The sequence below is a fragment of the Mytilus californianus genome, unplaced genomic scaffold (genome assembly GCF_021869535.1).
Source record: "Mytilus californianus isolate M0D057914Y unplaced genomic scaffold, xbMytCali1.0.p SCAF_6, whole genome shotgun sequence".
NCBI classification, from domain to species: Eukaryota; Metazoa; Mollusca; class Bivalvia; order Mytilida; family Mytilidae; genus Mytilus; species Mytilus californianus.
In genome coordinates this window covers 82513390-82642872 of record NW_026262712.1, presented here as the reverse complement: position 1 = coordinate 82642872, position 129483 = coordinate 82513390, and the positions used below count along the sequence as shown (strand labels likewise).

Genomic DNA, 129483 nt, shown 5'->3' with positions numbered 1-129483 from the left:
GAAATAAAGACCCGACCCCCCCCCCCCCCCCCTTCCCCACGACCACCATCATCCAATACATGACACCACCACCACCCACACTCGCATATATACATATTTAAACAAATCTATAATTTTGTTTTTTTTGGGCCCCCCCAGACATCGAGGTTCTAGATCTGCTCCTGTTACACACTGAGATTTATAAGAAAAACACTGAGATGAAATAAATTGAAAACACACACTGAGAATTGTTAATTACACACTGAGATTTCAAAAATACACGCTGAGATTAATATGCACATTACTAGTGAATATTCATGATATGAATAATTCAACAGATTAATATCTTGGTCTCCCGGACTCTCTTCATTATAATTAAATACGGTTCGTTTCAACAGGAACATATATATATTGATATTCTGTTCCCAGGTTTCAACCAACATTCATAATAAATTTCAAGACTTAACATCGTTTTTTGCTAATTCATACTCATAAGTTTGTTGCCTATAATTCAGATTATTACGATAGTATATAGGGATTTTTTGTTTACAACTGTTTAAGCATGGGTCCCCTTTCAAAAGTCTTTCAACTGTTACCCTGATTTCGCAAGGTAATCTTTTACTTTTGTTACGTTTATATGCTATAATAGACACTTGGGTAAAAATTTCACTGCATAGTTCCAATGTTTTAAAAAAAATAATAAAGTTTTTTCACCATTTGGTTATATTTTGTAATGCGAGCAAGAATTTGTATAGTATACAAATCCTTGATGAGAGTAAGTGGGTATTTTTCTTGTTCCATTGGTCTTTAATAACGTAGTTTTTCTATACGTTGTATTTCTAATGTTGTTGATAAAACATTTGGCGCCAAATTGAAGGACTAACGAGTGCTGTCCGCTAGTTGTTTTAAGCTTGTAATAGATTCAGATTAAGTATGCTAATAAGATATGTGCGCATAAAAAGTGCGCACAAATCTCAGTGTATAATTATAAATTCTCAGTGAGTAATTTGAAATTCTCAGTGTGTGTTTTTCAGTTTATTTCATCTCAGTGTGTCTTTTTGAAATCTCAGTCTGTAATTTTCAATTCTCAGTGTGTAATTTTCAATTCTCAGTGTGTGTTTTTCATTTTTTGTAATCTCAGTGCGTCTTTGTGAAATCTCAGTGTGTCACGTGAATTTTTAATTCTCAGTGTGTGTTTTTAGGTTTTTCCATCTCAGTGTGCTTTTTTTTTAATTCTCAGTGTGTAAATTTTTCGAAAAATGATTTAAACATAGTTTTGGTGAAAACGGCTTGCAATAGAAAGGACCATTTTTTGGAAGAAAAAACAAATAATTTAACAATCAAGTAAAAGTTTTTGTATTGTATAATATGTCAGCAAGCATTTCTTTTTTCTTCTTCAACATTTCAGAACATAATTGTAGAATTCTGTATAGAAAGTGAGAAATAATCTACGTAGATAAATTATTTCAACATTTGGAGTAGACATTTCAACTTTAGAACCGAAAAATCGCGTTATATAGCACGGAATACGGATTTAACCCGGTTCAAGATATGAGCAAACTCTTGTGAAAGGGTAAATAAGGTTGTATTTTTTTTCTAAAAGAGATTTATATATGCATAATCCTCGGTAATGTAAATGAGACAGTGAAATAACTTCTTTAATGCAGTTCTCAGAGTGTAATATCATCAATTATTATTTACATTATCCCGATTGTCATTTTCTAATGTATTTTAATGAATATCCACAATGATAATGTAATGTAAGCAGTGAAATTATTCCGATTTCTTTTTCCCGCCCAGCGGTGTTCTGCTACATTTTGACCATGACCTTTTGGAAGCTCAGCAGAGAACCGGTATTTTGTATCTCCTGTCTTGTCTTCAAGCTATTCATCTTTTTCTACAGATACCCTGGATTTCATGTTAGTAACATTTTAATCTGATGTTAGAATTTTAATACTATATAAATGCCAGCAATATTTTGACATGAGCTAGAATTGTCTGCCGCAGATCAATGCAGGGGGTACTAAGGTACGAGTTTCTGATTGATATGCGGATTAATTTTACACTGTATATACCTATAAATAATTTAAAGATTAATGCTTAATTTTACACACATGTTAATAAGGCAGAGAGTAATTTGATTTTGAACAATAGCTGAGGCATTTTATATTTCCGAATGGTCGTCATCGGATTTCCGTCTCTATTCCGGAAAAGTCACAATATCTTTTTAATTGCCTCGTGATATATTAGTCAATAACGTCTTATAGTCCAACTTTTGTTTTTCTCCATCAATTTTAATTCATTTTCTGTGTTAACGCCGTTGATGTCTTAGGAAGGAATAATAAATAAAATGTCTTTAAGTTACGCGCCTATACATCCGAACAAAAATACTCCGGCAGCGTCTCGGCAGCAAAAAGACTAATCTTCCATTAAAAGAAGATAAAAAAGGTGATTGCTACTGTATCGGAAGTCTTCCTTAGTTCATTGTCTTGTATGAATGTCATTTTACAACTAACGTGGTGGTAATGAGCGACCGCCGAGTTTAATATCATGGAGAAAACATGAAAAACAGGGTAATCAAATGAAGAATTAATTCAATTTATTTAAAAACATCTTTTGGTGCTAACATTTTACAAGTTATAAAGGTATGCGATTAAAGAAAGTAAGATCTTGCGTTCTTTTATGTTGCTAATCCGGTTAGGAAATTACGGGAAGCCAATTCTAAATGAAGTTTCAAACGCATTTCAATATTTCTTATTAAGAACACTCTACATTGTTTAAACTTTCTTCGATTTCAAGTAAACTGTCCTTAATCCACACTTATAGTACTCGGAAAAAAAGTAACAAAATGTATATAGGAATTCTTTGGCGGCAATTCTGAACAGATCATTGCTGTATAAAACCTACTCGGAAGTACAGTTACCAATATTAAAACGATATTAAAATGTAAAAAGGCATGAATACTATAAAAGTAAATACTGAACGTTCTGTGAGTGATTTCATATTATCACGGTTCTATCTATTATTGTCATACTTGAAGTTTATTGTCGTTTGTTACACCGATGTTTAAATATTAAACTAATTTATTTTTGAAGTCTATCTCGATTTCTTGTGGGTTTTCTCTGTACCCTTTCAATGAACTGATCGATATATTAGGAATACCGGGAGGAATGAGTATTCATAAAACTGCTTTAACGTTGCAACATGATGTCTGTCAGAGCAATGCACCTGTCCCAATTCTGGAACTTCTGTAGAGTATGATTGTCATTGGGCCGAAGCAAAGCGTGGATGGTGACGTCCACCGTCCGACCAACGTGTTAGCCTCTGACACCTACGATTCTCAGCAATTATAATTTCATGTTAAAGGTTTACATCACTCAGTCATATCTCTGATGAGTTAAAAAAATCTGGGACGATCTATTAATTTTGGGGTGGTGATGCTAGTGAAAAGATAAATAATACTGAAAATCATCAATGTTGTAAGCATTCTTTATATCTGTTTTACTCACAGGGTCAAGATCTGACAGTTGTTGAAACCTATACTAGTATACTGGAATTTGAAAATTAAAGAGTTTACAGTGTATACAATATACTTTAAGCATTTTGCACATGTTCACATACTTGTAATTAAATCGCTATTAAGTTATCTTGCTGCCAAGTACAATTTTGGTACAATAATGCTAATATCTAACATGTTTGAGCAAAATTTTGTTTCGAAGAATATTTTTAACCAAATCAAATGTGTATCTGGCAGGCAATATAGATTTATATCAAATGGACTTTTTGTTTAAGTTAATATAAAGTCAAGAACGATGTGGTATGATTGCCTATGAGACAACTGACCACCAGCGACTAAATGACGTAGAAGTTAGCAAAAATTAACTATATATATATAGGTCACCGTACAACCTTCTAACAATGAGCCATATCCATACCGCATAGCAATACCTTATAAAACATTTGGATGAATACTAAAAATTGGTCAAAATCTATCAAAATTGCAGTTTGCAGCCATATTTGCAGGCATTTGTAATTTGGCAATATGTTTCGAAACTAGCTAGGATATTGTTTGCAAATAAAGTTGTGATATTGTAAAATTTAGTAAAGCTTGAAAGACTTATTGAAAATGGTCCTGTTGTGGAATACATTGATGGTCAATTGGTACTTATCATGCATGTCCAAGGTTAACTTCAGTAACTCTCAAACTATTTCAAAAATCAGCACCAATCGAATATTTTTGGGAAGTTGGAAATGTAAATAGCAGTGAATTATCCGGATAATAACACAGTAAGAACAAAGAGATTTTGATTTTGCCTGTGTCCTGTATTACATGGTAAATGTATCGTTCGTCTACATTCGATCTGCTAACCCATTCATTGCATTGACACAATTTCGCTGTCTGTATTCCCTGAACTCTTCATGTATACATGCATTTCTTAATTAATATGTAAATAATATATTTGTAATTCAAACCCAGTTTAGGTATTGGACGGTTGTACTTTTTTTCCAAGTATAAATGAATGAATGGTTTAGTATAGTGCAACAATATACAATAAATACATATTAGTGCAATATTACATCACAGATAGCCAAATAGGCTGACGATGCACTGCCAAATTGAAACGCAATAATTTGTGTATGTCTTTATGGGGACTCTTTACGGCCACATCAGTGGATGATATAGAAGCATGACCGTTGTTACTTAACAGATATAAATGAACTTTTGATTCCTTACTGTTTGCAGTAAGTCAATTAGAAACTGTTATATTTACTTGACATATCCGTTTGAAGGCTGCTGCATGATAAAATATCGATTCTGGAGACATTACGTTATGGACATAAAGAAAGAGCTGTTTCATTATACCAAAATATTAACATTCAACGTTAGAGTAAAACTTGGATTTGAATCAAACACGACACCGTCTTTGTTTTTGTCTTCGGTGTCGTGCGGATTCAATTGTTGAATATTTGATACTCTTTTAATAACATATGTCATAACAGGAAGAAGCGTGAATAGTGTTGGATAAAACAAGAGACTAACGACTGGAAGGGGGGAACAAAAGGACGCGTGGATGCTGGTCTGTTTGTATTCAATATCCTTCACTCCCACAGTTTATGTAAAACCTTTTTCCTCAGTTTTGTTATGTTTCATTAGAATTTATCTTTATTTCAATAAAAAGGCGTAGCGATATGACATTTTTATGAACTTACTAATTCTGCTTTTTATATGTAACATTTTTTTCTCGTCTATTTTGATAAATGTTTCAAAATATTTTCATTGATGGTATTAGATTTTAACAATAAAATGAATGTTTTAGAGTCGTGGTTATACAATATAGAAATATGGATATGTGGTACGATAATCCTAATGAGACAAGATCAGACAACTATCCACCAGAGAACACAGAACTAGTATGTAAACAGCAATATGTAATCGTAAGGGCTTTCACAATGAGCGAAACCCATACCGTATAATAAGCTATAAAAGGCCCCACCATGACAACGTGTGAAACAATTCAAAAGGGAAAACCAAAGTTCATTGATGAAGTTTATCATAAAACTGCACAAATCATCTCATGGTTTAAGATATTTTCCCCATCAGACTTTCTTTAATGATAATTATTCAAGATGTATGATTCCTTTTGTAGATTCACAAATCACACTAGAGATATCCAAAGAAGCGACTTCACATATCCTTGATTTACATATCAGACTTATCTGGCATTTGTTATTGGAAATGAAATGATTGTAGATGGGGCATTAGGTTTTCCGGTCTGTGCGTCCGTCCGTTATAAAGTTCGTCCGGTATCATGTTAAAGTATAGCTTGTGGTCACATTAACGTGAAATTTACATTTTATGGAACGCCAAATTAGGGTGTTGATCCAGTTTTCACAGTTCACTGAAAATGGAAATGTAACATTGCGAGCGAGGCATGGTGTACTATGGACACATTTTTTTATTGTTGCTATAAAGTTGGTTTCCTTTTACCAAAAAAAAAAAATATGTTAATAAATACCATTTAGAAAAACTTCTGATAAGAACACCTTTGATTCAACCACAGCTAATAATAAGTAAGCAAAATTGTCTCATTATATTGCAAGTGTAGAAAAGGAAAACAAATGCCTTAAACATAGATTTTTTTTTTGCAGTTAGATTTTTTTCTTAATTAGGAAAAATATGATACTGAAATAAAAGAATTGTAGTATGATGTTGACCATAAGTATTATTAACACGTAATTACAAATGAACATATACCCCCGGTAGTTGTTTACATCCTTTTCTTTGGTCTTTGGCGTTTTTATGCCTATACTGCACGACTAAAGATCCCATTCACACGAATTCATATCTCACGAGTGCACTTTCTGTTCGCATATCGGGTAGAAGACTGAACATATCGAGCGCAATTAATTCATATCTCGATTGCGCAACGTTAACAGTTTTGAATCCCGAGCTCATAAGTTCACACAGAGCAAACGAATTGTCATCTTATATGCTAATTTTCATTATGAGCATACAGGTTAAAGACTTGAGTACACATTTAACATACGGCTAGTTTAGCTTGTATTTTTTTTTCTTTTTGCAAACAAATAATTTGTCTATTTAACAACATGCCAGTCTTCCAAACAATGTTTATCTTAGACGGTTGAGCTACTCTTTAGCATTCTCCTTTGATTTCTTATTCATTTTTAAAAATTTTGGTTCTGATTGGTAATGATGAAAATTTATAATGAACACATTTTTTTATTCTACTATTCGGACGAAAGCACTACAGATAGACTGTTAGTCTCAGCTGGTATGTGTCACCTAAAAGTGCTTATTAGTAGTTAATTTATACATCTTTGGCTTTCTTAACCTTTTGCTTCAATCAACCATGTAGCGCTGTAATTCCCTGTTACAATATTTAAACTATAGGCTCCAAGGAGACGGTGTCGCTCACCTGATCAGTATTTTTGCATACAATAATACATGAACTGAGTTTTACTATGCGATTTGCTGTGTGCTAGATTATTCCACATTGGCTAGATGTATAGGGGAAGGGCTGAGTTCTCACAAAACATGTTTAACCCCGCCGTATTTTTGCGCCTGTCCCAAGTCAGGAACCTCTAGCCTTTGTTAATCTTGTGTGTTTTTTTTTTAATTTTGGCATTTGTATGTTTCAGAGTTTAGTGTGGCGTCCATTTCGCTGAACTCTTAAACATTATTGTTTAGGGGTCAGTTGATGTCTGCCTCTGGGTGCAGGATTTTCTCGCTGAATTGAAGACCCATTGGTGGTCTTGGACTGTTTTCTGCTCTCTGGTCGGTTTGTTGTCTCTTTGACACATTCCCCGTTTCCATTTCTATTTTATGATACAATGCCACAATAATAGTATATTTCGCCTCTCCAATACCTTTTTTAACGGAAACTGTGTGGACCGAAATCTTGACTTAACAGTCATATTTACTTGTCTAAATACACATTTCAAGTAGGCAGTGCTGTTGTCTCATGGAGATTGTTCTTATATCTTTTTATATCGTTACTGATCATCAAAGCAACACTTATCAAATTTTGCAGTGCATATTACAAAATGTTTAAATGGTTATCACAACAAATTTACTGATCGTTACAGATACTGATCATATGTTGATAATTTGTAGATCTTCTTTCTGATCATTTTTTGCTTTTTTAAAGTTTCTGTTTTTCTATTATGGTGTAAGATAACAATAAAAAACGCAAAATAAAATGAAAAAGTAACCGAGGGGCGACCAACAATTCCCGCCATGTTACCATATTTGTAGATCATGTCTTGCTGATGATTTTCCATCTCTATTACTGGTTTCGAGATAATAAACAAAAATGAAAAGTCTTAAAAATCGCAATTCATGGGCTATAAAGAGTCAACTGACAAATTCGGTAATAATTGCATTATTTGTTGTTTTAAATGTCTCCCTATCTATAATATATGATTTAAGATAATAGTCATTTAATTAATCATCTCACAGTTTTATTGTAAATGGACATTTGGTAGATCTTAAAACAAATGGAACACATCTGCTCTAGTTTTTCTCTATCTTAAGCGTTTTTCAAGATAATATAGACATAACTTGCATATTACCTCTATATTTTATTTTTAGCCTTTTCAGCCATATTGAATGGGATCATCGGAAGCGTTTTTTAAACTATATACCCCAATGATGATTGTGGCCAAGCTTGGTTCAGTTTGGCCAAGCAGTTTCAGAGGAGAAGACCTTCATCGGTGTTTTTTCTCCAATTAGTGTCGGTATAACCTAATCCATACATGAATTTTGGAATGCGGAAGCCAGTAAGTGGGTTGATAATCTCAAAATGTTTGATAATTATGTGTTTCAGATTCTTGTTTAGACTAAAAGTTAAAATGTTGGTATTGAGTTAGATTGTTAGATTATTTACTGTTGTTTGTGAATTGTTTGTCTATGTATGAATGTTAATTTGTCGAGGAGATCTATTATTGGCTTCTGGTTCTGTAAGTCGTTTACGTTAAATAAATAATTAAGTATCTGGCAATCATACAATCGCGTAATATTTTGTTCGGCTTTTTTTTTTACAATTAGTATCAGAAACATATATACTTGTGTATATATATCTCTGTTAGTCTCTGTTAGTATGTATACAATAAGTAGCAATTACTGCATAAATGGTGATAAAAAGGTGTCAGTCAATCTAATACCTGTAATATATGACATTTGAACTAGACAAACAAAACAATTACTGTTTTGCTACTATAATTGTACATTTTAATTTTAGTAACTATGATAATTTCCCGCAGCACCATGATCAATTAATCGTCAACCATTATCATTTTAACAGTACAAAATCACATTTCAATACTAAGCGCAGCTACTCAGATGTACACAATGTAACGGTCACATCCGAGTTATCTCCCTATAGACGCATGAAATTTATATATATAAAGTGTTGTTTTCTTTTTTACAGCACTGTATCGATACCTCTGTTGTTGGACTATCAGTCTCCGAGGGTATCATGATCAGCTCAGTAGTCAGTACTTCGGTATTGGCATGAATTATAGCAAACCTCTATTAAGTTGTCCCTTGGCCTGGATGGGGACCTTCATTTCTTTATCCGGCATCATTTTTAGACCATTTTTCTCTATTCATTATTTATTTTCCCCATTATTCTCTTTTCTTTATAATTTAACACCCCATTATCCTCTATTCTTTACATTTGTTTGCCAATTTTTCTGTATTCTTTTTTGTATATTATTCTGCACTTTTGATCATTATTCTCTATTCTGTAAATCCCATCCAGATCCTCGTTTATAAATTCAGTAACTATTAAGAAACAAAGGGTTCCACTCCCTTATGCAAATGTGATCTTAGATTGATTTGGCTATCATTTCTAGGTCCTTTCTGGTCATATAACTCCTCAACTGTTTCGGTTCTTATACATCCTTGGCTTTCAAATATTAGCCTTTGAGCGTTCCTAATGAAGGTAAATACAGAAAAGCGCTTCGGACACATGATATTTATGAAGTGTTGTTTTCATTATTTATTTTGTATAGCAAATATAACGAAAATCACTTACAAAATCTTTATTTCATCTAAACAATTTATACAAGAAAAACTTTCCTTCATTTGACATTATTATAAATATGTATCATATATATTTAGTTAAATTATACACCAAAAAATGTATAAAATTCACATCCTTTATTGCACTTAACGGCCTTGTACGACGACTGATGAAACAATGAAACATGAAAAATAGATATCAAACAGATATGAAATCAATGATATTCTCCAAAGGTTATCATCATCTTGTTTCGGTAGAGATAATGCCCCCCTTTTTGTGGAACCACTGATAAATCTCGATTCTTTGAAACCTTGATTTCAAATGAAATTCTGAAAATGAATTAACACATTCCTTTTTCCAAAGCGAATGACGAATCCAATAATGAAAGCATAGCGTAGTGGTCCTAATTCATATCACTACAATTGAAGTGGCGGCACAAAATTACGTGATGTTATATACAAAAAAACATATTCTATACATTTTCGAGTTGAAAATCCACAAACTTTAAATTCGAAATAGATTTCCAACCAATTATTCTTCCGGATACGTCTCTGACTTGCTGCGTGTCCAAGGAATGGCTTGATGACTTACAACTGATCATAATTATATTTTCATTGTGCTGATTGTGCTTTCCAAGGTGAAAATTTGACAGGACCTTTCGGTTTTATAGAAGATAGTCTATCCATACCGCCGTGTCCTCTGAAATGGATATGATAATGTCACATACATCAAGTCAGTGTTTCAACACGAAATATGGACGATCAGATTTAGTGAGAACTTTTAAAGTAGAAGTGAGTTCTATATTATGAAATGTAAGTTTAAGAAAAGAAGAGAAACATACAATTCACTCTGTATTTCAATTCAAAATAAATGGAGAATGTGTCCATGGGACCCAGTTTATGCCCCCGCTTGCATATAACATTATAAAGGGGCATAACTCGAGAACGGTAAAAGTGACGCCACCCAAATTCGAACTTGATCTGTGTTTTGTGGTAATAAGCATTGTGTATAAGTGTCATAACATTTGGTTGAGACAAACTAAAGGTAGAGAACGGAAACCAATTTTGGGATATACGTACGGTCGGACGGAAGGACAAGGTATATACACATAATGCCCCCTGCGGTGACGACGGGGGCATAAAAAGCCGACTTTCTCACGAGAAGGGTTATGTAAACAAGACAATATAACCTGAGATTATGATGAGTGATCGGATGCGCAAAAGAAAGTACAGTTATAGAAACCTATACCCAAGATAAACTTATTCATAAACAATAGAGAATACTTTGCCTGAAAACAATTGATCATGTAGATAATAGAATGATGACTCGTGTTTGATTATGATGGTGTCAGAAGGAATTAATTATTCTGCTGATTTATATATAGTATCTACTGTAGTCTTCTGACTGTGGAGGTGAAAATTGCTGATTGCTTATTTTGCAATTATCACTCAAAATTGTCTTATAATTTCAACACTTGAAGGGAATATTTATGAAACTAAATTATATTTTATCAAAGCAAATTCGATGACCCATTGGCGTATTTTGAAAAGATATAGGCTCCTATTGCAGATTCAGGATTAAAAAGGGGCAGGGTAGTGGAGGCCTACTGCAAAATAAGAGTCAGTCAATTTCAGAAAAAAAACACATTATTTTGGACGTTAGGGCCCCGCCCTCAATTTGTTTTCGCCACTGGGAACATCATGCACTGACTTTACTTCACACAATGGCAATTAAAGTCTGAACGTAGCCGGAGTTTCGAACAACATCATCTCGTATTTCGGAACAAGAACATATGACCAAACTATAAATGCTTAAAGATGTCGCAGACCTACAAATTATACAGGTATTGGAAAAGTTGGAGTAGTTAATAGTTGATAGGAAGAACATTCCAAACCGAAACCAGATTCTATTGGAAGTAAAGATACGTATTGTCTTTCAGATACAAATCAATAATTCTAATGTAAATTCTACATTTCCCTTTCATGTTCTCTTATCTTTTTTTCAGGTATATGAATAAAAGGATACTTTTATAGGTTTTTTATCTACCCACTGCAATCATCATCGATTTACTTATCTGGGGGAAATGATCCAAAATGCAGGTGTTATGATAATCAGTACATACTTAACTACTGTAAGCTGCAGATAATTTCCTGATCCCCGAATCGTCTGGTGTGCCTGCATATGTGTCATGCCCCTGGCATCGGAATTTCCGATACCTATTATAGAATCACCAGCAGACAAAACACCGGCCGCTGGACTACCAGATTCAACCTAAGATAAAAAAAAAATCATGTATATAAACCAAATGACCACTGATAAAACTAGTAAATTGCGCATTCTGATTTACATCAAATCAAATAAAAGAATATAATTCAAGAAATTTATTATTGACATGAAAGTGCAAACAAATCAAAAAACGCTCTCATGTAGTTACAAAGATACATAACAAGTTTCAGTCTGACTTTAAAATAAACTAGTCAAAGAAACATACTGTTTTCTGTAAATTATTAATTATGTATTTTACACATTTTACAAAAATTTGCTAATTCTGGGGCTGGCATGCTGGTGCCCACGGTATTCTTATTGTACCCAGAGGAGGTAACTTTCTCGACTGCCATACAAGAGATAGGTTTAGCTAGCTATTAAACCCGGTTTAATCAACCATTTTCTATATAAATTCCGACCGTGCAAGACCCTCATGGGTAGTCAAGGTCGTTAAAAAAACCCTCGTCGTCGTTTCTACATAAGGTATTGCCTGTAACAAGTCAGAAATATGACAGTTGTTTTCCATTCGTTTGATGTGTTTGAGCTTTTGATTTTGCCATTTGATAAAGGACTTTCTGTTTTGAATTTTCTTTTGAGTTCTTTTTTTTTTCTATTGGGTAAACCATCGATAATTTGCAAAAATTGGAGAAAATAAAGTACATTATGCATAATGGAAACTTCAGTAAAACATGTATAGAATAGGTTTAAATTTGAGAAAAATGAAGATGCATATATAAATTTGTCAATATTTGAGTTGTTTGAAAACGTTACAATCTGATTTCCAAATCTCATATTACATGCACGAGTATGCATGATCTATTGCAGTTTACAATGGTTATTCTCATTGGAAAGGATGTATTGCGCTGTATGTCACTTTGATGACGTTAGCCCGAATGCAATGGAATGCGTGTATCTAATTTACAACCAAGATATTATTGTCATTTTCAATAATTTAGGAGAGGATCTTTCAGCGGTTTGATCATAATATTATGTTAATGAAAAGCATGATCAATGCGGGGTATCCAATTTCATTTAACGACATCTTGGTGTAAATATGTTTAAAGAAAAAAATACATATACAATATTCCGAAATTTGCCTCCTTTTTAGAGGAGAGGAAAAAAGGAGGGACTTCGGAATTGTGGTAGTTATGTTGATATTAGTGATAATTACTACTGAAGTTAGGTCTGGGTTTTTCTTGTACAAAAGAGAAGAAGCAAACTTTCATCTGATGTATCTTAGATGATGGCGATGATTATATATAATCTTGCATGTGTTCCGATTTAAAGTGTAGAAGTCTGATGTCATTTGGAGATGTAATTCTTTTCTCATGAAGTTTCTTGTGGAGACTTGTCACAATGCCAGGAACATTTGCCAATCATCAAACAATGTTAGTTTCTTGTATAATTCTAACTATTGATTGTTATTATTAGGAAACAAAGGCTATAGGTAAAAGAAGATGTGGAATATGAGTCAACGAGACAACAACCAAAAAGCACAACAAAACCAAGTAGAGCATCCAGATGTCAATATATAATCTTTAATAATTGACAAGACTTCGTGTCCATACCATATATTTTAATAAGCCTCCACAAGCATTGCACATTTAACGGAGACTACTAAAGTTCTGCATCAGAAAATTCCTTCATTGACAACAAACAGTGAGATATAGTTTGTACGTATACCGTAAAATATGTTACTGGTCAAAATAACTAACTCCAAACAGGGTATTATGTTCTGATAATATTTCCCAAAGAAAAATTCTGATAAAAATATATTTTGATTTCGATCTTTTATTAATGTAAATTCAAAGCATGTCAAATACATGAATGAAAACGATGGTGCTATACCCACCCAACTGGTTCTGCAACAACCAAATATTGTGAAATTCACTTTACTATTTGGATTCGAAATTGAACTACTCGAGTGAAATGCCAAGTACAATACCCAAAATAACAAAACCATAAAGTGAGGTAAAAATTCCAAATTCCAAACTGGAACCCTCAGTTAAAAACCTTATTGCTTATCGCCACATGACGAGAACCCTAATATATACTAAAAAAGAAAAAAACAAACAAACCTCCAACACAAAATCCAAGTGGATTTTTGGAGAGAAGTTCCACTTTACCAATTTTAAACTTCTTGTCAGCATCAAAAGTTAAACAACTCATTGGTTCCAAAAAAAAATATATGATAAAGCGAGAGTTGCTCCAGCTATAGGTTCTTGAGGACACGGGACAATTTTTTTATTAGCCCTCCCCCTTTTTCCCAAAATCCATTTTTGTTAATTTTAATTATTTTCGACTTTTTCTGTGTTTCTATTGGAAATATGTGATTTACCATTTACTATCAATTTCTAGTTTACTATCCACAGTTACTGATAATATCACTCTAGATACATTATCAATGACCTCTGTTGATATTAAACTAAGAATTTATAGTAAATAGAAAATCCATGTTATTTCTAGTATATTTATGTTAATATAACACAGAAATACGCGAAAGTTATTGAAATTGAAATAAAAAATTACGGATTTTGAAAGAAGGGAAGGGCTGCAAAAAAATTGTTCCAAAGTACCTATGGCACCAGTATAATCATTTTATGTTTTGAAGCTGTTCATTACACTAGCCCTGTATTGCGGCACACACGTGTATAGCTTCGTGCAAAATATATCTATTTGACATTGAAAAGGTCGAACTAGAATTAATACTTTACAGGGTTTACTTGATTGAAGTGCTTATTGCTGATAGTTGTACAAATACAATGCGTATGTTGGGGCGTGTGAAACCAATTATATTGTCTGTTTGAACAATTTTCTGATTTCTTATCAATCTGACGTCTGCAATAATGTAGTACAGGAATCATATGCCATATTAATAGACAGGGAACCATAAAATATTAGGTTTCAGTCGGCCTTAATTTGGCCCGTGTATATATACAATGATTAGAGGTTAATTGATGGCAGCTTCTGTATTTCAGTGAAGAACAATTAACTAATTTCTTGTCTAATTTAAAACAACTTAAACACAACAGTATCTCAATAAATATCAAATTGTACCTTTAATCGCACTTTTTATCTTAAAAATGTAGCACTTATGTTTCAATGTGGCATGGAAGAATTTTATGCATTACGTTATTGTGTAGAGTGATAGATAGTTTATCAATGTTAGATGGTTCAATTGAAATAAAATGTAATTACATATTATTCTCGGTTTCAATTTGATTTGAAGCCATTTCTTACATTATAATTATGAAGAAAAAGAGATCATTGGGGCATATAGGCAAATGAGACAACCCCCACCCCCAAAAAAAGGGATGACAAATTATACATGTAATTAAACGAATTGTAATTAAACGAATAAGTAACTTTTTACTCAGTCAATCCAAGAAAAATGAAAGGACTTTTTGTGTTCGGAAAAGAAATCAATCTCAATACATTACTTAAATCATTTATCGGAACAAACTAAATTGAATGGAATTGTTACCACGCCTACCTTTTTTACTTGAAGTGGTACATTAAAATCCCGTCCTCCTGCTAACCGAAATCCCCACGGTTGTCCTCCGCTCTTCTGTATCTGAACCGTCGCCATTCTACGAACCTACAAAACTTCCAAGATACAATCAGCAAACACTTGTTACAGTGCTAGATTGTATGTCACCCCTGAGATCCTCCCAAAAGACAAGATACCACAACAATCTATGAAATCACATGATTCCTGCTAGAACGATCATCTGTTGGGGAGTAAACAAGAAGTTCTAAATATAAACATAACATTCCATGTAGATACTACATATCATTAATAGATGATACCACTATCTATTAGTTTATCTGTCTTTCATTTATGTCGAAAAATTATGTACATATTTTCTATTTCATTGTTTTATCTTTTCTCTTTGTTTTCATTTTTAATTTATATATATACATGAATTTGATATGAAAAACTTAGTTTTTCAATATGATATTTCAGGTTGCATGAAGGGGAGTTTCGCAAAAGTTAAACACGATTGAAGGGTTAATTATAAATTCAACAATTTTTTTCAACAAAATAACCGACTCCATGTTTTTTCCGCATTTTTTTCATATAGAATTGTGCGAATGTGATTCAGATCATTGTTAAACAAAGACTATTTGGTAAAATGTTCAGTACATGGATGAATTCATTTGTGTTCTTTTACTAATTTATATCTTTTTTCATATAGATCTGTCAAATCAATCATACAAGCAAATTGTACTTATTTCAAAATCCTTGTTAGTTTTTGTTGGGAAATGTTCTCTAATGTCAGCTATATACTGAAATCTGAACCTGTTTATTGTTTTATATTGTATAATAACTTTGATTGAGTTAAGCCATTTCAATTGATATTTTATAGTGTGTTTTTCTATGTTGTGATGTTACACTATTGTTTCAGATAAGGGTGAAGGTTTGGTACCATTAAAACGTTTAAACCCGCTGCAATTGTTTGCACCTGTCCTAAGTCAGGAATCTGATGTTCAGTGGTTGTCGTTTGTTGATGTGGTTCATAAGTGTTTCTCGTTTTTTATATAGATTAGACCGATGGTTTTCCCGTTTGATTGGTTTTAAACCAGTAATTTTTGGGGCCCTTTATAGCTTGCTGTTCGGTGTGAGCCAAGGCTCCGTGTTGAAGACCGTACTTTGACATATAATGGTTTACTTTTATAAATTTTGAGTTTTCTCATTGGCACTCATACCACATCTTCTTATATCCATTAAGGTTTCAAAATAATAGTACGACCGATGCTTGGACCGATGATTTGGCATACGTTTGCCTGTTTTTGGTGTTATGAATACATCGCAATCGTAGACCGGTCGGACTGTGAACGTTGATCCAAGGATCTTGCATTTGGGCTGAATGCGTATAACAAACGTTGAGTTCTCTGGAGCTGATAGTCAGTGGTCTGTAGTGGAATATTTATACCGCTACCTTTTATACCTTTTAGTCTGAAACAAGTTCAATTCCGTATAGAAGAAGAAGATAGATGTTTTATATTCCTTCAAATGGGTTCACAAAGCGCATATCTGTTTTTTTTTTCAATTTTCTTGCAACCGTTCGAAAAGTGTTGAAAAAATGTCTCTTCAAAATACGATCAAATTCACCCTTTAAGCAAGTAATAACAATTCTAAAAAAGTGTTTTTGCAAAAGAAATAGATCCAAACAATCACCTCAAAGATCAAAGCAACAAAAATGTCTTCAAAACATCAAACACCCCAACCCAAGCCCATTCCACATCCCAGAAAAAAAAAATTTCCATCATAATAAAAAAAATAATGTCTTAAAGAAAGATAATAAGTTTATCTTCCATGGCGATATGAACCATAACATGAATTACCTGTTAACCACATTTTTATTTGTCATCTAGCCATCAAGGAAACAAATTTCTTTTCAAATATCTGATTTTTTTGATTTTTTTCTTTCTATTTATTTCCTCTAGCTGCGAGTCTCTCTAAATATTTGTCTGGCACGGGGACATAAATTTCATCTATTTACTGTACTTCGATTTTGGTTTAATCAGTATTATCTATAAAGTCATTTGGCTCTTTTGTATTCATTTTTTCAACTAAGTGAATGAATGATGTAACCCATGCAACAAAGTTGTCGACGCAATTTTTATAGTCTAGCCACTTTTTGTCCATCTTTCTTTGTTATAGGCTTTAGCAACATAATCATTGCAATCTTCAAAATTTAGGTGTCAGTTCCAGTAAATGGAAAACGTACAGTTAAGAAGAGTATCGATATATGAATTTTCAGATGTTTCATGCCAGCAGGTAATCTTTCAATCATATATTTTCTTGACGAGAATTCGAGAACGATAAAAAACAACTGTTTTGTACTCTGCAACATGGAGCAGCAAATACTAATTTTAAAGTCTTTGATATGGTATGAGAGTTGATCGAACCAAGGACGACCTCCCATTCCCCTATTTACAGCGAGCACGCTATACCACGAACATACTGGAGCTGTAGCTACAAAAGATGTACGAGTAACAAATAACATAGTTAAAGGCTTACGACTTGTATTTTTTGTAAAACGCAGGCGTTGTCAATTATAATCTCTGATCGAAAAATTGAATTTTGAAAAATGAAAAATGAATAATGGAAATAATTCAGCGCGGTTCGATAAGAACATTAATTTTCTCTATACAATGACATTCTCTGGACTTTTGTGGACAAGACAGAATCCATCTATGTCTTGCATGGTATTTCATAAATATTCGTTCATTTAGAGTTAAACAAAGCTGGTCAAAAACTTTGCTGATTAAGTTTGTTAAGATGCAACTATAGCTTCTGTTCATACTGCTTCCTAAGTAAAATATTTACAAGAAAAACCATTTCTTGTTACTACTATGCGAGAGAAAAAAATATTTCGATTTCTGCGATTAAAAAAAAACTGAAAATGTGATTTACCACATGCTCTCTAACTGTATCTCAACTAGCCAGAACTTAACCTTTTTCAAACTGAATAGAATATTTGTACTTCTTTGATAGTATGAAACCCTTTGAAATCATGCAAGGAAAGACATTGTATACATCACGTCTCATTAAGGGTGAATGTTTATTTTACAATTCAGTATGCCATGATATGTATAGTTACAACAAGAGTGTCACATCCACATCCATGTCCTGCCTACTCCTATTATAGTATTCCATTTACCTAAAATCTTTCTTTGACTGGCAAAACATATTTAGTTCCGTACTCTTTTTACCCAGTCGTAATTTAATAGCTTTGTTAAGGATGCGACTTATCTCCGCATTTCTATATGCGAAGAGCAACGTGAAGTGCGACACTAGTGGAACAAAAAAATTTCACCTTTCCGGAGCACCTGAGTTCGCTCCCGGTGTTGGTAGATATCAAGCTGTTTCTGTATGGCGTGTTCTGCACTATTGTTTGTCTTTTCATATATTTATTTTGTTTACCATTGTGATGTCTGTCCTTCGACTATCCTTAGATGATACACCTTTGTAGCTTTCACTTCTTTTATGAAGGTATGAAAATGTGTTTCAAAGGCCTGGTATTGGTTATCAAAGATATATTGATTTGAACATTATCAATAAATGGGTTCACAACTTTTGTTCACTAAAAAAAATGAATACGTCAGTAAGTTTGGTTGACATGAAGCCTTTTTTTCAGCCGGGAAGGATTGTGCCTGATATTCATATGATGAAGACATAATCTTTCAATCAGTTTAATTGAAGTCTGGAGCTGGCATGTCAGTTAACTGCTAGCTGATATATAGTAGTCTGTTGTTATTTATGTATTATTGTCATTTTGCTTATTTTCTTTGGTTACATCTTCTGACATCAGACTCGGACTTCTCTTGAACTGAATTTTAATGTGCGTATTGTTATGCGTTTACTTTTCTACATTGGCTAGAGGTATAGGGGGAGGGTTGAGATCTCATAAACATGTTTAACCCCGCCGCATTTTTGCGCCTGTCCCAAGTCAGGAGCCTCTAGCCTTTGTTAGTCTTGTATTATTTTTAATTTTAGTTTCTTGTGTACAAATTGGAGTTTAGTATGGCGTTTATTATCACTGAACTAGTATATATATTTGTTTAGGGGCCAGCTGAAGGACGCCTCCGGGTACGGGAATTTCTCGCTGCATTGAAGACCTGTTGGTGACCTTCTGCTGTTGTCTGTTCTATGGTCGGGTTGTTGTCTCTTTGACACATTCCCCATTTCCATTCTCTATTTTATTTGATTGATAACTGGTTATTTCTAATTCAAATATAATTTCATATTTTACTAAGTGTTTAAACATTTTTCATTTTTTTTTATACATTTCAATAACTTATATGTTATCAGTCATGCAATTTTCAGGCTTATGGCGGTACCAGGGTGAAAATGAGTTTTTTTGCATTTATATTAAGTATACATAGATTCAAAACACACTGAGGGGGAGGGGGGAGGGTATTTAAAGAAAAATCAAAATGTAATTGTAGCTTTAATAACTAATTATTTTTTTATTTCTATATCAACCATTCGGTTGCCATAGCAACAATGTACCGGAATCTGCAATCTAAATAACATTGACTTAAACATTTTCTTTCTCCTAAGGAAAACAACATCAACGCTTAGAAAGTGAATACCAAACAAGAAAGCTTCCAACAACACGTTCATGTTGTTTATGTAGTTCTAAGACAGGCAAAGATAAAATAAAACCTAGAAACGAATATGGGATGAGTAACTATTGGGGTCCTAATGGGCAGACATATCTTGCTTGATTTACATGTACCGGTATATGTCCATACATATATATAAAAAAGAAGATGTGGTATGATTGCCAAATAGACAACTCTCCACAAGAGACCAAATGACACAGAAATTAACAACCATAGGTCACAGTACGGCAACAATGAGCAAAGCCCATACCGCATAGTCAGCTATAAAAGGCCCCGAAATGACAAATGTAAAACAATTCAAACGAGAAAACTAACGGCCTAATTTATGTCCAAAATAATGAACGAAAAACAAATATGTAACACAACAACAAACGACAACCACTGAATTACAGGCTCATGACTTGGGGCAGGCACATACAGAATGTGGCGGGGTTAAACTAATTTGAAGGCGCAAACCCTCACCCTAACCTGGGACAGTGCATGGTCTAACAGTACAACATAAGAACAAACTATAAAAATCAGTTGAAAAAGGCTCAACTCATCAGATGGATACCAATAGAAATACATTTAACAAAAACACAAACACAGAGTGGACGTGGACGGGTACTAGTACATCCAAACAACAAAAAGACACTAAGTACAGATCTGAGAGTACTCACAGTTACTGACAGCTAGTTCATATATGTTCATATTTTCCCTTACAAAGTGAAAAATGAGATTTAATTCAAGAACCTAATGTTCATGCATGCTGCAATCTGTATATGTAATAAATTAGAGAAAAATATAAGCACTGCACTTTGAAATGCCTATAATGATCTAAAGTTTATTTCCAGATCCCTTTGAGAATTAATTTTCATTCAGATCAATGCAATGAAATCTAAAAGATAAATTTTGTGAAATAAGAATGCGATTCTAAACGGGATTTTATCCTAAATTATTAATTTTACGTAAACAAATCTACTTGTTTTGTATATCTTGATATAAGATTCAAATTTCCTCAAGTCAAGAAAAACTTTAATTTATCGCATTATATAATTGGACATTTAATAACAGGTGCCCCGATTACGTTATGTGACTTTCAATCGACGTTTTCTCATTATGACGTTTACCGCCATAAGCCTGGAAATGTCAAGGCGGGTATAACTAAATTATGAAAACATTAGTTGCACATGGACTAGGTCTATTGCTTTATATTAGATGTCAACCCCGATGTAAAAAAAGATGACAGCCAATCAGAATCCCATATCAGATATATTTTTTTACCGGTTGAATTTTTATTACAAAACAGTATACGACTTCATAGTTTTTATCGTGATGTTGCTTATAGAGCCCGTAAATCAAGATATGATTCATAATAACTCAGTGATCATTTGAATAAACTTGTTCATAAATGTTATCAATTTAACACCGCAGCAAGATCTCTGCAGATTTGTTTTTATTGGTACAAACATTGATTTAGTATTTATATATATATATATACAGTCACGAAAACGTATGGTCCTTCATCCTGTCGATAGTATTTACATATATTTTGGCATTACACAAGGTCGTACTTTTCCTAGACTGTTTATGACGTCTTTGCACTAAATCAGTTGATTATGTACATGATTGATACCTTAGTCTGAAAGAACATTATGTATTTATAAGTAGTAATTGGCTTTGAACTAGTTTTCAGTACTTTTAGATAGGGACTTTGCGTCTAGTGTTTTTTATTTTAGTTGTTTTTGTGCTTCGTGCCAATTTGATTAGTCAAAAGCCATTTTCAACCGATTTGTACAGTTTGTTCTTATGTTGTGATGTTACACTACTGTCCCAGGTTAGGAGAAGGTTGAGAGCTCACAAACATTCTTTATATGCTTGTTCCAAGTCATGAGCCTGTAATTTAGTGGTTGTCATTGGTTGCTGTCTGTCGTATTTGTTTTACGTTTATTGTGTTGTCACAAGTCAGGCCATGAGTTTTCTCCTTTGAATTGTTGAAATGTCATGTCGGCCTTCCATAGCTGACCATATGATACGAGTTTTGCTCATTGTTGAAAGCCGTACTTAAGTGACCTTAAGTCGAGAACATCAACGTCATTTGGCCACATTGGCAATCATACCAAAATCTCCCTATTTTTATGTAGTATGAACAGTTTTTAAGGTAAAAAAGAAGAGTAGCAAGATTTTAACAATGTCTGACCCTCATGTATAAAAGACTTTCAAGAATCCAACACCTGGAACTTTCGAGACAACATTAGAATAGATTGCATCTTCAAAGTATCAAGTCAACTTTTTAACAACAGTGGCGGATCCAGGGGGGGGGGGGTCCTGGGGTTGGACACCCCCCCCCCCCCCTTTATCCTGGGTTGTAACCCTGCTTTAAAAAATGTCTGGAACCGTCCTTGAACAACGTATAATCAACAATTAAATTCAAGTCAAAATCCAACCTTGTAAATAGTGCACTGAATACTAGCCAATAATATTCTGTATATATATTTGTGCTTCGTGCATTATATATATAATATAGAAAAAAACTTAAATGTGGAAATTAACGACATGATAGCGGCAATACATCATTGTACGACTAAGATAGAAATCTATACGTTATTTATATATATTTATATATAGAGAGAGTGCAGTTCTCTGCACTTATTGACCCATTGGTGACGCATTATACAATGTTTGTTCATGAAACATAGTTTTTATCATACCTCAGTATGTATTTTTTATATAAAATTATAGACGATTAAATTTACTATTTTTACGAAATTGTCTGAAAAAAGACTATTAGGCCGGTAGTTTTCTCAATTGAATTGTTTCATGTTTTTCATGTCGGGGCCTTTTATAGCCGACCATACGGTACGGGTTTTTCTCATTGTTGAAGGCCGTACGGTTGCCTATAATTTCTTACATTCACTTCATTTGAACTTTATATATATAGTGCATAGTTGTCTCATTGGCAACCATAACACATCTCCTTATTTTTATATATTCCTGATAATAGTTTTGAAAACTCTTTACTGGAAGCAAACATTACCCCGTACTTTCTGTATAATAAAACACCTATTTAATGACAATTCGGACAAAAGCAAGTGTATTCATTATACTCAACAACAAATGTAGTTCCCTTTAATTTCAGTGTTTTTTTTCTTATTTTTTTTCTTTGTCTTTTTTTGGAATTTTTCATTATTTGTTTGCATTTAGGTGAAAGATAAGACTTTAAATATACTGTCTGAAAAAAATCTTTTTGAAATTTTCTGTAGAAATGAGTGATTTGGTCAGGTAAATAAAGGTGGAATTTCCTCTTCTCGGAAGCTCTCTGGCTTCATCCTTACCGGTGTCTTTATGTTTGGGGTTACCAGGAGAGAATGAGCTGGTAGACTTTTCTGAATTTTTGATATGTTTTGGGATAAAAGTCAAACTTTATGCACACCAAATCTTTTTAGAATATAGCAGGTGGAATTTTTTTTAATTGCCATTATGTTTTAATAGACAAATAGGGGAAAATAACTGTGTTCTCGGGCCTTATAGGGAGAACATTAACAAGCTTCTCTTATACCTAGGGAAGACTGGATTTGAAATATGCACACTTCAAAACAACAGTAACATTTTATTTTGATTATAAATAAATAATTCCATCAATAGATAAAACAATTAAATAATAACAATGAGTGTTAATTGTCCTCTGTAATACTGTTGTGTAATTTGAGCGAGTCTCTTAGTCTTAGGTGCTTTAATACACTCAGTTCTTGTTGTAATGGTAAAAACCTTTGTATTTAGATGCACTCTGTATATTGAGTTTTCTCTGCAAGTCGGGATCAGAAGCAGCTACTGGTGGAACTAAAAATGAACACACACAAAAAAATTATTAAATATATTTGACAATTAAAATTCAAAATGTTGAAAGTTTTTCTGTGGTTTATTTTGAAACTTGTCTTTAATGAACGAAATTTTCAAAATAAGAAACAATTCATATTATTTCAAAATAATTATGGACAGGTATTATAACGGCTCAGACGCACTTGCCAATCTGACGAAAAGGAGCTTAATTCTAAAAACGCAAGTACTTTTAAATCGGACAATTGGATTTAAAAGTGTTCAAGAAAACAAAATAGCTTATACGTTCAGGTATTTCACATCCCATCTTTTATGGTAATGTTCTATACAACACACAAATGTCGTTATTCAACTCAAAAGCAAACCAAACCTTTAAAAAGACTTATTCACAAGGGATATAGTTTCGATACTTTTGACAAGTCATTAAAGATGGCATTTTTTGGAATTAATATTGATTCATTCATACCGGGGCCTTTGCATCGGAAATAAACATATTTATTCTAAAACCAGTTGTTGGAATGATGGGGTTATGTTTTTCTTTTATAATTTATGATGGCATGATACTAAACCACTAACGGGAAAAATTGTGGTTGATTTTCATATGATGATGACATAATATTTCAATCAGTTTGATTAGAGTCTGGAACTGCCATGTCAGAAACTGATAGTAGTCCTTTGTTAATTTATGTTTATTATTGTCATTTTGCTTAGTTTCTTCCGAAAGTTTTAAATATTCTAACGCTGGGCTCGGACTTCAGTTGAACAGAGTTTTATTGTGCGTTTTGATATGTGTTTGTTTATTCAACATTGGCTAGAGGTATATTGGGAGGGTTGAGATCTCACATGATTAAAACCGCCGCATTTTTGCGCCTGTCCCAAGTCAAGAACCCCTAGCATTTGTTAGTCTTGTGTGTTTTATTTAATTTTTGGTTCATTTGTATGTTTCGGAGTTAAGTGTGGCGTCCATTTCACTAAACTAGTATACATTATTGTTTAGGGGCCAGCTGGAGTCCGCCTCCGGATGCGAGATTTTCTCGCTGCGTTGAAGACCCATTGTAGCCTTTGGTTGTTTTTTGCACTTTGTTCGGCTTGTTGTCTCTTTGACACATTCCCCATTTCCATTCTCTATTCTACTATAAACTCGACGAAAAGAATGTTATCCACATGTTCTGATAGTAAAATTGACCATTTAAAATGTTCAGCGTTTCTTTATCATTGCAATGCAGAGTATAGTGCTTTTCTTGATAGCACCGAGTTGACTTTCTGAATACTTGTCAATACAACTTAAGATTTCTTATTTGTATGATACTGTTGCTGCTGTCGAATATACTTACATTTTCCTACTTTTCCCTCGCAGTCTTCCCATGGGTTGTAAGTTGTTTGTGTATAGTCATGGCGGGTCGGTGAATATAATGTCTTTTTCAAGTGTGGACGGAATGGTAACTGAGCATTTAGGTGTTGGTTAAAGTTCTCTTTGTCATATACACTAATCAAACCTAGAAAAGAAAAAGTTATACTATAGTATTTCTTACGTCAGGTTTCGATCTGCAGTATATTTGTTCATGGTGTTCAATTATTTAAACATTTGTTTAATTTTTATAAATTATGTCTTTAAATCGATCGCAGCTCGTATTCTATATAATTGTTAGTAGAAGATGGGGGTTTTAAAATATTTGAATGAAATGTGCTAAATCCAGGACACAATTTTGTAACGTCTACAAGTTTGAATTACTTTAGTAAATTAAATTCATAAAAGGGATAATACATTTAACCGTTATTAAGAATATAAATTTTTAAATCCTTTTCGTCTTTCAAACATAAATTGGACCAGATCACCCCGTCAAACTTCTTTACACTGTGCCGACAGACCATATAAAAGTGGAGTACTTAACAAACTTTGTCTATTGAAACAAACACAACTTTATTGTATCTTTCCTCCATAATAATTCATTATGCAAAAATTAAAGTACTCAAATATAAAGTGTTATAGACCTCGTTATGACATCGACATATATATCTACATGATAAGAGACATATTATTGTAAATTTTAAGTTATCGTATAGTGATGTGTTTAATGGACAAAACGCTGTTCATTGCTTTATATTTTGTACTTAATCATTGTGGTTTTGTACATCCAATGCAAATAATTCAAGAGGCAAAATGACAGTTATTAAAGAATCGATTAAGTTTTATTATTCAGGCCTTGTCACCTTGTTTCCAGGAGTTTGTTTTATCACTTGTGTTCGCCGCTATCTGTGATCTGGCATTTATACCACATCTTCTTATATTTATATCTCCTCTACAACACCGACAATCCTACATTACCACAATGTCTTGAAGAAATGTATACGGCAACATACCATCAACACAAACAATCTTACAATACCACAATGTCTAAGAGCAATGTAGACGGCAACATACCGTAAACACAAGCAATCTTACAATACCACAATGTCTAAGAGCAATGTATATGGCAACATACCGTCAACACCATCAATCATACATTGCAACAATGGCTAAGAGCAATGTGTACGACAACATACCGTCAACACCATCAATCATACATTGCCACAATGTCTAAGAGCAATGTGTACGACAACATACCGTCAACACCATCAATCATACATTGCCACAACGTCTAAGAGCAATGTGTACGACAACATACCGTCAACACCATCAATCATACATTGCAACAATGGCTAAGAGCAATGTGTACGACAATATACCGTCAACACCATCAATCATACATTGCCACAATGTCTAAGAGCAATGTGTACGACAACATACCGTCAACACCGGCAATCCTACATTGCAACAATGCCTAAGAATAATGTGTACGTTAACATACCGTCAACACAAATAATCCTACATTACCACCATGCCCTAGATCAATTGATACGGCAACATACCGCCAACACAAATAATCCTACAGTACCTCAATGTCCTAGACCAATACTAGTATATACGGCAACATTCTGTCAACAAAGACAATGCTATATTATCGTATTGTCTTAGAGAAAAGCACACGACAACATACATATGATCTTGTACTAGAGAAAAGCATCCGATAACACCGTGAACACAGACAATCCTACATTATCATGTTGTCCTAGAGAAAAAGCAAACGACAACATACCGTCAACGCAGACAATCCTACATTAACATCTTGTCCTAGGAAAAAGCATCCGGCCACTTAACGTCAACGCAGACAATCCTACATTAGCATCTTGTCCTAGAGAAAAGTAAACGACAACATATCGTCAACGCAGACCATCCTACATTCGCATCTTGTCCTAGAGAAAAGCATCCGGCAACATATCGTCAACGCAGACAATCCTACATTCGCATCTTGTCCTAGAGAAAATCATCCGGCAACATATCATCAACACAGACAATCCTACATTATCATCTTGCTCTAGAGAAAAGCATATGGCAACATACAGTCAACACAGACAATCCTACATTATCATTTTGTCCTTGAGAAAAGCATCCGGCAACAAACCGTCAACACAGACAATCCTATAACCCTTGACCATCTACCATCATCATACAATAAGGTGTATATGCAGTCAACTGAATTATACTTCAATACCACCTGTATATGACTGATTTCAAGTTTAAAATCCATAAAACAAATCTTCTATCACCATATCATAGGACTTCCTTTAATTGGCTCACTTTAAATCATCGTAAACAAGCTTGAAATAACTAAGTAGAATTTGTTTTATGTCACACCTATAGTCCGTTTGACTTCTTTAAATCTTTAGAAAATAATTCTTAAAAATTCATTTTTACAAATAAACATTTTTTTTCTTGATGTATGTTAATGTATGATATATACGAACTCTGACTATGAATATCATAATTTTAGGCCAATAATCAAAAAAGTTACCCATTAGGTCTCTATGTTACTCCTATTTTTTTTATATAAAATACTTGATGGAGCAAGTATGAATAGTGTAACAGCCTTGTATTCAAAACAAAAACATTAGACATGTGCTTTAAACCTGTTTCATTATACCATGTGACTTTTCTCATTTAAATAACGCTGACCAGCAAACAAACTTGGACTTCATTTAAGTTTTATGTCATGTGATTAATGAACTTATTGTATACATGATTTTATATTTTTCATTGTTCAATTTTTATGAGTAACCTTAGTAATATTTTCCACTGGACATTACTAGTATAACATTTTTAAAAACTACAAAGTAGTTTTATGCAAAATTCAGTTTTGAAATTTTATTAAAAAGTACCCCTTTTCATCAGTAAAGGTCTTTATGGTTATATTTTATCTAATTTTATTTTCATTTTTTGAAAGTCATAAGCTGTGTTTTTTCAAGAAAAAAGTAAATATTAAATGTATTCTGTAAATACTTATTGGTGAAACTTTTTAGAGGCTCTCCATTTTGTTAATACTGTCATCATGCTTTAAGCATGAAAAGCTTGCTTATATTCTTTTATAAATATATAAACCAAATTAAGGTAACAAAAATTAAGATTTGGTAAGGAATAAAAAGAAAATAAAACATCTGATTATAATATTTTTTCCCACAAATAACATCTTTGCAGATACATGCAAGTTCATTTATAAATCATATAAAACCAGTTATAAAAAAACTTAGATGATGGTCATTTTTCATGACATGTATCTAAATGAGTTAAGTCACACGGTACAATGAAACAGGTTTAAAGCACATGTCTAATGTTTTTGTTTTGAATGGAAGGCTGTTACACTATTCATACTTACTCCATCAAGTATTTTATATAAAAAAAATAGAAGTAACATAGAGACTTAATGGGTAACTTTTTCGATTATTGGCCCAAAATTATGATATTCATAGTCAGAGTTCGTATATATCATACATTAACATACATCAAGAAAAAAAATGTTTATTTGCAAAAATGAATTTTTAAGAATTATTTTCTGAAGATTTATAGAAGTAAAACAGACTATACCATCAACATAAACCACCCTTTTACTACCACCATGTCCTAAAACTGCCTTTATATGTCTCAGATACCATCAACATTAACTTACTACTACCATGTCATAAAACTTATTTTATATGTCACACCTACCATCAACATGAACCATCCTACTACCACCATGTCTTAAAACTTCTTTTATATGTCACACCTATACCATCAACATAAACCACCCTACTACCACCATGTCCTAAAACTTCTTGTATTGTCACACCTACCATCAACATAAACCACCCTACTACCACCATGTCCTAAAACTTCTTTTATATGTCACACCTACCATCAACATAAACCACCCTACTACCACCATGTCTTAAAACTTCTTTTATATGTCACACCTATACCATCAACATAAACCACCCTACTACCACCATGTCCTAAAACTTCTTTTATATGTCATACCTATACCATCAACATAAACCACCCTACTACCACCATGTCCTAAAACTTCTTTTATATGTCACACCTACCATCAACATGAACCACCCTACTACGACCATGTCCTAAAACTTCTTTTATATGTCACACCTACCATCAACATGAACCACCCTACTACCACCATGTCATAAAACTTCTTTTATATGTCACACCTATACCATCAACATAAACCACGCTACTACCACCATGTCCTAAAACTTCTTTTATATGTCAAACCTACCATCAACATAAACCACCCTACTACCACCATGTCCTAAAACTTCTTTTATATGTCTCCAACTTCCTCCAATCCTTCCTTGTCTTTGTCTAAAAAGATTTATTCAATTATGATTATTTCAAGAAGAAAAAAAAAAATTAAAGTAAAAATAAGCGATGTTATTTCTATCAAAAGCAATTTATTTAAGCGAAACCGTCCTGCAAATGTCTTTAAATCATATTACACCATGAAATCATAGCTGATAGATATAATTTAGGCATTGGTATATTATTTTAGAATACATCTATTAAGCTAAATTTTCATATCCGATTTTAGGTTTTGTTTTAAGCCTTGAATTCCATGATAAGGTTACAATTACTAATCTTTATAACCCAGTTTAATTGCTTAGATTAGGAATTTTTCTTTGTATTTTCAATTAAATATTTATGTATTCATATTCAATATAAAGTGTTAAGTACATTTAAACAAATTTTAAGTGTTTTAATCATTTACTTATATCACCAGGTGCAAATAATGCACCTAAGAGCTCGACGTTGTTATGCATTTCCTTCTACTTGAATGATCAAAGATAAGTTTTAACTTTCCGATATTTGAATTTTTAAAAACCATCTCATTCTGTTACAGTTAATCTTGCAATTCAGTTTCAATGTTTTCATTTCTTTTTGTGCGACGAATAGTAGACATTTGCTTGAAACAAAGCTTATGGTTTGGTCGTTATCAGTATTGAATCATTAATGAAACTGTTTGCTGATGTACACCGAATCTTAGACAATGTTGTAAAAGTTATGATTTGTTTGGCCTGGTTGACCTACTGCAGAGAAATCATCTTCTATTGTTTTTGTTATTTTTACATTATATTTTTCTACACTATTGTATGTATATGTAGATATGACTGAATTAGGCTTGTATCCTCGTCATTGACCACCGAGGGACCTTAATTGGAATAAACACAAATTGTGTTTGTATTTTATTGATAGTTGCAGCAGGTCATAACAGCTCTACAGTAACACTTCGACAATTTAACGTTGTATGCGTCAATTACCTTGGTACTCCAGGGTTTGGATGTCTGTAAGCTATTTTGGAGGTCAGGTCTGCATATGTTTTATTGTACAGTACGTCGTGGTCATCCTAAAAAAAAAAGGTTTCTATATTGACAATAACCTAATTGGAAATTCTTTAATTAATATTTTTCATATTTTGTTTATGGTGTGTACAAAGATTGAAAATCAACCCCTGAATTTGCTTTCAAGTCCTTCTTAATAAAATTATGATTTCTTTAGATAGCACAGTAAAATTGTACGCCGAGTTGACTCATTAGCTTTAACAGTGTCACTAATTACTAGTCTTTCTGCTTTGACTATACGTTTCACTGTACTCATTCATCAAACATCTGAATGACAAACTTAAATAATTAAAAACCTTTTAAGGTGAGTTACTTTTGACCCTGTATAATTATATGTGGACGACATGCTTTCGCTTGCGTCTGTTCTCTCGACTAATAATAAAGATTGCAAGATAAACGTTCAACGTACTCTCTGTGCATTTTTGTAGTTAGTGTCTGCAATTGTCTGTGGAACACCAGATGGCGCGTCTCTCAAATTTGTCCAACTGTTCATATACCCATAGGTGGTTCTACAATAAATTGAAAATGAAAATAAATTTAACTGCTTAAAGATTGAATAATATATTTGTTAATTTCTAATATATCTATCTGTATAATCAAATTTCTGAAATTGTTAATAAATGAGATGACGATATCCAAAAGGACAATAGATAGAGGATCATTAGACAAGCTTGAGCTAATGAATAAACAACTGAACTCACTTTTTTCACAGATTTATTTTGTAAAACGGTGATGATCTTATCGTTTTGGTAAAAAGAAAGGCAGAGCAGTCTTGACATATGTTATATAGATATAAGAAGATGTGGTATGAGTGCCAATGAGACAACTCTCCATCCAAGTCAAAATTTATAAAAGTAAACCATTATAGTTCAAAGTACGATCTTCAACACGGAGCCTTGGCTCACACCGAACAGCAAGCTATAAAGGGCCCCAAAAACTACTAGTGTAAAACCATTCAAACGGGAAAACCAACGGTCTAATCTATATAAAAAACGAGAAACGAGAAACACTTATGAACCACATCAACAAACGACAACTACTGAACATCAGATTCCTGACTTAGGACAGGTGCAAACAATTGCAGTGGGTTTAAACGTTTTAATGGTACCAAACCTTCACCCTTATCTGAAACAATAGTGTAACATCACAACATAGAAAGACACACTATAAAATATCAATTGAAATGGCTTAACTTAATCAAAAGACATATTAACACCAGTGAACATATACTGAACAAATAAATTAGATCTATGATACAATGTAAATACAAAATAAATAAACTAAGGGAAGAATAATTAAAGTAACATGTTATACCGCTGTGAAATGTTAAACAATTTAAGAAAAACAATATGCTTGAACAAAAATATCATCCATTTGCAATTACTTTAAACACAGGTAAATAAAAATAATATTGTTGTTAGGTATACGTGTACAGTTCAAATGGAGAACAGAACTATTTTTACAAAATAAATAATTTTGATGTTCATAGTACGAAGAAGTGAAAAATTATAGTAATACCAAACACTTATCAAAGCTGGTATATAGACCAGATATAACCCTGAATAAGTAAACATTAAATAACAAAAAAGAATTACAATTAGTATCAACAGGTCAAATAAACAAGAAAGTACGATTTGAGAGTACTCGCAGTTACTGACAGCTAGTTAAAAGCCAAAAACAATAATAAAAAATCATGCATCAGAGACTAAAACCAACTAAAACACATCCCAGGGATTTAGTATTTTAACGTCATGGACAGTCAAAGAAGGCATGACTTGTGCAATGCCAAAAATATTTGTATCGACAGGCAGTAGGATAGTTAGGAGTTAACCTCTATACACTTAAATATTGTTGAAGGCAGTATGTTTACATCTATGTGTATTTTGGATTTTTGTTGGGTTTCTGTCTCGATTTGTATAAACCACAACTGCTTTTATTTCATATCTATGTCGTAACAAAAGAACAACATAGTTATGGGGAATGCTATATTTGAACATTGGTAGATTGTAATGGCCTCAATTGCCATATAGTCAAAATGGATCCTTGACTTTCACGGAAAAGGAGAGACAAGGAGAGTACATCCTCTATTACTCTTCTTGCAATAACAAAGGAAGATGTTCAAAAGTTATATAATTTATAATGAAATGGCATACCCATGCATAAAGTAAAAGGTCCTTTGAGAAAAAAATGGGAAGCCACATCATTTACCTCCAAATTTTCTTGGGAGCTCATTCTGTTTATGTATTTTTATGTATTTTTCAGTGTCTGTTATGAGTTATATCTTATTATTTCAATGATGGTAGATCTTGGGTAGTCTCTGTCTAACTTATTCCATACTTGGCAAGACTCGGGCAAGTTAAAATTCAACAGATGTGATAGATACTTGCCTTTCGTTGAAGACCCTGTGCTGACTCTTGATGTCCATTGTTTTGTTTTGTGTTGCTTGGTTGCTGCCTCATTGAAATATAACCCCCCCCCCCCCCCATTTCACATCTTCTTTTGTTGATATTTGGTAAAAATGTAGATATATGTCTGATTAAAACGTTAATTGTGATAAAAATGCTTCCTGTTGTAGGATATAGTGTCATAAACGCAACTAAAAACAAAAATCATGGAACCTTGTGGCCTGGATTTGTCATGAATCGTCCTTTACCGGCAAACGTACTATCTCCGAAATTCGAATTTTTTAAATCTTAATAGTCAACAAGGTATTTTTGGCTCTATTAATTCCCTTATGGTCCTATAGTTCCTTCAGTATTCAAGTATCTATACATCCTTGGCTTCCAATTAATGTTTTGGGGTTCAAGAGTTCCTGATATAGGCAAATCCAGACAAACGCTTCGGACGCACCAACTCTATAAAGTGATAAATTATTTGTGTGCGTGGCAACCTGAATGTTTGGTTGCAAGCTTTTGCATACCAAAAGATCATACCATTATCCGAAGAACGTTAGGAACAGTTGTGTCATTAGATATGCTAGACACAGACTCGATATTAATTCATTAATCATTTATACCAGTAGAAGACACGTATAATTATATGTCGTCTCTGCAAAACACCGACGTAGGAAAGATAATGTCGACAATTGTCTTAATATTTGTATTCAGTATAATAAAAATTTATTGAAATTAAATTCTTGTTGCAAATTTATTAAAAAGTTAATAATGATAAATACGCTTTCCGTTGTAGGATTCAATATTGTAAACGCAACTAAAAACCATGACATAAGTCTTGGAATCTTATGGCCTGAATTTACCAGGCATGGTTCTATACAGAATATCATATCCGAAATTCGCATTTTCTCAATTTGAATCCGAAATGCCAAGACGCTCTTTTTAATTTGACCGTATCTTATTCAATTTGCTTTCTACTTTGTTGTTTTTCGTTGTTGTTTAAGTAGTTGGTTGTGAGACGTCCAATGGCAAACATTTCAATCAAATCCAGTACCATTTGTGTTTTGATCTGTTTATGAGATCGTTAATTGAAAATTGTTTAACCAGAAGCACAAGAAACTTAAATCTATGAATACTAAACGATACTTAATTCGTCCTTTATGTGTCAAACTATTTTACTTTATAAATATCGTGATAAAGAAAAGACGTATACACAACTGAATAAATAAAAAAAATTGTCGAAGTATAATTTAAAGTTCAAATTTAAAAGCTGCTCATCTAAATAATGATTTAAAACTTATTATTTTATCGAAACAAATTATACTTTACGCACTACCTACCCTCCTCTGTGAAGTTCCGGAGGCGAAAAATCCTGTGAAAAACACGGTGGAATAGCTCTAGAAGCTGTTAGCGGTCTATTGAAATAAACGGATGGAGTTGGGTCTTCACAGTACATCCTTCTCGGGAAATCGTAACTATTCATGTAATCCAAAAATCGAAATTTACACCATAACAAACTTCAACTCCAATCTCAAATGCAGCTAAACTAAAACTGAACCTTTAAATTGCTTGTGATTAATTGAAAGTTAACGGTTCACATGAATTTAATATATGAGGGGACCATACTGGGGTACTTTTTGTAATTTCGGATTTGGTGCCAATTTGGCAACTTAATTCAACCTTTCATAAACTTCTGCGATTTAAATTGTATGGTGCAAGACGAGTTCAAATAGACTTCTAAACATAATGTTTAAAAGAGATAAGCTGTTTGGGTGAACTTTACCAAACCCCCTTATTAATAAAAAGAATATATACATATTGCATTATAATGCCTAGATACGAATAACCGTGACGGGTAGGTTTTTGATCGATCTAGAAACTGTTCACCTATTTGTATATTATATTAGATCGATATGTATAACACTTTACTAGCCAATTCAGACAGACTGATTGTTTAAAAATTAATAAATCATATCAAATTTCAAGATTTAAATTCCAAAAACAAACAAACGAGCTTTTCAAATAAACCTATTTCATTTATGTTGATGCACAAAACTGCATGTGGATCAATTGAGGTTCGAGAAGGTAAAAGTCAGACATGAAGTAAAAATCTCAAAACTGAAATAAAATTAACAACAATTTTTAGTTAGGGAGGGGATATCGGATGGATGTGCATTTTATAACTTTCACAAGACAGACTTGGAAATATTGATTGATTGATTGATTATTTATTGTTTACGTCCAGTGTCAAATATTTCATGCATATTGACTTGGAAATAATTTTTTAGATAAAAATCAAGGCTTTTATTGTTGTGCTCTTTCTTGACAGTGTGCACATTGCTAATTATTACAACCAATTACACGTGAAATTCGCCAGTAAACCTAATCATTGGAAATACAGAGAAGCTGAGAGAAGACTGTCCTTGTATGCTAGTCGCGAAACAATTTATGCACCATTCATTACATAATGGGGCTACCCTGGTTACCTTTGCGATTGAATTGGGATACAAGGAGATGTGCGATATATGTTAATGAGACAACAACCCAACGACCAAAATAACCAAACGACATATAGAGGTCAATAAGGTGTTTAACAATAGGCAGGTATATATTTATACAATATGTCCAGCTCTAGACGACCTCGAGTCTAAAATGAACAGAAACCATCGATTACTGAATGCAAGCTCCAAGTGCTTTAACTGCTGATTTGAAATCATGCCGATCTATATTCTTATAGCGGAGACTGTATGCATTTCACGTTATATTTCACTCAGTAACGTCATAACAGGAAGAAGACACGACATTGTACAATGCCAAGAACAAACCAGCATATGTAGAAGTTGAATGCATAAAATCGAACAGAAAATTTTAGTCTTACTTCCTACTCTAACATAGCGGATTGATGTTAATTCACCAAAAAAATTAGACGCAATCAATGAACAAAAACGATGTTAGCATAACCTTTGTCAAGCATCTTATGAAGTCAAAAAGAAAGATTTAAAGGACAAATCTTAAACTTGATAGCTTTATAAATAACATCACGGTAAAAAAATACCAAAATAAGTATCATAGCTTGAAATGTTTATGTCCACATATAGTAATAAATTAAAATTTTGTTACATTTATGTTTGTTTCTCTGCATTAGATACGAGGATGTTTGTTAGAGCTCCGAGGCCTAAGCGCACAATCCTAGAGCATGCATCGTCCCTTGGTACCTGTTGCAGCTAAACAATCAAATATATTTATACATTTCCAGCAAAAATATTAAAAAAAATAAAATAAAAATAACTGCAAATAAAATCAAGTGAGAGGACATTTGCCACATCTCTGGAGTAGCAACTCTTAAATACTTTTTTTTTTAATTTAACATATAATAAATAGCCTGTATCACTCTATATCAACATTTTAGGTGTATATATGAATGTCATGTAAAATACTGTATGTTGTAAAAGATTATATTTGTTATATGTGTATACCCCCCTGGGGACCTAATTTGGACTTGAAAATAAAATATCTTATCTTATCTTATATTTTTTCGATTCATCATACCAAGAATAAATCGATGTTATAAACACATCGTACAATATCGATGTTAGATACTTCCATAAAAAATATATCGATGTCGAAAGTTACTTCATCTAAAAGATATCGGTATTGCTATACTTCATCCCATAATAATTATACACAATTCTTAAGTTAAGGTGGTACCCAACACCTTGACTAATATTAATTTGGCTCGTTTAATTTTCATAAAATTTTGACAAAATGTTTACTTTGACCCTTTGACAAAAATATAAAAATTTCAAAAAATTTGAACCAACCACTTTATCAGAAAAATTTCATTGGTTATATAGCAGTTTGACAAACACTAATTTTGATCATTGAGAAGCTTAATATTTCCTTAACAATACAACGTAATTAAAACGTTTAGCTGATTTTTACAGAGTTATCTCCCTGTAGTGTTAGGTACCACCTTAAGTTAACAAAATATGTTTTCATGATGCACGAAATAGAGTTATCAAGAAAAGTTATGATATGTTAGTGAAATTCTTTTGAAATTCGAGACCCCTCAAATCACAGTGATTTAAATGAAATATTATAGGATTATTTATAGGTAATCTTGTACTTGAGTTATATAAATGAAAAGTTATTTGCAAATCAAAAGTCCATCTATCGTTAAAAAAAACTACAGCAATATCTTTATGTGGTAATGTAATAGCTGGGACCAATATCTATTTATGTATTACCCCAGGTAATAGCGACAATTTGCTAGTTGATTCAAGTTTCAATTTCAAAAGTTTAATCATAAGGAATGGTGATCTGATCTTACAAGTTTTCATTTTTTTTTATATTACGTATTTTTGAGATCATCCGTTTCAATCCTATTATTCCTCTCTCGTTTATACATATTTTATTTTTTTGTCTATTCGTGAAGAAATTTAAGATTAGATAAGATCGTGCAGTTCATATATCGTTTCTATGCGTATGCATGGTCAATTGGTCAATAAATACCAACGGTCAAGCTGTACAAACGCCGTTCATTTAATGATATATTTTCAACATTTTAATATAGGATATTTTTTTATGGAACCGTTTGTTTATCGTTAGGGGCGTTTGTATTACGACACAAGAAATTATAATATAAAGCAATTTGTTTTTGTATTTTAGACAGTGAATTGTTCTTCCGAACTCTAATTATAGCATGGACACCCAAAACCCCTGTCATAGAAGGTGAAATTATTTCATGAAACCATGCACTTTCTAAAATAAAATGCAAATGGAAATGAAGATACATGCACATCAGTAAGAAAATAATCCTTTGAATAACCAGAAAATATTTTCACTTCGTCAGACCTTATTTGCATAACTCCATAAAGAGAGTAGAAAAGGAAATAAACAAATCGCAAACTATAAACCCATATAATTATAACTCTACAAGTGGGTCTTTCCTTTTTTCTCTTATTTGTAAAATGCGCCTATAAAAATGATCTGTCGACCTGGAATTGCACTACTGGTTGCCTTCTATACTCTACTATCAATGAAATTTTGAGGATGAGATATAAAATGTTAGTTATACGTCCTTGGCTGAATACAATTAAAATATACAAAATGGTAAAACTAACTGTAAATACGATTTCCTAGAGTTCAACGCCGTGAAAACCCAAACTATATGCTTTTATTGTAGTCTGTTTTATAATTCTCTCGATTACTAGTACTAGTATACATGTATATATAAACTATGTCTAAAACATAGTCCGCATCACAATAAATATTTGACTTACTTTGTATTACTCATGGGCCTATATCTGTCCAGAATAGCATCGCTACTAAATCCTCCTGTTCCGGGTTCCGGAGATAGTGCCATCTTCGATATCAAAAGATTAAAATACACTAAAAGTAATTGATACCGAAAAGATAATACTCTAAATCTACTGTTGTAATCAAACAAATCTGACTGGTTCAAATTACACGAAATAGGGTTCATAAAGTATTTTTAAACTATACGACAGTAATGATTTAACACCCGATGACATTGATTTGTAGAAATTTATGTCTGGGAATATTTCTGTATGGACTCTAAGTATAGCAAAATCTTAGGCAACTCCAGAAAACTACTTTTTTCCAACAATAATGATTTTTCTTACTGATTAAAATCGGCATATTCCCCTACCAACAGAATAGGCCATTCTGTCAGGTTGAATGATTGACAAAAACAAAGGTGACATTTAATTCTATACCAAACTGTGAGTGGATTACAAAGGGATTAATATTAGTATTCATTGTTCTGTGATTATATAGTTCACAGTTCAACGGGATGATTGAATTTCTAGGCTTATTAACTAATTTTTTCCTTCAGTGTAATGGCATACACAGTTTATTTTTTGTATTATGCTCTTTTTGGGTCTATGTAATAAAAATAAAACGTCTTCTCCTTTTTCTTCTATTTTTGTAAAATGGATTAACTATTATCCGATGAAGAATTAAAGGGAAACAACTCAAATTTGCTCTTAAAAATATTTTGTATTGAAACGATACAATCCGCGGTGTACAGGAGGTAGCTATTGATATCAATTTCATATGAAGGGCATACGTTTTAAATACGCTATTGCGCAGAAACACGCAAACAATTTCAAACAGAAAATACCATTTAGCGACTTTTCCCCTTTTCAAGTCTAAGGTATATGCATGCATGCTAACTTCAAAGTCGATTAATAAAGGCAAAGCACATGTACTTATTTCTATCCATTTGGGAGGAGGTCGACTAACCATCGCAATGGATAGAAACAATTTCCTGTGAGGCAAAGCATAACTCGGTGATATCCTTATACATTATTACTTGACTTTTAGTCAGTGATGGATGGATCGATGATGAACCCTCAGTGGGCAATCCAAAAATACTGTTAGTATGTTTCTCAATAGATTTTTTGGAAAAGTAACTCTGTCCCACCAAGGCAGCCATATTGAAATTTCAATTAGCACACAAGCCCCAATATGAAAGTGAGTCACTAAATGAACAATCCTGGCAACTGTTGAAAGTTTATTTTCAAATTTTCAAAAAAGTTTACGATAAACGAAGACAGACGCTTTAGCAATGATAATGAAATCACCATCTTAATATTGATTTTGGTTATCTAGTCAAAACTTAATATTCAACTGGTTTGAAAAAAAATGCTGTTCAAATGATTCTAACCATAGGTTTCAATGAAAAAAACTAAGTATGATAACCATATTGAATTTCCTATTGGCACCAAGGTCACAAATATGAAAGTGAATCACCAATGAAATAATCCTGCCAAGATAATATATAATAAAAGATGCGGTATGATTGCGAATGAGACAACTATAGTACGGATTCATTTGGTCCGTTAGTACCAGAGACGCTGATCAAATTCATAATCACTTGATGATAATGTGGATAATCTGTGATAACAGCCATTTGAATTTCAGATCCCCACTGAATCACATATTGTATGCTGAACCACAATCTGAACATATATATGTATAATACATTTTTAAAATTGTAATCAATAACATGTAAAACGCGTTTTCACATTTTTGGTGATAACCATATGTGCAATGATGGGGCTATGTTGAATTACAGATTCATACCAAAATTGCAAATATGAAAGTCGATAATGCAATAAACAGTCCTGTAGAGTTTGGTTTCATTCAGCCCAGTGGTTCAATGATGCGGATGATCCAATCTAATTAAAATATAGTTCTCTGATTTCGTTATATTCATATGAACAAGGACGTATTAGGTTAGTTATACGTCCTTGATATGAAGAATGTTTTACTCTATCTCGTAGTTTTTGTCAAAAACACAAAAAAGGCAACATCTTATTTATCAACTGATTTTTATAGTTTGTTCATATGTTGTGCTGTTACACCACTGTCCCAGGTTAGGGGGAGGGTTGGGCGCCCGCACAAAAATGTTAAAATTCGCCACATTCTGTATGTGCCTTGGTGTCTCCTGCAGCCATGAACAAATATCAATCTTTACAGATAATAATTTAAGTATGTTCGAAATTTGTTTGGTTTTGTTATATGATTTACTTGTACATCTGCTTTTGACACGAGGAAGATTGCTGTTGCAGCTATTACAACAGTATATCCATAAGCAAAGCATCGTTCTTTTGGTGTCTCCTGCAGATGAACAAAGTATATATCTTAAACTTATAAATCTTAAATGATAATTCTGCTGACAATCAAATGCATTCTCACTGACATGGGAACCCTGTAATAGCAGCAAACTTCTTTTGGGGGTCAATTGACAAATTAAGTCATATTGGCTTTCTTGAGAGATTACAGTTTCTACCTTTTTACGAAAAAAATGAGGCGAAAGACACCCAATTCTTATTTGATCATTTGATAGATTAATGTCAACAGTTTCAGAAAAGGTATCACTGAAAGGCATTGAAATTCTAGTTTAAACCAAATTTTGGGGGAATAAGTGACATTTTCATGCCCCTTTTTGCAATATTTTAGGGTAAATAAATGCAGAATGTTGCCAGGATACACAAAAAAACGGAAAATTTTTTCACCATTTTAACCATGACACAAACAGTTGGCTTAATGTATTAGAAAGACAGGAATAGAAGATGATTAAATATTATCCAATGATGTCGGTTATATTTTAGCATTTTTGTAGATCTTGTATTGCTGATCATTTTTGCTATTTACATTTTTTACTTTTCTGTAAAAAAGAAGTAAATAAGCTGAAAATTGTCGTTTAAGGACAATAATAACTCATTGGCTATTCTTATTTTTATATTTACAATTATAGCTTTGTTGGCCTATTTGTTGATTGGTCTTGATTATTTTTTACTGCTCACAGTTTCTCTCTGTCGTCTATAGTTTTTTTTGCCCAAAACGCAAAAAAACGAAAAACAAAACTTAATGTAAGGGCCTTTAAGAAAATGTCTGGCGATATCGGCATGTAAACTACTAGTAATCTGTTGATCATTTTTGCTATTAAAAGTTTCTCTCTAACTACGGTAGTTTTCAAGATAATAGGCAAACATAAAAAAAATAGTTAAATTCGTCATTTAAGTGCAATAACTCCTATAATAAAATGCTCCGCTGGGGCGCAGCTTGATACGACCGCAGAGGTCGAACCCTGAACAGTTGGGGCAAGTATGGACACAACATTCAAGCTTGATACAGCACTGAATTTGGATTGTAATTAAATATTTGACAAGCAGCATAGGTTTCTCACACAGAATGAAAGTGGTCTAAGAACTTAAAAAAATTTAATTTACCTATTCAAACCATATCATTATTATTTGCTTTTATATATAAATCAGAAATAACCAATTTAAAATGGAAAATTTTAAAGAAAATAAACAGCTGCGCCATGAGCGCATGATACGCCCGTCGTCTTGTGTGTGAATTTTTATGCAATAAGCATAAATAGTTTCTGACATACGACGTGACATGCGAAAACCCCCTTTTTTTACAAAAAACTCAATATCTCTAAAATAAAATTTTGAATCAAAACCAAAAAGTAAACAGATCTTTAGATTAATATAACTAAGAAGTGTGTAAAATTTTAAGCAATAATCATAAATCGTTTTTGAGATACGGCGCGACATGTGAAAACCCCCCCTTTAAAAAAAAAAAAAAATCAATATCTCAAAAATAAAATTTTGAATCAAAACCAAAAAGAATACAGATCTTTAAATTAATATAACTAAGAAGTGTGTAAAATTTTAAGCAATAATGATAAATCGTTTTTGAGATACGGTGCGACATGTGAAAAACCCCTCCCCCTTTTTTTACAAAATACTCAATAACTCAAAAATAAAATTTTGAATCATCACCAAAAAGTATACAGATCTTAAGGTTAATATAACTAAGAAGTGTGTAAAGTTTTAAGCAATAATCATAAACTGTTTTTGAGATACGGCAGGACATGTGAAAAACCCCTCCCCCTTTTTTAACAAAATACTCAATATCTCTAAAATAAAATTTTGAATCATCACCAAAAAGTATACAGATCTTAAGATTAATATAACTAAGAAGTGTGTAAAGTTTTAAGCAATAATCATAAATTGTTTTTGAGATACGGCGCAACATGTGAAAAAAAACACACACCTGTTTGAGTTACTAAGTCCCGTACTCAAAAAGTTTTAATCTTATTTTCACCAAAAAGTATACAGATCTTTTGACCATCATAAGAAACAACTATGTAAAGTTTCATGAAATTTGGATAAGTCATTCTCAAGTTACGGTGCGACATGTTTACACCGGACAGACAGACGGACAGACAGACGGACGGACGCCGGACATTTGTATACCATAATACTTCCCGTCAAAAATTTGACGGGCGTATAAAAAAGGAAAAAAAAATCCCCCCCCCCCCCCCAATTTTTTGAACCCCCTTATGATTCATCAACCCCAAACTCAATCCCAGCTTTCCCTTTGTGGTATGGTACCTTGCAGTACAATTTCAGAGAGATCCATACACTTGAACACAAGTTATTGTCTGGAATCTAGAAAAATGCTTGTTTTTTGGCCCCTTTTTGGCCCCAAATTCCTAAACGTTTAAGGCAATTACCCCCAAACTAAAACCCAGCTTTCCCTTTGTGATATGGAACCTTGCAGTACAATTTCATAAAGATCCATACACTTACACACAAGTTATTGTCCTGAAACTAGAAAAATGCTTTTTTTTCCCCCTTTTATGGACCCTAATTACTAAAATTTTGAGGGAATTACCCCCAAAATCAATCCCAGCCTTCCCTTTGTGGTATGGTACCTTGCAGTACAATTTCAGAGAGATCCATAAACTTGAACACAAGTTATTGTCTGGAAACTAGAAAAATGCTTATTTTTGGCCCCTTATTCCTAACCTTTTTGGGCAATTACCCCCAAACTCAATTCCAGCTTTCCCTTTGTGATATGGAACCTTGTAGTTCAATTTCATAAAGATCCATACACTTACACACAAGTTATTGTCATGAAACTAGAAAAAAATGCTTGTTTTTTGCCCCTTTTTGGCCCTAATTCCTAAAATTTGGAGGCAATTACCCCCAAATTCAATCCCAGCATTCCCTTTGTGATATTGAACCTTGTGATACAATGTCAGAGAGATCCATACACTTACACACAAGTTATTGTCATGAAACTAGAAAAATGCTTGTTTTTTGCCCCTTTTTGGCCCCTAATTCCTAAAATTTGGAGGCAATTACCCCCTAAATCAATCCCTGGCATTCCCTTTGTGATATGGAACCTTGTGGTACAATGTCAGAGAGATCCATACACTTACACACAAGTTATGTCTGGAAGTTACAAAAATGCTTATTTTTGGCCCCTTTTTGGCCCCTAATTCCTTAACTGTTGGTAGGTCGTATAAAAACTCGCCTTACAGTTTTGATGTAAATGGACAGTAAGCAGTACTTTAAACATTTTTGCTGTCAGATATTTTCAATGTATAGCAGTTTTCAAGGTAGTAGAAAAAACTTGCATTTTACACAATTTTCCCATTTTTAGCCATGTCGACCTTTTTGCTGGCATAGAACACATTTTTTCCTAACTATATACCCCAATAATGATTGTGGCCAAGTTTGGTTCCAATTGGCCCAGTAGTTCTAGAGGAAATTTATGTAAAAGTTAAAGGATGATGGACAGCAAATCAGGTGAGCCAACAACTGAACCTCTCATCCAAAGAGATGTTGTTGTGATATAGGTATAACAAATATCTTCATGGATAGTTAATGTTTGTACAGTTAGCTTCCTCTAGTGTTTTATTATCTAAAAGTTTTGTTTTGTAAGATGATAGAAATTTTTCAACGTATGGATCAGGATTTAAATCATTAAAGGATCATAAATTAAATTCTTTTCTGATGATATTTGTATACCGGGTACTACGTAGCCTCATAGAGTTGTTAATCAGGAACCTCATTTTGGAGGAAGTTTGTTTGTAAATCAAAATGTTTTTATAAGAATTGAAATTAATTTTTTTATAAAGATTTGCAGGCTGTTCCAATTGGTTGCATTTTATCTGTTTAAAATACCTGCTCTAAGATGGATGGATGGATAACGTCTAGTGGCAAATCAAATGCATATTCAGGACGAGAACATGATAATGTGATATGAATATAAATATAAAGTCTACTTTGTACTAAAATAACATGTTGAGCTTGATTTTTATGTGATAGTTCACAAGGTAACAGTCATAATAAAATGCTTCGCTGAACGCAGCCTGATACGACCGCAGAGGTCGAACCCTGAACAGTTTGGGCAAGTTTGGACACAATATTCAAGCTTGATACTGTCTGAATTTGGATTGTGATCAAATTTTTGACATAATATATGTTGCTGACACAAAATAAATGTGAAATTGGTTCAGTAGTTTCAGAGAAGAAGATTTTTTTAGAGTAAACAAATTGTGTAAAATTGTCCTTAAAGGGCAATAACTCCTTAAGAGGGTCAATTGACAATTTTGATCATATGAACTTATTTGTAGATTTTACCTTGCTGAACATTTTTGCTGTTCACAGTTTATCATTATCATTAATAATATTCATAAAATAAAAGTCTTAAAATAGAAAATTACATACATAATCATAGCTAAAATTAATTTACCTTAATCAGAATTTTTAAAATTATTAAAATAGTAACTTCTAAAAATGAATTGACAGCTAATCACCTCAAGACAATACAAAAATTCTGTATACATAATTTAAAAGCAGTGTAAGGGAGGTAATTCAAAGTTGAGTTTGAATTACCTCCCTCACACTGTAATTTGTACTTGTCCATTAACCAGGACATCCTTGTTTTTTCTCACTTTTTTGCCCCTAATTCCTAAACGGTTTAAGCCATAACCCCCCAAAGCCAATCCTAACCATCCCTTAGTGGTATGGAAACTTGTGGTATAATTTCAGAGATCCATACACTGTTCCACAAGTTATTGTCATGAAACTAGAAAAATGCTTATTTGGGCCCCTTTTTGGCACCTAATTCCTAAACTGTTGGGACCATAACCCCCAAAATCAATCCCAACCTTCCTTTTGTGGTTATAAACCTTGTGTTTAAATTTCATAGATTTCTATTTACTAATACTAAAGTTATTGTCCGGAAACCAAGTGTCTTCAGACAACGAAGACGTGATACCAATATACGACCTCAAAATTTTTTGCGGTGGTATAAAAATTGCAAAATTTCCTTAAAATTACCAATTTAGTGGCAGCAACCCAACAATGGGTTATCAGATTCAACTGAAAATTTCAAGCTGATAGAACTTCACCACATGAACACTTTAAACCCATGTCAGATTAGCTCTAAATGCTTTGGTTTTTGAGATATAAGCCAAAAACTGCATTTTACCCCTATGTTCTATTTTTAGCCATGGCGGTCATGTTATTTGACGAAACAGTAAATAAAACACAAACTTTATTCTAGATACCCTAAGCATCATTCAGCTTAAGTTTGGTTGGAATTGGTTCAGTAGTTTCAGAGGAGAAGATGTTTGAAATAGTTTACACCAGACGGACAACGACGGACGCCAAGTGATGGCAAAAGCTCACCGTTCCTTCGGAACGGTGACCTTAAAAGACATGTCATCCTACCCAATCTCATTATTCTGACTTAGAGCTGCCAGTCTTTGCTCTTACTCCTAACTGTTGCATGCTTAGCTGAGAAGCTGTATACCAATTTTCAAGTCTTTGGTTTGACAAGGACAGGTACTAAGTCAAGGTGAGCAAACTACCAGAGACCACTGAGGCAGTAACACCTCTTTTCTGTAAACAAATCAGTAGTGATGGATTGAAAATAACCTTGGTCACATTACCATTTAGTTACAAAGTCAAAAGATGTTGCAATATATTAATTTTATATATTTGATTTAGACATCAGAAATATAATACAGACACAATGGTGATATAATGTTGCCTCTGAATGATTTCTACTGAACACTGCTGATCAAGGTAGTGAATCCAGATTTTATGTTGTTTTTGATTACAAAAAACATTACATTCACGTTTAATATGTTTATTGCAATTATAATTTTGTATGAAATAAATAGAGTGGTCAGACAATACATGAAATTATACATGTTCAAAATTAGTTCTTATTTATATAACAAATAACAATATATATATAAAGATTATTAACAAAATAATGTCTACATTTCTATAGTACATTTCCATAACAAAAACAATATCTATTTTCAGTTATAATCATTAATTTGTAAAAAGGCTCTAGCAATCTTTCTACAATAATAACATATAATTCTCTCTTTTAATGCTCAAAGGATAACTCTTTTTCATAATAGTATGTTCAAAGTAAAAAATATAATTTCAAAATAATTCTGTAAATTTGTCTTACCATTCTTTAATAATTCTGCGATCTGTTCTTAAAAGAACCTTCATTCCCTAATGTTTTACAGTTTCAGTGGGTTTTTTCTTCAGTAATTACCATTTACATATATACCAATTTTTCTAAGATGGCCTATCTGTATTATTTCTACCTCTTATAATAAAATTCTAAATTATTAAGGAGGTTCATATCGATATTATTACATTTTCTATTAAGTTTATTCATTAAGCCCCCCCCTTTTCATCCTTTTTATTTTAATACATTCTCCATTACACTAATTGGTTGTTTGATCTCTCTAAAACATTAATTGTACCTTACCAAACAGCTCTCATTTAAATATTTTACATATCTAATATTTGTTTTGACATCCCTAATACACAATAATTATAACTGAAAAATAAAATCTAAATTATTACCTATGCCTATATATACAAAATTGTGCAAACAAGCCAACATGGCCTAATTTGTTTATACATAACAAGTGGTGTCTACAACAGAGAAGCACCTACTAATGATTCAGAGCACAGAGCATATACAAGCTCCTCACAATACACAGAGCATTTACAAGCTCCCTACAATACACAGAGCATATACGAGCTCCTTGTAATACACAAGCATTTACAAGCTTCCTTGCAATAGACAGAGCATATTAGATAAGCATTAACTGGAACATGTTAATCAAATATGTTAACTTAGAGAACAGTACAATACTGTCAATTTACATCTAGTAAAATATATATTTGTTATTGGAATGGCCTCCGATTTATTATTCACTTCCTCAGCATTTTCAAGATTGTTGGAATTATTTATCCTCTCAAAATGGCTCCTGGTACAAAATGATTTTTTGTAGTTAAATTAATGAAAAACTCTTCAAAACACACAGCCAAGAAAACAGCACTTGATAACTTAGCACTTGAATTTCATCTTTGTAGAAGAATTTTAGCAATTTATAGAAACCAAAGTACATGTACTAATGTCTAACAATAAGTAACTTTGTATGACGAAACAATATTTCATTAAAATTCATGTAGGAGTGAAAAGCAAAATTAGAAGTTAGTTTCATTTATATTTACGGTTAACGGATACCAAGTTATTTTCTCAAGGAACATATTTTCTAATCCCGACCTTTCCACTATATTTTAACAACATTTTTAATTGTTATATAGTAAAATAGAGAAATCTCATCTAAGCCAAACATCATTTAAATAGGAAACCTGGCTAAACTGACTCGTATTTCAGGACAAACAATGAATATTCATTAAAATTTAAGCTATAGCAATTATTCTATAGCCAAATTTACCATAAACATGGTCTTCATCCTGCGTAGAATTTCATGTGTATTCTTTGAGGATGAAATAGTACACTGTACAGATCCAGGTCTAAAATGTATGTGAAGTTGGGCTTGTAAATGAAATGACATAAAATCAATGAATATAAGTTAAAAAATCAAGTTCATTTTTCACCTATTTAAAAGAAATCTACTTGTAGCAAAACATGTATAGCTTACCTAGCACTAGAGGTTCAGTATATTTGAATGTAGCATGCAGGATGTAAAAATCAGTCATTGTAAATGTACATTTCACAATAATTTGTATGATTTTCCAGCAACTGATAACATCAGTTATTGAACTATCCTTTTACAATATATTCAGAGACGTATAACCTCAGACTTGAACCAAAAAAAAAAAAAAAGAAAAAAAAATTGTCTCCCCTTTGTACCTTGGTAATGTTCCCATTAAAACTAGCACTGGCCATGAAAGATGTCTATAATGACATTTTTTTCATCTACATGTTACAATATGTTTGATTAACTATGCAAGAAAGACATTCTACAATACATTGCTAATAAAAAAGCAATAACATGAATATTTTGGCACAAGCTTTCACTTGTCAAGTTTACAACAAATGGTGGCAAGGTATAAACCTTTCAAAAGTACTTTTATTTTAAAGTCTATATAGAGTATAAACTGTAAGATAGTAAAAGTTAGGAAAATGTCAACGTTTACATCTAAACAATAAACTATTAACAAACCCTGACAAACAATAACACTAATATTTGCATATATTCACTAACCTATTAAAGGCTTGACTAAAAATTCTTGAGTAATCAGATTTTACAAACCATTTGTGTTTGAACTGCTTCTTAGAATAACATGCATTCAAATTATCATCATGCAATTCAAGGGTTTTCACATCTAAAGAAATTTAATGTATTTTTGCATTTGTTTTTCAAAAATGTTTCCCAAATTAAGAATTAAATGCAAATAAGGCTGTTTTAAAATGACAATTTGTGGAAATTACAATGAAGTATAAAGAAGTTTGAAAGATAGGTTGAACTGTATCTTCATCTACTCAAGATTAAAATTTTAGAAAAGCCATTTTATGATAGTTATATTTTTATCTACAGTCAAGTGCTTTCCTATTGTGATCGATCTCCTGTTCTACAAGTTTTCTCATGTCCTGGTTAATTTGAATATAGAAAATTTTCACAACACGTTTTTCCAGCTTATTTCTAATAAGTATTAAATAAAGTATTATCCTTTACTCAAAGGTTTTATTGTACAAACAAATTAAAGAAATCAACAAACATCATAGAAAATGAATGTACTTAAAATTTTGTTAAGAGGTGTTGAAAAAAAATCCCAATTTACCATATAAACACTAAAATTTGATGACCATCACTACAAGGGAGAAACATACAATAAAAGAAAACTATATATAAATGAAACTGATAATTGTGTATAAACATATTATTTTTATATCTATATCATTATATATGGAATGTTACAACTTTCACTCAATATACTTGATGGATTTCTACAAAATTAACTTGCAGACAATAATCCTTTAAAACCTCTGATATTGTAAGAAAATACACCAGCAGACAAAATCTAGATGTATGAATAATTAGAAGCCATTCTCTATTTTGTCATGAAGAACACATAATAATCAACTTTATTATTTCTATTGTTTAATGGAGATTTTTAAAACTATGATATGCTAGAATGACCATGATATATAAATGGTATAGTGATTTAAGGGGCCTGCCCTTTGATAATATAAGCAGGGTCAAAATAAAATATATATTCAAGATCTACTTAGAGGTAGAGCTGTTGGCAAAATACCCAGTAAATTGAACAAAAATATCATGTAATACATGTGTGCTTTTAAGATTTTTATCATTACCATTAATATATATTTCCATCTGGTCCATATACAAATATATTTTGTTTTGCATTGAACTGAAGCATGGATATTGGGTGTTTTTTAAGTAGCACAATTAGCAATAACATTCCAGTTATAGTATTAATCTAAATATTTTGTTTTGATTTCTGTTTTTAAGACAAATTTGATAAATATAGCAAAATAGAAATCAGTTTCTTATCTATAATCAGAGTTTAGATCATGTTCAAAATGATGTGCATAAAAGTACTTTGCAGCCAGAAATAAATCAAAGCTTAAAAAATCAGAAATATTACACCTTTATAAAATTTCCCCATTATAAAAATAAGAAAGCATGCATGGCAAAAGAAAAGATATTTGCATAAAAAAAATTAGACAAACAGACAAAATGACTAATTCATTTACATATGATTTCTTTTCTCAAACGATTACATCTGAAAGGTGTTTAGAAGGAATGATTAAATTAAATGATATATAATACAGTGATATATGAGTATTAATGACATGCATATAAATGATACTTTATCTTAAATTTACAATGTTTGATCAAATTAATTGCACTTAGCTATATCTTCAGAAAAAATACATTTTGTAATACAGATTTTTTAGTAAAACTATGTACTGTAAAGAGCTATATTTGCAATTTTTCTAATGCACAATCTTATGGTGTGGTTAAAAATTCGATATTTTTGATGTTCTTTTCCATATATAGCAAATTTATCATGAAATTAGCAAAAAATTAAACCTCTTTAAAAAATTTCTACTTTTCAGTAATTTTTCTCGTAATCATTAAAATCACTGTAATCAATACCTTTATAATACTAATGATGGTCCATTAAAATATACTCAGTACAATGTAATGTTTATTTACCTAAAATAGTGCTAATAACAAAATTAAACTAACTTTGAATCATATAATTACTAACTTCAGAACATCATATGAGCTGTGTTGGATAGAAATCGACCTTATGCAAGTGCATGTATACATGTACATGTATAAGACTTTGATTGATTTTGGATCATTCAAATACGAAATGAAAGATATATTTTGGTCTGTTTTGTGCACTTTCTTAATTAACAGCTCATTTTTCAAACAGTTACAGACTTTCCATAGAGATTGTTTGACCCGAAAAAGGTTAACAGATGTATTGATATTCATTTGCATCATAAGGTCTATTTCTATCCGACACAGCTCATATGTTTATCAATCTTATCTACCACTTTTTACTATGATTAACTATGGGTAAGCATTTTGCATGCAAAACAAAGGTAGTTAAAATATGCATATTGTGATCTTAACAGAACAGAATATTAACCTGGTTTTTACTATAACATTATAAAGTGCTTTAGTGAGATTGGCAATAACATTTCCAGGTTGTTTTTTTTTTTATAATAATATCAATATTTTAGGCTACTTTCCCCCCCAACAAATTTTAACAAAATTACAAAACATAATAATACACAACAATAAATTTTACAAATAATATATCTATCTGTTTCTATAGGAAGCACAATGATCAACATAATGGACTAGCAAACATTTTCTGCTATTCACAATTCTTTTAAACTAAATACCAATAAAATTTATATCTTAATTTCATTTTAATTTAATCTCTTAACAACAGATGGCTTCATACAATTTTTTCACAACCATGTTGCCAACCATTATAATCCTTGTTTCTGAATACACATATTTCTATATATCTAATATATTCATTGTAGAATATAACACACAAGTTATTTCCCTTTGATCATAGTTCACTGACAGGTTTGACATAATTAGCAGGATAAAGTTTTTCTTCACCATCCTTCCGTCCTTTACACCATCCTAACTCATCTTCTTCGCTCAATTTGTAAAATTCTTCACCTGTAATATTATTATGGTACATGTATAATTTAGCAGCATTCTATCACAAGTGGTCTTATTTATTATATTGAAATACGGCCCTTAGTTACACTTTTTATTATAACATAACTCTTTTCTGTGATACTTGCGCCAGTAGGATTAGCTTTATGTAATGTCTTTTTACTGTACTTGTTTGGCATATGACTATTTGTGTATTGCATATAATTGTCAAAATAGCAGATCATCACTTGGAGAAGAATGATGCAGATTTTGAAATAATTGTGAAGCAAGAAGTTGTTTTAAATGCATCTGGACTATTAGACACACCTAATCAATTAGTATCAAGGTGTAAATTTTCAGTTGGAAGTCAAGGAAAAGGTGGGAAAAGTATCAAGATTTAAAATAAACAAGTTATTTCACATGTGAGATTATCAAAATTTATCACGATGGGAAATTCACACAAATCACCGTCATCTATATAATAATAGAAAACCATATATAAAACTATCAAAATATACTGAATGTAACTGTGATGGCACTTATCTGTGTGAACACCACTTTGGTGTATGCATACAGAAATTGAAATAAATCAATGGCATAAATCAATATACTCTGTTGACACTGAGAATACTAACCACATTTGAAACTGAACTCATCTTGCTCAACAGCTTCATAATCAAACACAGCTCTAACAAGGACAGGGTCAGCTAGCCGAGGGGATTCTTTCGGTGATTCTTCCGAACATGTGTCCTCATTACCAAAAGGATTTGAATCTTCCTCCTGGTATGTCCGACCATTGTATGTTGGTTCAGTTGGTTGATCTAGTTCCGGTTCTGGTTCATAGCTTGTCTGTGGGTAAGATGATCTCTGGTTGTTTCTGGAAGTAGATAATTGTAAATGGTTGTAAATGGTTGTAAGAAGATAAAATTGAATAATACAATTTTATTTAATAAGTGCAAATAGCATTGTTATATTGGATTAAAAGGACATTTGAAATTATCTGATCAACAACTTATTATAAATTCAAAGATTTTTCAAAATGATGAAATATATATGTTACAGCTGACTCTTTTTCAATTGGAGTTGGTAAAAGCAACACACCATTGGTATAAATAACATTTTCAGTATCTAACTCTGCATTACATTAAGTTAGGATTTTACTATATTATGATTGCTTGATTGTTGAGTGCTTAACATCAGTGACCATTCTTTACTGTAATAATATTGTCTCTTATATACTATAGCCTTTAGAGCTTGATCAGATACATGCTTGCCAGATTAGAGATATTTCTAAGAGAACAGGAGATAATTATAAGATCCATGCAATGAAGTTATAATAGTTGAAGCAGTTTAACACTTCATCACCAGTTAATTTTGTCACATCTATTTTTTGTGAAATTTATTTTTTGTGAAATTTGGGATCAAACAAACTAGAATTAAATGGATAAAGCATGAACTATATCACTTAAACATTTTTTTTTGTGAATCCAGACATTTTTGTATTCTAATAAAAATGTATATATGATTAAAACATCAAACTATCTGTTATTAATCTATGCATTCCTTTTATTAGTTATTTACATGTACAATGCTATTTATATTAGTATCAAGGAAATATTTGGAAGAAAAGCTAATATAAGGGGTTCTGCTGCAACAGATCTTTAATTATATATTTGAATGCACAGGTAATGAAATCTGTGCCTGAAAATATAAGTTGTCAGTCAATAAAAGTACAGTTAAACCTGTATATAAAGGTCACCCTTGTGGTTAAACAAAACTGACCTTATTAGAGTGGTGACCTTCGAGTTAAGGTTCAAATTGCAAGCTAAAGTATAACTTCAGAGGGGAAAGATGACTGGCCAAAATAAGTTTTTGCTTCATAGAGGTGACCTTTATAGCAGGTTTGATTATACATCTTCTTAACCATTAGTTAACAATGTTCATCAAAATAAATTCTATATTAAAACTTAAATAAGCATAATGGTACATTTGATTTGTAAAATACAATTTTATATAGGAAATGAGAAAAATAGTGAGCCACCAAAACTGAGTTCGTAGTTCAGTATTCGTATTAACCAATGGTTTAGACAAACGTAAAAATGCATAAAATATTTAAACATAAATATTGTACAAACATTGCTGAAGTTCAAAATCTGCTGGCAACATTCTGTTAAAAAATAATAAACAGTTGCAAAATCAACTAGTATTTCATGCTCTGAAACATGGCAAATCTGGATACCATAGAACACAACATGCCAGGCAATGGAAATCAGGAAAACGAACATTCAAAAGCTGTTAGAACAGTAGTAGGCATACGTCAGGTGGATTACTTTTCATCATCCACTTTGTCATTTTCATCTTCATCATCATCACCAAATGGATTTAATGTTTCATCATATTCCACTTTCTGTTGTATACTGCTGCTGGACTGGTTCCTTATAAGTGTCCTCTTAGCAGGTGTTGGAGGAGACCGGTTCTGTCCTTCTGGTATTGGTCTGGTTTCATTTTTATCAACCAATGGACTTGGTGCACCCTCTGGTATTGTTCTATTTTCTGACTGTTTACTGAGTGATGGACTTCGCTGTGGTTTTAGAGGTCCCACAGAGGGATTTCTAGGTAAGATAATACCTATGGAATTTTTCCTGATAAAAAATTCAGTTTATGAGGCAGATACTTTAAGAATACTTTACAAATTAATAATTCTAATTTCTAATCAATGTATTACTCTACAACTCTTCTTATTGGTGACTAAAAGTTGCTAAAAGTTTGACCTACTTTGAGACAACTAATGGGGTTATTTTCAAAAATGCTACAAAGCCATTTCTGTAATGGAATATCATCCACCATGAGTAGAAGACCATAATTAGAAAAAATTTCCATACCATCAAATATTTCTAATTACAATAAATTGCCTAAAGTACAAATATCATAAAAATTGACTGACCTGGCATTATCACTATCATTTGTTTTGGTAGAACTCTGACGGTCATAACCTCCAGCATGTGGTGAAGCTGGTGCAAAGTCTCCCTTGTGTCTAATGCTTGTTATCGTTATACCATCATTAGTATGTAATTGGGACTTCCTTTCTTTCTTTGAAATGGATTGCAGATCTGGTGAATATTCCTACAAATAAATAATGATGACTCTTAATTAATAAAAAAAATCTAGTAGTATACTGGTTTGACTCAAATAATTCTGCAAATACAAGACAGAAATATTCATTAATGTTTATATACCCATGGGTGTTAAAAATGAAAACCAGAAAAATATATATTCAGATAAAGAAATGAAATAGGAGGTGCAATAGATATGTGATTAAGAACATTTCAAATAATTTTGTCAAGCAGTTTAGGAGAAAATTCTGATAAAAAGAGGGACAGAAGGATGAACGGATGAACTGACAGAAGGATGGACAAAACCAATCACTATACTGTGTACACTGCCGCCTAGAAAGCGAGGGTATAATCCATAAATATATAATTAGAATGATTTTATACTCTCAGAAAACTGTTCAATAGTATACATTTTACACGTTAGGTCTTTCAGGATTTACCTTAGGCAATGCTATGAATTGAACAGAACAATTACTGTTAAAAATAAACAGATTTTTTTATATCTACTGCATTTTTTTCATAAAATAATATTGTTTAATAACTCCTTAAGTGTATCTTGGGATGATAAGTTTTTACTTAGAATCCAAGCTAGAATATAAATGATTTCAACTGTTTTTACCTCAAACTGTGGCCAGTTCATTGCCATATCTGAACCATTATTGTGTGACCACCATCTTAAATCTTGATCTGAATCAGTTTTACCTATAACATTGTGGAGATCTGTATAAATTTGTGGAAACCTGAAAACACAATACAAAATTAAATCTTTTTCCATAGATAGTATGGTACAAATATATAGTGTATACTGTTACAAGTTGAGGTAGTACAACAGTATTTTTTTAATGCAACTGTTTGTGTTTGAAATGTTGTATCTTTGTTATCTGCTGAGATATTGATTGATTGATTGGTGCTTAACGACACTTTCAGCAGTATTGTGTTATTTCGTGGCGGTCAGTTTTTATTGGTGGAGGAAGCCAAAGTGCCCGGAGAGAACCACCAACCTTCGGTAGGAAAACTGACAATCCTTCATCTGCTGCGATATGTAGACGGATTAGCTAAGAATCAATGAACCACTGCTTTAATACACTGTTACTATTTATACAAAAGTGCCGTATTTGAAGTGAATTTTAATATTTTTGTAATTATAACTTTACGTTTACCAGCAAACAAGTAGTTATATTTTGCATAAGTAAACTCAGGTTACAAGTTTCAAACCCATATCTCAAGATTTTTGATATCATGTCTGATACAGAAAGATGGCTGCATTCATTTTTGATCTAAAGAAAGACCTTAATATATCATATAAATATTTTAAATTAATTATTTCAACTGGACCTCAGAAAAAATCTGAGATACAATTTTGTAGAATTAAGTATCTCTTAAGCTGACAACACAAATTTTAGAATAAGAATGGGTGTATGTTTTCAATTTTCTGACAAATATAGTCATTTAGAAATATGCAGGTAATGGTGGTTTTACAAACTTTTTGGGAAATGCTTCTTGGCTCTCGCTTTTATAATGTGTTACTTCATTTGTCTAAATATCTTTTAAATGATAGTTATAGATTTTCACAAAAACACAACCACACTACATTCTTATCAATTTATATGTCGTGCTAAGTTTATTGAATCAAAATTTAATCAGTTTCTACTTCTTTTTTACCTACTGTTAATTGAAACCATTGTTAATTCCAAGTTATATGTGGTAATTTGATTTAATCAACTAGTCAACAGGTCCATCTAAAAACCATAAAAAACAGAAAATAATGGCTGTATTCTGTTTGTTTTGTTCAAAGTTTTCAAACATGGCGTTTGTATGGTGAACAAATGACATATATAAGAAACTATAACAACAACATTTGTACTTTACTTGTCCTTTTCTTTCCTTACCTTGGGTCAACAGAAAGGTCTAAACACTGATGAAGATCATAAAATGTTGTTTTAAAAAACTCTATTCTCTTCTTCTCAAATTCTTGACATTTTTGGAAAATCTGCAAAGAAAAAGAAAAACGAAATGTAGCAGTTTGCAAAACTTCATTTTTATCTATCAGACATAGGACTGTCTGAGTGCAACCTATTGCAGGTCCTACAAAAAATGTGATGGTCCTTCATTTTTGAATTTGTAATAAAATATGTTTGAAATTTGAAAATGAGAAAATGAAACGAAAATACAAAAGAAAAAGCTTTTTTTTGTTAGACAAATATGTGTGCTTTTAAAAATTATAGTGTTGCTGGGTTAAGATTAAATATACTATTCTGTCAAAGCTGAGACAAAATAGTTGGATATCCACTTCCAAGGTTGAAATATGGAGATTATTTTTGTGGTTTCACCAAGTGTGGGCCTGGTATTATGTCGCTGTTTGCCTTTTGTAAGTTAATGAATAACCCTTTTTGTCAGTAAAATAACAGTTGGAGTGCAAAATATTAAAATGGCAGACCTGATGAAATTTTGGCAGTCAGAACCAACAGGTCAAGTTATAAAGTCAAATGATTTTGGCAAAGTCTGATGTAGAGTATACACTTCAAACTAAATACACATACAGATTCATTCATAATATATTTTTCTGATGTATACAGCATGATGTTATGATTTGTTGGACTTTCAATCTCATTATCAAACTGAAGTTGAGTAATAATCATAGGACCATATCAGTGAAAGCCATTGGAAGTGTCAAAGACATCAAATTCATGCCAACCTGGTATTTTCAGAAACTGCAAGTTACAAACAATTAATTCATTTCATTTCAGAAACGTATAATTCCTTTTCTGATGCAACACTGCAACATTCATTTTGGTTAGATAATGTCACAAATTTCAGCAGTTCAATTCCATGATTGATAGTTTGAAACTGTACATGAAACACAAGCACCAAAGTCATGAAAATGATTTCAAAATGTATAGTTTATGTGTTTCATTTCAGTTGCATTGGAATTCAGATAAAATAATTCAATTATCACGATTATTGTATTTGAAGCAGGCATTATTTTTTTTTTATTTAATGGATGCAAATATTCTTTAACTGTTTCTGCACATGGGTCAACAGTTAATACACCTTATAGCTATTTATTCCAATCCAGATAAGTTTTGTCGTTACACAACTTTTTCATGACGTCACAAATCAGTTGAAGCTAACTGGGGCCCTGTTTAAACAATACACCTTATCCCTATTTGTCCGCCATTGCTGGGCATCACAAAGGTTCCCGTAAATTTTGATGTCACAATAGAAAGTATTTGACGCCACAACGGAAACGTGATTGTTGCATGACATCAATAGTTCAAGCGGCGCAGATTTCCAAATAGTGATAAGGTCTATGTACTGTGCATAAAACTTTTATAAAAGAGAAATGTTTAAACAATCGTAAACACTTCAAACACAGCATTTTTATGACATTAATTTGTCTTTCAAAAAATTGGATCATAATCTATTAAAATTTTCAAAATGTTGACTTTCTGAACTTTTTTTTCCCACAGCTTATTACTGATGACCTTTGCTTTTACAACACTTGACCAAAACAGGAAGTTGTCTAAGTGACTGTTTTTTCTCAGACTGTTTTAAATAAGTTGAGGTGTATTCAATTTGCAAACATCAAATTGTAATCAAAACCAGCTGAACAACTATAATATCAGAAAAAGGACTTTTTCCTTTATTTTTTTAATTTTTAATAGCCTCGGTCAATTGACTGGAGATCATCTAAAACAAATCTGAGAGGAAGCAATGTTATGATTATTTGTATGTATATTTTGTTTATAGTACTGGCAGCCTTGTTATTCAAAAGGTGGTTGTAATAACAACCATCTCGAATAAAATGTTTCCTACCTCTGTCATATCTTCTATATACTTGGCATTATAGTTGTTTATGTCATTCAGCGATGCCTCATACTTGTCTTTTAATCCTGCGACTTCCTGCTGACACTTCTGTAATCTTTCCTCCATTTTCTTTTTCTGTAAAAAAAAAGATGGACATCACTAATAACAGGTCTGACAAAAAAGATTTAAATACTATCAGGACAACTCTTGTTTTTTTTTTTAAAAAGACTTATGGTGCCGTACAGTGACATATAGTTGTTAACTTCTACATCATTTGTTCTCTGGTGGAGAGTTGTCTCATTGACAATCATACCACATTTTTCTATTCTGATAAATTAAGCTTTCTGTAAGAAATGGTTTTGTTAAATTTTTTACTGGAAAACAACTGTGAACTGTAAATGTGATACAAGTCAAAACTTTAATAAGACTTTTTCAAATCATTGTGTCCTGTTAACTTTGGCTTGAATTGGTCTAGCTGCTTCAGTGGTAAGAAGATTGTTTTTTCAAATGTTTGGATGATGACAGATGCAAATGATGACAACAGTGCACATTGGCATTAGTGGATAGTCATGATAGTAGAGCTTTTTTCAGAACAAATCACTGCAAGACAAATTTCTTTAGGAAAAAATTGATAACAAATTCTAAAGTTGATACACCTACAGTACATAAAACAAACTTAAATCCTATTTACATAAGATAGATCATTTCCTTAAAATCTCCATTCAGCTGTCTGTCGATTATTAGAATTGTTTCATCAATCTAGGGGATGACACCTTTCTATATGAAAGATCAATTAGGTATAGACATACCAAACAGATAAAACTATTTACAAGATAAATTGAAAGATAGAGACTTAGTTGTCAACATACTTGAAAGATACTTTATCAATACTATGTTATAATGCCAAACTAACTCCCAGCTTCTTACTTATGTCAAATCAATACCAAGACTCAAGAGAGATTTATTCATTCATTTTGTATTCGCAGTTCTGACTTCTTACTTTGCGATGATTAACAAAAAATTCTGCCTATGACTTTGTAAATTACACATACTAAAAAATGAAATTGATTAATTGTCAGTGTTTAAGGCCACTTTCAGCACTCTTGACTATATCACGGTGGTAAGTTTTTAGAGGTGGATAAAGCCAGAGTGCACAGAAAGAACCACCGACCTTAGGCAGGATATAAAATAGCATAGCTCTGAATGAATACATGACCTATATACATGTGAACTAAAATGTATACTTGTTTGATTTGCAGGTATTGGGCAAGAAGAGAGGAATGTGTCAAGGATGCAACTGTCAAACATTTCTCTTAATCAAATATTACAAATGTTCCTATAACCATATGGACTATAATGAATATATTTTGACCGTAAGATGTACTTTTTGTTGTATTGTGTTGTAACGTTGGTTTGCTGTCACATGTGAATTACTGCATTTGATAATATCTCCTTTTATAAGGTATAAAAATAAGGCATAAAATGGGAGTAAACACACATATAAGGTATTAAAGCATTTCATATGCATTCATATTACATGTACAATCTCTGCTATTATTCAAAGTGCCTCCCTATCTAGTTTTCAGGATAAAATAAATATATCAACAGATTACTCCTTGTGCATGGCATATGCACAATGTTGATCGAAACTGTCAATCGATATCATAAGTAAGTTTAGAAAGTGGCAACACTGTGTTTACCAAATGATGTGAAAAATGTTATCATTTTAAATACATGATTGAAAGTAGGGTAACAGGGATAAGCAAGTTATATTTCAACTCCAGTCAATATGAAAGAATGTGAGAAATTCAGTTGTTCTCACAGGTTAAACTGTAATTTAGACATTGTAACTAAAATTGAGATACAATTTCCATTTGTATTCATATACATAATGTAAATGAAACAGCAACTGTAAAGAAAATGAATGCCTATATCTCTTAAAGGTGAAGTTTACAATTCAGTGCAAGTTAAAATTTGATACTAAGGGATACCTATAAAATTTTCCATTATAAAATTTTCACATCTAATATATTTATATATCTGGTATGAAATCTCAGCAATCAAATATTGACAACCTCGTAAATTAAGGTTGACATCTTTTGTCTGCTTCTTACACTCAAAGTATATTGTAGTGGTGTATATATGTTTTGGACATGTACACATTCAAAATTTTCATACAAGAAACAAAACAAAAAAATCCATTAAAATTTTAAAACATATCAGTGCAAACATCAAAACTTTTTTGTGTTAAATTTCAGTAAATGAATACATATCCACAATTACATAGGAATATGATATCATATGGATTGTTTATATTTCATATCCATCTACCTGAATATTTCACCTGTCTATCCTAAAGGTAAATAGTATACCTGAATGGCTGTCCATTCAAGTGTGTACCGGCAAACAAGTTTTCTCATGGTCATTTTGTCAAATCCTAATTATATATGGTAATTTTCTGACCATCACTAATGTTAAGTATATGTAACATGAGACATTTGTCAGGCAGTGTGACACTCAATACTTGATTAACTATTTTAAATTAGATTTTCATTCTTCACACCAAAAAAATAATTTAAAAATGCCTTAGGACACTTTACACTCTACCCACCCATAAAAATTCTTATTTGACAAATAGACAAGAAGGTATCATTTCATTTTCAATTGTAGACCCCCAACTGAATGACTTGAGAATGTGTGATCAGTCACCTGACATTAAACTGTAAAGCAGACCAGTTCAAAATTAAATGGTTGTACTAAGGTCAATTCACACTGTAATACAATATAGATGTTTATCTTCCATATTTGAGTTTCTATCAAGAGTTAATTACCATTTAAAATAAGTATTGAGAAGATGTTAAACCCACATGTCTAACTACAAGATTAACAAGGCAAGATTTTGGTCAACATTACAAAAACCTGGTTAACAGAAAAACTCTTTAAATTAAGAGCACAAACTGTTGATGGTCATCGGTCCATATCTTTTCTGTGAATTTCAGCAGAAATATAAACTAAAGAAAAAGTTTTTATCTCAACTGTTATAACTATGATGTTTTCCATTAAAGATATCATGGCTTTGTCAAACTTTATATCATCAATTCCTGAACATCAAGCTAAGGTTTCATAAAGACTACATATAACTTTGATATGGCCAAGAAAACAAAACCACAATTCACAGATTACAAATAATCAGTCATTAATCAGATGTCTTTTACCAGTTTTCAGATGACACGACACAGATTCCCAATGAATACAAGTTTAAACTCATTGCCAATTTTGCAAAAATATTTTTGCTAAATGAACTTGACATTTACAGTCTAAAACATTTTTTTAAATAAAACTGGAATTCTTTGACTAACATATACATTTGACTGACTGATTTCTTGAGTTGAATGATACATTTTCTAAACATCAGTGCTAATACAGCAAGGTGAAATCTGAAATATCCAAGAAAACTACAAATTTGAAACAGTAATTGAATTTGTTTCTGGTATCAGAAGATTTTAGGGGTGTCACTAAAGCAAATGCTGCACTGTTTACCTATTTTAAACGCATATTACTTATTATTCTGCATCATTTTGTCTTATGCAAATGAGTATCTATCACAATTGTAATTGATACATTTTAATACCAACAAGAAAGATTGAGTTTCTTTTACAGGCTATAAAATTTCACAATAGATGTTTAAAATAGGTGAAGCAGAAAATATAAAGCCTAAGTTATTTACTACAGGTAAAAATTTAAAGGTAGTTCAATATTTATTGTGATAAATTACACCTTCCCAATATAATACACATAGTTCAGATACTTTATCTGTCCACAAAATAATGGCATTTGTGGATATGACCACACCTTACTTATGTCTGATAAGGTTTCAAAGATTAATATTAATATCAAATGACTTTGAAAACCTTGGCTGTAGTGGTTCATGAACTCTTAATACTGCATGACCTGAACAATTTTTCATCTGTCAACCAATTCCTCAATGAAAATCATTGATTTTTCTTAGCAGTATGTAAGAATAAATCTGGCTTCTCCAACAACAAACAAACTGTCATCAGCACAAACTTTATACTTTAGTACAGAATCTGATTACAACCCAATCATCAATCAATGACCATGATTTTTAACTTTTATCTAAACTTAAAAAAACTGTTGACACAGAGATATGTCTTGCCTGTCTGCAGAAAATTCAGACAAATAAAATCTGATCGTCAGCAGCATTGCTAATTAGTTCCGGAAAAGCAACACCTATAACTCACCTTCCTTGTGGGCGAGACAAAAACTGAACGAAAGCAATAAATCAACACTAAACTGTCTTACTTACTCTGTATATAATTCTGCATCCCTTTATTAAGAACAAACCACTTTTATTAGCAACTTTATAATAACAACATTTGAAAAATTGCTAATTAATTCAAAGTTGCTGGACCATGAACTAGAGGCAGGAACTCCAAATGGTCAACAAACTGAGAAGTACTGAAAGTAATGCAACTCAATAGAAAATATCATTGAGCAATCACATAGTTCCTATCAAGTTGATTAATTCAAAGTCACTGGACCATGACCTAGGGGACAGGGCCTCGAAATAGTCATCAAACTGATATGTACTGATATTAATGCAACTTTATAGAAAATATCATTGATATTTCACAAGTATTTCCTATTGTTGACGCTGCAGGAAAAGCAACACCTATGTCTGCGATTTTCATTGCAGGCGAGGCAAAACTCAACATATCATCATGTTTTCACTAATTTTGTCCTTCTTTAAGTAATTATGCTCTAACTCTCTTCTTTTAATAGTTTACCCACACATGCACAATGACATAAAAATGCATAAGATGAGAAGACCTCAAGTTTATGAATTTGCATAAACCAATTTTGTATTTAGTTCTTTTTATAATTTCAGATGTTATTTGTATCACTGATGTACATTGTCCATTGAAAATAGTTTTCTTTCATTTGTCAGAGCAAACATGTGTTATTTCTACTTTTCAAAAAATCTCTAAGAGAAAACACACTTTTATTTTTTGAATATTTGTGGTACAGGTGCAAGAGGTCCATCATGAATTAGCATTGAAATAATAACTTATTTACTACATTATCTTAGATTGAATGCTAATAAAATTTCTCACATTTAATCATAGCCTTCAATCTTGTATAATTCACTTTATCCCAAACCTAAAAATTCCAATTCCTTTGTTAAATCTATTATCTACCTGCCGAAGGGAAAAAATTTAAACATCCATTCATGGAAAAGAAAATTTCCCATTAAAAATAGACAAGAAGTATCAGGACCCATTGCTCGTGTTAGCCATCCTATTTTAAAACTTTACCAGGTCTACTGAAAATTCAGAAAAAAATGTTAATTTCCAAGGAAAACAAAAACAAAACTTTGTTAAGGCTTGTCACATCTACTGTTTATATATTATGTATTACCTGCTGGCTACAACAACATTCAGTGTCACCCTAATGAAAATGCAAATTACCTAATTATTCAAACTAATTACTAAAGGAATTTACCTAATTATTCATACTAATTACTTAAGGATGTCATAACTGAGCTGGAAACAAAACAGATTTCATGCTCTGAGATGATCAATAAGAGTGAAAACATGAAAATGTCTTAAGGCTGATCATTGGTATATATTTCCTCAGATAGCATTTTCTAATACTTTGCCAGAATGCAGATTTTTCCATGCATTTTTCAAAAATGCTATTTTTCAAGCTACAAGTCATGCAAAATTGCCTAAATTTGCATACATTATTCATGAAAAAAACTTTTTTTACGAATAAAAAGAAATCCATTAGATAGAATTATGAAATAAAATATGAAAAGATAGGTATTCAAATATGCTTTAAGATAATAAAAAGAAAAAATGGTGTCACCGACCTTGTTTTCTTGCTACAAGTAAAAATTGAAAATTTCTCTATCATTCTTTGATAAAAATTTTACTATTTGGGTTATCTCCCCTTAAATATTTTGAATTTGATAAATCAGTATGAATAATGCAATAAATCACTTATTTTTCTTTATTCCGATAAACAGTCTAACCCATTAATTGCCAATCTGTCTCAAAATTTGCAGATTTAAGTAAAGAACTAGACCAATTGTGAACTGCTATTTATCCAATCCAAGATGGTGATATACAGTTAATCTACCATAACTGGTTGACTGATTATGAGAAACTAATAAGAAAAACATGCAGGATTTATACACCATGTGTATTAACCTTACAGCAGACTAAATAGATACTATTCCAATAGATAAAGCTTTTAGAACTGGGAATCAATCAACCATGAAAATAAGGTCAAGAACGGGCGAACACTGTCAGATGGACATGAACACCTTAAATTATTCTACAAACAGAATGAAGTTTAAACCTATTACTCACAGTAAATAACCTGAGCAGAATTAATGTCATTCCTTGACCTATAAATACATGCAAGGTAAGGTCATGTGACTCCTCTTAGATGGACATGTATATGTAAACCTTACAAATTTTCCATACTACATTTACCAATCACTCAAAGGATATTAGAAACTGACCTAACTTGCCTAACTTGGATACCTAGTTAACATTTATTTAAGTCATTGTACCATGAAAATTAGGTTTGTTCAAACTACATATGCCAGATCTGAATAGAAAGTATGGATCGCCTAGCTTTCATACCTTCCGAAATATTAGCCTACATATCATTAGTTCAGGCTGTTGTTGGATGAGAATACATGTCATGAATGTCTCAGCTTGTTTCAGGCCAGACCATATAAAGGTATGATAAAAGAGAGGCAACAGATATTAAAGGGACATTCAAACTCAAAAGTCGAAAATAAACTGACAATGGTATGGCTAAAAAAGAAAAAAGATCAATAGTCAAACAAACAGACAAACAAAAGGAAAAAAAACACAAAAACTGGGGGTGATCTCAGGTGCTCCGGAAAGGTAAGCAGATCCTGATCCACATGTGGCAACTGTCGTGTTGCTCATGTTAGTACAAACCTGGTGATAAGTCTAATTAAGTAAAAATTAAAGTGTGCAGGACATAAATTTTCAGGTTCACTCAAGACCAAAATGATTTTCACTTGTGAAACATTTTTTATGACTTTTATTTTCCTAAAAGAAAGAATCTCATACTTATCACTTTTTAAACATTGGCTTAATAGAGTTATTTACACTGATTCATTCAGACAATCATAATGTAAGGTTAGGAACAAAATAAGGAACCCTTTTCCAGAATTAGCTTCACTCCATTGACAATCCACATTTAAGAAATAAATAAGTTGCTGCAACCATTAGGTGATACATATACGGTAAACAGACAAATTTTTTTATATTAAAGAAAAAGAAAACATATGTTCATTTAAATTCTAAATGCATTCATTAAGAATTAGACACATGGTATTCAATCATTAATTATACTAGAACCTGTTAACTATCAGAGATTTCGACTAAAAAATGTTCCTGATAATTCTGAAAGATAATTATTACATAATGTCAATAAATTACAATTTTGTACTTACAAACATCAAATATTTACACTTTCTGACCTGCACTTATGGTGCACTTCACCTACTTGTGGTATGTACCGATACTCATGAAAACCACAAACATTTCACACCATACAAACTATGACATTACAGTACACAAAATCATCTGGTGACAACTGTCTGTACTTCTTTTTAGTTTTTAAAGAAACTTTAGAGGATTTCTTGGCTATGCCTTTATAAAGCAGCTTTCTAACTAAGATATTTACTATTTAAAAACAAAATTAATATATAGTATCTCAAAAGTTACTGATAGTTTTTAAATGATAATGATTTTTTGTATAAACGTTTAATTTGTAAAATATAATTGATGCCCTTAGTAATAAGATTCAAAATCATTTAAATGTAGTTTTAATTTTGCAAAAATCAGTATTTAAATAGATATTTCTACTTCTATGGACTGTATCCTCTTTCAAAGGTAACACCTGCCTCATATTATTTATTTTCTACAAACATGTATGATCATATTGTTGTTAACAAATTTAATTAATCTTCGCGACAAATTTGGGTAACTTGCTATCATCAGATGACTATATTACTAGTTTTTTGACAATGAGAAAATACTAAATCTGATCACAGGAAAAATTTTAACAAATGGTTGCACAATTGGCATCAATAAAATGTTTCTGTCCCTCAACATAGTTGCAACATGACCCATCTCTGTATGGAGACTTCACTATCCATTAAAACCAAAGATTGAAATCATGGAGTTCCTTCACGTTATTTTACACATGTCAGTCACCCATACATTGTACTTACAGTATCTAAAGCTACTGAGTCATCACTTCTCATATTATTGACTTGGTTAGCTGTACTTTTCTCTGCTTTACAGGCATTGTGGTAATCTTTTCTATTTGACATTACTTTTGTGTATTTCTTTTCCCATGGCTTCTGGGCCTAAAAAAAAAATTTTTGACACATATATATATATATATATATATATACAAACCAGAGAATGTGCTATTAACATAGATGTTCTGTACAAAACAGCAATTGCCAAAAATAAAGGGGTATTTTAATGATGAAATATCATTTATGAACTTGCATCATTCTAGCAGTAAATCTAGCTTCCTGATAAAAATTCACTCAAACATAAATAAACAATTATAATAACCTTCCAGTTTCAATATTGGTTTCTATCAAATGGATAATAATAGCAATTCTGTAATGCACAAGTGTGAATATGTAATCATGAAAATTTTTCACAAGTTTTGTGAAATAATGGAAGTGAGAGGACTTTTAAATGATATCAGTGCCAAGTTGGAAAGTATCCTGTATTCTCAACAATTTATGAGGCAACTTTTTTACATGATCTCAAGAAAGTGAATTTGAAATGTCTCCTCATATACTATTAATTACCATTTTAAATACCGAGTCAGAATATATACTGTGAAACTGTAATATAAAGGTCATTCTTTGGACCATAGAAAACTGACTTATAAGACTTTTAGATTGAGGTTCAATATGCCTAGGTATTACTAAAATAGGACAAGAAGAGAATGACAAGACCAGGTAGATGTGATCTTACAATTTATGCTAGTACAATGAGCACTAGACCATATACAGCAATGAAAAAAATGTAAATAATGCATAATTTAAAACAACCAAGAAATTACCAGTCCATACATATAAACACTCTATGGTATTGGTCATTGTTGAAGGCTACATGGTGACCTATAGTTGTTAACTGCTATGTCATTTGGTCTCTGGTGGAGAATTTTCTCATTGGCAATCATACCACATCTTCTTATTTTTACAAAATGTATACTATATACATTTTGTAATACATTAAATGTATGTATACTGAGCAGTGTCAAGGATTTCAATCTATATTTGTATAATAAAGTATCTATTTACAGTACAACAATGTCCACCTTTGTTCACAATCAAATCATCAAGATTCTTTACATGTCTTTTCTACATTGATGAACTAATTTTCATGGCCTTGTAAGTTGTATTCTAACATTGTGCATTTTAATGACACTAAAATCTGATACAATTTTATTATGGTGACAGATCTTGACAAATTCAGGTCAATTTAAACACAAGATCTAACCTTGTCGCACTCCCACTTGCAAACTTTAAATTCAAAAGAACAAAAATCATGTTATCTTATAGGAATATAAATTACAAGCTATAAAGATCAGTATATAAATCATATTATCAAAGCTTAGGGTCAACTTTTCTACAAGCAAGCTGATCCCCACCTTCCATGGTAAAACATACACGTATATCCATCTTTGCCATGTTTACATACAATGTATCCTGTTTTTACCAGCCCATTAGCTAGCTAAATAGCACGCCATGTATATTTATTTTCGCTGACCCTACATCGTTGTACCATGTAATTCTTGTCAGGACCACATGTACATGAAGATCACTATATATATATAAAGTGCCTAGAAAATCAACCTAACAATGTTAGAATAGATCTGATTCTTTACTTATTCCCTGACTGTTCACTTCTCACTTCTACAGCAACACCACCTAGCATTGTGCAGACGCCTTATCCCCTCCTCTAACTATATACAATTATATTAAAAATTCACATGTTTCCTTTGTTTATTTTTCTGTATTTAGAAGTCTGTCCTCATTCTGTCTATCAAGGAATTTGGTATGATAGCAATCTTTGATCAAATTTATTCATTACTTGTAAAGAGTTGATCAAGACTATATTTTCTATATGTGAGGTGTTGTTCAACTGCTGTTTATATTTTTGTTATTAATGTACATGGATAACACACATCTCTATTCATTTATATTAAGTACCGCTATATAAATCAAAAGTACATCGAGGACATGAATAAAAAGTTAAATTCCTTAAAAATCTAAATAAAATAGGTTTTGTAAATGGGCAGTACACATTTACATCATTTTTTAATTTCTCTGTCTATTCAAAGTCTGACCTAGATTGCACCAAGAATATGTAACAATAAATCACAACCTGATAACCAGACTAACTAGGTAGTGAAAACACCATAAACTATTTGTTATATAAATATAAACAGCCTGAGGACATGATATGATGACATGGTATTCATCCTTAATTCTATCTCCACTCAGTAGTGATTAGTACATTGTTTGTAATCACATTTTCCTTGTACTTATGATGTTTATCTTTTGTTATATATCAATAGCTTGATAAATGATGAAGAAAATCTGTCAAATGTCTTGTACTTTGTACAGATTGTAACAGTTGATCTTAAATATGAAGAGATTATATATGTGTACTTTACATCTATTAGACTATTAGACTATTGCAAATTGTATATATCTTTATGTGTGGGAAGGAAAGTCATACATATTTTGATTAAATACACTTTTTTTAAATCTGGTCAATTTTAAAATGTACATTATCAAGGGCTGTCTTCAATAATATAAGGTTTTGATCTAGCCTAGTTTCTTGGCCACTTAATAAATTGATGCTACATATGTACAACTACAATATTTTTCATGATGAAACAGAACTAGAATAACTTGACAAAAGAAGACCTGAACAAACAAGTGCCTTTTCTACTTCTGACTAAATTAACTTTCAACATTAACATCATTCCTGGTACCTTTGTTTGACTCTTGCTATGATACCATACAGTTTCTTATTAACCTTAGGATCAAAGGATTAAATAGGAGATGAAGGAGTCTCATTAGTATACATGGATTCTGCGTGAATTTCCATTTATAAGAATAAATACTTTGCAAACTATTGTCATTGTACAGTTTTCTATGTTCTGTTGGTAGTTTATATATTCAGAAATTACAAATGTTTATCTGCAAGCTTTAATGTAGGACTTTTGAACATAAACTTTAGGACCCATGTCAGGGGCGGATTCAGACAAGGGCGTGGCAGGAGTGCCCCCCCTAACCCTAACCCTACCCCCCCCCTAAAATTTGCAAAGCATGGGTTGTCCTCAGCTTAATAAAGAATATTTATAAATCCTGGATCCGCCCCTGCATGTAAATCAAATAAAAAGGTAATTGGTCTCATTATTTCAATTTGTTCATTGTTGAAATTTGGTCTGTTTGGCACAAAAAGAGACTTATTCTTTCATCATTTAAATGTAACATTTTGGACATTTTCATGAAGTACAACTTTTAACAGCTGGAAAAATTAATTTCATCAGCACAAAAAAGTTACTTAAACCAACATATTTGAAAACCTGAATAATATTTCTCTGTTGCACTTAACATACTTTGAACAATTTCATTCTTAATAAATCTTAATGTTTTTAAAGTCCACTTAAAGAAATGCTTTGATCCCACAAATAAATAACGACATCTATAAGTGTCTTCTCATAAAGTAACTCAACTAATAATCACATTAGAATACATGTTCATGTACTCACTGTGAGATTAACAGAGTCAATTTTGAATGGAGCAAGAATCAGCAACTACAATGTAGCTAGAATGATTTTTTTGCTATTCCACACAGAAAAAAAAAAGTAAAGTGCCTTACATGTAGCTAAAATATCTCTTAATATACATATACAGATATATATATATATAATGATAAATTAAGTTATAGGTAAAGATGCAATTGGTCATCAATGGTACATGTGTACGTGTAACAACTCCATAATTTTCTGAACTAAATAGAATTTTTCAAATATTGATGCCAAATCCTACCTTTTTGAAGCCGTCATCAAATTCTTTCGTCTCTTTATAATGCATCATAGATTTGTGGTAATTTTCTTTTTGCCATGATTTAATACCCTGATAAACTTTCTGCAGCAGGTTCTCGGCTACAATTGTATGTAATTCAGCTGTACTATTGGCCTCCTCTAACAGTCCTCTCCACATTGCTTGTGTTGTTCCATATTCTGGACCTATAAACATGAGGTCACAAATGTTTTTATTTAGTTTTTCCACAACATAGGGGGAAAAAAGTTACCTTTTTCATTTTGATTACTGATTCAGATATTATGTGTTCAATTAATATAAACTGTTAACACAGAGATATGTCTCGCCTATTTGTTATTTTGATAATGCAAATGTTGAATTTAAAATAGCAATACTTTAACATGTAAGTTATGCAAATATTCAAAGTCAATGAACCATGACTGAAGGTACAGGGCTAAACAATCTCCATGGAAATGAGATGTGCCAATGCTAATACAACTGCAAACCAAATACCATTGACTTTTCATAAGTCGTTCCCTTAAAACAAACCTAAACACAAATATTAACTTGTAAACTATGTAAAAGTTTCAAAGTCAATTAGATATCATTGAGATGGGAGCCATCTCTGTGGGCCCCGCTGTGAATGTGTGGTAAAAAATTTGTATCTTTATCATTGGACATGGGGTTGTCATCTAAAACCAAAGTTTTGACCTTGACCTTTGACCTAGGAAGTTGTACATACATTATGACACACCCTCTGGTGTTGGTTAATATACATGTCAAGTATAAACTTTGAAATCATAACGGTTCTCTAGATATAGAGCGGACACAATTTGTTAAGGACAGACATACTGATCACTATAGGGCGTCCGCCATTCAGCAGGGCCCTAATGAACCATAATTAGGGGGTGGGGTTATATAATCTCCATGGAAATGAAACTTGCAAATGCCAATACATTTGTATACCGAATATCATTGACTTAACATTAGTGGTTCATCTTAAACTGAACTAATCAGAAACTAATACATGTAAACTAAGCAAAAGTTTCAAAGTCAATAGACCATGACTGAGGGGTAGGGACCAAATATTCTCTATGGAAATGAGATGTGCTAATGCTTATACAACTGCATACCAATTATCATTGACCTACCACTAACGGTTCCCCTTAAACTGACCTAATCATAAACTAATATATGAAAACTAAGCAAAAGTTTCAGTCAATAGACCATGAATGAGGGGGCGGGGCCAAATAATCTCCATGGAAATGAGATATTCCAATGCTTATACAACTGCATACCAAATATCATTGACCTACCACTAGTGGTTCCCCATAAACTGACCTAATCACAAACTAATACATGTAAACTAAGCAAAGTTTCAAAGTCAATAAACCTTGACTGAAGGGGTGGGGCCAAATAATCTTCATGGTAATGAGATGTGCCAATGCTAATACAACTGCATACCAAATATCATTGACCTACCACTAGTGGTTCACCATGAACTAGACCTAATCACAAACTAATACATTGTTGACACCGCCAGCGGAAACAACATACCTATGTCTCGCTTTTTGACCCATCAAGGCGAGACAATAAAATAAAGTAACGAATTCCAAATGAAAAACACTATCTTCTTCATGCATATGACTTAGTCCAGCCCTGGCCTCAGTGACTTATTTTCAATTTTTATTTTTTTTGTTGTCACTGAGTCCAGCTCGCCCTCCATTACCTTCAATGGTGCAAGCTCCCGGGTAGATTACCCGGGGACGATATAGACAATACCAGAGCGCTCAAGTACGAAAAATGTATAACAAATGGTAAAACTTGATAAAATAAACAAGTTACATACCTGAAATGCTTATACACTATGTGGAAACTCATTTTAACAGGAGGAAATCCCTTGCAGTCGGAGCTGTGGAGATCTTGTTTACATCAGTAACGCTATATTACGGAACGTGACGTTTCTACGCTATAACGTAGACGAAACGAATTCAATGTATCGATAAAGATTTTCAACGCTTAAAACTCGTTACGGTAACACGATACCGAATGGCATATCTCCCGATATTTAAATTTTTTTGGCACACTTGTATTTCGAATCGAGTTACATTAGCATATGTCATTGTATGCAATAAAAACTTACGTCACCATTTTTGTTCTTGTAATTTTCATAAGAAAACGTCAGTCAATGTTAACGTTGACGACAAATTTTTTGAAGGGGAAATATATAACAAATGGGGCTTGGTATTTTTGGGGGGTATTTGAATTAACTTAAACTCGTCTTGCATAGTTGATTTATGTAAAAAATTGACAAAGTAAACTCGTGTTTTTCATCGAAGGAAATTCAATGTTCACACAAGTGTTTTTGAACCAGGAATGATTACACTAGTGCTTTTGTACCAGAAATGATTACACTGATTTTGAACCAGGAATGATTACATTGATTTTGAACCAGGAATGATTACACTAGTGATTTTGTACGAGGATTAATTGCACTAGTTATTTTGAACCGGGATTCATTACACGAGTGTTTCAGATCCATACATTGATGAAGTGTTTGGGTACTCATTTTGATTTGAATACATCATGATAACACAATAACGTTTTAATCACAAATTAGATTTAAATGATTTTTCTATGCAAATCCATAAAATCTTATGATTTGAATTTTCACTAATTGTAATAATCATATACTACATTGCCGAAGTTTTACAGTGCATTTGCGTTTTGATCGACTTAAAATCATGTCTTCTATGTCAATGTCTATATATCATAAAACGCCGGATAGATTGATTCAGATCAATTACACTGGTTCCTTGAAAATTATTCTAATTATTCTAATTCCAACCCATAAATGTATGTAAACAATAAACCAGTCAATATAAACAAAACAACGATATCAAGATCGACGCTTTCGAGCTATTTACATCCAATATTCTCTAGTGAAAAACAGGTACACGGAATAAATACACGGTGGAATGAAATTACGCTTACATATGCACCCTCTATATATGTAGAAAACTCTGCGCAAAAGTGCCAGTTTGAAATTGCACATGTCGGAGATGTAAGCCGGAGTCTGTATTATGCGTGCCTTTTTGTATTATCAAAATGCCAAATCCAGCAACATGTCATTTACAAAATATAAACCTGACGATATGCGCAGCAATTTTAGTATAAGCAGGTATACAATTTAAAAGACTGCAGTCGTAAGAAATTAGCCGTATAAAACCTATTTATACCCAGTACGGATTGGACTTTCGAACGGGCACGGTTAAAACAATATATATATATATATATATATATGTTATGGTGGTATTTTATAAGGCATGTGGTGACAATACAAATATCATTGAAGATGCAGTTCATAGCTATAGCATGTATAGTGAAATGGTGATTTGGAGATCTGAAATGAAGCAATGTTAGCAAACAAACATGTACGTCATTTGGTTTTTGGTGGAAAGTTGTTTCATTGGCAACTATACCACATCTCCTTATTTCATTATGGTTTGAGTTTTCTCCAGAAACAAAAGAAGTTTAACAACTTAAACAAATATGTACTTGGAAACTGAAATATGTTACTACGATAATTAAAATATGGCTATTGTTGTGAACGTGATAGATTTAATTCTTGCTATACTAAATATACTTATATATCTTTCCAATCCAGGGGACCAACGTTTACTAAAACTACAAATTAGAAGTACAAAGATACTAGTCCATAATGCATTAGTCACGATTTTCTAGATATATGTGGTTTTGATATCATTAGTTGCATAGCTGTTGCTATCTTATTGTATATCCCATATCTCCATTTATTCACACAAAGAAACACCAACACTATTTTTTACATACATAAAATTGAGAATGGAAATTGCGAAAAGGTCAAAGAGACAACAACCCGACCAAAGAGCAGACAACAGCCGTACATACATACTTGTTTACTTGCTCTAAAAACTCCTTATAAGACTATGAAAACCCTCGGGCTTTTCCCTGACGCTTATGTGAGCAATATGCCCCCCCCCCCCCCCCCCCCCCCCCCCCAAAGGCAACTCTGTTAATCGTCTTTCAGTCGTTTTGTCTCCCCCTTGAACTTGTTTATTATGTCAAACTAAAAAAATACACCATCCCCGAATTCCCAGGCGTGAATTAACATGAATATAAAACCTAAATGATTTTAAGATCTCATTGTTTTTAGTCTGTTTCTGCCGTTTGACTTACAATTAATGAGTCATTTGATTGTAGATTTCGAGAAAATAATTTGTAACGGGACCAGTCTGACTAATGCCAGCCCCCACCTACCCACTTGCGTTTTTTTTTAGACTCAAGTGAATAAAGCAGATGTTTTTTCAGTACCTAGCATATATTTACAGAAATTAACATGAACCTTTTCGAAAGGGGTCTTATCCAAATATTGGAAATTATCGTTATCTTTGTTTTGGGATTTTAATCTGCCTTTTGCTCTATAATAATGTATCCATGTATGATATTTCTGCATTATATGTTAAAATTTGTTTAATAAGAGAATCAAAAAGATTACAGGATACATTAACAGGGAAATTTCCCAAAAAGGCTGCATGTGATTTTATTGAAAACAGCTTTCCTAGCTTTTTTTGGTAAATCTGTTAAACTTGCATTTAGATTTCCATTATTTTTTATCAGAGTGCCCAGAAATTTATATTAAGTAACGTTATCATTTTTTTCATTGTTGAACCTTACAATGTATGGTTCCAGTTTTGTAGTTCTTTGTTCAATGGTCATTGTTTTTGGTTTTTTTAGTATTTAGACATAACTGCCATTTTTCACAGTAATTCGATAAGTTATTTAAGCTATTTTGAAGACCTTATTTACTTTCGGATAAAATGATAAGGTCATCGGCAAACAAAAGACTTCCTATATCAGAATTTAATATTCTCAAGGGTTTTGAATCTTTATGGTCAAAATTTTCAACTATGTCATTTATAAATAAATTGAAGAGTGTAGGATTAATACTGTCCCCTTGTTTTACTCCTCGGTCAATGGAAAAGAATTTAGAATGTTTATCATTATATTTTAAAGATGCTTCAGTATGAATAAACTGTTTTTTTATTATTTCAAACAAATGTTTTCCCACACCCATTTTAGCCAATTTATAAAGCATTCCAATTCTCCAAAGGGAATCAAAAGCCTTTTTAAGATCTACAAAACAGACATAAAGTTTTCTTTTATTTTTATGAATATATTTATTTATTAAAGTTTTTAGGATAAATACAATGTCTACAGTTCTATGATTAACTCTAAATCCAAACTGGGCATTACCGTATAAACTCGCCTAATAGTCGATCCTACTATAAGTCGGGGGCCCTTTTCAGCTCCAAATTCTAAGGATTTAGTCTTGACCCTCGTATAAGTCGGACAAAATTTTGGCATTTTTTTTTCAGCTGACAGTAACTGAACGCCGGTAGAACCAATGCAAATCCAGGAATAATATTCATTTCTGCATTAATGTTTGGTTTGAATTTAGTTGATGCTCATCATGATAATTTATATTGCTGTTAATAATAAAGATGTATTCATTTCTCTTGTTTTGTTCACTGTTCAAATGTTAGATTAGCCATGTGTTGTTTACGTAATGCATCAATGATTTTGTAGGGTATGACTAACAACCTATTGTTTGAGAAAAGCGAATATAAACCAATATGAACCTGACAAATTTAAAGTCAATCAACACTTGATGAAAATATTTTTCACAGCATACATAACTCGGTGTTAAATGAGCATGTACACTTCATAATTCTTATTATATTGTGATGATTAAAGGATTAAAAAAATTAAGTGAAGCTTATCAATATATTAAAATAACTAACTCCAACTCATTAGTGTCATCTGTTTACCTATCACTGATAGTTTTCACACCTTTAGTAAATACAACTCTTTGTCTCTTAATTGGGGTTATCAATGGATTATATTGGCTTGTCAATCAATTTTGTAATTTTTGTTTACCTGAGACACTTTAATGAATAATATTTTGATTTTGGGAATGAATCTTAAAATTATTTTTTGATTATTATATGATTTATAAGCATTGAATTGATATCATGATATCACAATAATGACACAATAACACCGCTGAAAACATCCTTTCACATATTTGGTACATTGTTATCTCCTTTTCATTTTTGGTTCTTGGCTCTTCTTTTGGGTTTATAGGAAAACCATGTGACCATGAAAATCAATACACAAACCGGAAACAGTAGAATTTCAACACGAATTTGCAGAAAATGTTTACCAAAGAACAAATAAAACACAAAGACAGTATTGTAGTCATTTATTTTCAACAAAAACTTTTTATTTATTGATTTATGTAGGTTTGGCAATCAAAAACGTAGTTTTGACCAGGAAATTCACTCCTGACCACTTTTCTCAAGCTTGGATTTTTCCTCTGGTCGCTAGATCTCGTCTATTAGTCGGTCCCCCTCTCTGGATTATGAATTTTACTCCCAATTTTCCGACTAATAAGCGAGTAGGTACGGTAGTTAATTTTTTTTTCATAGTTTTAATCATTCTTTGATTTAAGATACTGCTAAATAATTTAGATATACAGTTGATTAAAGAAATGCCTCTGTATTTGCTTGGATAACATTTGTCACCAGATTTATGTACTAAAGTTATGTATGCAGAATTCATGAAGTTGGATAGTATCCTGTTTTTAACATTAGATTAAATAATTCAGCATATGCTTTGGTATTTACTGGACTACTAAATTTAATTACCTCATTCAACACGCTATCTGGACCGCTTGCTTTTCCATTTTTTAAAGTTTTTTATAATACATTTAATTTCAGAGCAAGTAATAGGACTGTCAGTGTCCGGGTTAAAAGAAATAGTAAATTTTGCTCAGTTTTGGTTTGAAAATCATTATTCATTTTTGAAAACTTTCCTTGATTTTGAAAATGTTTTATTGTGCTTTCACTGTCCTTAAACATTTCTTTTAAATCTGCATCTCCATCTATATTTTTGTTTTCTAGTGATTTTATATAAATCATGCAGATGCAAAGGTATCAATAGAAACAGAATATTTAGGTATATTCAGCGGAAAACGACAAAGCAATCAATGTCAAATAAAGGTTACGTATTGAATCAAATCTATCGGCACTCTGCATCTAGGAAAACAGTTGAAAATGTCACATAGTTACAAAAACTAAAAGGATTTTCACATCACGATGACCGTGATGGCATTTCGATGTATTTGTTGCCGCAGAGATTTCTAGATTTCAAGATGCATGCGGAAGAATATTTCAAGAACGTTTTGCGGGAAAATATGAATGCCTGCTCAAATCCAGTCTATTAGAAAAATCGAATAATACAGAAGAGTGTCCACCATGCACTTGCACTATAACTAGAATAGAAGAAATAGAATGATATACAAAATGGATTGATATTATATATACATGTTACTGTTATATACAAATATTAATATATTAATATTAATACAGTATTATAGTTATTATGGTGAGGTTGCATTCCCGGTCATTTATTCATCATCCACGCACGAATATGTATCAGAAAAAATAATATCTCTGGACATTAAACTCACTTTCAGGTATAGAGATGTGATTTACTTTCTGAGACAAGTGCCATCCACAAGAACTTGCGGTCGTCCGATGTTCAGTACTTCAGTACTTTGATTATTATTTAATCATTTCGTGATTAAAGAACCTTTTGCATTGACTAGGAGGTATGAACGTTTTCTGCGGGTCAAAAACCATTCACACCGGTAAAGGAATGTTTTCATGGTTGGCCATATCTTCTAGGACTAAAAAAACTAGAATCTGATATAATCACATGACTATTGTCCATATCTTTGTAAATTTTCAGTAAATGACGGGACAATAAGAAATCTCTCCATCAATAAAACATTACACTTTTATTCTTTTAACAATTTTTCAACCCTATATTTCAATGCAGATGGTCCTGCCATGATACGATTTTGGAAACTGGACTTAGTCCGTAAGTCTAGTTTCACATTAATCACCATTCAAAATACTTTATTTTGGCCCAAAGGTTAATAGCAGGTATGTGTATCGTTAATTTGAAAGTTAAAAACATGTATTAGATTGCATTAAATTACAATGTTAAATTGAATACACTAATTAAGATATAAAAGACTGTAAGTGAAAAAACAGTTTCAGACTTATCATTCGCTGCTTCAGTAAAAAAAGACTTAACGAGGCTGGAATTTCAGATGTATATTAACGAGAGCTTTAAAACAATGAGAGAAAATGAAAATCGTCAGTATTAAAGTTGTTCTCCATTTTGTCACCAGTAACAATAAATTCACATTCAAAAAGCTTTTGAACGAGCGGTTAATATATAAGTTATCGCAAGGAAATCGACAGAGCCGCCTATCAGCCGTACGGCAACCCCAAATACAAATTAGGGGTTATTCGTTGAAATTCGGGTTGAAAAATGGTTCAAAAAAATAAAAGTGTGATGATAAATTGATGAAGAGATTTTTTTAATATTGTCCCGTCATTTATTGAAAGGAACCATGATATGTGAAAACGTTTAAACTGATTTGGTTTCTGTCACTTGGAACTGAGAAAAAAAACACAATCAGTAAACTTCTTCTGAACAACAGAAGGTATACACATACATAATTTAAAGTGTCATAATTTACCAGCAGCATTCAGTGCCCTTAAGTCCACGTTTAAAAGTTTGAGGTGCAAAATCGTTGATTTAACGAGTTTAAACGTCGAATATCTTTATCGATACATTGAATTCGTTTCGTCTACGTTATAGCGTAGAAACGTCACGTTCCGTAATATAGCGTTACTGATGTAAACAAGATCTCCACAGCTCCGACTGCAAGGGATTTCCTCCTGTTAAAATGAGTTTCCACATAGTGTATAAGCATTTCAGGTATGTAACTTGTTTATTTTATCAAGTTTCACCATTTGTTATACATTTTTCGTACTTGAGCGCTCTGGTATTGTCTATATCGTCCCCGGGTAATCTACCCGGGAGCTTGCACCATTGAAGGTAATGGAGGGCGAGCTGGACTCAGTGACAACAAAAAAAATAAAAATTGAAAATAAGTCACTGAGGCCAGGGCTGGACTAGCATATGACTGTGTAGGTTTTTTCCTTTTCTTTTGGGAAAGAAGCCTCACTGAAGACTAGATACATGCATATGATAAGCAATATATTCTTACTGTACACGAACTACACAATTTACTGAGAACACACAAGAATGGTCCATCATATTTTATTTATACATTTGGTACCTATAACAATACATACCTTTATCAAGAAAATCATTCCATTTTTTAGTCCAACCTTGTAAATTTTTTGAATATCCTTTCTCTATTTCTGCTCTTTGTTCTATAAGCTGACGTAAATTATCACAGAGTTTGTATCCATTGTCACATCGTTTCACAGTCCGACTATATTTTCCTATTTCCCAAAAGCTGTCACTTGTGGCTGTCATTTCATCATGAATAGACATGGTGCTATTTTTAATTTATCTCTACCACTCAAGGCAGGCTCTGAAAATAATCATATATTTACTCATTTGGAAACTACAATATACATTTTTTTAGTCTAATGGTAACAAGAGCAATTAATCTCTTCTTGTTTCATGTATCATGAAAACATTTATAATATTTGGTTTTGTGGTGATACATCATCCTAAATAGTAAACTCTGGCATGGATGAACATGTTTGTAATTTACATAATAACGGTTTTATTCAAATTTACACTAAGATGCATATGTTGTTAAATGAAATTGGATACCCTCCATTTATCATGCTTTTCAATAACATATGGTCAAATTGCTGAAAGACCCCATCCTAACTTATTGAAAACTATTATTCTGCATTGACAATAATAGCTTGTTGTAAACTAGATACACCAATTTAGGCTGACACCCTCAAGGTGTATGATATCTAATACATGTTCCTTATCAAAATTTCAAGTATTTACAAATTTTAATAAACAATAATGATGACCTACATGAACAGGTAGATTAATATATTGTAATTTACCTAATAATGGACACTTACAAAAATGTATTTTAGTTTCACTGTTAAGATTAATTATTTTCAAGATAAATATTACAATGATTTCAACTTTCAAAGTGGAAATAAATTTGACTTATTAAATTGATTAACTATTTGGTGTTTCAAATTGATTTTATAAATTAAATTTCCTTATCTGCTTATACCTGAAAAAAGTTCCAGTTATCAAATGAAAATTTATTCCAGCAGGAAGCACAAAATGCATGTAAACAAAAGTACATGTATTTTTTTCAAAATAGTCTGGACATACATGTACATGTACCGGTAGTTATAATTATCTAGAGGCAACTTTCACCTACATGTATATGTATAAATCATATATTTGTTAATACCTCTAAAAAAGGTAAACAACTTTGGATTAGTAATACACAAATAACAGATCAGACCTGGAAACAGAAATACACAGATACAATTAACAATGGTTATTCTTTATAAATTATTTCCTCAAACTTTGATGATTAAAGTACAAGCTGTGCAAAATATGTATATTGGTATTTCCAATAACCCACTTTGGGCTTTTGGGGAAACATGTAATGTAATTATATAACTTATTAATAAACATGAATTAATTCTTTTATCTATAATTGGTGATCATCAACTGTGCAACATTTTCATGTTCAAAATGTATTTTATATTAAATGTATTACAATACATGTATGTACATACATGTACTACAAGATCATGAAGAAATTGAAGATTTGGTATAACTATTTTGTTGTTGGTGTTTGTTTTTTGGAGGGAAGGAGGAATTTTTTCACTGAAGGACAACCATACATTCTGAATTTTAATTGTAATCTTCCAGTACAAATTGAAGCTGAATCCTATTCTAAAAACACTGTGTTGTCAATTCATTAACACATACATATATTGCTAAAATTAGTTCCAATTCAATATGGTAAGAGCTTTATTTTCCTTTCAGTGTAGTACGATCAAAAGTTTGAACTAGGAACAAAACATAACTAGAGACCAGCTACAGCTAAAAATACAAACATATTTACACCTTGGATTTTTGCATGATTATGTATGAACATGATGAACAAAATTCCATAAAACACCTGTTTTATTTTTCATTTCCAGTTCAAACTTTATAGTTTATGTAACAATTCATTACATAATGAACTTCAATATTGAGGATACACAGTAAATATCAAATATTTCAATAACTAATCAGCTTTAAGACCTTTCTAATCTTTAAATTCCTTTCAATATAGTTACACATCAATTGCTCTTTGGTTAAGCAGATGGAATAGGTATGCTTCCTTTCAATTGGTAAATTATTGGAAAAATTACATTTGACCTGTTATAATACAACCAGGAAATTGATGACATTCAAATAATGTAACTTTATTGTCATTTAGGCAATATCATAATGACCTTACTACAGGCATATGAGACATTAAAATACCCTTAATTTATATAAAAAAACAGTCTCTTTCTCATATTCATGTTTTCAAATGGTAACCGCAGCTTATATATCATGTATATGTAAGATACATACATATACATGAATGATTGATGGGCAGAATCAATTTGAGCCAATTACAGTTTTTGAAAGGTATCAAATGCGCCACTCTCTATTTTTTTGGTGGTATTAATTGTGCCGATAAATGGAATCAAATTGTACCACATTTACCTGTTTATCGGCAATTTGTACATTTTCACTTTGATCTTTAACTTACTGCTTAATTTTTTTAGGATCGTAGACAGGACTTGATACTCGAAAATATTAGGCAATGAAGTCATGTATCAGTGCAAAAACGTAAAATGCGCAAGTCCATCTGCGTCAATTTATCAATGAAATACACACGAATTCATTCATACAACCGAACAACTTTTCGAATGTTTTGTACTCGTTCCAGTAGTTTTACTCACTATTTCATTTTACTTTATATTCTCAACCAAAAAAACATATAGTTAAGACAAATTGCCAATAATAAGAATATACATATAGGTAAAAAAATATATATAGAATATTGGCATTTTATTTTAAGTTACAAATACCAGCCTTTGGTTTAATGTTGAACAGATACATATTATAGTTTTATCTGTGTATATATGAGTGAAGTTTTAAATCTACAAATCAATCATTCAGTAGATTTAATGGGTGACAGGGTTAATTTGACTATTAATTGAATTTACGGCCCTGTATCCATGAAATTGCTTATTTTTATCAAAATATTTGTCCAATGGGGGAAAATGTTGGCTTACTTGCATAGGTTAAATATTTATTATATATTATAACATAATGTTTTTATGTCTTAAAGAATCACACACTAATTATACATAACAACAACATGTATGTCCATACCAGATTCTGCACTTCACAGCCAAATAAGTATTATCTTTCCTTGAATAAATGTCATGGTTAGTGATTATGGGCTGTAGCTGTTGATTGTTCAGACATTCAAGCATATTTAACAATACTAACAGATTATCTTGTGTCTTGTTTCAGGTACTTTAATATACAGTATCCCCCTCCATATTAACAAGAAATTCATATAATAGTTTTGGTGAATAAAATTGTGTTGTCATTATTATCATTGAATTCAAATTTTGGTGACATGTTGTCATTAAACTCCTTAAATAAGCACATCATAATTACATTCAACCTGGGAATAGAGATTGTCACACTTTTTCTGTATCAGTAAGACATTTAGAAGTGGTACTGCTCTTTTGAAAATTGAGACTGGAAGGTATGAAGGTCTTTTAGTTGAAAATAGAATTTGTCTGAACAACACTTGTAATGAAAATCATTTAATCGAAGATGAAAAACATGTATTAATGAATTGTCCAGTGAATGAAGATTTGCCTTTTTATTTGTTTTATCAATATCTCTATGTAATGTTAATTTTATGCACTTTTAGGGAATTGTGATTAAGTACCTACGGAACAAACATTGATAATATTGTAGGCAATGGAAATAAAACATTGGGATTTACCCGAAGAAATCTGAAAGACTGCACAAAACCAGTAAAAGCAGCAGCATATACAGCCATGGTAAGACCTTCAGTGGAATATGCCTGCACAGTTTGGGATCCATCGAGCCAAAAAAAGATCAAATCATTAGAACAAGTTCAAATAAAATGCTCCGCAGGGTGCAGCTTGATACAACCGCAGAGGTCGAACCCTGAACAGTTGGGGCAAGTATGGACACAACATTCAAGCTTGATACAGCTTTGCATTTGGATTGTGATTAAATATTTGACACAGCATAGGTTTTTGACACAGAATGAATGTGGTCTAAGAACTTAAAAATTTTAAATTGGACATTCACCTATTATGGTCCAATATCCAAAATCTAAATACATGGTTAGATTCAGCATATCAAAGAACCCCAAGAATTCAATTTTTGATGAAATCAAACAAAGTTTAATTTTGGACCCTTTTGACCTCAATGTGGACAAAGTTGATAATGGGGCCCAAAAATCAAAAATCTAAATACATGGTTAGATTCAGCATATCAAATTTTTTTAAAGAACCCCATATATTCAATTTTTGTTGAAATCAAACAAAGTTTAATTTGGACCCCGATTTGGACCAACTTGAAAACTGGGCCCATAATCAAAAATCTAAATACATGTTTAGATTCAGCATATCAAAGAACCCTAAGAATTCAATTTTTGTTAAAATCAAACTTAGTTTAATTTTGGACCCTTTGGACCTTAATGTAGACCAATTTGAAAACGGAACCAAAAATTAAGAATCTAAATACACGGTTAGATTGGCATATCAAAGAACCCCAATAATTCAATTTTTGATGAAATCAAACAAAGTTTAATTTTGGACCCTTTGGACCTCAATGTGGACCAATTTAAAAACAGCGCCCAAAATCCAAAAACTAAATACACGGTTAGATTCAGCATATTAAAGAACCCCAAGAATTCAAGAATAAAACCCCATTGAAATTGGTCAAGAAATAAGCAATTTATACGAAGTATCTTCTTTTGCACAATACTGTGCAATTAAATATTTCTTGCTATTGCGCAATACTGTACAATTGACAATTTCTTGCTATTGCGCAATATTGTGCTATTGGATATTTCTTGCTATTGCGCAATTGAAGATTTCTTGCTATTGCGCAATACTGTGCAATTGAAGATTTCTTGCTATTGTGCAATTGAAAATTTCTTGCTATTGCACAATACTTATCATATAATAATTTACACATCCTGTTTGGCGTGTATCTCCTATCATATCATTATTATTTGCTTTTAAATATAAATCAGAAATAACCAACTTAAAATGGAAAATTTTAAAAGAAAAAAAAAAGGAAACCCCCCCCCCAAATTTTTTGAACCCCCTTATGATTCACCACCCCCAAACTCAATCCCAGCCTTCCCTTTGTGGTATGGTACCTTGCAGTACAATTTCAGAGAGATCCATACACTTGAACACAAGTTATTGTCTGGAAACTAGAAAAATGTGTTTTTTGGCCCCAAATTCCTAAACGTTTAGGGCAATTACCCCCAAACTCAAACCCAGCTTTCCCTTGGTGATATGGAACCTTGTAGTACAATTTCAGAAAGATCCATACACTTACACACAAGTTATTGTCCTGAAACTAGAAAAATGCTTGTTTTTTGCCCCTTTTTTGCCCCTAATTCCTATATTATTGAGGCAATTACCCCCATCATCAATCCCAGCCTTCCCTTTGTGGTTTGGTACCTTGCAGTACAATTTCAGAGAAATCCATGCACTTGAACACAAGTTATTTTCTGGAAACTAGAAAAATGCTTATTTTTGGCCCCCAATTCCTAAACGTTTCGGCAATTACCCCCAAACTCAATTCCAGCTTTCCCTTTGTGATATGGAACCTTGTAGTACAATTTCAGAAAGATCCATACACTTACACACAAGTTATTGTCATGAAACTAGAAAAATGCTTGTTTTTTGCCCCTTTTTTGGCCCCTAATTCCTAAAATTTTGAGGCAATTACCCCCAAAATCAATCCCAGCATTCCTTTAGTGATATGGAACCTTGTGGTACAATGTCAGAGAGATCCATACACTAACACACAAGTTATGTCTGGAAGTTACAAAAATGCTTATTTTTGGCCCCTAATTCCTTTACTGTTGGTACCATAACCCCCAAAATCAATCCCAACCTTCCTTTTGTGGTATTGAACCTTGTGGTAAAATTTCATAGAGATCCATTCACTTAAACTAAAGTAAGAGTGCGAAAACCAATGTGTCTTCGGACGACGAAGACGACGCCAACGTCATACCAATATACGACCACAAAAATTTTTTTGCGATCGTATAAAAAGAGCAGCAAGATTGGTTCATAATAACTACTCAGACCGAACACCTGGCTGTGTAACACACATGGTTAAACAATTACAGTGGGAAAGCCTGGAAGAACGTAGGAAAACCAACAGACTATGTATGCTATTTAAAATCCAGCACAGGCTAATCGATATAGATAGACAACAATATCTAATACCCAACGACAGCCGGACCAGAGGTATAGGCCGCTTTTACCAAGAAAGAACAAAAACTGACACCTATGGACAGTCATTCTTCCCAAAGACCATCAGGGATTGGAATCAACTTCCAGCTAAAACAACATCGGCTGACTCGATAGAGGGATTCAGAGCTGCTCTGAAAGCAGGATCTGAAAGGAAGTAAACAGCATAGCGTGTACATAATTTTAATTGTAAATTGGCGAACGTTTTAAATGTAAATAACTTTGAGAAGACTTGCTGCCTTGCCTGGCACTGCGCTAAGTTTTCGCGGGACCATACACATTCAATATGAATTCGGTTCCTTACTTGGAAGAAGAAGAAGAATAACATTATTTCTAGTTTATCCTGCATAATGACAAACACGATTACTCTTGATGTACTTTAATAGTGCAGGGATACAGGCAGGCCCCTCTATCTGGAAAATGAAGTCATACAGGGACGCATAATTGACAAACCTTTCTGTACCTGAAATTGGTTTATTGCAATAAGATAGCTGAACATTACAACACATGATTGTTGCCAAAAAGTTTTTAAAAAAAAATCCTCATCAAACATGTCAAACATTATGAAAGGCGCTCACACTTGTGGTTTTGGTTAGTCAGGCAATTTTTCTTAGCCCTATCATTTTTTCGAGCCCTTCAATGTATTGTAGCTGATTTCGTGGCCTTACACCTACCGGTCTTTGCCCAAGTAATTATCTTTCATGACCTGCAGAGGCTAAATCAGAAGTGGTCACACCCTAATTGGCCATCGAAAGCTGAAAAATTTCATTTCTCTTTTGCCATGAAACACGCGAAATATGTTTAACATCACTCTCCTTTTTCTTTTTTATCAATGACCAGATTATATTTTTGCCCTCGGCCAGGTGAGCTAAAAAAAACACCTGTCATAATTTTTTCTTCAAGGAAGTGGTCTGCAAGGCCAACTGACAGAGTGTCAACACTTGAAAGTCAATTAAAGTTAAAAATATTGCCAATACCCTTCCAAAACAGGCAATTGACAAAAAGATGAAGGGTAAAATTCTAATGATAATTTGATCTCAAAATTATGTCAACAATCCAAAATATGTCAGACCGTCCGGAGATTGATTTTGTTCTGTATGCTACGTTTAAACTTGGAATATTTTTATACCTCGGAAATAATATTATATCAAACTTATCTGTCTTTAAATAGTGATAATGTCACGGCGTTGCATGAAAACTATGCTCATACTCACCCAGATTTTGCAGGTGAAGAAGTTAGAAAAATCCAAAATGGCCGACTTGAATGGGTGTGGTTTATTTTTCTGCATATTATAACGATGAATATGATTGGATATCGAATTTTACAGCAGTTTCACAAAAGTTGGTTGCGACAAGGATTTGTATAGTAAGACTATACAAATCCTTGGTTGAGATAATGTTGTGAATGATCCAGTTGGATATACACTTTTAAGCTAGGCTTATTTTAACGGTGGTCTTAAGAAGTGCTAAAATAATTCATAGCTTCTAGCAATGCCTGATACAGGCTGAACAGTACAGACTGAAAAGCAAAGTAATTTGTATGTAACGGTTAAAGAGGCTAATTTGGTTAATCCCTTACCTTACCTCTGTATCTTTACCCCCTTCAAAGGAGAACCATACAGGTTCTGTGTGTTGAACAGGTGCTTTGGGTGGCGGTGCTCATTATTTACAATGGTGCTGTGAATGTGGATCCCATCACCACAATTTATCCATGAATTTTTGGATCATCCTTCCACCATTATGTACATTATTTACATATATGAGTATCGTTAAAGATAGTATTTGCAATCCGCAACGACACCTCCCGACATTTTAAAAAGTTATTTATGTTATAATTAAAAGTTCATGGCGATTTTTTCAAAGTTAAAACAAGTCTTTCCACACGGGATTTTGCGGTAATATATAAAAGCGACGCCTTATTAATCGTTTAAAATCTAAAATCCCCTCACTATCACATACAGAATATATATAGAGCGGCTTTGCCTGGTTAAAACGTATCATAGTTAAAGTTCAATGTTCTAAAAATATTTGCTTTTTAAAATCTAAAAGTTCAGTGTTCACACGGGATTACCATATCGTGATAAAAGTATATGTACGGTAAAGTCTAAAAGTATGTTCACTAGGAATCTGTAGGCAAGCCGGTGGTTTATGACCCAGAGCGATGGTCTCCCTACCCCTCCCCCTCTCCATGCTAGTTTATCTTCTACGCTGTGCCTCTAATTCCTTTCGTCCAACAGTACGTTTCTCTTTATATGCAGCTTGAAGAAAAGGTTTCTGGAATGGTTTTCCAAACGGGCTGCGCTGGCTGAGTTATATTTATTTAGGTTGATGAGTTTTGCACTGTCAAGGAGCAATCACATTTGTGTTGTGATGTTCAAGTCATGGAATCTTGTGGTGTTATTCATTTCATTTTGCCATATGTCATTCACCTCTTTAAGTATCACTGTTCTAACGGACTGCAGCTTCTCGCATTGCATTACAAAATGTTCTAGCGTTTCCTCTTGCATTCCACAAAGCAGGCAGGTCGGGTCTGTTTCTTGTCTGTAGAATTGAATCCGTTTTGTTTGGAGTACATAAGTTCCAGTAATAAGGCGTAATCTGGTAGGGATTCTGCTGTTGTCTAGCGCGGAGTGACTCTTGTGTTTGAGGATTGGGTGAAGTTTTCCCTTGATTAGGTTTTGATTGCTCAGGTACTTGAGCCCTAAGTATAGTTCAGACATTTGTACAATTTTGGTGCTCCAGTATTTCATCACAGCGTTCTTTATCAATGTGATCCACTGAGTTTTCTTTATTGGATTGGCCAAGTAGGTATTCGCTTCGTTGAGATCGTATAGACGTAGCAACTTGTTGATGTTTATGAACCAGCTATTACTAGCCTCACTGCAGACTGTCAGTTGTCTCCTGGCAAGCTTTTTCTCGGTGCTCTCTTCTGATTGGTGGCAGACATTGTTGAAGAAAGTTAGTGTCTTGATGTGGATTTGGGCTTCAATCGGGAGAATTCCTGTGAGTATGTAGACTGCTGGATCAGGGCATCTTGTTGGCAGCGATAATATCTGTTTAAGCATTCTTTTTTGGAAGATCTCAAGTTGTTCAAGTGGCTTACTGGATGGGGTTAGTAGTTCCATTCCATAGAGTAGCACGGGAAGTATATACATCTTGTAGATGTGCAGTAGCGACTCAGGGTCCAAGCCATTATGTCCATGAAAACCAGATCCAAGTAGACTGTATGCACTCCTTCTTGCCTTTGTTATATTTTCGTTGGTGTTACTTTGTATGTTGTTCTTCCGAGTTGTAGTTCTGATGATCCCAAGGTGTGTAGACTGCTCAACATTCGGCATAGGTGTGTTTCCCATCATCAGGTTATCTTTTTCCAGTTTGGTGTTATTGCTGTTACCGCTTATTTTAATTACTACACTTTTCTTTGGCTGCAGCTGGTATCCTTCTGAGTTGGCAAAGTCAAGGGCCATGTTGACCATAATTTGAGCATCAGTTAATTGTGTACTCAATATTGCGACATCGTCTGCACATCCGGTGTTGTTTGTGTTGACATTCCCTATAGTCATGCCGTAGGTTGTATTTTGGAAGTGGTCTAACAAAGGGTTGATGTATAACTTGTACAGGTCTGTACTCAGTATGCCTCCTTGCCTGACACCCATGCCTACTGTAAAACGCTCTGATGTTTTTCCGGACCATTTTATGCTACTTTCTGCGTTTTGATGCAGACTCTTAATGATTGTCCATGTCCTGTCTCGAATCCCAGCATGATACATCCTGCGGAATAGATGTGAGTGCACCACAGTGTCAAAGGCAGCTTTTGCGTCCAGCAAGACAAGATAACCGTTTTGCTTATTGTCGGTGAGAATTCGGTACATTTCCTCCACAGGAAGGGCTGCATTCATAGGGGAGGATCCTTTGGTGAATCCTCTTTGAGTTGGGTTTTGCACCTTCTGCACTTTTGGTTGTATCCGGTCTCTAACGATGGCCTCTATTATCTTGCTCACTACGGGTAAAATAGTTATCCCTCGGTAGTTTAATGCATCATTTTTGCTGCCTTTGTTCTTAAATATAGGAGAAAGCAGTCCTATTTTCAGAATTTTTGGTATATCTCCTTCTGAAAATATAATGTTAATGAGTTGAGTGAGGGCGGACAACATATTTTCTCCAGCATATATGAAATGTTCAATAGTTATATTGTGGTAGTCTGCAGATTTTTTCCTATTTATTGTAGATATAGCTTTGTGGACTTCATTTTCTATGACAGGGCGTATCGATTCTTGGTCTACCATTTTGCAGATATTGCTTATTTCCATTTCCACTTGGAAGTGGTACTCAGGGTTGCTGAAGGCCTCTTCTTTAAGTGTAGACAGGGTACAGAAGTGTTCCTTGAATCCCTCTATGACTTTATCTCCCGAGAATATCTCGCCGCTAACGTTTATATCCTGTATGTGATCAATTCCCTTCCTACGGTTCTTTTGGACTAGTTTGTGGAAGACCTCCATGTTATTAGATTTTGCTTCCATGATACTCTCTTTTTCTGCCTCCAGTTGCCTTGCTACTGCTATGCGTACTGTTTTCCTAAATTCCTTTTTTCCTTGCTTTTTCCTGAGTGTTAGAGGGTTTGTGGGGTCGTTTGGTCTCCCCCCTTTTTGCCATTCATTGTACGTAATCCGTTTTTCCTTCAAAGCGTTCTTTATGTCACCATTCCATACTTTGAGCTTTGGTCTCGAATGGTAAATTGTTTTATTTCCTGATGAAGTTTGTGATGCTGTTGTGAGTATGTCATTCATCCGCTCAATTACTTCTTGTGACTCTAATGAATCTGTAATCATGGATTCTTGCAACTTCAGTGCCTCGTCGTCTGTTATTGCTTTATACAGATCCTTGTCTACCTTGTCCCATTTAATTTTGAAGTTCGGACGGGCTTTCTGGTTCATATCAAGTTTCTCATGCTTCCAGTTTATACTCATACTGATTGGATAATGGTCTGAGGCGTTGGTTTGGCATTTGAGGATTGATTTTCCCTTCTCTAATATGTCTGGTGTTAAGTTGTGTAGGAAATAGTCGATTTCAGAGCATTCGCATCCCTTTGAGTTGACGAATGTATTTCCTATGTTGTCAAATTCCAATTCATTTTCGTTTATAAATTTCTTCAGGTACTCCTTTCTCTGGTTCGTTGGTTTTCCAGCGTTAAGGTCTTCGTTAATGTCTCCACCTATAACAATGTGGTGAGTACTGTTGTATTTTTGGCATATCTCGTGCAGTTCGTCTATGCACTCTTGATATTCTATTTGATGGTTTTTGCTCCCGTTTGATGGTAGATACACGCTAACAACCAATATTCGCCTAACTGCGTTCTCAAGTTCAATACACTGTATTTTTTCCGATCCGTCGGGAAGAGGCCTAATGAGATGATTTATGTTTCTGTTCCAAATGATTCCCACGCCACCATATCCTCTGGGCATTGATACTGGAAGAATTGGTTCGTTCATATCCATAATCACCTTTTTTCCATACGATTTATTTATTAGCTGTAATTAGCTTTGAACTAGCTGCGAGTACCGTCAGTGTCTTATAATAAGTTGTTTTTTATGCTCCATGCCGATCTGTTGAGTCGAGTCGATTCCAACTGATTCAGTTTTACAGTTTGTTCTTATCTTGTGCTTTTTCACCACCGTCCTTGATTATGGGAGGTTGAGTGCCGTCGCTAACATGTTTAGCCCTTACACCAGTGGCGGATCCAGAAATTTTCATAAGGGGGGGGGGGGGGACACTGACTGCCTAAGAGGGGGCCCGCTCCAGTCATTCTTCAGTGATTCCCTATATAATCAAACAAATTTTCCCCACAAAAGGGGGGCCCGGGCCCCCTGAAAAACCCCCTAAATCCGCCTCTGTACACATTCATTCATGATGAATGTGTCTATAACATGTGTCTGTCAGTGGACTGCAATTCATTGGCGGTTATTGTTTGCTGTCTGTCATATTTGTTTCTTCGTTTATTGTTTCAACATAAAAGAGGGACGAAAGATATCAGAGGGACAGTCAAACTCATAGATCGAAAACAAACTGACAACGCCATGGCCAAAAATAAAAAGACAAACAGACAAATAATAGTACAGATGACACAACATAGAAAACTAACATGAGACTAAGCAACACGAACCCACCAAAAACTTGGGGTGATCTCAGGTGCTCCGGAAGGGTAAGCAGATCCTGCTCCACATGTGGCACCCGTCGTGTAGCTTATGTTATTACAAATCCGGAAAATAGTCTAATTCGGCCATTGGGTTAATTTCGCGTTTGAACTGTTTTATATTTTGAGATGTCTAGACCTTTTAAAGCTAAATACATGTAATGGATTTTGATAATCGTCGACCTATAGTTGTTAACATCCACAAAATTGTTATCGCTTGTAGATATTTTTCTCATTGGCACTCTGCTTTTTATTTTTAAAGAGGGGAGATTTTTCTACAAATCATTCGACTGTTGAGAAATCCAACACATAACTTCCCACATTTGAGACAAGTTAGAGTTTTGATCCCAATTTCACGGTCCACTGAACATAGAAAATGATAGCCTAGTGCGAGTGGGGGATCCGTGTACTATGTACTTGTTTAAATATATTTTGTGATTTTTTGAGAAAATCAGATTTTAATTCGTACTTTCAATGAAATCACGAGATTTGTTGTTAATCTCTTGTATTATGTGTCTCTTGGATGGACCCAGAATACCAACTTCATATTTGGTTGGATTATATAAATAAAAATCACTATAAAGTTATTATCTTGTGTCCAATAGTCCAACAAAGCCGGGAAATATACATGGATAACTACATAAAATCAACATGTTTCTTCATTTTCTTGAAATATTCATATTATGACATCAAAACATTGCAAATTTTGTCTTGTTCCTATGAAATTCTTGATTTTATGCATTTACTTATGTCATGAGCAAGTTTGTCCAAAAAAACGGGCCCGTTGAAATCACCCAATTTTAGTATATTAAACAGATATTAAGTAAACAGAAATTCTTAAAGGTTACTACCCATAGAATTTCCCAAATACCCCTCCGAACATCAACTTATATGGTTGGAATTGTATTACATTTACAACTGCTGTTTAAGGAAATATCTATCTGACGATTTAAGAAAATAGGATGATAAAATTAGATAAATAATTAATCTATTAATAAGTTAGTGAATCGAAATCATCACAATTTATTATTGCAGATTCTTAATTATTTCTAAAATTTTACTAGACTAGGTCAAATCCTTAATTTCCATCCGCTGTTTTGTAATTTATTATGCCAGCTCTAATCGTCACTTATATGCTTAGCTCTGTTATCGTTCATTGCTTATTTTGTTTTAACATCTAGCCTATCATAATTTTCTTATAATTTCAATTTTATTTTCTTGCCACTTTCTTAAGTTACCCCTCCCATCACTTTAAAGACTACGCCACTGTGTTGTGTCTGTGTTTTGTACAATGTCGTAATTTTTTCATTATTAATTTATAAGTCAGTTGTCCTCGCAAAATTGTCAATATTTCGCACTGAATTGTTGAAATGGAGGGAACTTTATCATGTGTCTGCTTCAGTTTTTTTTTCAGATTTCATTATAGATATTTACATTTCTTTGTTACTTATAAAAAAGGAAGCAGCTATATGTACAAAAACGTATTTGTGTCAAAAACCACGAGTTTTGCTTGTTTACTGCATTGTTTGTTTTTCAAAAGCCAGTTATTTGAGATGAAAAGAGGGAGGTTTAACTCTAAAACAAAAAGTCTAGTTTTCTGTGATCCCGCCACATGTTGCTGTACCTGTCCTTAATCTGAAACGCCCGGCGATAAGGGACTAGTCGCCTTTTGTCATGTCTTAATGTACTTCTGTCATTTTGTGGAATTTGGTGTTGATACCGACATTCTTTACAGTCTGTTTTAAATCTAGTATTCACTTCTTGTCTACACCGATGTTGGGTGATTTAGAGTTTATATATTATTAATACCTCTCTCAATTTTTAATATAAAAACAAGAAGTCAATAAGTCGATCTCTATAGATACCCTTTTCTGCTGTTCGATTGCTGTCTGTTTTATATTTATGTTTTTCTTTAAACAACTTTGATTACTACCCACTAGTTTGGTACTTTTGTGGGGATGTAAATACAAACAAGATTGAGAAAATTTAAGCAAGAGCTTATGAAGACTATTCAGCAAGTTATGAAGACATACTCTGCAAATCAAAATGACCACCTTTAAAATTTAGAAGAATGAGATCATTGGCTATTAAAGTTTTCAAAAATTATTATTAAAGCATGTCCTGTTTATCTTCATAGTTTAATCCACTCAAAGAAAGACTCTTACTCTTTTAGATACCAGAATACAGCAGACCTACCACATTTGAGAACAACTGCATATGGCCTACAATCTTTCAAGTATGCGGAATGAGCTACCAGAGGAGCTGCGTAAGCAATCATCTTTAAATCAATTCAAGAACTTGATAAATTCTTGGTCTGGCAGCTAATGAAAATGTTTCGCCTACAAAACCAGTTAACTCTGTTCATTGTATGTAGTTAGTTGCTTTATTTTCACCTTGACAACAATTTTTTTCGTTCAATTATAGTGATTCTTCTATTTTGTGCTTATTTTAGTTACTTAACTAATCTCTATGTGTTTTTTATGTTGCAAACCATTAACTTGTGCTTTTGTCCCATAAGTGCATGCAGTGTTTGTGTTTAAGCTGCTTGATAGAACTTTTTTGTTGTATGTTATCTCTGTAATTTTCATCCACTATTCCATCATAACACCGAAAACTATAACTTAAGATGACATGCCAACTTAATACCTATCAGGTCAAGAACAGTAGCATACTATAATTCTTTTCTTCTAGCTACGATTAGAGACTGGAATAGCTTGTCAGCTGAACTAATTTCAGCAACATCTTTGGCGTGTTTCAAAAGGTTGTTAAAGAAGAATCTCAGTTTGTGTAGTAAAAAAAATATGTGCCCTTAATGACCACTTGTACAAATATAATCTTACATTAAAAAGGTTTTGTAATTTCTGCCCAGGTAACCTTATTGAAAGCACTGAACACTATTTAATTCATTGCGTTGTTACACGAACTATCGGATTACTCTTATACTTGGTATTAAGAATCTGATTTGTCCAGATATAAATATAGCAATGTTGCGGGATCTATGTCCCAACTATCTGAGCAAAATTTTAATAGAAGGTAGTGACGATTAGTCTGATGATACTAATTTAGAGCTGTTTGAGTGTGTGTTTCGATATATTAAATCTTCAAACAGGTTTTCTCGATAGATCAATAACTTATTTGTACTATCTTTTTCTTGTAATAAAACATATTAGGTATGAAACACATACATACACTTATATTATTTTATTTTTATTTATTTAATTTTATTTTCTCTCTTTTGACCTGATTGTACTCAAAATCGTATTTCCATAATTATCATTTTATATTACTGAATTCAACATGATTGTAAAGTCGTGTGCATGTCAGTAAGAATGAGCGAGTGATTGGATGGGTGTGTAGTCAAAATACATTCGAATGTCTTGTTCTGTACATATTGTCTTGTCTTGTGTTAAACAAGTTTGTACACTAAAATAATCTTTGTTAATTGTGAATCTGTATATATCTATGTTGAGGAGACCCACACGTAGCCATTGGCTGTTGGCAATCCTCTTTAAATAGATAAAGAATTGAATTAATAATGTGAACTCTTGCTTTCTATGTTTAATTGAATGCGTGCTTGACTTTATATGTATGTTTTGTTTGTTTTGCTTTTGTGTCGTCGGTTTTAAAAGCCCTTCAGAGCTTACGTTTGAAATTATTGCATACATCGACTTTAAATAAAGCTTTTTGTCTTATGTCTTATTATGTCTTATGTGGGGGTTTGGGGGGGGGGGGGGGGGGGGGGGGGGGGGAACCCTTCCTCATCCTCATTCGGTATCATTGTATGTACTTAAATTCCTCCGATATGCAAAGCTCCGATCGAGAGCTGCGAGGGTACAGTGGAATCGTTGTACACTCCCTATAAGGATTAATGGAGATGTGTCACTAACTTATATACAACCCACCACCACAGACAATTCCCAACCTAACACCAAGGTTATTATGGCGGAGGAAGCCGAAGTCTCGGAGAGAAACACCGGGATCCTCGGTGGAAACAGACAAACCGAAGAGATATCTACAGATTGATCTCCAAGTCAAAGACGGGGGCACTTTAACCTACCGAGGCCCCAAAGTACCAATTCTAGTTTAAACTCCGGTCTTGGTACCAGAGATGTGTGAAGGAGGGTGAACCAGGCCGGGACCTTCAGTACTCTAGCCAACTGTCTTAACCACTGAGCCACGCACCCACACAGTGTACATAGAATAAGATTAATGCAGATCACAAGTTCTACATACAAATGTATGGTCCCTCTACAAAGAGGGTTAAAGATACAGAGGTAAGGTAAAGGGGGCGTGAAAAATATTAAAAATGAAAAAAAAATAGTTTTATAATATATTTTCAAAATCTATGTATCATAAGATAATGTAGAAAATTGTGTTTGATTAGTGCTGTGGAATTGCATGCTAGTGTGTATTGGGTATATTACGGTAAAATGTCAGTCTGCCGGAATAGGCTCATTACCATCCCAGTATCTATCTAAAATTGTTTTTCTGATTTTCGGAACACTGATATCGGTATCTCTCTAGCGTTATCTTTAATGAAAAGGAAGCCAGAAGACGATAAATTGTAAATTTGAGATAAACGGCGCTAAAAACGAAATACATGGATGGTAATCATAACTCATTGTCATTATATGTAGTTGAACTGTAGATTGGTGACCGAAGTTTCTTTTTATGTGAGACCAGTGTTTCCATGGCTGTGGAACCGTAGCTCTCTGTTCAGATTTATTTTTGATGCAAAATTGTTATAAAGATAAATTTAAGGCAAAGTTCATTCATCTAAGACTTGTAAAAGAAAGGCGAAAGATACTAAAGCTTCATTGAGTTTACTAATACCAAGCTATCTACATGCAGTATTTACATCAAAGTCCAAAGCTAGTTATAACAACAATCATATAGAGTTCTTGAAATCTTTTTTTTCCTGGTGGTCATTTTGACCACAAAGACCAAAATTCTGGTGGTCCTAGAGAGTGGGTCTCATTGGGGTCTAAGCGTGACCCGGGATTGCCGATTTTTTGTAAGCGTGACACGTTAAAGTCAAATTATTGTGCCGTGAAAACGGGAAATGAAGTCTAGCGGGACACGGGAAATTACAAAAAAATGAGAATTGCTTACGTACATAGTGTAAGCGGGATACAGGAATCTGACAAAACAGTAAGCGGGATCCGGGATCAGAACCCCCCAATGAGACCCCCTAGAGAAAATTTGGTGGTCCTGCAATATCACTTAATTTTAACCCTATTACTTACTAGGTTTCATCAATAATGGCTCAAAACATTTACTCCATCCTATTTTATGGACATGTTATGTTTTAGCAGGTTTGGTAGTTAATTATACATTTTGGTCTCTGTATAATATAATAATTGGCCATGGCATTATTTCTATGCTTTGATTAAATTTTAAGCTTTAAATGTTTTATGTCTCATTCATTACATTTGAAATTATATATGTGATTACTTTGAAAGACGTTTATAGAATGTCAATGATTTAAATGAAAAAAGAAGTTTATTAATTCCTCATGCAACTCTTCTATTATTGTTATCTTTTTCTTCATCTTACTTGTAACTTCATTGACATTAATTGTTTTTATTTTTAGAATTTAGTACTCTTTTTAAATTAGTACCTGCACATGACCTGGTTTAGCTCCATCTTAATCCTTAAATTTCATGCCCTTCATGTGTTTAGACGATAGAAACAAATATTTACCGCAATACTGTAAATCTAATGTAAATGTTATAAAATTTAAACAAGAATATACTCAAATCAAAATTGTGTTGAACTTTAGAAACTCTGTAGATTTATTAAATGTGTTTCTGTGAAAGTCTATCCTCCTGGTTAAAACAACTATTGTATATTTATTTATCTTTTGTCCAAATATATATTTATAATATTAATTAACAATAATTTGTATTTCACACATGCTATATTCAATATTTGTTATTATTGTAATATTTCTTCTCTGTAACTATGTATTTGGTTTATGAGAATAAAGATCATTCACAATAAAGAAATAAGCAGCAAGTTTTTCTTTGATAATCTGAGAAATTGGAGTAAGTATCAATCAAAATTTAAGGCAGGATCCACAGGAGACCGGTGTACAAAACCAAATAAAATAATACTTGTGGTTCAAGTTACATCTAGAAAAAAATAGGGTTGGTAGGTAGGGATTTTTTTTTATTCCTTGAGTCTATGGGAGCAACATTCTGGCTTAAAAAAAGTGCTTATGAAAAATGACAAAATAATCGTTAGGGTAGGCTATTATTAAGACTAAAAGTAGGGTAGGTAGGCAAACTGGAACCACTCATTAGCTATTATGTCACATATATTTTTATTTGGCCTTAGAGAAACTAAAGGAATATTGAGTTTTAATTCTATGGTAAATAAGTATGTAAAAACACTGTTTATATTTTGGATATTACTTTTAACTCAAATATAGGTAAACCTGTAAACTGTCAAGTAATTTTATTAAAATCATTTCAAAAATAAGTCCAAAAGTTTGCCAGTGAACTGAAATTCCGAAAAAATATGGTTATTACACATCAGAAACTCTCGACCTTCCAAGTGTCATGTTTAACAAAATGACGACATAGTCATCTGAATTTTGTATCATGAATTTAAAAATAACATCCGTAGAACTGATTGCTTCAAATGCTATAGGATCAGATCCCTTGAAACCATTTATAAGTCTGAATCCTCGACATTAATTCCCGTTTTCACATCGGCGGTCAATTTTATAATTGAACTGGTTTCTAACCAAAAATATTACTGTAACTTTGAGCTATACTACAAAGGTTTGTCTGCAGAGCAAACAAGTTCAAAATCATTCTGAATACCAAAAAGTCTCAAAAAAAAACATTGAACAACAACGAACTTTTAGTCGGTCATTGGGACTGACACTACATACAAAACAGTTGGTCCTAGTCGATTTTTGGCGGTCAGGACCGACGGGACCAACAGTTTTCGAGAACTCTGATCATGATTTTCAAACACAGAACAATAATGCTATCGTCATGTCATATGTTTTCGTATCATCCATATTTGCATCGGTTTCGATTGAGCACGCGTACATTGTGACGTGTTTCCTGGTTTCTATTTTCTGAACAACAACAACACTACAACGTGACAAATGTCAAACATATTCAAAGTTTCTTTTAAAGACGTAAGAACAAATTTAATCAAACTTACCTGTTCAGCCATTTTTATCTAATGTCAAAAATATGCATCACTAGAAAAGTTGTTGAGAAAAAAATCTGAAGGGTTACATGAAGTATAGCTATGCTATGAACGTATGGGGTGCAAACGTGTAGGGTGGGATCTTGTATTAGGAGCGAACAGACCCGATACCAATATACAGCAGGTTTTTTTGTCGAGCCTGGGACTTTTGTCGCAGAAAGCTCGACATAGGGATAGCGATCCGGCGGCGGCTATGGCGGCGGCGGCGGCGGCGGCGTTAGCTAACTTCTTAAAACCTTTATATTTTAGAAGATGGAAGACCTGGATGCTTCATACTTTGTATATGGATGCCTCATGTTACGAAGTTTCCGTCAGTCACATGTCCAATGTCCTTGACCTCATTTTCATGGTTCAGTGACTACTTGAAAAAAAAGTTCAGATTTTTTGTAATGTTAACTTCTCTCTTATTATAAGTAATAGGATAACTATATTTGGTATGTGCGTACCTTGCAAGGTCCTCATGCCCGTCAGACAGTTTTCACTTGACCTCGACCTCATTTCATGGATCAGTGAACAAGGTTAAGTTTTCGTGGTCAAGTCCATATCTCAGATACTATAAGCAATAGGTCTAGTATATTCGGTGTATGGAAGGACTGTAAGGTGTACATGTCCAACTGGCAGGTGTCATCTGACCTTGACCTCATTTTCATGGTTCAGTGGTTATAGTTAAGTTTTTGTGTTTTGGTCTGTTTTTCTTATACTGTATGCAATAGGTCTACTATATTAGGTGTATGGAATGATTGTAAGGTGTACATGTCTAGCTGGCAGGTGTCATCTGACCTTGATCTCATTTTCATGGTTCAGTGGTCAAAGTTAAGTTTTTGAGTTTTGGTCTTTTTTTCTAATACTGCATGCAATAGGTCAGCTATATTTGGTGTATGGAATGATTGTAAGGTGTACATGTCTAGCTGGCAGGTGTCATCTTACCTTGACCTCATTTTCATGGTTCAGTGGTCAAAGTTAAGTTTTTTAGTTTTGGTCTTTTTTTCTATCACTATATGCAATAGTTCAACTATATTTGGTGTATGGAAATATTTTATGATCTATATGTCAGTCACGCAGGTTTAATTTGACCTTGACCTCATTTTCAAGGTTCATTGCTCAGTGTTAAGTTTTTGTGTTTTCGTCTGTTTTTCTTAAACTATAAGCAATAGGTCAACTATATTTGTTGTATGGAAGAATTGTTAGCTGTACATGCCTGCCTAGCATGGTTCATCTGACCTTGACCTCATTTTCATGGTTCATTGGTCAATGTTTAGTTTACTTGGTTAATGTGAAGTTTATGTGACAGTTGTAATAAAGCTTTATATTTAGGACTATCAACATAATATCAATGATTAGTAAAGAAGGCGAGACATTTCAGCGTGTGCACTCTTGTTTTTAATATAATGCTTGTTTGAGCCATACAAATTATCTCCATTTGATGCTTTTTTTTTGCAATGATTTATATAGTAAGATACTTACTATATAAATCCTTGGTTTTTGCATTAATATTTGGAAGTTCAGTTTAAAACTTTACATAGGCATAATACAACTTATCTTTATCTATAGACATATGTACACTTGTATGGAACTTGTTAGCCTGGGATCCTGGCTCACTGCTTGCCAGTAGAGCCAGGCAGAATACAATGTATGACATGTATTCTGTTATTGGATGTTAGAAAGATGCATCGTGGGATAGCATAATTTCTTGACACACAATGGGAAAAATTAATATTGCCACAAATTTATTGAAATTATTTTTAAATTTATGAAAATGCCAATTCCTGAAAAAATATGGCATTTATATTCCAAATAGTATTGATTAACATCTTGAAACAGCAGTTAATTAACAATCTGATGGATATGTTCATTAATTATAGAACCATACATGTGCAGTAATTCAGTCCTGTTCAACGCTGAAAAGTGGTCACATGGATTGTATTACGTCTGGCCGTACTGACACGAAGAGGAGGTTAGGCCAGGATGCCAGGCTAGGAACTTGTCTGCCATTACTTGGTCACACAAATCCCCTGCAAAATTTGCATCACAATTAAAAAAACATTTGACTTAATTCTTAAAAGGCAATTGTTATATGATGTCAGAAGGTTAATCAGAGCTACTAGATCTAGGGTCATTCAGAAACAATTCTGCTAAATACTGAAAAAAGTGTTAATACATCTAGAATCCTCCACTACTTGTCATAACAGACATATCATAGTGTGTAATTGAATTTTAAATTAATCATGTTAATAACAGAGCATTCTTTATTGAAGCTTCTGTGATCTTGTATGAGAATGCAAAAAGAATTTATTAAAAAAATCATTACAATCTGGTCTTTGCAGACGTACTGTTCTTAAATCGCACCATGATACATGTAGCTGTATATATAAATATACAAATGTACAAATAAAATTAATAACAAATGTATATATAGATATTAAAACAATTTGTGGGACCATAAAAAATAGATTGAAGATGAGCACCTGATATGTTGCATGACATTGAGGCTGAATAGTTAAACAAAATAAACTTCAGGAGCTCATCATGTAGCACCTTCCTCATATAACATGAGAGAGGTGTTCCCTAAACTGCAGAACTATAGCTCTGTCTAGTGCTGCTATCTGATTTGTGCAGAACATATTTTGTTTGCCAAAAAAATATATGAATCAGGATACCTGTAAAACAAAGATGTAAATGTACCTTTACTGATATAAAGTATATCTATCTGTCTCTGTTTTATGACCCCAATAAATATCCACAAAATTGCAACATTTCCCCAACCCACAAAAAATTGGTCCCCACGAAAATAAATGAATCCATAGAACACTGTACCAGTCTTTCTTTCAAAATCAGATTTCTTTGTAACCATTACTAAAAAAGTAAATGGTACACATTCCATTGTTTTTGTTTTATTGCCATAATACATTTGGTAATCAGATGTATAACACTTTATTATTGTATAAAAATTTAATGAATTATGATAATTTAGTTTACAGGAAAGAATTAGCAGACACAAAGAAAGAACTTGATACTATCAGTATAGAGATTGACAGTCTTTTACAACGTCAGGCTTCTTTACAACAACGTAAAACAGAGTTAGACTCCATTCTGAGGCAAAGTAGTTCGAAGTCAGATGATAATGATAAGAAATGGGATAAACAAGGTAAATTATTGTAACATGTTTTGGAAATGAACAAGTCAGGAAGCCTGTAATTCAGTGGTTGTGGTTTGTTGCTGTATATTACATTTGTTTTTCATTCATTGTTCATGTAGTTTTGTACATAAATCAGGCTGTTAGTTTTCTAGTTTGGATTGTTTTACATTTATCATTTCTGGGCCTTTTATAGCTGACTATGCGGTATGGGTTTTGCTCATTGTTGGAGGTTGTACAGTGACCTATATTTGTTAACTTCTATGTCATTTGATCTCTGGTTGAGAGTTGTCTCATTGGCAATCATACCACATCTTCTTATTTTTATATTAAAGATTAGAGATCTACATGTATTGAGCGATTTAAGTATACTATTCCATAAAAAAATATATTGGACCCAGGAAAGTCACTTCAAAATCCCAACTACAGGTGGGGTTAAAAATACTTTTTTGTACAATTGAAATGTAGGTGAATTCTAAAATTGCCTTTATAGACATTTATGAAAGCAGGAAAGTACATTCCCTGGATACAATTAAAAACCAATTGTTCAAAGAACAATTGAAGGTCTTTCCACATCAATTTTCTAAATAATTGATAGGAAGCTACTTCTGGTTTACTCAAAGTTATTAATAGCGTCAAAGTATAGATTTCTTCATTCTGATTCAATTAATAAATGGTTTCTATATACTTTTGCCTGAAATAAGGGAGATAATTGCCAACTTCCGGTTTAGAAAATGTCACTTCCGGTCTCATATGATAGCTTTATTCACACTGATTCCAGAAATATATAGTTTGTATATACTTATGCCTGTAATAAGGAAGATAATATTCTACTTCCAGTATATAAAATGTCACTTCCGGTCTCAAATGATAGGTTAACCTATGATCATTCAAAAATATATGGTTTCTAGGAATTTTCCATGAAATAAGTGCAAAAAATACTACTTCCAGTTCACTCAAGGTCACTTCCGGTTTACTTTTTTCAAGGTTATATGTCAACCAACAGTTTGCAAAAGACTATGGCTTTATCATGTACCAAGTTGGAGTAATAATTGATTAACCTTAAATTGAATCATTTCAGGGACAATAACTCCTATAAGATATCATTGGATTGTTTCACACCAAATGTATCATATCTTAATCACAATTAAGCAAACATTTTGCACTAGTTCTTTAATTTGTAATTTTAAAAGTGACAGAGGAGATCAAATAACAAGGAAAAGTCAAAATTTAGAATATGACCTTGACCTTTGACCTTGGCCTCAATTTCATTTAAATGAACCAAGGAACTCAAATCAATATACCTTAGGTCTCTATCACTTACCATTCATGCTATACATTTATATATCCCTTATGTAAAATACAGAAGGGGAAATAACTCTCATATGGAGTTAATGTATCGCTTCGGTCAAAATTGGACAAAACATCCTGAGGATATAACAAGCAATTTGGTAAAATAAATTTGTCGCTTTCTTTTACGGTTACGGAGGAGATGCACGCACAAGGAAAACAGTGTTCGGGGAGATAACTCCTACAAAGAAAAGTATTCGGTTAAGCAGGGTCAATTTCAAAGGCGCATAAACTGTTCGATATCATATACGAAACATCTAAGCGACATCTTGCGAAACAAAAATTTATCGCAAGAACAAAATTTGGCGGAAGAAAAAAAAAAAAAAATAATCAGAAGAAAACCAATAGGTCTTTCCACAGGAAAGTGGAAAGACCTAATTAATGCATGTTTTAATGGAACAGCCGTTGATGTCATGTACTGTATATGTACTTTTTTTGCAGTGTATTTATTTTCACGAATTTCTAGTAGGGATATTTTCGCGAAAAAAAATACCCACGAATACAAATGCAGCTTAAATTTATATTTTGTTTATTAAATAAAGACGTAATGAATGCAAATTTTAATATTTTATGAACATATTTATAAATACAAAACTTTTCTTACAAGTCAACAAGTATGTATATTGATTGATAGTCAGATTTCAAATGTCAAAGTTCCCTTATGCGTACTTATATATAAATGAAATAATACTGAAGGTATAAACTAACTTTTACTCACTATTAACATTAGTGTCTTAAGTCTATTTACCTTGTTAAGTTGAAACTCGTAATCACTTAATGCAGAAAGTCTGTTATAATTATTTGATATTTTCGTCAATACCGCGAAATTAAATACATGCTAATTCATCTGCAATACCGATTTCACAAAAATAAGTACATGGGAAAAAAAGTACATTTACAGTATTTTCAAAACAAATATCATCCCATTCATTATTTCATTTAATGATTTTTCTAAAACTGTTTAAAAAAGAAAATTTTCACTTTGAATTTGTTTCTTCGTGGCAATTTGCAAATTACCAGTACACAAACTAAATTGTATGGATAGTTCTGTGTGTAAAAAGGATAAACATTTCATGGCACAATTCCTGTAAAATTCATAGAATTTATTTCTTAAATCTGTTTTAGATTTTGTATGGAGTAATAATCTGCTGGAAAAGATGGGATCAGTCTTTAACATACAAACTTTACGTCCTATGCAGTTACAGACCATGAATGTGACAATGTCTTGTAAAGACTGTATGTTGATAATGCCGACAGGAGGAGGGAAAAGTTTATGTTTCCAGTTACCAGCCCTCTTGTCCAAGGGTAAGTATGTTTGAAAATCCCAAGCAAGTGTGTAAGTTTAGAGTGATACAAAATTAAAAAAGTTTGAAAGTATGCATGACTTTGTGGCATTTCTTATATTAGCCCTTGTATGAAACCAAATAACCAAAGTTAAGTCACAAGAAAAAAAAAATAACAAGTCAACAGTATAATGTTGACAAAACAGAAGATAATTATGCAAAATATTATATGTTTATTAGAAGATGTGAAATGGTCTCCTTCTAAACTATTTTTGTTTGCTATTTTAATAAAAAACATACCACACCCAATGAAACAGTATTCAGTTTTGTAGTTGAGAATTCAGTGTATATCTAATGTTATTAACCTTATGTTAAGAATTGTGTAGAAACAGTTTCATTTTCTAATTACAAGGATGTAATGCAGCAGTTATAACAATTTTTACAATAACACAATCTCACCTAGCAATCATTTTTATACGCCCGTTTACGGGACGTATTATGGTATACCGTTGTCCGTCTGTCTGTCCGTCCGTCTGTCCGTCGTCAACATGTCGGACATTAACTCAAAAATGCTTTAACCAATTTGCATAAAATTTTGGTGAATTGTTTATATCTATTGACGTGAGCTCCCTTTCGTTTTTTATGAAATTTAGATTTTACATTTTTGAGTTATGGGGTTTTATTCATTAAAAAAAGGGGGATTTTCCAGTTTTCGGACAATAACTCAAGAATGCTTTCACCAACTTGCAAGAAATTGTGGTTAATTGTTTATATCTATTGACATGAGCTCCCTTTTGATTTTTATAAATTTTAGATTTTACGCTTCTGAGTGAGAGGGTTACGCCCGTTTACGGGACGTATTATGGTATACCGTTGTCCGTCTGTCCGTCCGTCCGTCTGTCCGTCGTCAACATGTCGGACATTAACTCAAAAATGCTTTAACCAATTTGCATAAAACTTTGGTGAATTGTTTATATCTATTGACGTGAGCTCCCTTTCGTTTTTTATAAAATTTAGATTTTACATTTTCGAGTTATGGGGTTTTATTCATTAAAAAAAGGGGGGATTTTCCAGTTTTCGGACAATAACTCAAGAATGCTTTCACCAACTTGCAAGAAATTTTGGTTAATTGTTTATATCTATTGACATGAGCTCCCTTTTGATTTTTATAAATTTTAGATTTTACGCTTCTGAGTGAGAGGGTTTTATTCATAAAAAAGGGGGGATTTTCCAGTTTTCTGACAAAAACTCAAAAATGCTTTCAGCAATTCTTATGAAGCTTTGGTGAATTGTTTGTATGTATTGATGTAAGCTCCCTTTAGAATTTTATAAATTTTACATTTTTACATTTCTGAGTTATGGGGTTTTATTCATTAAAAAAAGGGGTGATTTTCCAGTTTTCGGACAATAACTCAAAAATGCTGTCACCAATTCTCATGAAACTTTGGTGAATTGTTTATATCTATTGATGTAAGCTCCCTTTTTATTTTCATAAATTTCTAATATGACATTGAGAATTAATTGAACTTTATTCGTTTATAGTCTGACAACAGATTTACTAAGTATTGCACAACAGCAAGAAATCTTTAATTGAACATAAATTCAATTCATATAACAAATTTCAAGTTCTTTGACTACATTTATTCAGAAACCTATAATATGTCAAATATTTGATTACAATCCAAATTCAGACCTGAATCAAGCTTGAATATTGTGTCCATTTTTGCCCCAACTGTTCAGGGTTGGACCTCTGCGGGCATATCTAGCCGGCTCAGCGAAGCATTTTTTAATTTTCCCTGGCAGTCTCTTTTTAGCATACTGACCTTGAGTGTGGGAGGATTGTGTGTTTTATACCGGGTAAGGTCAAGTAGAAGACTATAAAATAGTACTGTTTTCACTTCCTCTCCATCTATCACACACCATTCAAGAATAAAAGCAAGCATTGGATGATTTTGAGTCAGAATAATATGAATATGTAGGATCAGTTGTCTACTTGAGGACAATCATCATGCATGCCATAAAATTCTGATTCACTGTGTAGGTCCAAACAAAACCGGGTATATCCTCAATATGATTGAGTTGATCCACCAATTATTTATTTCACCCTGAAAAATATTAATAAATATTTATCAGACGGTATTTAGCAGTCAATCAATCAGTTGATCCAAGCACAGACAAATCTGCTACAAAGGTGAACTCGAATCAGGGAAAAACTGTCAGGTCACTCTCTTCTTGTATTAACACAGACTCATTTTTGAACCTCAACTTAGAGATCACCTCTTTTATAAGGGTAGTTTCATTTAGTCCAAAGGGTGGCCTTTATATACAGGTTTTACTGTCTTTTACGTTTGGTTAATTGTATTTATTGATGTATTACAGGTATTACCTTAGTTGTCTCCCCTTTAGTCTCTTTAATGGAAGATCAGATCATGGCATTGGAAAAATATGGAATTGATGCTACAAAACTGGATGCCTCAGCCAGCAAAGAAAAAGTAAAAGCTGTTCAGGAGGCTATGTTGGAGAAAAATGCTAGTCTCAAACTGTTATACGTTACACCAGAAAAACTGGCAAAAAGTAAAAGGTTTATGGCAAAACTGGAGAAAATGTACCAGACAGGGAGGTTTTCTAGACTAGTGATTGATGAAGTTCATTGTTGTTCACAGTGGGGGCATGATTTCCGTCCTGGTAAATATATCAGATATATGTATAAGTTTTATGGTATACAAATGTCCGGCGTCCGTCCGTCTGTCTGTCCGTCTGTCCGTCTGTCTGTCCGGCGTAAACATGTCGCACCGTAACTTGAGAATGACTTATCCAAATTTCATGAAACTTTACATAGTTGTGTCTTATGATGGTCAAACGATCTGTATACTTTTTGGTGAAAATTAGATTAAAACTTTTTGAGTTACGGGACTTAGTAACTAAAACAGGTGTGTGTTTTTTTTCACATGTCGCGCCGTATCTCAGAAACAATTTATGATTATTGCTTTAAACTTTACATACTTCTTAGTTATATTAATCTTAAGATCTGTATAATTTTTGGTGATGATTCAAAATTTTATTTTAGAGATATTGAGTATTTTGTTAAAAAAGGGGGAGGGGTTTTTCACATGTCGCGCCGTATCTCAAAAACAGTTTATGATTATTGCTTAAAACTTTACACACTTCTTAGTTATATTAACCTTAAGATCTGTATATTTTTTGGTGATGATTCAAAATTTTATTTTTGAGTTATTGAGTATTTTGTAAAAAAAGGGGAGGGGTTTTTCACATGTCGCGCCGTATCTCAAAAACGATTTATGATTATTGCTTAAAATTTTACACACTTTTTAGTTATATTAATCTAAAGATCTGTATACTTTTTGGTTTTGATTCAAAATTTTATTTTTGAGATATTGATTTTTTTTTTTTTTTAAAAGGGGGAGGGGGGGGGTTTCACATGTCGCGCTGTATCTCAAAAACGATTTATGATTATTGCTTAAAATTTTACACACTTCTTAGTTATATTAATCTAAAGATCTGGATACTTTTTGGTTTTGATTCAAAATTTTGTTTTAGAGATATTGAGTTTTTTGTAAAAAAAAAAAGGGGGTTTTGGCATGTCACGCCGTATGTCAGAAACTATTTATGCTTATTGCATAAAAATTCACACACAAGATGACGGGCGTATCATGCGCTCATGGCGCAGCTGTTTATTATTTATATGAATAAAAGGAGATAGAGGGTAAACTAAAAAAAAAAAATCTTTGGGTCAACATATGATCTTCATACAGAGACTAACAAATATCTTTTATAATTACAAAATTCAAAGTGAACAAAATACATGAAGGAAAAAAGTCATGGACAGGAACATTACTTTATTATAATTCAACTAGTTGTATGAGTACTCAGTCCTTTCCTTTTATGTTGATCTTTAAGTATAGAGAAAAAAGAAATAAGAAAATTAATTCAGAATAAGTGCCTAACTTAATTTTTATTTTTGATAAAAAAGAACACAGTGTTAAGATAATTCTAAAAATTTCTGTATCAAAGGATGGTTGCAGATAATGAAAGGTTGCTTGAAATATATTTCAGATTACAAGTTTTTAGGTATTATGAAGCGACAGTTTCCAGAAGTTCCTATTCTTGGTTTAACAGCAACAGCTACTACTAAAGTGTTGGAGGACGTCAAGAAAATATTAAATATACCAAACTGTCATCTGTTCAAAGCTTCATTTAACAGACCAAATCTATTTTATGAGGTACAAAGTAAAAAATCACTGAAAAGAAACAGTACACTTTATAACAGGTTATTTACCAGGTGTGGTGACACACAGTTTTCATATTGTCATTTATGTTTATTTGCCATTTGCCAAAAACAATGCTTGAGCAAACTGAAAATAGTCAAATTTAATATTTTACTGATAAAGCCATTATGGAGAAAACAATTATTCTGATGCTTGATAAATTATTTTGTAGTATTTATCGTCTTGTTTACACTGAAATTATTGAAAGTGAGACTCATGAATGTTAATCCTAATTTGCATCAATGTTTAAAGCTGGTTTAAAGTTTCAATTTGGCATATGTGTATTGTTCCTGACCTCATTTCCATGGTTCAGTGACTGAATAAAAACTGCATAGGTTTAGTGATAAGGTGGTCTATATCTTAAATCAAAATTGTTTTGGTATAAAATCACATTTCACCCATCTCTTGGCTTTCAAACTCTATTTTGACATTGTCATTTGAGCATAATGTTATGTTAAAATTGTTAAACAAAATGTTTCATGACTGTGTTGTGAAAGTTCAATTTTCTGTGTTTTTGGGTATACAATTTTGTCACACAATTCAAAATAATATTATACATATATTTTATTTTACATATATTTTAGGTAAAAGTTAAACCATCAGCATTTAAAGAAACAATATCAGAGATGGTAGAATTAATTGATAAAAGATTCAGAAACCAATCAGGTAAGTGATGAAACTTATTGAGTAACTAATCAAGGAATTATAGCTATATTCACAAGCAGGGTTTGCACTAAGGATTTTTATGCCCCACCTACAATAGTAGAGGGGCATTTTGTTTATCAGTCTGTGCGTCCTTTCGTTCGTCCATCCGTTCGTCCGTATGTCCCGCTTCAGGTTTAAGTTTTTGGTCAAGGTTGTTTTTGATGAAGTTGAAGTCCAATCAACTTGAAACTTAGTACACATGTTCCCTATGATATGATCTTTCTAATTTTAATGCCAAAATAGAGTTTTGGTCCCAATTTCACGGTCCACTGAACATAGAAAATGATAGTGCGAATGGGGCATCCATGTACTATGGACACATTCTTGTTTAAGATTAGTCCAGGGACTAATCATTGTTGCCCATGGTGAGTCCAACAGTGAGAAGATCAAAATTTGTTGCTATATAAATTATTTCAGTCTCCATGACAAAATAGAGCAAGAAAATAACATCAAATTTAGAATATTTTTAAACTATTGTTATAAAATGATGTTATTTGTGCTTAGTTGATGCAACATTTTACAATCTTGATGCATCTTTAGACTCACCAGTTTTGAAAATGATCAGTCCTGATAGATTTTGAAGAGTCCAAGTGACACAACCTATGAATTCACAACTCTGTGTAGGGCATGAGTTAATTATCAATGTTGTTCAGTCACAAGTTGAATATTTTTCGATATTTGAATTTTTGGATAAATTATTCTTTTTATTACATTAACCATGGACTTTTGATGGAAACAAAATAGAAAATGCAAGGAACTATATCTTTTCCTACACATTCTCAATTTATTTTGAGGCAATATCATCATCAATGTCTTGACAGCCCTCATTGTTTTATGAAGTCAGAGGAGTAAAATTATCTGATTTATTTTACTGGGAAATCACATTATTTCATTGCAACTAGAGTAATAAAAACATTATTTAGTATAAGCTGAAAAAAGTAGTTACTTTATAAAATCTTTATGATATATACCGAGAGAAATATCAAAGTTCAATATCAATATTAAACATATTACAATGACAAATTTCTTATCTTGCAATACATGGATGGTTTATAGAGTTAAATATTGAAGATGTTGATTACTCAAAATTTCTCAAATTTAAAGTTGTAAGAGACTAGTGGCTTTGACATGTATATTTGTTTTCCGAAATGTTTATTCATTTTACCTAAATGCATATTTGTCAGAGAGAGCTTTGATATATAATAAAAGATCCCTGATCTTTAGCTTTATGAGAAAATAACAAAATTGAAAGACAGAATTTGTTTTTCGTTTCTAGGTATTGTGTACTGTTTTACACAAAAAGAATCTGAAGAGGTTACAAAGGAGTTGAGACAACATGGAATAAAGGCAGGGTGTTACCATGCCAACATACCAACTAAACAAAAAAGTCAGATACACGAGATGTGGCTAGCAGATAAAATTTTGGTGAGTTTTAGTTTTAGTGTTATTTGCTTATTCATAACTCAGTTCTAACTTTGGGAGCATACATGTAGTCTTCTTCTGTCCATGTATTAGTCACAACTTATCATCTTCAACAACTGTAGATTTGTGATGGGCAACTATTTATTTTTTTTTATCAGAAAAAGGGAACATTGACATTTTCCATTCATAGTTTTTTTTTGCTTTTTATCAGTGGGCTATCAAGAAAAAAACTGCCTATATTTTGGTATCAATTTATTCTATGCCATTAGTTTATCTCTTTTATAATCACAACATGTTTCTGTAAAAAAACACAGAACATTTTATTTTTACTTTCTGGCCCCTTTTAACTCTAAAAGTGCAATTTCAAGGGTCAAATAATGGCTCTCATCATACCTTCTCCTTTGGCACAATTGATCATCAAAACCAATTGAATTTTGTATTTAATATACTAGTAGTAGTAAGGTGTAGTGAATTTAGATTTCTAATTGAATCTCACTTTGTGCTAAGATAACCATGCCTGCTCTATCTGTACAGATGTTGATCTATAGATAAAGAACTTGATGCAGCAGTACTGTAAATTCAGAAATTATTGCATGCATTTATTATTGCAATTTTTTAAGAATGGACACCAATGCGAGATTAATTATTGCTATTTCAGAAAAATCTGCATACATATACATGCATCTTATATCATAATGTGAGTTCTTATTATTGCGATACTGACCCAGTCGCATTATTCGCATTAATAAAAACCTCGCAATAATTTCTGAATTTACAGTAGTTTCAAATACATTATATATACAATTTTCATTATCAACCAAAAAACAATACAAGAAAGGGATTCTTTTTTAAAACAATTTTCCCCCACTGAAACCAATGTTTTAATGATTTCCATTAAAAAGTGCTTATATATGTGCCTGTCCCAAGTCAGGAGCCTGTAATTCAGTGGTTGTCATTTGTTGCTGTATATCATATTTGTTTTTATTTGTTCATTATTTTGTACATAAATCAGGCCGTAAGTTTTCTCGTTTGATTTGTTTCACATTTGTCATTTCGAGGCCTTTTATAGCTGACTGCAGTATGGGTTTTGCTCATTGTTGAAGGCCGTATGGTGAATTATAGTGGTTAATTTCTATGTCATTTGGTCTCTTGTGGAGAGTTGTCTCATTGGCAATATACCACATCTTACTATTTTTATATTTATATTGCATGTAAACATATAAAATCGGAAGAATCTTTTTTGTCCTTTAAAGTAACTAGCATTTAGGTTAATCCTTGAAATTACTATATGCAAAACATGAGAAGCAAAACATTGTCAGATATAATATAAGAGGCTTGTATATAGTCTTGTATTAAAGGTTATTGTGGCTACTGTTGCCTTTGGCATGGGAATAGACAAACCTAATGTCAGATTTGTAATTCATCACTCTATCAGTAAATCAATGGAGAATTTATACCAAGAAAGTGGACGAGCAGGGCGAGACGACCAGAGATCAGATTGTATTGTATACTACAGATTTGCTGATGTATTTAAACAGAGTACTATGGTATTTACAGAACAGACTGGTTTAGACAATGTCTATGGTGTTATGTCCTACTGTTTAGACATATCTAAGTAAGTACATAAACATGTTTGTATACAGAACAGACTGGTTTAGACAATGTCTATGGTGTTGTGTCCTACTGTTTAGACATATCTAAGTAAGTACATGAACATGTTTGTATACACTATATATTGGAAATTCTGTGCAGTCTTTTCTATCTGTATTGGTATATGTAACAAACAGGATAAGTTTGAGCTGAAATTATGACATTCTTAAATAACTTAGTTTTAAAAATAGAAGAACTGATTTAGAAAGGCATAGACAATGCAATCAAACAGTTCCTATGTTTTTTGTCATCATTAAAGACTTACAGGATCAGTGCCTTAAGTGGTTGTTATCCCATCATAGTCCACCAATTTTTGTAATATGAAAAAGATGAAATCCTACACAGGCAAAATTTGCTCAAATGAATTTCACATGAAATTCATGTGAAAAATTATTCACCTCAAACGAGCTTTTACATGAAAATCACGTGAAAATTTTCATGTGAATTTCACGTGAATTGAGATTCACATGAATCTCACATGAAATTTTTCACATGAATTTCACGTGAACTTTACAACAACAAAAAATTGGTATTTTTCATAATTTTAATTAAATTTGAAAATTTAGATGTTATTTGATTACTTGATTTTACAAATTCATGTAATTTTCAAATGAGATTCATGTGAAACTCATATAAACTGATTTCATGTGAGTTTTGCGTATAAGCTCGTTTTAGGTGAAATTCATGTGAGATTTCCCTGTGTATTGTTGAAAAATGTGAAGAAAGATTGAATTTGTTTTTAAAGTTTTTTTTTTATCGAAATGACAGTTTCCATATAACATTTTGCTTTAGATGTAGAAGAGCATCAATAGCTAGACATTTTGGAGAGTTGTGGGACAAATCACAGTGTAACAAGATGTGTGATCATTGTAATAAAGACACAGTAGGTAAGTAGGGTAAAGACTTGGTATGTAAAAAAATTATAATATTTAAGAGCAAAATAGTTTAAATGTATTAAGAATATGGTAATTAGAAAGAAGTACTCTCATGTTCTTAAGATTTGAAAGGTATGAAAGGGTGTAATTCTCATTTCCCATTGGTAATTAATTTTTCCAATGATCCGGCAGGTGGTTTAGTAATAGTAACCTTGACCTATTGTCCCCAAATTGAATAGACTTGTTCCCCCTTCCTTATATCTTCAATACGTTTATGTTTCATTCCTAGCAAGTAAGAGAAACTCAAGGAAAATTTGTGCATTTTAAAAGTTTTGATCAGAAAATGAAAACTAACTCTCCTTTAGAGTATATAAATTTTCTAAGTGACTCACTGGATTCAATATAAAATTTTGGTAAAATGCTGATTATCATTGAAACTTGTCTATTTTACAGGGGAAAAGAGAGATGTCACAAAACTAGGAATAAATGCTTTAACAATAATAGACCAAGCATCTGCTACAGATCAAAGAATAACTGCATTGAAACTGTTAGATGCATGGGAGGGTAAAGGTGCAGGCTCATTAAAAGTCAGAGGTCTGGACCCTCCTAAAGTATCCAGAGACAAGCTTGAGAGAATTGTTGGCCACATGTTGTTACAAGGTTTTATAAGAGAGGATTTTCACTTCACTCCGTACAGCACAATAAGTTATCTTGTTGCAGGTAAATACAAACAAGTACAATTGTTTAAAAATGGGGAAGAATATTTTTTTGGTCGAAAATTTGTGAAGAAAAAATACCCCAAGCAATCATAAAAAGTTTTGCTTTCAACTGGAAAAAATGTTTTAAAATTCTTAAACTTTTGTTAATTTCCATCCTGTCAGACATATTTTGACAGCTATAGTAATGATGTCCATTTTGACAGTGACCAGCACTACTTCTGGGATAGTTATCGTTTTTTCTGTTGTTGCATGCCGTACAATGTTTTCCTTAAAAGTCTGAAATGCCTTATATTTTTAGGATTTTGGTAGTCTACTTTTTAGTAAATTAAAAAAGATATTGAATGAAAATTCTCACACTGCATTCAATGCTTTTTTCACTTCTAAAAGATTAAAGACAAAATGCAAGCCTTAACAATGTCATGAGGTCTCATGACAAATAAGAAACTGATTTATTTTAAAGTTTAGACTGGCACTGAAGAAACAAAATGTTCATAAATTCTTTTCAGTTTTAAGCCATAAAATAGAGAAAACTGTGGTGTTGCATAGATAAACAAGAAATTCATGTTACAGGATTCATTATTTCTTTATTTGATTGATTGAATGATTGGTGTTTAACACCACTTTCAGCACTATTGTGCTATTTTGTTGCAGTCATTTTTTTTTAGTGGAGGAAGCCGGAGAACCACCGACCTTCTTTAATTGAATGGATATTTCTTTTAATGCATTTTCCCTCATTTTCCTGTAATGATCAGATCAGCAACCATTGATTGTTTTTCGAGTATTGTTATGATTAAGTATTTCATTTTTATATTCAAATTTGTTGACTGGTTAAAATAATCAAAATATAATCAAAGTATGAGAAAAAAGAAAGCAATCTACACAAATGCAGACAAAAATAAACAACTGAAATTTGCATGGATTTGACATAAGTTGAAACAATTAGCAATGATTTGACATCATATTAAGGGATTTAGGTTACTGTAACTTTTTGTACATTGCACAGCCTGTTACAGGGAATTATATTTCCCTTAAACATTAGATATATCAAACTTTTAATGCAAATATTTTTTAAATTTCATAATGTTTATACTTATCTCATGTTATATAGCATAGCTTTAAAAACTCTCTCACAAACTTGAAATTATAACAGATACTGTTAATTCAGAATGTATTACATGAAAACATTTTTGCTAAGCCTTGGCATGCAATGTTATAGTACATCAGGATTGATTAATGTGATTCATATACATGTGATATATGAATAGTGCCAGATTCCACTCAGTATTATTGAATAAATTAAAAAAACTTGCCAAACAGTGGTATTACAAAAAAAGATTTAAAGCAAGCAAATGGTTCACTTCTTTTAGAAGATTACAAAGTCAGAGATGTTTTAAAGAAGCAATATTTACACAGCTTTTCAGTTTACTGTACAAAGCTAAGAAAGACTTGATCCCTTTTTGAATATTTTTAGGGGCAAAGGCGAACTTGTTAAAAAGTGAATCAGCAAAATTAGCAGTGGAGTTTCTCAGTAAAAGAAGATCACTACCAACTCAGAATTCCAACACACACACTTCACCATCATCACAAAGTGATCATAAACCTCTAGCCAAACAGAGTGATTCAAAACCAAAACTTGTTGTTATCAATTCTGAAAATTCTAAATTCTCAAACTTTACTGGAACTTCCATTAATCAGAGTAGTCAAGATAAAAATGACTTTACAAAAACAAAAGATTCGGGCAAATTAAAACGGAAGAAGCCGGTCATAGATGACTCTGACAGTGATGATCTTGACTTTGGGGAAGAATTTAAAAGAAAACCTGCGATGAAAAAGAAATCATCTCGGGATACAAGGTCTTCAGAATCTGAACCTATTAGTGGCAGTCACAGTAACAATTGTTCAAACTCAGAATCTCTTAATGGGAACCTTTGTGAACATCATGGTGCTGAATCTGGGAATGATTCAGATGTTATTATTGAAAATATTGGAAAATCAAAAGCCATTATGATTGATTCTGAGTGAATAAAATAAAAAACAACCTTAAGGTTATAGTATCAGAGTCTAAGACCCTGTTCACACTAGAATTTTTTGAATCAGTCTTAATTTGAATCGATCTAAATAAAACCAGTTAGCGCTCACATTATCTTTAATCCTAACGATCTCTATCGGGCTTATCTGAACCACTGCGTTCACACTACAAGTAAACATGCAATCAATCTAACTTATTACCCGGGAAATTGTAAACACTGTGTATAAATAGAAATATTAATTTAAATTAACATGTTGATAAACACCCTTGCAAAAAATAATGGATGGAGTAATTGTTTCACTTGAATTACAAGTTTAAATGTTGATACTGCTGTTCATATAGTTTTCATTAATTTTCAGCCCTTTTATGCTGGACATCCATTTTATAATAAATTGCATATGTAATTTTTCCGCCATACATGCACACAAATTATTTTTGATTCAATCGTACTAGTTTAGATCGATATCTGCGTTCACATTTAAAGTTAGAAAAGATCGATTAAAACTGAACTACCTCTTTTGGTGTTTTAATTTAGACCAATTCAAGATCGATTCAAAGCGTTCACATTGGGCTTAAATCGATGTAAAGTGAACTGATCTAGTATAAATCGATCTAAATGTCCAAGTGTGAACGGGGTCTTATGCACAACATAAATGCAGGCATCCATCATGGAAATGTGTAGCACAAAATAATGCTCGATGTGATCAAATGCTGCATTCAGGTTCAAATAGATAGGGATTTTTTTTTGTATGAGAACAGAAATTCCATTCAGCTGTTGTAATACCTTTTCTGGTCATTGAAACAAGTAGTTTTTTATTCAAACATTTCTTTCATTCAATTTGTTATGTTGATAATTTTCAATGTTACTTCATTTGATATTGATTTTTATCAGGATAATTGACAACATAAATGTACAAAAGTTTTTAAAAAAGGGTTATTGACTACCAACCAGATTAATTTATTGAAAAATACCCAACTGCCATATCAAGACTCCAAGTCAGCATTGGAAGTAATACATTTTGGAAAGGAAAGACTCAATGATTACTCATTAAAAATATGATTGTCACCTTTATGAAAATTATATTTGTGAAGCAAAAAAGTAAGATTTGAAAGAAAATTTGTATTCTCTTTGTGAGTTTTTTTTAATTGCAATTCATAACAGTTGAGATAAAGAAACTGTGATTAGAGGGACAAATATAGATTTTATTGGAATACAGCTCAATTGATAGTATGATGTTTCTTAAGTTTGAAGATTGGAATCGTCTTTAATACTCTGTTAGCTATGACTTCCAGAATTCCTTGATGAAACTTGTCATTTATGAAAAAAGGGAAAGACAAAAAATGAGCAATGAAAGACCATATGTCAAATAAAATCAGACAACAAAATGGAAAAAAACAATAATGGCAATAAGATAATCAACAGTCCACAAAAAACTATAGAACGAGCAAAAACAAACCCTGCCAAAATCTTGGGGTGGTTCATTGCACTTGTAATTACACATTGCAAGTAACAAATCTGTGATAAGTGGCATTCCTTGATAAGAAGATTGAATGGTGGCTTTGACCAGCGAGCATGTCAGAGGTCACCTGTGACAGATATTTCATAATGGTAAAATAGAGATTTGCTCTATAAAATTTTTAAATGGATGACTTCAAGTTTTCTATTTAGGATTCTTGGTTCCGCAACTTTGCATTAAGCAGTACCTTGTCTTAAGGAAATCATGATGGGGAAAATGCATGCCCTGAAATATGGTATCATCCATGAGATATTTTCAAGTCTGCAACATATGTTGACTTACATCTAGAAATTGACAATGAGGGTCGGTTTAGAACAAAACTTTACTAAAAAAGATGATTTCAGCTTACCAAATGTGAACTTTCTACCTCTTTGTAGCCACATTCCAGCAGCACCTGCATATAGAGTATATATCTCCCAGTTGATATGATATTCCGGAGCTTACATTTCCTATCATGATTTCATTGATAGAGGGTTGGGGCTTACAGAGAGGCTATTGAGGCTATAGAGTTCCATCCCTTTGGAAATTTTACGGATGCCATCACGAATTGGTTAACCATTATTGAATATCTGTTTGATATGATTCAAATGATGGATATGTTCCAATTGTAACCCCTAAATTGTCCTCTTTTTCCTTGAGTATGACCTACCGAATTAGACTCATCACAGGGTTTGTACATGAGCAACACGACCGTGCCACATGTGAAGCAGGATATGCTTACCCTTCCGGAGCATCCGAGATCACAACGATTTTCGTTGGAGTTGGTGTTGCTCAGTCTTTAGTTTTCTATGTTGTGTTTTGTGTATTTTTTGTCTTTTCGTTTTTTTGCCATGTCATTGTCAATTTGTTTTCGACTTGTGAGTTTGAATATCCCTTTGGTATCCTTCACCTCTTTTTTACATTTGCAGGGTCTAATGGAATTTTGCTACAACTAAATTGAATATTTACATAAGATAATTGAAATCATCTCTTATAATGTTTTTTCTCAACGAGCTGTCAGCAATCATTGTCAATTTCAAGATGCAAATCAAGATATGAAGCAGACTTAACTGTATCAGTAGTTTCCTTTGTTTACGTTCAGTGGGATAGAGGGATTGACATAGTCACCAACTTTTGAATTATTCAGTGAAAAGGCGTCATGTATTTAGGAGAACGTAAAGATTAAGGTTATAGCTAGGTTCTGTTCTATTTTCGTGTGGAGCCCTTGTGAACAAGTTAGCAATAAGAAGAACAAAGGTTGTTAGAATAGGAATGTCAATTGTCAGTTGAAAAACGTTCCAAACATAACAAATAAACGGTTATTAAAAAATAAGCTTAAGTCATATCCAGAGAACTTTTTTGTTTGAATCCGATGGTCTTTTGTCTTGCTCTTCATACTTTCATCGCAGAGTGAAAACCGACTGAGGTGACGGCATAATCTATTTGTATAAAGCTTTATATTTCAGAAATTAGAAGACATGGATACCACATATCTAGTATTCAGATGCCTAATGTTCTTTAGTTTCATCTTTGCATATGCAAGTTGACCTTGACTTTATTTTCATGGTCTAGGGATTGCTGAAAAACCTATTTTTTATCACCTGACTTTCTCACTTAGTATAACTGTATTTGGTTTCATAGAACAATTGCAGGTATACTTATTCGTCATACATGGTTCACCTGACCTTGAACTCATTACATGAATAAGTGATCAGCATTAAATTTGCTCTCATTTTTTTAGTTACTATAAGCAATAGGTCAACTATATTTGGCGTTGGAATGATTGTGAGTTGGATATGTTCGTCTGGCATGGTTCATATAAACTTGACCTCATTCTTACGAAGCATTGATGATGTAAAGTGGATTTGATACTTGTATTAAGTTTTTTTTTAAACAAACTTGGTGTATGATATGCAATTAAAAAGTTTAATTACCTGGAGGCCGGTATTATATTAACATATTAATCGATAAATCCGATGTATAAAACGAAATATCTAAATTCTTCAAAACCGATAGGAAGTTTTCGTAGAACCAAACAAAAAAAAAAACAAAAAAAAAAAATCGAGTAAGCGTTTCTGGATAATTGCAAGATATATAGTCTGACAGTTTCATACTTTTATACAATCGTTATTGAAAAGGATTTATAAAGTAGTTTTCAAAATTACAAGTTAAGAGAGGATGGTGTGTATGAGTTCAAGAAATTGTTAAGTTTGCTAAAAATCTTGCAGGTTTTTATTAAAAGCTATGTTTGTTTTGCAGATGCATATGGATAAGATTATTAGATTTGAATTGTTTTAAGTCCAGCTTAGAAAAACTAATATACAAAATTACTCAATTTAATGTAAGCTCATAACCACTATGTTTAGATTTAATTGATCTCGTTGTTCATTCACAGCGTGTGTAGACATACCGCAAATTGGAAGTAGTAAAGTCGATGGCGTAAAATTTACGAAGGGATGATTTCAACTTCACCATTTGTATGCCCGTTCTTGTCCCCGAAAAGCAGACACTATCAATGGGGTATTTAAATAATTCTGTTCATTGTGATATAGATATTTAGTGTTTAAAACAAGTATTGAATGATGTTACAAATCCGAAATTTCAGTCAAATATATTAATGATGTGTGTATCATTTGATACATGAAACCAAAATGCAGGGAAATCAACTTTTGTAGAAATAACACAGTAGCAGTTTCTTACATGCTATCTGCAATGCTTCCTTTTCGCTTCGTTAATTAATTAAGTATATGACTGAACAAATTGTCTTAAGTTCGGATATTATATGTTTGAGATGTTTAAGATATATACATCTTTTTATATTTACAATTTACAATGGTACTTTGAAGTCCTTTAAAACGGTTCATACTGACAGACATGTCTCTGATACTGGCTGCCTCAATCTGAAAACAACGTCAATGCCTTCCTATAAATGAAGGTGATCACGGAAATCGATGTGTTTATTTGGTGTATTGAGGATTTTGGATTGTGGAGTTAGATATACTCAGGTCAAACACACTTAGTTAATCTCGATTTCTTTCTTTTTATTAAAGACCACTATGTGTACTTGGAAAATCAAGCACTGTCAAAACAAAACTCATTTCTACCTATTTTTGATCATTTTTAGCTAGTGTTCGAAATCTTGGATTGACTGATAATATATTGTCCAATGTCTGATTGTTTGCTTAATCTTTTTTGTAAGCCTGGTATCTGCGATGAGTTTTTAACCGGATTTTCGAAGTAAAAATCGGTTATTGATTTGGGGATGTACGGCGGGCGGCTGCCAAACAGTGTCCGTTCATTAACATGAAAATGCTTTGAAGATTTTTTTTTCAAATTTTGATATGTTGTTTCCTGTGACTAAATGGAGGTCAAGTTTAATTTTCATGATTTTAGCTTTCTCGTTCAGTTATAGCCCTTTCCGAAGAATTCAATTTTTGATGAATTAATCCTTCTGTACAAAGGGAAATAACTCATTTCTTAAAAGATTTTTAAAAGACATTGTACTAATGATAAATGACATTTGGATTTTTTTTCTTTGGTAAATTGTTTGAAGAATTTTGTGGTAGGTTTGTTTGTTATTCTGTATAAACCAATTTTCTGAATGCTATATATATAATTTTTTTTTGAAATAGACTCCTTTTATTAGATAATAATCTATTTTTATTAAAGGATATGTTTCATTACATTACATTGTGTAGGTAAAGTTGATAGATAAGTTGCAGATCTATATTAGTTTGTGACAAATGAAAGAAAAAATATTTGGAACTATTAATTATATTTGATTATAATTTAAAAATAGATATACATTGTGTTACATCATATCTAATTTTAAAGAATTATTTTTAGTGACATATCTAATAAGAGTACCATGTTAAACCATATTTCTGTTCAAAGGGAAATAACTCAAACTTATTCCAGGAACCAGTAATGATAACATCAAAATTTCTTTATAACTATTTTTTTTTAAAGTCACGTGTGTTATGAAGGTAGATGTCACAGTTGTTATGTGGTATTTTATTTAGATTTTCAAATATCATTTTCATTATTAATTAGATAATAATCTATTATAAATATTCAATCACAATCCAAATTCAGAGCCGTCTTAAGCTTAAATGTTGTGTCCATACTTGGTCAACTCTTCAGGGTTCGACCTCTGCAGGAAAATCCGGTTTGCTGTTACTCGACAGCCTCTTGTTATTCTTTACGATGAATAATCAAAGGGAGGATCACTGAAAAGACACATTTATTGTCGAAATGTGCATCTGGTGCATTAAAATTGGTACCGTTTATGATGTAAGTACCATGAGGTGTCAATACCTCTGCTGGTGGACTGTTAGTCCCGAGGGTATCACCTGCCCAGTAGCCAGTACTTCGGTACTGGCATGATAGTACGGATATTGTTTGATTAAAATTTGCTGTAATGAAAAAAATGAATTTATTTTAAATTAAGGAATATATCTCTCTCATGTAAAGCTCTGATTCCTTGTCCGCATTTGGCTATACTTAAGGTCCCTATGGCTTGATCCGCTCTTCAATATTTGTATTATATTTTTGATATTCGAATATTTTGGCATCGAGCATCACTAAAAAGACATTAATTGTCGAAAAACGCGTTTGTTGCATTAAAATGGATACCGTTTATGTAATGAATTTCTCGAAGATTAGTTAATGGGACAGGAAAGTACATTGCATTGTTGGACAAATGAAGATTCTCCATATTACATTCTCCAAAGGAATACTTTCTTGAAGACAATCTAAAAATGTGTGAACTGTCGACCAAACCCAATCAAATATCGGGGAATCCGTTCTTTGCATTTGTATAAATGAAGCATCTTATTAAATGAAATCTTAAATGAAGCCACGTTATTACCGGTGACCTTAACATTGTCAATAACATTTCTCTGCGAAATGTGTTATCCAGAGGCCCGAAATATCGCGAGCCTAAATCAGTCGGAAACACAACTTCAAAAACTGATGAATTATGTCGAGGACCATGCCAGGCAATGGGTTAAACGCGAGAAAGAAGATTTAGATACTCTTTCCGAATGGATTTTTACTGTGAGGTCGTTGATACAATTCAAAATTAAGAAACTGAATGGGTCTAATACCCATGCTACACCAATCTTTAAAGACCCAAATGTTGTAAAACACTTGTCCTACCTCCATGACAAATATATTGTTGTCCCCGCAGATAAAGCCGCAAACAACATCGATTTTGTTTGTAATTCACATTACATAAACTGCTTAATAAATGAATTATGTATTGATAATCCATTTGGAAACAACATATACCCCACGACACTTACTAAATAGGAAATCCTGGATAATTTTAGGTATGTTCTATGTTCCTTTGGAATTTCAACCAAAGATGAAGAATTGGATCTTCCATCACTGTATTAGATACCTAAACTACATAAGAGTCCTTACAAACAACGGTATATTGCTGGGATTTCCAAGTGCTCCACAAAATCCTCTTTCTAAATTATTAACATCAATTTTATCAACAATCAAAGCCGGGCTTCAAAGTTATGGTGAAACTACCTATTCTAGAGGTGGCGTGAATCAGATGTGGATACTGAAAAATTCAAAAGATCTTGTAGAGTACATACAATCTAAGACTCTTTCATCTTGAAATGGTATTAAAACATTTCAGTTTTCTACACTTTACAAAAGTATTCCCCATTCCAAACTAAAAGACAAATTGAGTTGGTCCTGCTTAGTTTCATAAAAAAGAATGGCCAACGTAGATACATGTATCTTGTCTTAGGGAGGGATAAATCCTACTTTGTAAGAAACCATTCTGATTCAAACAAAATTTCTCTGAAACAAACATTATCAAGATGCTTGATTTCTTGATTGACAACATATTTGTTACGTTTGGGGGACGTGTTTTTCAACAAACAATCGACAATCCCATGGGAACAAACTGTCCCTCGTCTTGTCGACTTGTTCGTTTATTCATATGAGGCTGACTTCATACAGGAACTTCTTATGAAGAAAAAAAAAAGAAGTTAGCAGTATCCTTTAACTTTACTTTCCGCTATATAAATGATGTTCTCTCACTAAATAATTCAAAATTTGGTGACTATGTTGAACGCATCTATCCCATTGAACTTGAGATAAAGGATACAACAGATAAAGTTGAGTCTGCCTCATATCTTGAAATCTATAAATTGACAATGAGGGTCGGTTGAAAACAAAGCTTTACGACAAAAGAAATGATTTCAGTTTCCCAATTGTGAACTTTCCATTTCTATGTAGCAACATTCCAGCAGCGCCTGCACACGGAGTATATGTCTCCCAGTAGATACGATATTCTAGGGCTTGCATTTCCTATCATGATTTCCTTGATAGAGGGTTGCTGCTCACAAGGAAGCTTTTAAACCAAGAGTTCCAAGTGGTGAAGTTGAAATCATCCCTTCGTAAGTTTTACGAACGCCATCACGAGTTGGTTGACCGTTATGGAATATCCGTTTCACAGATGATAGCGGATATGTTCCTAATGTTTTAACTACAATCCCGTCCCATTTTCCCGAACGTGACCTTCCGAATTAGACTTGATGTTTTTCTGAAGAAGATGATTGTAATATTGTATAGGATATATTGAAGTTGGTGTAACGAATTTATCAAGATAAAAAAAAAAAAAAAAGAAAAGAGTATCCAGCGTTTTTAATTGTAAATCTGGTATCTTTAATGACTACGGCCTTCAAATCGGAAGCGATTGAACAGAGAAAACATACGGCCTGATTAATAAAACAAAAATGAGCGAAAAGAAAACAGGACAGCGTGCAACAAAAGACAACAATCGGATTACAGGTTCCTGGCCTAGAACATTCACATAAATAATGATGGCGAGTTAAGTAAACTTTTGAGCGCTCAGCTCCTCCTTGACTAAGGAAAGTGTTGTAACAGCACAACATATGAACAATCTGCAAGAAATCAGTTGAAAAGGGCCACCTTCATCAGATCGAAAAAAAAAAACAAAAAAACACACACACAAAAAATTAAAAAAACCAACAACAAAACGCAAATAACCAAAAGACACAAGACACAAGGAACCGATCTAATAGTTCTGATAGTTACTGAAAGCTAACTCGACTAATTGTTTTCCAATATAAAATTTCAATCAATTAACCTCCAACGGATTTAGTATAAAGATGTCAAAACAGTTTGATATAGAAGAAAACTTAGAATGGAAATGGGGAATGTGTCAAAGAGACAACAACCCGACCAAAGAGCGGAAAACAGCCCGAGGCCACCAATGGGTCTTCAAAACAGCGAGAAAACCAAGGAGACGGGCTTCAGCTAGCCCCGTATCAAAAATGTGTTCTAGTTCAGGGAAAATGGACGTCACACTTAACTCAGAAACATATAAATGAACTAAGATTAAAAAACACATACTAGACTAACAAAAGCCAGAGGCTCCTAGCTTAGGACAAGCGCAAAAAATTCGGTGGGGTTAAATTTTGTAAAATATGACCATGAACAATGGCAATATATAAGAATCGATCGGCTGCAGTGTCAATACCAAGATGGAAATACAAATGCAGTTATGTATTAAACTATCAAAATTGATAACCTTAAGTGCGAGTTTATTCAAAGGAACAACGCTGTTTGTTTTGTTCACACATTGTTTTCAATATAATGGAATTTTATGCGACTGTCATACGAGTGAGAGGTTTAGCTTGCTGTAAAAACCAGGTTTAATCTACCTATTAATACATAAGGAAATACCTGTACCAAGTCAGGAATATGACAGTTATTTTCCATTCGTTTGATGTGTTGGAGCTTTTGATTTTTACATTTGACAAGGGACTTTCCAATTTGAATTTTTGAGTTCGGCATTTTTGTTAATTTACTTTTTGCTTATATGGATCGTATTATTTTTACCAGCTCACCACACCACCGGCAAAATAAGGATGTGAATACCAATTTTTGTCGAAACATATTGAGGTGTTCCTTAATTAATATGGACAAAAAGGGTAAGCATCATGTATCCTCAAGTCTTATTAACTATTGACTGGATTTCAATGGAACTTTAACAGAATTTTCAGTTGTTAAAACCATTATACATCTTTGTGCATCTTTTATGATTTCATTAACATTTCACAATGCTTTTTTTGTGGTTCGCAAAACAAAATACAAACTCTGCTATACTCACAACAAATGATTTGGTCAAAAAAAAAAAAGTAAAATCACAAAAATACTGAACTCCGAGGAAAATTCAATCGGAAAGTCCCTAATCACATGGCAAAATCAAATGACAAAACACATCAAACGAATGGACAACAACTGTTATATTCCTGACTTGGTACAGGCATTTTCAAATGTAGAAAATGGTGGATTGAACCTGGTTTTATAGCGCTAAACCTCTCACTTGTACGACAGTCTCATCAAATTCCGTTATATATACAAAGATGCGTGAACAAAACAGACATAATAAATAAAATAGTCAAAATATGGGTACAGCAGTCATCACTGTGTTACAATATCAAAACAAACAATCATTTACAAAAAAGCACAAAAGCATCTATCAAATTAAAAACCACATTCATTGCTTCGCGTGTCTGACGTCAGAAAATGTAAACGTCACATAAGAAGAAATTTTGTCGTTCAATGTTTATTCAAAACAATTTTATAATTTCACATGGGGAATGTTGGTATACAGGGTTAAAAAATCAAAAGTTATGTTAGAATTTATTTCAGAAATAGACCGAGATTTAAAGTTATCCAGAAGTTCTTTAGAATTTTTAAGAATCCACATATGGTTAATACCACTACGCGAGTAAAATAAATTTGTCGTTTGTCGTTCAAAGAATTTTCAAATTTATAATAGAACAATAAAATAATGACATATAATTGAACAATAACATAATGACGGGATCTTTTAAAGTACAGAGTCACGTTATAAGAACCAAAGAAACACAAAAAGTCGCATATACAAAACACACCAGCAAAAATGAAAGATAATACAAACACATTGACGGGATGTATAAGTACCGAGCCACGTCAAATGGATATCACAGAAAACAAACCAAACAGTAAAAGTAATATTAATAATAGAACAAAGACAAATGAAAGAACAATATAACACGTTGTTAAGATGATAAACAACGTCAGTACGCAGAATCTATACTTCAAGACCATCATGTATTATTTGTGAAGTTGATAAGGAATATTTATCAACAAGGTCTTGGTACCTTCCGATGAACTTTTTTAGAAAAAGGACGAGAAATGAAACTTACATAACAATTTAATAACATAAAACATTCTATTTTCCTTCTTTCCAATTACAAACCATGGACTCTGTCTCATCTTCAAAAGGACAAAGGCATTTTGTATTCTCCGTCCCACTTTATACAATCTGGCTTGATTTACTGCCTAATGTCATTATACATCACACCAATGAGGAGCACAGGCGCTTGGGTCACATACCCCCTTTTATATATATTTCTGCTAGACCTTTATTCTCATTAACTAAATTACATAATTACAAAGATGAAAATATATACAATATAACATATGTTGCATGTGTGAAAATTACATATATAACTGTAGTTTAACCAAGAGGACAGACTTTTACTGATATATAATTTACAAATCTACACAACTTTTCTAGTAAGACAACATTGACTGTAGTGAATACATTATTAAATTTATGAATATTAACATTTGTACAACAATAGTGTGGTAAATATTGATATCGTTCTTTGTTAAAAAAAGGACAAGACATAATGGAATTCATCGCCGATATCAGCAGATTCACAAAGGTGACATAATCTCTCTGGTCTTTGAATATTATGCCACCTTCCTGTCTCCACTGGCAAACGGTGATTGCCACATCTAAATTTACATAATATCAGTGCATTTTTTAACGATAAATCTGAAATATGCTTTTCAAATTTAAGTTCAGTTTTGAATAATTTATGACATAAACCTTTTGATGATTGATTTACATCTGCAAGCCATTCTTGTCTAAACTGATCTTTTAACTTTTGTTCAATGCTTAAAAAAAGTAAAATAACAAAAATACTGAACTCCGAGGAAAATTCAAAACGGAAAGTCTGTAATCAAATGGCAAAATTAAAAGCTCAAACGAATGGATAACATCTGTCATATTCCTGACTTGGTACAGGCATTTTCTTATGTAGAAAATGATGTATCAAACCTGCTTTTATAGCTAGCTAAATCTCACTTGTATGACAGTCGCATAAAATTCCATCATATTGACAACAACGTGTGAACAAAACTAACAGACATAATAGGTAGAAATGTCAAAAATAGGGGTACAGCAGTCAGCATTGTGTTATAATCTTAATCACTATAAAAACAAACAAATATATAGACAAAGCACATTAGAAAAAAATGAAAGACAAGAATACAAAAATTTACCATGATACAATAACACAATGACGGGATGTATAAGTACAGATCCACGTCATATGTAACAAAGAAACACAAAATGGCATACAGACAAAGCACCTTAGCAAAAACGAAAGACAAGAATACAATAATTTACATTAGCACAATAACACAATGACAGGATGTATAAGTACAGAACCACGTCAAATGGATATCACCAAAAATAGACTAAACAGTAAAAGTAATATTCATAAAGACAAATAAAAGAATACTATAACACGCTATTAAGATGATAAACAACGTCAGTATCCAGAATCTATACTTCAAGACCATCGTGTATTATTTGTGAAGTTGATACGGAATATTTATCAACAAGGTCTTCGTACCTTCC

The 129483-nt window shown here is 32.5% G+C and overlaps 4 protein-coding genes across 6 annotated transcripts; 1 reads left to right on the top strand and 3 right to left on the bottom strand.

Annotated features, from left to right (window-relative positions):
- Positions 1 to 9531: 9531 nt before the first annotated feature.
- LOC127705203 (PDZ and LIM domain protein 1-like) lies at positions 9532 to 15552 on the bottom strand. The gene is made up of 3 exons (XM_052209525.1): positions 15286 to 15552; positions 11650 to 11798; positions 9532 to 10226 (listed from the first exon to the last, which is right to left on the bottom strand). Exons 1-3 carry the CDS (start codon positions 15379 to 15381, stop codon positions 10139 to 10141), a joined length of 333 nt encoding a protein of 110 aa, XP_052065485.1. The 5' UTR covers positions 15382 to 15552; the 3' UTR covers positions 9532 to 10138.
- Positions 15553 to 23505: 7953 nt separating this feature from the next.
- On the bottom strand, positions 23506 to 38367 carry LOC127704680 (uncharacterized). Of its 2 annotated transcripts, none has more exons than XM_052208813.1 (6): positions 38191 to 38367; positions 30925 to 31024; positions 30435 to 30520; positions 29396 to 29481; positions 25082 to 25243; positions 23506 to 23750 (listed from the first exon to the last, which is right to left on the bottom strand). In XM_052208813.1, exons 1-6 carry the CDS (start codon positions 38271 to 38273, stop codon positions 23653 to 23655), a joined length of 615 nt encoding a protein of 204 aa, XP_052064773.1. In that variant the 5' UTR covers positions 38274 to 38367; the 3' UTR covers positions 23506 to 23652. The 2 variants fall into 2 exon arrangements, with proteins under 2 accessions (XP_052064773.1, XP_052064774.1); XM_052208814.1 differs by lacking the exon at positions 38191 to 38367 and adding an exon at positions 34249 to 34504.
- An 8019-nt stretch (positions 38368 to 46386) lies between these two features.
- On the bottom strand, positions 46387 to 87631 carry LOC127706414 (protein kinase C and casein kinase substrate in neurons protein 1-like). Of its 2 annotated transcripts, XM_052211018.1 has the most exons (11): positions 87577 to 87631; positions 80120 to 80364; positions 70848 to 71047; positions 66984 to 67121; positions 58688 to 58813; positions 56761 to 56861; positions 55491 to 55611; positions 54703 to 54881; positions 54089 to 54400; positions 52394 to 52635; positions 46387 to 51779 (listed from the first exon to the last, which is right to left on the bottom strand). In XM_052211018.1, the coding sequence occupies exons 2-11, from the start codon at positions 80322 to 80324 to the stop codon at positions 51664 to 51666; spliced, it is 1740 nt and encodes a 579-aa protein (XP_052066978.1). In that variant the 5' UTR covers positions 80325 to 80364; positions 87577 to 87631; the 3' UTR covers positions 46387 to 51663. The 2 variants fall into 2 exon arrangements, with proteins under 2 accessions (XP_052066978.1, XP_052066979.1); XM_052211019.1 differs by lacking the exon at positions 54089 to 54400.
- Positions 87632 to 97055: 9424 nt separating this feature from the next.
- On the top strand, positions 97056 to 118364 carry LOC127704388 (ATP-dependent DNA helicase Q1-like). Its single transcript, XM_052208426.1, has 11 exons — positions 97056 to 97159; positions 102754 to 102927; positions 105391 to 105570; positions 107928 to 108233; positions 109623 to 109789; positions 110419 to 110500; positions 111816 to 111964; positions 113320 to 113576; positions 114404 to 114498; positions 114940 to 115206; positions 116677 to 118364. Exons 1-11 carry the CDS (start codon positions 97153 to 97155, stop codon positions 117225 to 117227), a joined length of 2235 nt encoding a protein of 744 aa, XP_052064386.1. The 5' UTR covers positions 97056 to 97152; the 3' UTR covers positions 117228 to 118364.
- Positions 118365 to 129483: the final 11119 nt, after the last annotated feature.

Excerpts from the sequence above, each read along its gene's own strand:
- LOC127705203 (XM_052209525.1), bottom strand. The coding sequence starts at position 15,381 with ATGGCGACGGTTCAGATACAGAAGAGCGGAGGACAACCGTGGGGATTT. Across the intron at positions 11,799-15,285 it reads TACCACTTCAAGTAAAAAAG|GTTGAATCTGGTAGTCCAGC; the intron begins GTAGGCGTGGTA and ends TTTTTATCTTAG. Across the intron at positions 10,227-11,649 it reads CTGCAGCTTACAGTAGTTAA|AGGACACGGCGGTATGGATA; the intron begins GTATGTACTGAT and ends TATCCATTTCAG.
- LOC127704388 (XM_052208426.1), top strand. Across the intron at positions 102,928-105,390 it reads TAAGAAATGGGATAAACAAG|ATTTTGTATGGAGTAATAAT; the intron begins GTAAATTATTGT and ends AATCTGTTTTAG. Across the intron at positions 114,499-114,939 it reads TTGTAATAAAGACACAGTAG|GGGAAAAGAGAGATGTCACA; the intron begins GTAAGTAGGGTA and ends TCTATTTTACAG.
- LOC127706414 (XM_052211018.1), bottom strand. The coding sequence starts at position 80,324 with ATGTCTATTCATGATGAAATGACAGCCACAAGTGACAGCTTTTGGGAA. Across the intron at positions 71,048-80,119 it reads GAATGATTTTCTTGATAAAG|GTCCAGAATATGGAACAACA; the intron begins GTATGTATTGTT and ends TCATGTTTATAG. Across the intron at positions 56,862-58,687 it reads ATATAGAAGATATGACAGAG|ATTTTCCAAAAATGTCAAGA; the intron begins GTAGGAAACATT and ends TTTTCTTTGCAG.
- LOC127704680 (XM_052208814.1), bottom strand. The coding sequence starts at position 34,391 with ATGAATAGTTACGATTTCCCGAGAAGGATGTACTGTGAAGACCCAACT. Across the intron at positions 29,482-30,434 it reads CCAAACCCTGGAGTACCAAG|ACAAAGACAAGGAAGGATTG; the intron begins GTAATTGACGCA and ends AAATCTTTTTAG. Across the intron at positions 23,751-25,081 it reads CGAGGGAAAAGTAGGAAAAT|TTCCACCAGTAGCTGCTTCT; the intron begins GTAAGTATATTC and ends GTTCATTTTTAG.